Source organism: Cibotium barometz, chromosome 36 (assembly GCF_041138505.1).
Source record: "Cibotium barometz isolate CiBa-2024 chromosome 36, ASM4113850v1, whole genome shotgun sequence".
NCBI lineage: Eukaryota > Viridiplantae > Streptophyta > Polypodiopsida > Cyatheales > Cibotiaceae > Cibotium > Cibotium barometz.
Window position 1 is genome coordinate 15,205,896 of NC_141081.1, and position 144,179 is coordinate 15,350,074.

General features: G+C 43.0%; 1 protein-coding gene across 5 annotated transcripts; it reads right to left on the reverse strand.

The window, feature by feature from the left end:
• Nucleotides 1-43,963: 43,963 nt before the first annotated feature.
• Nucleotides 43,964-117,533, reverse strand: LOC147617527 (protein SAWADEE HOMEODOMAIN HOMOLOG 2-like). Of its 5 annotated transcripts, none has more exons than XM_086775788.1 (9): nt 117,310-117,522; nt 78,967-79,052; nt 51,750-51,795; nt 51,319-51,448; nt 51,153-51,210; nt 48,691-48,742; nt 47,883-47,936; nt 47,458-47,577; nt 43,964-44,333 (listed from the first exon to the last, which is right to left on the reverse strand). In XM_086775788.1, the coding sequence occupies exons 1-9, from the start codon at nt 117,364-117,366 to the stop codon at nt 44,202-44,204; spliced, it is 735 nt and encodes a 244-aa protein (XP_086631914.1). In that variant the 5' UTR covers nt 117,367-117,522; the 3' UTR covers nt 43,964-44,201. The 5 variants fall into 5 exon arrangements, 4 of the variants coding, with proteins under 4 accessions (XP_086631914.1, XP_086631916.1, XP_086631913.1 ...); XM_086775790.1 differs by having other exon boundaries at nt 47,793-47,936; nt 78,967-79,056; nt 117,310-117,521; XM_086775787.1 differs by having other exon boundaries at nt 47,793-47,936; nt 117,310-117,520.
• Between the last annotated feature and the right edge of the window lie 26,646 nt (nt 117,534-144,179).

Below are 144,179 nucleotides of genomic sequence, written 5' to 3' on the forward strand. Positions count from 1 at the left end.
TAAAAGTGTTACTTTCATCAATATTGATTTTTATGCATAAATAGATGCATAAAAGAATTTTTTTATTATAAAAGTGTTACTTTCATCAATATTGATTTTTATGCATAAATAGATGCATAAAAGAAATTTTTTATTATTATAAAAGTGTTACTTTCATCAATATTGATTTTTATGCATAAATAGATGCATAAAATAATTTTTTTATTATAAAAGTGTTACTTTCATCAATATTGATTTTTATGCATAAAATGATGCATAAAAGAATTTTATATTATAAAAGTGTTACTTTCAAAATTGATTTTTTTAATGCATAAATATATGCATAAAAGGATTTTCTTTTTTATAAAAGTGTTATTTCCATAGAAGTTGGATTTTATGCATAAATAGATGCATACAAAATTTTTTATATCAAAATAAGAGTTCTCTTTAATCCTATTTTTAAATCCCATGAATATTGAAAAATGAATAAGTAAATAGTCAGTGAAGAAAAATTATACCGTTTCATATTCTCTAGAATGGTAATGAGAAAAATTCAGAAAAACTATCGAAGTCGAACTTTTAGATAAGTGATTAATTTATTCCTCATAGGAATTCGTGATTAGTTTTGAATTTAGTTAAGCAATATACTCAATGAATGAAATTCAGTAAAGTAGTAATTGAAATACTACCTTCGTTAAAGATAGTTCAGGGAGAACCCTTCCAGACTCAAACCTTGAATCAGACTTTGACCAAGACGTAACTCCTTTGTCAAGAAAAGATGAATTGACCAGTTCAGTAATCTACACTCAAATCACCCACCGAATCTGAAACTAAGTTGAGATCTTTGATTTTGATCTGAGGGGATCAAGGATCCAGAATTCCTTGAATTCTGCTTTGGGAATCCAGACCTCTGATCTAGAAGTCTTGGGATATGGAATTAAGATATACTCATTGTATTCAAAAGAAAATCAAAACGAAAAACTTGCGTAGAAACCCTGTTTTCTTAAAGGATTGTCTTACGCCAGAATGCTGGAGGGAGCATTTGGTATATGTGTTTTCTAAGGGAAGTTTGGTTGCAACAGCTAGCAGGGAGAAAGGACAGCTCACGCGGCAAAAACCTACCCAGGTCTTAACCAACCTGGGTACGGTGTGCTTCCGGTACGATAGGCGAGGGCCGACGAAGCGGTCCGGATCCTGTGGAGAGTTCTGACTAGGCGATGCATGGGCTCGCGGTGCTTAGGACACCCATGCGTATGTCGTGGAAGATATATATATGTTTGATGGCGAGAAAATTATTGTAATCTGTTTTACTAGATCTCGTTTTTGACCTGCTTGGTCTCAACGGAGAGTTCAAAGTGATACTATTTTGTGAGAAACAAGGATTGAATGGAAATTTTGAGTTATGATATCCGTAACCAATAATTGTTTGTCAATGGATTGTTTTATAAGTTAAAGTTTAAAGAGAAGTGTGTGCGTATCTGTATTCTAAAGCAAAAGTTAAGAAAGGCATTCAATTATGGGTGGGTGAGTACTTGTCTGGTTCTACCAATTCCAGTGGTTGGGTGGTGGCTAACCCATGGGCCGGATGGGGTTAGGCTGGAATCAGTAGAGTTTTAATAATAAAATTGATTAATAGGAATACACTTAGAGTTCGAATAGTTAAATAATAGCCTGAAGACTTCTCAAATGAATACATCAACGGCTGTGTCTGATTCAATTAGGAAAAAAGCATTGATTCATTCAAGTTAAGTCTGTAATAGTTTCCCTTCTATCTGGTTTAATCAGATGAAGGTTAGTTCAGTATCTTGACCTCGTTTGAAAAATTCGTTAAGAAAATAAAGAATTGATTCATTCAAGTTAAGTTTGTAATAGTTTCCCTTCTATCTGGTTTAATCAGATGAAGGTTAGTTCAGTATCTTGACCTCGTTTGAAAAATTCGTTAAGAAAATAAAAATGGTGGAATCGTCTCCGTTTTTCGAGCATGGAAAATTTTCTCGCTTTCGGTTTTCGGAATGGCCACCAGCTAAGTCTCGTGCCCGGACATTCGAGGGCGATGCCCCGTGTGGGAAACCCTACCCCGCGCATGAGAGAGCTGCTTCGGCTGCCAACTACTACTGGGAATCCAGTGCGCAAAGGGGGCAGTGGGATCCCACAGTTGGTATCAGAGGGCTGTTGTAAATTTACGTAACAGCATCAGAAATTGCTTAAAATTTTAAAGTAAATCTGGGAAATAATGTGTTCGCTTGTTAAATTTATGTTGAATGAACTTCAAAAATTGAAAACTCATAAACTGAATTGGAAATTTATAGATGGATACCCCGAATCTATCTGGCATTCCTAAACTCTCCCAGAGTCAGGATATGATAGCCTTTGCATTCGAGCACCTCATCAACTCGCACATCATTTTGAGAGTCTTTTCTTTCCTGATCCTCTTGAGCGATGTCGGTATATGTGGTTTTGTGGAGGACGATATATTAATGTCAGTACCAGTCAGCATCAGAGACTCAGGCAAAATATTTCCTTAGCCATGATTCTGATAAGGCTAGGGCTTGTTCAGCATGTATAACTCTTTGATCATTCACCCAGGAACTTCAAAATTTCATGCCGAGTTTTTAGGCTTCTTAGCTGCTTTATCCCTAGAAGTAGAATTACAGCACCTCTTTCTGTAATGAATCGTGTATACCATGGTATGTCTCCTTCGCAGTTTCGCTTCTTTATATGTGAACACGATTGAGGCAGTGATTTTGGGAGCCATGATGCTCTATGTATATATCAAAAACTTTTGATAATAAACGATGTTTTGCAAAAGAATTCCAAATTATTTTCATGATTGTGAATATGGTTAATAAAATTATCAGAGTAAATCTTGTTTCATGATGTATGATAAAATAATTATTTGTTTAAAAAATAAATCGCAAAGATTAAATAATCATAAATCTGTTGTCAAAGTTAAGTTGACGAAAATCTCATTTTGTCAGAGTCATGAGGCGTGCGGCCCGTGCAAGGCAACCAGATCCTAGATTCGGATGTTCGAAAAGCCCTACACAGATCCCAACCTGGTCCCTTCAAGGGTGAAGGGGAGCAATTAGGTGAAGTAGTGGAAAAGTGTATTGAGGCAATGGAGGAATACTTTGATGTAACTGGCTACAATGAGAGAAGTAAGATGACTCTCGCCAGGTTAAAGATTGTGGAAACAGCCAAGGTCGCTTGGAGGAATCACTGCGAGACTAACCGTCTCGACCGGAATACCTAGACCTGGACCGATCTTAAAGCTTACCTCAGAAAGAGGTTTTGTCCTCCGGGCTTCCTTGAAACTAAAATGAATGACTTCTTGGAACTGAAGCAGGATAGCCGGACAATTGAAGAGTACCATCAAGCTTTTGCCCTTCTCCTCAAATATTCCTCGCAATTGGATGAAGAGCGGCTGATGGCCATATTCATTCGAGGAATGAACGAGCCATTGGACACCTTAGTAAAGAATGCCAAACTTGTCTCAATGGCCGAAGCAGTAAGAATGGCAAAGGACTTTGCCAAGGCCTTTGTAGTTTAAGGTCTCGGACCGAAGCCTGCAACCTCTAACTTTAAAGATTCCAAATCCTAGGAAGTACTTCAAACTTTCCTCCCCCAAAGAGGCAGCAAGGCCCAATTCAGAATCAGGATGCGGGAAGATTCAGAAGTGAAGGAAGACCCTTCCCCTCTCAGGAGCCCCACCTATTTCAAGAATTCAAAGGGATGGGCTCAGAAATGAGAACCGGTGTTTTGGATGCCTCACCAGCTAAAAGACTGGCCCAAGACTCCTGCCATGTCAAGGGGACAGGGAAGTCAAGGACCGAGAGTGCAGAGACCAGCCCTTTACTATTAGTCAAATCAGGGTCCATCTCACCCAAATCAAGGAAATCCTAGGAGAACTCCAAAGCAACTGTCTGCCTTTGTCCAGAGAGTAGTCTCAGAACTCCTTCCCAGAACTGGGGCAACCAAAGAGAAAGAGTTCCCCCTCAGACTGCAGCAGCCAGAGCAGTCATAATAGCAGAAGTAGTGGAAGAAGAAAGAGGATAGATTTATGCAGCAATTGAAAACCAAGGGCCAAACTGTCAATTCTCCGTCATCCATACTCCAGCTGAGTACCAAGGTAAGACTTTTAAACTTTTAATTGATTCAGGCACTACTCATTCTTTCATTTCCCCTAGATTCTTGCGTAAGCTAGTCTTAGATCAGAAATCAGGGAAACCTATGCAAGTTGAATTGGCAAGTGGGAAGATTCTTTTCACTCACCTTGAGACAGATCGTATTCAGTTCAATCTAGATGGGAATTTAACTGACTGTCAGTTCAGAGTTATACCTTTGGGAGTTTTTGACGGGATCCTTGGAATGGATTGGCTCCATAAAAATCAAGCCGACATTCACTGTCATAATGGAACCATTTCCTTCCGTGACCTTCACGAAAACAAAGTTTAAGAAACCAGAATTTCAGGATCCCCAAGTCTGCAGTTAGTAAAGGATTCTAAGTTACTAAAAGGACTTAGAAAGAAGCAGCTCATTTATGTTGTCAAAATGAATCCAGTAGACTCAAAGTTAAAAGCTAAAGAACCTGAATGGTTAAGTGATTATGATGATTTATTCCCAGTAGAATTAACAAAGATGCCTCTAATTCGGGAAGTAGATCATGTGATAGAATTGACCCTCGAAGCTCAGCCCCAGTAGCCCTGCGCACGTACAAAATGCCACTTCTTGAAGCCATCGAACTCAAAACTCAAGGAACAGCTTAGACAGCTGTTAGAACAAGGGTTTGTAAGACCCAGTGTTTCACCTTGGGGTGCACTAGTTCTCTTTCAAAAAAAGAAAGATGGAACGCTAAGACTCTTGGTGGATTACAGAGGTCTCAGTCAGCTGACATTTAAGAATAAGTATCCTATTCCCAGAGTTGATGAGCTTCTGGACAGGCTAAGTGGAGCCCAGATCTTCACAAAGATAGATCTCAAATCAGGGTATTATCAGATCAGGATTAATGAGTAAGATATCCCGAAGACAGCCCATCAATACTCGGTATGGGCATTATGAATTCACTGTCATGCCGTTTGGATTGACAAATGCCCCAGCTACATTTAATCGATTAATGCAAGACATTCTCAGAGAATACTTGGATGATTTTGTTCTTGTTTTATTTGATGATGTTTTGATTTACTCAAAAAATGCAGCATGAAGCTCATGGTAGAAGAGTTCTTGAGATCCTAAGGAAGCACCAACTCTTTGCAAAAAAGAGCAAATGCACTTTCTCTGCCGACCATGTTGAATACTTGGGCTTTCTGGTATTGAAAGATGGAATTTCTCCAGATTCCGCTAAAGTCCAAGCAGTCATAGATTGGCCTGAACCAAAGACAGTGAAAGAAGTCAGAGGATTCTTGGGATTGACTGGTTACCAGTATAGAATTTTTATACCAAAGTATGCTCTCATAGCTTCCCCCTGGACTAATCTTCTCAAGAAGAATATCCCGTTTCAATGGTCTGCCAGGTGTTAGAGTGCTTTTGATAAGCTGAAGACCGCCTTGGTAGCCAATCTCATTCTAAAGCTACTAGATTTCTCTCTACCCTTTGAGGTAGTAATAACTGATGCCAGTGGTTTTGCCCTAGAAGGTGCACTCATGTAGGAAGGTCATGCAGTGACCTATGAATCCCAAAAACTCAGAACGCATGAGAGGAATTATGCTGTCCACGACCTGGAACTACTTTTTCAGTAGTATATGCCCTGAAGTTGTGGAGACATTATCTACTGGGTCAAAGATTCACTTTGATGACAGATCATCAGAGCTTAAAGTGGATCTTCACTCAGAAGGATCTCAACATGTGCCAAAGAAGGTGGATGCAGACCCTGCAGCAGGAATTTGATTTTGAAATCAAGTACTGCCTAGGAAAAGAAAATGTGGTAGCAGATGCCCTCAGCAGAAAATGTGGAGCAGATGCCCTCAGCAGAAAAGCCTCCTTGCTTGCAATTATTGTAGTGTCAAATCCTTTGATTATTGAAGCAAGTGAGAAGATTATACAGGATAGATTCTTTGGTCCTATTGCTACCCTACTTATGTAGGAAAGCAAAACTCCATAGAAGTTGAACCGAGTTCAAGGGTACAGCTTGGATGATGGAATTATGTATTATAATCGCAAGCTATGCATTCCCAACTATGATGAGGGAACTAAGGGTCAAATTCTGAATGAAGCCCATGACAGCCTTATTGCAGAGGACATCCAGGTTTCATCAAAACCTACATGTCTGTGAAGAAAAGCTTCTTTTGGCCTGGTCTAAAAAAGGATGTGCTTAATTATGTACGCCAATGTCTGACCTGTCTCATAGAAAGTCAAGGCCGAGAGAGTAAAAATGCCTGGAAAGTTACATCCATTAGACACCCCCCCAGATGAAGTGGAAATGCATCAGTATGGATTTTATTACTGGATTACCCTCAGTGCAATCAGGTTACAACTCCATCTTCGTGGTAGTTGATAGACTAACCAAAGTTGCCCATCTGATTCCAGTAAAAGAAACCTACACTATTGCAGTGGATGTGGCCAGAGTGTTCTTCAAAGAAATCTTCAGATTGCATGGCCTACCCAGAAGAATAGTAAGTGATCGAGATCCCAAATTCACGTCAAGATTCTAGACTGCATTTTTTGAAGTAGTAGGAACTTTCTTGGATCTCAGCGCACAGCTTACCACCTTGAGACAGATGGTCAAACTGAAAGGGTGAACCAAGTAATCGAAGATATACTTCGGTCATGCTGTGGTGGCAGGGAACCCAAGAAGTGGCTAAGCTATCTACACCTAGTCAAGTTTGCCTACAATGCTTCTTATCACCGAAGTATTGGATGAGCCCTTTCAAAGCTTTGTATGGACAAGATTTCTTAACTCCATTAACTTGGTCCGACCCATTGATTAGGGTCGAAATGTCTAGACAGATGCTTGATGACATGGAGCAGCAGATGTAGTCAATTTGCAAAGAAATAAAAGTTGCCCAGGATAGACAGAAACAGTATGCAGATAAGAAGAGTCCAGATAGAAAATTCGAAGAAGCAGATACGGTCTTCATTCGAGTACACCCCAAAAGAAGTTCTCTATCTCTTGGGAAGTACAAGAAGTTATCCCCCAGATATTGTGGACCATATCTGATTACAAAGAAAGTAGGTGACTTAGCCTACGAGCTTCTTCTACCTCCTCATCTCAAAGTACATAATGTATTTCATGTCAGCCTTCTTAAAAAGTATGTACCAAGCCCGAATCATGTGCTTGATGATGAAATCTTAACTTCTTCAACCCAAGGGCAGATGTGGAACTCCAACCTGAAGAAATCCTTGATGTTCGAGAAAAGGTTCTCAGGAGCAGAATTCTGAGAGAATTATTGGTCAAATGGAAGTTCTATCCTTTTGAAGATGCCACCTGGGAGAAGCCGAACTGTTACGAGATTACTCCCAGTTGCGAGATGAGGACATCTTGTATTTTTCAAGTGGGAGAGAATGTAAGATTCCTCCCCAGCCTCTCAAGATGTCCAGTATCTTCCCCTGTAATCAAATCCCTCTTCAGATATATAAAAGATCTTGTTTCTACCTATTTTGGCTTAGAGAGAGAAAATATTTTGGAGAGAGGTTATTCAGATTTTAGATATTTTTGGATGGAAAAATATCTCTTCTTGTTAAAATAAATTTCCCCAAAACAGAAGTTCAAAAAGATTTTCAAAAGGTGCATTAGAAAAAAATCAATTATAATCTATTCAAAAGGCCTTATCCTAGGGGTCCAGATTTTTTGAAAATTTTAAATTAAAGTTTTGAGGGCCAATCATATTCATCCAAATGTGTGGAGGAGATAAATAGAAGAAATAAAGAAACCCCCCCCCCTCCCCAAAATGAGTAAATACTCACATAAGATGAAGAGTGGACTAAGGACCAAAGGAAATACTAAAAAAATGAATTTTTGACACCTCTCAGAGTGGGGATTTCCCCTCATGAAGGAGGTGCCTATTTCACATGTGTGGTGGAGTTTTAAATTCCCAAAAATTGAGATATTTCATCTCTCCTCTCTCCTAATTCACGTCTAGTTCCAAAAAGTAAGCTAAACTGACCCAAAAATGGTCAAAAATTGACCAAACTGATCTGAAAAATTCTAGAATCAGTTTGCTTGGTTAGAAGCTCACTTTTTTCTATAAATAGAAGTCTCCTTCTTTGTTGAAGCTTAATAGTGTTTTATGCACTGTTACTCTACTCTTCCCCCAGAGCCAAAAACTATGAATTTCTTAATAATTCATTAGTTTTTGACCATTCCCTCTTCTAAAGAATTGGTGGCCACTCCTGTTACAAACAAGAGTAGATCCCTCAAATCATCAAGCCAAAGGAAAGCTCTCAGAAATTCATGTAAGTTAGAAATCCTACTTTTTCTTATTCTTTTAATGGTTTTCTAATTTTTTGTTATCTTTAAAATGATAATCTGATGCTATGCCTTGCTGGAAAGGCTTTCCCCCTCTCTCATTCTTAAATTCAGCCCTTCTTTATCCTAGTTAAGTTTAAAATTGTTTGAATTAAATTTTTCATATTGTTTCTCTTTTAAAAGTGGAATTTGATTAGTTTAGAATGCTTAATACAAATCGGGGATAATTTTTAAGTAAATGAAGAATAGGAAAATTTTAAAAATGGTCAGCCATACAAAGGAGGTTATGGTGAAATTTTCTTAAATTTTGTGAAATAAGTGTTATCTTTTATTATTCAAAAAGAGTAATCGCCATCGTTTGTGTATTCTAAAAGTGTTATTTTCATTCTATGCATAGGAAAATGCATAGTAGAAATGTTTTTATTACAAAAGTGTTATTTCTATTAGATTTAAATTCTATACATAGAAAGATGCATATTGATTATTTTTATTATTATAAATGAGTGATTTTTATTATATTTAAATTCTATGCATAGAAAGATGCATATTGATTATTTTTTTAATTATAAAAGAGTGATTTTCATTAGATTTAAATTCTATGCATAGAAAGATGCATATTGATTATTATGATTTTTTTATAAAAGAGTGATTTTCATTAGATTTAAATTCTATGCATAGAAAGATGCATATTGGTTTTTTATTATTATAAAAGAGTGATTTTCATTAGATTTAAATTCTATGCATAGAAAGATGCATATTGATTATTTTTTTATTATAAAAGTGTGATTTTCATTAGATTTAAATTCTATGCATAGAAAGATGCATATTGGATATTTTTTTATCATTATAAAAGTGTTACTTTCACCAATATTGATTTTTATACATAAATAGATGCATAAAAGATTTTTTTATTATAAAAGTGTTACTTTCATCAATATTGATTTTTATGTATAAATAGATGCATAAAAGAATTTTTTAAATTATAAAAGTGTTACTTTCATCAATATTGATTTTTATGCATAAATGGATGCATAAAAGAATTTTATTATTATAAAAGTGTTACTTTCATCAATATTGATTTTTATGTATAAATAGATGCATAAAAGAAATTTTTTATTATTATAAAAGTGTTACTTTCATCAATATTGATTTTTATGCATAAAAGAAAATTTTTATTATTATAAAAGTGTTACTTTTATCAATATTGATTTTTATGCATAAATAGATGCATAAAAGAATTTTTTTATTATAAAAGTGTTACTTTCATCAATATTGATTTTTATGCATAAAATGATGCATAAAAGAATTTTTTATTATAAAAGTGTTACTTTCATCAAAATTGATTTTTTCAATGCATAAATAAATGCATAAAAGGATTTTCTTTTTTATAAAAGCGTTATTTCCATAGAAGTTGGATTTTATGCATAAATAGATGCATACAGAATTTTTTATATCAAAATAAGAGTTCTCTTTAATCCTATGTTTAAATCCCATGAATATTGGAAAATGAATAAGTAAATACTCAGTGAAGGAAAATTATACTGTTTCATTTTCTCTAGGATGGTAATGAGAAAAAATCAAAAAAACTATCGAAGTCGGAATTTGGATAAATGATTAATTTATTCCTCATAGGAATTCGTGATTAGTTTTGAATTCAGTTAAGCAAAATACTCAATGAATGAAATTCAGTAAAGTAGTAATTGAAATACTACCTTCGTTAAAGATAGTTCAGGGAGAACCCTTCCAGACTCAAACCCTGAATAAGACTATGACCAAGACGTAACTCTTTGTCAGTTTCAAGAAAAGACGATGTGACCAGTTCAGTAATCTATACTCAAATCACCCACCGAATCTGAAACTAAGTTGAGATCTTTGATTTTGATCTGAGGGGATCAAGGATTCATAATTCCTCGAATTCTGCTTGGGAATCCAGACCTGTGATCTAGAAGTCTTAGGATACGGAATTAAGATATACTCACTATATTCAAAAGAAAATCAAAACAGAAAACTTGTGTAGAAACCCTGTTTTCTTAAAGGATTGTCTTACGCATGCTGGAGGGAGCATTTGGTATATGTGTTTTCTAAGGGAAGTTTGGTTGCAACAGCTGGCGGGGAGTGTTCAAAGGACAGCTCACGCGGCAAAAACCTGCCCAGGTCTTGATGACCAGCCTGGGTATGGTGGTGTAAAATGGTGTGCTTCTGGTACAATGGGTGAGGGCCGACGAAGCGGTCCCTGAGTGAAGTGCCAAGACACCTAGGGAGGATCCTGGAGGGTTCTGACTAGGTGATGCATGGGCTCGTGGTGCTTAGGACACCCATGCGTATGTCGTGGAAGATATATATATGTTTGATGGCGAGAAAATTATTGTAATCTGTTTTACTGGATCTCGTTTACTGACCTGCTGGTCTCAACGGAGAGTCCAGAGTGATATTGTTTTGTGAGAAACAAGGATTGAATGGAAATTTTGAGTTATGATATCTGTAACTAATAATTGTTTGTTAATGGATTGTTTTATAAGTTAAAGTTTAAAGAGGAGTATGTGCGTATCTGTATTCTAAAGCAAAAGTTAAGAAAGGCATTCAATTATGGGTGGGTGAGTACGTGTCTGGTTTTACCAATTCCAGTGGGTGGTTGGCCGGATGGGGTTAGGCTGGAATCAGTAGAGATTTAATAATAAAATTGATTAATAGGAATACGCTTAGAGTTCGAATAGTTAAATAATAACCTAAAGACTTCCCAAATGAATAGATCAACGACTGTGCCTAATTCAATTAGGAAAAAAGCATTGATTCATTCAAGTTAAGTCTGTAATAGTTTCCCTTCTATCTGGTTTAATCAGATGAAGGTTAGTTCAGTATCTTGACCTCGTTTGAAAAATTCGTTAAGAAAATAAAAATGGTGGAATCGTCCCCATTTTCCGAGCATGGAAAATTTTCTCGATTACGGTTTTTAGAATCATCACTAGCTTAGTCTCATGCCCAGGCATTCGAGGGCGAGGGCCCGAGTGGGAAACCCTGCCCCGCGCATGAGAGAGCTGCTTCCGCTGCCAGCTACCAAGAATCCGGTGCACAGAAGGGGCAGTGGGATCCCACGAATAGAGTGAGAAAGTGCATGAGAGTGGGTGGGTTAGTGTTAAGCTTTGTTTGAGTAATTGCATTATAGAGTGAGAGAGTGGGGCAAGGAGTGTCTACTAGGTAAGTGAATGAGATTGAGGCACTACAAGAAACGAGTCCAAGAGGGGAGGTGTCGTGGCCTCGAGCATTACAGAGTCAAAGCAATTTTGTTGGATTTACGGAAAAACCTTGACCAAGGCATTGTTGTGCCAGGCTTAAACGCATTCAAGTAAGCTTGACATTTTCTAGTTTATTTGTAGATAGTTCAAGGCATGATCGGTGGTTCCGAGTTGCATTTGTGGCTACCTAAAATAATAAAGCTGGTTTGTGATTGTAAATTTTATCAGTAAGGTTTTTTCGGCAATGTATGTACCATTTCTGTTATGGGACATGCGGTCATTAAGCGATTTTGACAAAAAATTGCACACCAAACTATATCTCTTCATGGAAATAGATGTGGGTGGCCTGGTTGAGGTGATGTGGCTGGGACTAGCCTTAAGGTTACACTTGGGGCTTGCCTTGCCACCATTGGCCTAAATAAAGAATTCTCTGCCAATTTATCCATGCTCGTGTCCTTCTTGACTACGAATCTAGCTGGTGCTAGTTAGGCATCATTGGTCAATGAGGCTTTGGATGATGCATCCCCTATCTCTTGGTTTAGGTGGATGACTTCTATATCCTTGCCTTCTTGTAGATTGTCTACTACTAAATTTATTACCAGCACTCATCAAAGATGTAGTGCCTAGACCTATAGAGAGGGTCATCAAGCCTCTTGCTCAAAGATAAAATAATCAATGAGTGATAAACCATCCAGCCTATCATCATGGATACTGCATCTCATATGGAGATACTTAGTTCTGACAATATAAATAAGCTCACATTGTTTCTCCCTCCACCTGCTTGAGGCTATATATATGTGCAATGGGACTCCATCTAGCTCTAGTGGGCAAGAACCCCACAATGAAAGTGTGTATCAAGACCTCATAGCCAGCCTTTTCAAGTGGGTTTAGAGATCAATACCAAAATTGGCCTACTTTACCTATAAATTCCAAATTAATAGATCTTGGTGGATCATTAATCCATCCCATGGCCTCATAAATTTGATCAAGCTTTTCTAGGTGTACTAAATAGGATCTCCATTTTCATCAAATTTGGGCATCATCCTTGAGATGTGGATTGGCTTGGTTTTTCCCAACTTTGAGTCTCTAGGTGCTGCATCTCAAAAGGAGATACTTAGTTCTAGAAATTTAATGTCACATTGTTTCTCCCTTTACATGCTTGAGGTTATATATATGTGCGATGGGGCTCCATCTAGCTCCACTGGGCAAGAATCTTGCACTGAAAGTGTGTCCCAAGACCTCATTAGCTGGCCCTTTCAAGTGGGTTTAGAGATCTATACCACTTGCGTGCTTTGCCTTTCTTCAAGGAAAACTCCAAATGACAAATCTTGGTGGGATCATCAATCCATCCCATGGCCTCACAAATTTGATCAAACTTTTCTAGTAGTTGCTGAATAGGATCTCTAGTTCTGAAAAAAACTGGTCATCATCCTTGAGATGTGGATTAGCTTGGTTTTGCCCAGCTCTGAGCCTCTAGGTACTATGTTGGTTGCAACCCCCTTCCCATTTCAAATGTCATCCTTTGCATATCTGTTGTATATTCATCTGGCGATGGAATGTAAGGAGGTGGTAGCAAGAGACCCTATGCTTCAAGAGATACAAGATCTCTTGTCTTATGGAATTGGCTTGTATGGTTTATAATGGCACTTATCTCTTGTCTTATGGAATTGGCTTGTCTTATGGAATTGGCTTGTATGGTTTATAATGGCACTGTTCGTGTCTATGGGCTCAACAAGTGTCTAGACTATGTCTTTTTACATGAGATTATGGGCTCATGTCCCCTACCTGTGAGCTAGTTTTTGGGACTTGATGGGGTGTCACTAATAGTCTTAATCTTGATAAATGGTTGTTATGTAAGTAATTAAATATTTTTAATTTTTCCTTAATGGATTGACATATTTCTAAGCTACCAATTCAAAGAATGCATGAAAAAAATTAAACAAAGTCTATAATCCCACTCTAATTCCTCCTAATGGAGCTTAATGCTCATGTTTTTAGAGTGGATTCCACTGCTAATCTATTCCTTGGCTCAAAGCATTGAAATCTAAGCCTCTTAGGCTCCAATTTTATGTAAATCATCGGTGAAGGTTTTACTCTTCTAATAGATGAAACAAAAATGCCCTAATGCAAGTGAACTTCAAATCAAAATCAAACAGACAACTAAACATTTCCAATGACTCCAAACCGTATCTTTTATGAGTGTAATCTCCTAATTAACATCGGGAAATATTAAATAGTCCCAATAGATTGGAATGGATGGATAAACAAAGTTAAGCTCTAGGCTAATCCCCGACAAATGATGCCAAATATATTCAAGCCAAGATCTTACCTTAGCCTTTCCAAAGCATGTGTCATTTGGTCTTGCCTTAGAGCCACGAATTCTAACTTCCCTATGCGGGTGTGCTAGCTCATTCACATCGTCACATCCTCACTCCGTTTTCATACACCAAAATGATCCTTTGCCAAAGAGTGAAGAAAGAGATCTCTATGCCTAGATGGAGGTAATAAGAGATGGTCCTTTACGATGGTTCTCTCCCACAAAAGGTAAGTAAGGAAAAGTGAAGTGTGTGGGTGAGTAAGTAAGGAAAATCTCAGTGTGTGAGTGAAAGTTAACAGAGTGAGTCCTAACAACAAAGTGATAGAGTGAGAAAAGGTAAGTAAGGAAAAGCGAAGTGTGTGGGTGAGTAAGTAAGGAAAAGCGAAGTGTGTGAGTGAAAGTTAACAGAGTGAGTCCTAACAAAAAAGTGATAGAGTGAGAAAGTGCATGAGAGTGGGTGGGTTAGTGTTAAGCTTTGTTTGGGTAATTGCATTATAGAGTGAGAGAGTGGGGCAAGGAGTGTCTACTAGGTAAGTGAATGAGATTGAGGCACTATAGGAAATGAGTCCAAGAGGGGAGGTGCCGTGACCTCGAGCATTATAGAGTCAAAGCAATTTTGTTGGATTTACGAGAAGACCCTGACCAAGGCATTGTTGTGCCGGGCTTAAATGCATTCAAGTAAGCTTGACATTTTCTAGTTTATTTGTAGATAGTTCAACGCATGATCGGTGGTTCCGAGTTGCATTTGTGGCTTGCTAAAATGTTAAAGCTGGTTTGTGATTTGTAAATTTGATGAGTAAGGTTTTTTTGGCAATGCATGTACCATTTCTATTATGGGACATGTGGTCATTAGGCGATTTTGACAATAAATTGCACACCAAACTATATCTCTTCATGGAAATAGATGTGGGTGGCCTGGTTGAGGTGATGTGGCTGGGAATAGCCTTAAGGTTACCCTTGGGGCTTGCCTTGCCACCATTGGCCTAAATTAAGAATTCTCTGCCAATTCATCCAAGCTCGTGTCCTTCTTGTCTATGAATCTAGCTGGTTAGGCATCATTGGTCGATGAGGCTTTGGATGAATCTACATGGTGCAGGTTAGGCATCATTGGTCGATGAATCTAGCTGGTGGTTAGGCATCATTGGTCAATGAGGCTTTGGATGATGCATCCCCTATCTCTTGGTTTAGGTGGATGACTTCTATATCCTTGCCTTGCAGATTGTCTACTACTAAATCTATTACCAGCACTCATCAAAGATGTAGTGCCTAGACCTATAGAGCTGGTCATGAAGCCTCTTTCTCAAAGATAAAATAATCAATGAGTGATAAACCATCTAGCGTTTCATCATGGATACTGCATCTCATATGGAGATACTTAGTTCTGGCAATATAAATAAGCTCGCATTGTTTCTCCCTCCACCTGCTGCTTGAGGCTATATATATGTGCAATGGGACTTCATCTAGCTCTAGTGGGCAAGAACCCCACAATGAAAGTGTGTATCAAGACCTCATAGCCAGCCTTTTCAAGTGGGTTTAGAGATCTATACCAAAACTAGCCTACTTTACCTATAAATTCCAAATTAATAGATTTTGGTGGATCATTAATCCATCCCACGACCTCATAAATTTGATCAAGCTTTTCTAGGTGTACTGAATAGGATCTCCATTTTCATCAAATTTGGTTATCATCCTTGAGATGTGGATTGGCTTGGTTTTTCCCAACTCTGAGACTCTAGGTGCTGCATCTCAAAAGGAGATACTTTTTAATGTCACATTGTTTCTCCCTTTACATGCTTGAGGTTATATATATGTGCCATGGGGCTCCATCTAGCTCCATTGGGCAAGAATCCTACAATGAAAGTGTGTCCCAAGACCTCATTAGCTGGCCCTTTCAAGTGGGTTTAGAGATCTATACCACTTGCGTGCTTTGCCTTCAAGAAAAACTCCAAATGACAAATCTTGGTGGGATCATCAATCCATCCCATGGCCTCACAAATTTGATCAAACTTTTCTAGTAGGTGCTAAATAGGATCTCTAGTTCTGAAAAAAACTGGTCATCATCCTTGAGATGTGGATTAGCTTGATTTTGCCTAGCTCTGAGCCTCTAGGTACTATGTTGGTTGCAACCCCCTTCCCATTTCAAACATCATCCTTTGCATATCTGTTGTATATTCATGTGGTGATGGAATGTAAGGAGGTGGTTGCAAGAGACCCTATGCTTCAAGATACAAGATCTCTTGTCTTATGGAATTGGCTTGTATGGTTTATAATGGCACTTATCCTTTGGGTCTTGGCTTTTGAGGCTACAAGCTCGTTGTGCAAGTAAGAACACGTATGTGAATGCCCTTTTGGATCCCTTTGATTTGAGGTAGTTTCGAACATAAGCTCTTTCCCCTTCCCCACGTTCTCTCTTTCTCGTCCAAAAATAGACAAAAACTACTTGGTTCCATGGTAAAGGTGCTTCTATAAAGCTCCTATGGAGAGCGAGACTCCTACTTGCATTGTGTGTTCTTGATGTTGGGTGTACTATATGGAACACTTGTCCTTGGTGGTACAAAAAAAGAGACATGTCCCAATTGCCATAGCTGAGTTGTTGGGCTTCTTGTCCGTTATGGTCCATTTGGGATAAACCCACTCAAGATCGATACACAAAAGTTTGAAACATGGTTTGAATGCATCCTTTGGGAATGAAGCTTGCAGTTCCTAGTCTTGCTGCTTCTTCACTGCAGCTTCGCCTAAAGATAGGGTGGTTGAATGCTTTCTTCATAAAATTTAGGGTGATGTTTATAGAGCAAGTTGGTGAATTCAGAGCTCAACCCAAAGTATCATAATTGGTGACTCATGTTTTCAGGTGTTTCATTGTTCCTCCACTCACGTTTGTGTTTTGTTAGCTCATTTCTTTCTAAAGCTTCTCACTTGAGATGAATCCGAAGTGGTCTATCCTCCTTAACAGGGGAGAATTCTTCTAACTATGTTGGTCACTTGTTGGGATCAAAGGCTTAGTGGGTTTAAGGCAGTGTGATTTGATGCATTACAACTGACTATATTATTATTTTCAACATTTAGTCTAGATTGGAGGTCCTTATTAACCCTTTTGGCGCAAGTATAAAAATGATTTCAGACACGATTGTTTTTTAGCTTTTTCAAAGCTCACGTATGTAGGTTCATGTTTGTAGGATCTTGCCTCTTGGCTCACATCCAAAGGCTCATGTATCCACGTTCATGCCTCTAGACTCGCGTCTCTAGGTTTACATATAAAAATTCACATATCTACGTTCATGTCTAAAGGCTCACATGTCCAAAATCAGGTCTCTAGACATATCTCTAGGGTCACATCTCTAAGTTCACATCTTTTTTATATAATCTCAGCTTGCGTACTTTCCTTTTATGAAAAAAGCCTACGTGGGATAAAAAATTGTAAGAAATGGACCTATGAGACAGGTTTATGTGCACTTATTGGGTAATAATTATACTTTTCCTAATAATTATGAAGGACAAGAATTTTCCTTGGAGTTTGTAATTGGTGCAAATTGTGTGATAGGAAAATCTTCCAAGGACATGAGTAGGTATGTCCATACAAGTCTTTATTTTATAGTAAGAACTGGTTCGTATAATGTTAGTTACACCCACCTCTAAACTCACGTGTCTAGGCTCACATGTCCAAACATCATGGCGCATGTGTCCAGCTCAAACCTCACGTGTCCAGACTATGTATTTTTACATAAGATTATGGGCTCATGTCCCCTACCTCTGTGAGAGCTAGTTTTTGGGACTTGATGGGGTGTGACTAATAGTCCTAATCTTGATAAATGGTTGTTATATAAGTAATTAAATATTTTTAATTTTTTCTCAATGGATTGACATATTTCTAAGCTACCAATTCAAAGAATGCATGAAAAAAATTAAACAAAAAATATAATCCCACTCTAATTCATCCTAATGGAGCTTAATGCTCATGTTTTTAGAGTGGATTCCACTCCTAATCTCTATTGCTAATCTATTCCTTGGCTCAAAGCATTGAAATCTAAGCCTCTTAGGCTCCAATTTTATGTAAATCATCAGTGTACCAAGGTTTTACTCTTATTATAGATGAAACAAAAATGCCCTTATGCAAGTGAACTTCAAATCAAAATCAAATAGACAATTAAACATTTCCAATGATTCCAAACCATATGTTTTTTGAGTGTAATATCCTAATCAAGATCGGGCAATATTGGATAATCCCAATAGCTTGGAATGGATGGATAAACAAAGTTAAGCTCTAGGCTAATCCCCGACAAATGATGCCAAATATATTCAAGCCAAGATCTTACCTTAGCCTTTCCAAAGCATGTGTCATTTGGTCTTGCCTTAGAGACACGAATTCTAACTTCCCTATGCAGGTGTGCTAGCTCATTCACATCGTCACGTCCTCACTCCGTTTTCATACACCAAAATGATCCTTTGCCAAAGAGTGAAGGAAGAGATCTCTATGCCTAGATGGAGGTAATAAGAGATGGTCCTTTACGATGGTTCTCTCCCACAAAAGCTAAGTAAGCAAAAGCGAAGTGTGTGGGTGAGTAAGTACGGAAAAGCTTAGTGTGTGAGTGAAAGTTAAGAGAGTGAGTCCTAATCCCTCCACCTGCTTGAGGCTATATATATGTGCAATGGGACTCCATCTAGCTCTAGTGGGCAAGAACCCCACAATGAAAGTGTGTATCAAGACCTCATAGCCAGCCTTTTCAAGTGGGTTTAGAGATCTATACCAAAACTGGCCTACTTTACCTATAAATTCCAAATTAATAGATCTTGGTAGATCATTAATCCATCCCATGGCCTCATAAATTTGATCAAGCTTTTCTAGGTGTACTGAATAGGATCTCCATTTTCATCGAATTTGGTCATCACCCTTGAGATGTGGATTGGCTTGGTTTTTCCCAACTCTGAGTCTCTAGGTGCTGCATCTTAAAACGAGATACTTAGTTCTAGAAATTTAATGTCACATTGTTTCTCCCTTTAGATGCTTGAGGTTATATATATGTGCAATGGGGCTCCATCTAGCTCCACTGGGCAAGAATCCTACAATGAAAGTGTGTCCCAAGACCTCATTAGCTGGCCCTTTCAAGTGGGTTTAGAGATCTATACCACTTGCGTGCTTTGCCTTCAAGGAAAACTCCAAATGACAAATCTTGGTGGGATCATCAATCCATCCCATGGCCTCACAAATTTGATCAAACTTTTCTAGTAAGTGCTGAATAGGATCTCTAGTTCCAAAAAAAACTGGTCATCATCCTTGAGATGTGGATTGGCTTGGTTTTGCCCTGCTCTGAGCCTCTAGGTACTATGTTGGTTACAACCCCCTTCCCATTTCAAACGTCATCCTTTGCATATCTGTTGTATATTCATGTGACGATGGAATGTAAGGAGGTGGTTGCAAGAGACCCTATGCTTCAAGATACAAGATCTCTTGTCTTATGGAATTGGCTCGTATGGTTTATAATGGCACTTATCCTTTGGGTCCTGGATTTTCAGGCTACAAGCTCGTTGTGCAAGTAAGAACACGTATGTGAATGCCCTTTTGGATCCCTTTGATTTGAGGTAGTTTCGAACATAAGCTCTTTCCCCTTCCCCACGTTCTCTCTTCCTCGTCCAAAAATAGACAAAAACTACTTGGTTCCATATGGTAAAGGTGCTTCTATAAAGCTTCTATGGAGAGCGAGACTCCTACTTGCATTGTGTGTTCTTAATGCTGGGTGTACTATGGAACACTTATCCTTGCTGGTACAGCAAAAGAGACATGTCCCAATTGCCATAGCTGAGTTGTTGGGCTTCTTGTCCGTTATGGTCCACTTGGGATAAACCCACTCAAGATCGATACACAAAAGTTTAAAACAAGGTTTGAATGCATCCTTTGGGAAACGAAGCTTGTTGTTCCTAGTCTTGCCGCTTCTTCACTACAGCTTCGCCTAAAGATAGGGTGGTTAAATGCTTTCTTCATAAAATTTAGGGTGTTTATAGAGCAAGTTGGTGAATTCAAAGTCCAACCCAAAGTATCATTGTTGGTGACTCGTGTTTTCAGGTGTTTCATTGTTCCTCCACTCACGTTTGTGTTTTGTTAGCTCATTTCTTTTTAAAGCTCCTCACTTGAGATGAATCCAAAGTGGTCTATCCTTCTTATTAACAGGGGAGAATTCTTCTGACTATGTTGGTCGCTTGTTGGGATCAAAGGCTTAGTGGGTTTAAGGGAGTGTGATTTGATGCATTACAACTGATTATATTATTATTTCCAACTTTTAGTCTAGATTGGAGGTCCTTATTAACCCTTTTGGTGCAAGTATAAAAATGATTTCAGACACGATTATTTTTTTTGGCTTTTTTAAAGCTCAAGTATGTAGATTCATGTTTGCAGGATCTTGCCTCTTGGCTCACATCCAAAGGCTCATGTATCCAGGTTCATGTATCCAGGTTCATGCCTCTAGACTCGGGTCTTTAGGTTTACATATAAAACTTCACATATCTAGGTTTATGTCTAAAGGCTCACGTCCAAATTCAGGTCTCTAGACATATCTCTAGGGTCACATCTCTAAGTTCATATCTTTTTTATATGAGCTCTGCTTGCGTACTTTCCTTTTATGAAATAAGCCTACGTGGGATACAAAATTGTAGGAAATGGACATATTACAGGTTTATGTGTACTTATTGGGTAATAATTATACTTTTCCTAATAATTATGAAGGACAAGAATTTTCCTTGGAGTTTGTAACTGGTGCAAATTGTGTGATAGGAAAATCTTCCAAGGACATGAGTAGGTATGTCCATACAAGTCTTTATTTTACAGTAATAACTGGTTCGTATAATGTTAGTTACACCCAGCTCTAGACTCACGTGCCTAGGCTCACGTGTCCAAACATCATGGCACATGTGTCCAGCTCAAACCTCACGTGTCTAGGTTCATGTCTATGGGCTCAAGTGTCCAAACAATGTCTTTTTACACGAGATTATGGGCTCATGTCCCCTACCGTGAGAACTAGTTTTTGGGACTTGATGGGGTGTGACTAATAGTCCTAATCTTGATAAATGGTTGTTATTAAAGTAATTAAATATTTTTAATTTTTTTAATGGATTGACATATTTCTAAGCTACCAATTCAAAGAATACATGAAAAAAATCCAGACTATGTCTTTTTACATGAGATTATGGGCTCATGTCCCCTACCGTGATGAGAACTAGTTTTTGGGACTTGATGGGGTGTGACTCATAGTCCTAATCTTGATAAATGGTTGTTATTAAAGCAATTAAATTTTTTTAATTTTTTTAATGGATTGACATATTTCTAAGCTACCAATTCAAAGAATACATGAAAAAAATTAAACAAAGTCTATATTCCCACTCTAATTCATCCTAATGGAGCTTAATGCTCATGTTTTTAGAGTGGATTCCACTCCTAATCTCTATTGCTAATCTATTCCTTGGCTCAAAGCATCGAAATCTAAGCCTCTTAGGCTCCAATTTTATGTAAATCATCAGTGTACCAAGGTTTTACTCTTCTATAATAGATGAAACAAAAATGCCCTAATGCAAGTGAACTTTAAATCAAAATCAAACAGACAACTAAACATTTCCAATGACTCCAAACTGTATGTTTTTCGAGTGTAATCTCCTATTCAACATTGAGCAATATTGGATAATCCCAATAGCTTGGAATGGATTGATAAACAAAGTTAAGCTCTAGGCTAATCCCCAACAAACGATGCCAAATATATTCAAGCCAAGATCTTATATACAAAGTTGTAGGAAATGGACCTATGACAGGTTTATGTGCACTTATTAGGTAATAATTATACTTTTCCTAATAATTATGAAGGACAAGACTTTTCCTTAGAGTTTGTAACTGGTGCAAATTGTGTGATAGGAAAATCTTCCAAGGACATGAGTAGGTATGTACATACAAGTCTTTATTTTACAGTAATAACTGGTTCGTATAATGTTAGTTATACCCAGCTCTAGACTCACGTGCCTAGGCTCACGTGTCCAAACATCATGGCGCATGTGTCTAGCTCAAACCTCATGTGTCTAGGTTCATGTCTATGGGCTCAAGTGTCCAGACAATGTGTTTTTACATGAGATTATGGGCTCATGTCCCCTACCTCTATGAGAACTAGTTTTTGGGACTTGATGGGGTGTGACTAATAGTCCTAATCTTGATAAATGGTTGTTTATGTAAGTAATTAAATATTTTTAATTTTTTTCTTATGGATTGACATATTTCTAAGCTACCAATTCAAAGAATGCATGAAAAAAATTAAACAAAGTCTATAATCCCACTCTAATTCATCCTAATGGAGTTTAATGCTCATGTTTTTATAGTGGATTCCACTCCTAATCTCTATTGCTAATCTATTCCTTGGCTCAAAGCATTGAAATCTAAGCCTCTTAGGCTCCAATTTTATGTAAATCATCAATGTACTAAGGTCTTACTCTTCTAATAGAAGAAACGAAAATGCCCTAATGCAAGTGAACTTCAAATCAAAATCAAACAGACAACTAAACATTTCCAATGACTCCAAGCAGTATGTTTTTCGAGTGTAATCTCCTAATCAACATCAGGCAATATTGGATAATCCTAATAGCTTGGAATGGATGGATAAACAAAGTTAAAGCTCTAGGCTAATCCCCGACAAACGATGCCAAATATATTCAAGCCAAGATCTTACCTTAGCCTTTCCAAAGCATGTGTCATTTGGTCTTACCTTAGAGCCACGAATTCTAACTTCCCTATGCGGGTGTGCTAGCTCGTTCACATCGTCATGTCCTCACTCCGTTTTCATACACCAAAATGATCCTTTGCCACAAAGAGTGAAGGAAGAGATCTCTATGCCTAGATGGAGGTAATAAGAGATGGTCCTTTACGATGGTTATCTCCCACAAAAGGTAAGTAAGGAAAAGCTAAGTGTGTGGGTGAGTAAGGAAGGAAAAGCTCACTGTGAGTGAAAGTTAACAGAGTGAGTCCTAACAACAAAATGATAGAGTGAGAAAGTGCATGAGCGTGGGTGGGTCAATGTTAAGCTTTGTTTAGGTAATTGCATTATAGAGTGAGAGAGTGGGGCAAGGAGTGTCTACTAGGTAAGTGAATGAGATTGAGGCACTACAGGAAACGAGTCCAAGAGGGGAGGTGCCGTGGCCTCAAGCATTACTAAAGAGTCAAAGCAATTTTGTTGGATTTACGGGAAGACCTTGACCAAGGCATTGTTGTGCCGGCAGGCTTAAATGCATTCAAGTAAGCTTGACATTTTCTAGTTTATTTGTAGATAGTTCAAGGCATGATCGGTGGTTCCGAGATGCATTTGTGGCTAGCTAAAATTATAAAGCTGGTTTGTGATTGTAAATTTGATCAGTAAGGTTTTTTTGGCAATGCATGTACCATTTCTATTATGGGACATGTGGTCATCAGGCGATTTTGACAATAAATTGCACACCAAACTATATCTCTTCATGGAAATAGATGTGGGTGGCCTGCTTGAGGTGATGTGGCTGGGACTAGCCTTAAGGTTACCCTTGGGGATTTCCTTGCCACCATTGGCCTAAATAAAGAAATCTCTGCCAATTCATCCATGCTTGTGTCGTTCTTGACTACGAATCTAGCTGTTGTTGTGGTTAGGCATCATTGGTCGCGATGAGGCTTTGGATGATGCATCCCCTATCTCTTGGTTTAGGTGGATGACTTCTATATCCTTGCCTTCTTGTAGATTGTCTACTACTAAATTTATTACCAGCACTCATCAAAGATGGAGTGGAGATGTGGAATGGCTTGGTTTTTCCCAACTCTGAGTCTCTAGGTGCTGCATCTCAAAAGGAGATACTTTGTTCTAGAAATTTAATTTCACGTTGTTTCTCCCATTACATGCTTGAGGTTATATATATGTGCAATGGGGATCCATCTAGCTCCACTGGGCAAGAATCCTACAATGAACGTGGGTCCCAAGACCTCATTAGCTGGCCCTTTCAAGTGGGTTTAGAGATCTATACCACTTGCGTGCTTTGCCTTCAAGGAAAACTCCAAATGACAAATCTTGGTGGGATCATCAATCCATCCCATGGCCTCACAAATTTGATCAAACTTTTCTAGTAGGTGCTGAAGAGGATCTCTAGTTCCAAAAAAACTGGTCATCATCCTTGAGATGTGGATTAGCTTGGTTTTGCTCAGCTCTGAGCCTCTAGGTACTCTGTTGGTTGCAACCCCCTTCCCATTTCAAACGTCATCCTTTGCATATCAGTTGTATATTCATGTGGCAATGGAATAAAAGGAGGAAGTTGCAAGAGACCCTATGCTTCAAGATACAAGATCTCTTGTCTTATGGAATTGGCTTGTATGGTTTATAATGGCACTTATCCTTTGGGTCCTGGCTTTTGAGGCTACAAGCTCGTTGTGCAAGAAAGAACACGTATGTGAATGCCCTTTTGGATCCCTTTGATTTGAGGTAGTTTCGAACATAAGCTCTTTCCCCTTCCCCACGTTCTCTCTTCCTTGTCCAAAAATAGACAAAAACTACTTGGTTCCATGGTAAAGGTGCTTCTATAAAGCTCCTATGGAGAGCGAGACTCCTACTTGCATTTTGTGTTCTTGATGTTGGGTGTACTATGGAACACTTGTCCTTCGTGGTACAACAAAAGAGACATGTCCCAATTACCATAGCTGAGTTGTTGGGCTTCTTGTCCGTTATGGTCCACTTGGGATAAACCCACTCAAGATCGATACACAAAAGTTTGAAACATGGTTTGAATGCATCCTTTGGGAACGAAGCTTGCAGTTCCTAGTCTTGCCGCTTCTTCACTACAGCTTTGCCTAAAGATAGGGTGGTTGAATACTTTCTTCATAAAATGTAGGGTGATGTTTATAGAGCAAGTTGGTGAATTCAGAGCCCAGCCCAAAGTATCGTTGTTTGGTGACTTGTGTTTCCAGGTGTTTCATTGTTCCTCCACTCATGTTTGTGTTTTGTTAGCTCATTTCTTTCTAAAGCTCCTCACTTGTTGAGATGAATCGGAAGTGGTCTATCCTTCTTAACAGGGGAGAATTCTTCTGGACTATGTTGGTCACTTTTTGGGATCAAAGGCTTAGTGGGTTTAAGGCTGTGTGATTTGATGCATTACAACTGACTATATTATTATTTCCAACTTTTAGTCTAGATTGGAGGTCCTTATTAACCCTTTTGGTGCAAGTATAAAAATGATTTCAGACACGATTATTTTTTAGCTTTTTTAAAGCTCACGTATGTAGGTTCATGTTTGCAGGATCTTGCCTCTTGGCTCACATCCAAAGGCTCATGTATCCACGTTCATGCCTCTAGACTCGCGTCTCTAGGTTTACATATAAAAATTCACATATCTAGGTTCATCTCTAAAGGCTCACATGACCAAAATCGGGTCTCTAAACATATCCCTAGTGTCACATCTCTAAGTTCATATCTTTTTTATATGAGCTTGGCTTGCGTACTTTCCTTTTATGAAATAAGCCTACGTGAGATACAAAATTGTAGGAAATGGAACTTTGACAGGTTTATGTGCACTTATTGGGTAATAATTATACTTTTCCTAATAATTATGAAGGACAAGAATTTTCCTTGGAGTTTGTAACTGGTGCAAATTGTGTGATAGGAAAATCTTCCAAGGACATGAGTAGGTATGTTTATACAAGTCTTTATTTTACAGTAATATATGGTTCATATAATGTTAGTTACACCCACCTCTAGACTCACGTGTCTAAACTCACGTGTCTAGGCTCACATGTCCAAACATCATGGCGCATGTGTCCGGCCCAAACCTCACGTGTCTAGGTTCATGTCTATGGGCTCAAGTGTCCACACTTTGTCTTTTTACATGAGATTATGGGCTCATGTCCCCGTCCTCTGTGAGAGCTAGTTTTTGGGACTTGATGGTGTGTGACTAATAGTCCTAATCTTGATAAATGGTTGTTATGTAAGTAATTAAATGTTTTTTATTTTTTTAATGGATTGACATATTTCTAAGCTTTCAATTCAAAGAATGCATGAAAAAAATTAAACAAAGTCTATAATCCCACTCTAATTCATCCTAATGGAGCTTAATGCTCATGTATTAGAGTGGATTCCACTCCTAATCTCTATTGCTAATCTATTCCTTGGCTCAAAGCATTGAAATCTAAGCCTCTTAGGCTCTAATTTTATGTAAATCATCAGTGTACGAAGGTTTTACTCTTCTAATATATGAAACGAAAATGCCCTAATGCAAGTGAACTTCAAATCAAAATCAAACAGACAACTAAACATTTCCAATGACTCCAAGCCGTATGTTTTTTGAGTGTAATCTCCTAATCAACATCGAGCAATATTGGATAATCCCAATAGCTTGGAATGGATGGATAAACAAAGTTAAGCTCCAGGCTAATCCCCAACAAATGATGCCAAATATATTCAAGCCAAGATCTTACCTCAGCCTTTCCAAAGCATGTGTCGTTTTGTCTTGCCTTAGAGCCACAAATTCTAACTTCCCTATGCAAGTGTGCTAGCTCGTTCACATCGTCACATCCTCACTTCGTTTTCATACACCAAAATGATCCTTTGCCAAAGAGTGAAGGAAGGGATCTCTAGCCTAGATGGAGGTAATAAGAGATGGTCCTTTACGATGGTTCTCCTCTCAGTGTGTGAGTGAAAGTTAACAAAGTGAGTCCTAACAACAAAGTGATAGAGTGAGAAAGTGCATGAGAGTGGGTGGGTTAGTGTTAAGCTTTGTTTGGGTAATTGCATTATAGAGTGAGAGTGGGGCAAGGAGTGTCTACTAGGTAAGTGAATGAGATTGAGGCACTACAGGAAATGAGTCCAAGAGGGGAGGTGCCGTGGCCTTGAGCATTACTAAAGAGTCAAAGCAATTTTGTTGGATTTACAAGAAGACCCTGACGAAGGCATTGTTGTGCCTGGCTTAAACACATTAAGGTAAGCTTGACATTTTCTAGTTTATTGTAGATAGTTCAAGGCATAAAGCGAGTTGCATTTGTGGTTAGCTAAAATGTTAAAGCTGGTTTGTGATTGTAAATTTGATCAGTAAGGTTTTTTGGCAATGCATGTACCATTTTTGTTATGGGACATGTGGTCATTAGGCGATTTTGACAATAAATTGCACACCAAACTATATCTCTTCATGGAAATAGATGTGGGTGGCCTACTTGAAGTGATGTGGCTGGGACTAGCCTTAAGGTTACCCTTGGGGATTGCCTTGCCACCATTGGCCTAAATAAAAAATTCCTTGCCAACTCATCCATGCTCGTGTCCTTCTTGACTACGAATCTAGCTGGTGCTAGTTAGGCATCATTGGTCGATGAGGCTTTGGATGATGCATCCCCTATCTCTTGGTTTAGGTGGATGACTTCTATATCCTTGTCTTGTAGATTCTCTACTACTAAATCTATTACCAGCACTCATCAAATATGTAGTGCCTAGACCTACAGAGATGGTCATGAAGCCTCTTGCTCAAAGATAAAATAATCAATGAGTGATAAACCATCCAACCTTTCATCATGGATACTGCATCTCATATGGACATACTTAGTTCTGGCAATATAAATAAGCTCGCATTGTTACTCCCTCCACCTGCTTGAGGCTATATATATGTGCAATGGGACTCCATCTAGCTCTAATGGGGGCAAGAATCCGAAAGTGTGTATCAAGACCTCATAACCAGCCTATTCAAGTGGGTTTAGAGATCTATACCACTGGCCTACTTTACCTATAAATTCCAAATTAATAGATCTTGGTGGATCATTAATCCATCCCATGGCCTCATAAATTTGATCAAGCTTTTCTAGGTGTACTAAATAGGATCTCCATTTTCATCAAATTTGGTCACCATCCTTGAGATCTGGATTGCCTTGGTTTTTCCCAACTCTGAGTCTCTAGGTGCTGCATCTCAAAAGGAGATACTTTGTTCTAGAAATTTAATTTCACGTTGTTTCTCCCATTACATGCTTGAGGTTATATATATGTGCAATGGGGATCCATCTAGCTCCACTGGGCAAGAATCCTACAATGAAAGTGTGTCCCAAGACCTCATTAGCTGGCCCTTTCAAGTGGGTTTAGAGATCTATACCAGTTGCGTGCTTTGCCTTCAAGGAAAACTCCAAATGACAAATCTTGGTGGGATCATCAATCCATCCCATGGCCTCACAAATTTGATCAAACTTTTCTAGTAGGTGCTGAATAGGATCTCTAGTTCCAAAAAAACTGGTCATCATCCTTGAGATGTGGATTAGCTTGGTTTTGCCCAGCTGTGAGCCTGTAGGTACTATGTTGGTTGCAACCCCGGTACTATGTTGGTTGCAACCCCCTTCCCATTTCAAACGTCATCCTTTGCATATCTGTTGTATATTCATGTGGCGATGGAATGTAAGGAGGTGGATGCAAGAGACCCTATGCTTCAAGATACAAGATCTCTTGTCTTATGGAATTGGCTTGTATGGTTTATAATGGCACTTATCCTTTGGGTCCTGGATTTTCAGGCTACAAGCTCGTTGTGTAAGTAAGAACACGTATGTGAATGCCCTTTTGGATCCCTTTGATTTGAGGTAGTTTCGATTATAAGCTCTTTCCCCTTCCCCACATTCTCTCTTCCTCGTCCAAAAATAGACAAAAACTACTTGGTTCCATGGTAAAGGTGCTCTATAAAGCTCCTATGGAGAGCGAGATATGGAGAGCGAGACTCCTACTTGCATTGTGTGTTCTTGATGTTGGGTGTACTATGGAACACTTGTCCTTGGTGGTACAACAAAAAAGACATGTCCCAATTGCCATAGCTGAGTTATTGGGCTTCTTGTCCGTTATGGTCCACTTGGGATAAATCCACTCAAGATCGATACACAAAATTTTGAAACATGGTTTGAATGCATCCTTTGGGAAACGAAGCTTGCAGTTCCTAGTCTTGCCGCTTCTTCACTACACCTTCGCCTAAAGATAGGGTGGTTGAATGCTTTCTTCATAAAATTTAGGGTGATGTTTATAGAGCAAGTTGGTGAATTCAGAGAGCCCAGCCCAAAGTATCGTTGTTTTGGTGACTCGTGTTTCCAAGTGTTTCATTGTTCCTCCACTCACGTTTGTGTTTTGTTAGCTCATTTCTTTCTAAAGCTCCTCACTGGAGATAGTGGTCTATCCTTCTTAACAGGGGAGAATTCTTCTGACTATGTTGGTCGCTTGTTGGGATCAAAGGCTTAGTGGGTTTAAGGGAGTGTGATTTGATGCATTACAATTGACTATATTATTATTTCCAACTTTTAGTCTACATTGGAGGTCCTTATTAACCCTTTTGGTGCAAGTATAAAAATGATTTCAGACACGATTATTTTTTAACTTTTTCAAAGCTCACGTATGTAGGTTCATGTTTGTAGGATCTTGCCTCTTGGCTCACATCCAAAGGCTCATGTATCCAGGTTCATGCCTCTAGACTCGCGTCTCTAGGTTTACATATAAAAATTCACATATCTAGGTTCATGTCTAAAGGCTCCAAAATCAGGTCTCTAGACATATCTATAGGGTCACATCTCTAAGTTCATATCTTTTTTATATGAGCTCGGCTTGCGTACTTTCCTTTTATGAAATAAGCCTACGTGGGATACAAAATTGTAGGAAATGGTCCTATGACAGGTTTATGTGCACTTATTGGGTAAAAATTACACTTTTCCTAATAATTATAAAGGACAAGAATTTTCCTTGGAGTTTGTAACTGGTGCAAATTGTGTGATAGGAAAATCTTCCAAGGACATGCGTAGGTATTTCCATACAAGTTTTTATTTTACAGTAATAACTGGTTCGTATAATGTTAGTTACACCCACCTCTAGACTCACGTGTCTAGACTCACATGTCTAGGCTCACGTGTCCAAACATCATGGCGTATGTGTCCAACCCAAACCTCACGTGTCTAAGTTCATGTCTATGGGCTCAAGTGTCCACACTTTGTCTTTTTACATGAGATTATGAGCTCATGTCCCCGTCCTCTGTGAGAGCTAGTTTTTGGGACTTGATGGTGTGTGACTAATAGTCCTAATCTTGATAAATGGTTGTTATGTAAGTAATTAAATGTTTTTTATTTTTTTTTATGGATTGACATATTTCTAAGCTACCAATTCAAAGAATGCGTGAAAAAAATTAAACAAAGTCTATAATCCCACTCTAATTCATCCTAATGGAGTTTAATGCTCATGTTTTTAGAGTGGATTCCACTCCTAATCTCTATTGCTAATCTATTCCTTGGCTCAAAGCATTGAAATCTAAGCCTCTTAGGCTCCAATTTTATGTAAATCATCAATGTACCAAGGTCTTACTCTTCTAATAGATGAAACGAAAATGCCCTAATGCAAGTGAACTTCAAATCAAAATCAAACAGACAACTAAACATTTCCAATGACTCCAAACCGTATGTTTTTCGAGTGTAATCTCCTAATCAACATCGGGCAATATTGGATAATCCCAATAGCTTAGAATGGATGGATAAACAAAGTTAAGCTCTAGGCTAATCCCCAACAAACGATGCCAAATATATTCAAGCCAAGATCTTACCTTAGCCTTTCCAAAGCATGTGTCATTTGGTCTCTTGCCTTAGAGCCATGAATTCTAACTTCCCTATGCGGGTGTGCTTGCTCGTTAACATCGTCACATCCGCACTCCATTTTCATACACCAAAAATGATCCTTTGCCAAAGAGTGAAGGAAGAGATCTCTATGCCTAGATGGAGGTAATAAGAGATGGTCCTTTACGATGGTTCTCTCCCACAAAAGGTAAGTAAGGAAAAACTAAGTGTGTGGGTGAGTAAATAAGGAAAAGCTCAGTGTGTGAGTGAAAGTTAACAGAGTGAGTCCTAAAACAACAAAGTGATAGAGTGAGAAAGTGCATGAGAGTGGGTGGGTCAGGTTAAGCTTTGTTTGGGTAATTGCATTATAGAGTGAGAGAGTGGGGCAAGGAGTATCTACTAGGTAAGTGAATGAGATTAAGGCACTCCAGGAAACGAGTCCAAGAGGGGAGGTGCCGTGGCCTCAAGCATTACAGAGTCAAAGCATTTTTGTTGGATTTACGGGAAGACCCTGACCAAGGCATTGTTGTGCCGGGCTTAAACGCATTCAAGTAAGCTTGACATTTTCTAGTTTATTTGTAGATAGTTCAAGGCATGATTGGTGGTTCCGAGTTGCATTTGTGGCTACCTAAAATGTTAAAGCTGGTTTATCATTGTAAATTTGATCAGTAAGGTTTTTTTGGGTATGCTATCATAAAGAAAGTGGGCGATCTAGCCTACAAACTTCTTCTGCCTCCCCATCTCAAGGTACATGATGTATTCCATGTCAGTTTGCTTAAGAAGTATGTACCTAGCCCGAATCACGTGCTTGATGAGCAATTGATCTCTCTGACTCAAGGCCAGATGGTACTCCAACCTGAGGAAATCCTTGACGTTCGGAAAAAGATTCTTAAGAGTAGAGTCCTCAGAGAATTCTTAGTAAAGTGGAAGTTCTTCCCTCTAGAAGACGCCACCTGGGAGAAAGAAGAAGAGTTGGCGAAGGATTACCTTAATGTGCCTCTACCAGCATAGCTTGATGTTCATGTTTAGGAACACACATTCTTAGAATTTGATCTATGCCCATTTTGTATAACTATCCTGCCACCACCATGAATGACCTTCTCCAGGGGGTCAGCTTTTTCCTTTGATCTCTTGACATATACTCCAAAAAAGACAAGTCAGAGAGAAATTGCAACATTTCATCATACTAACTTGGTTGATGAAGAGGTGTGCATTCGAAAAATCATCCTCCATCCCATCATCTGGAGCTTCTCCTGACTCCAACTTGGACAAGAAATTTGCCACTGCATGTTTATTTCTTGGGGTGTGTTTAATGATGGTGGTGAACTCAAACTCTTGCAGCAATATCATCTGTTTTTCAGATTCTGGAATGCTTCCTGACATGCTCCTAACCAGACATAGTCCACATCCTTCACAGTTAGACTGTACAAAGGTATTGCTAAATTTGCCAGAAATCTCATGAACGTGTTGTGCCACTTGATTAATCCCAAGAATCTGGCTAACTCCTTGTTATTCCTAGGTGGATTTCGACTTTTGTTGGTCAGGTCCACTGCTAGTCCTTCTGTAGAAACTATGTGTCCCAACAAGGGTCCACTTGTGACTATAAAGGCACACTTAGCTGGGTTAAGACTTAGTTTGGCTACTTTGCATTTTTCTAGACACATCATTAAGTGCTTTATGTGGTCTTCTTTTTTCCTAAACACACTAACACACTAAAGGTGGTCAAATATTCATAGAATATTTCCTGCACCATTCTCTAGAATGTAGCTAGAACATTCTTTAGTCTAAAGGTCATCTTATTAAAGGTCAAAGCTCCCCATTTGGCCACAAAATGTTGTTTTCTCTTTATCTTCTGGATTCATACACACTTGATTGTAACCGTTCAATCCATCTAGAAATGAATTTATCTCATGTCTTGCTACATCATCCAAGAGTGAGTCTATGAATGGTCGAGAGAATGGATCGGATATTGTAGAGGCATTCAACGTCTTGTAGTCTATATAGACTCTGAGCTTCCTATTCTTCTTGGGGACAATGACTATAGGTGACATTGAGTCTGCTATGTCTATCGAGGAGTAGATGAATCCCACTCTTAATAGCTTGTCTATCTCTTCCTTGACTTGCTTGGAGTAGTTAGGATTTATCATGTACCTACTCTCCCTTATTGGAATTGCATCCTTCTTCAAATTAATTTTGTGTTGATAGAAGCTGGGATCAATTCCCTTTATATCATCGTAGTTCCAAGAAGCAAATACATCTTTGTAGGATGTCAATAGCTCCATAAGTTTTTCCCTAAATTCTAGACTTAGTTTTGCAACGACTTTGACTGTCATCTCCTAGGTTTATCTCTTCAAGTTTATCTTCTTGCACTTTGATGTTATGTCTCTTCATTTTCTCTTCTTCCTTGCTGCTTGTTGAGAACAAACATGGCCTTTTCTTGCTATGCGTGTACCTCTGTTATCTCGTTCTGATTGTCTTGACTTTCTTTATCTTCTCCCCCATTCTTTTCTTTTTGATTTCCTTCATTCATTAGCACCTCAAGTTGAGTGACAAAGACTTCTAGAGCATACCTTTGAACAATCTGTTCTATGTCCACTTCGAAGAGTGACAGCAAGTCAGGACTCTGTCTCAGGATCTGCTCTTCTTCATCATCTTCCACTCCTTTCAAGTCCTTGTGCATGCAATGGTTGGTTGGCCAAACTTATCTTGTCCTTTCCTGCAACCGAGATGTATACCTTCTTCTTTCCTTTCTGGATTGTAATCCTATTAGTTTCCCAATTATGTTTTATTTTTCCACTCCTGAGCCACGGTCTTCCCAACAACACATGCTATGCTCCTGAGATCTCAGTCATCTTCAGAACTATGAATACAACATCGAACATACATTCTGCCACTTCAATCTACTCTCCTCTGATAGTTCTGATTGGCCGAACGCTCCTTTGATCAATCATTCTAATCTGGAATGGAGCACGCTACATTTCTATGATTTGTAGCTTCTTCGCTACTATCTGATATTATGTAGACTCCAGATCCCCCATTTAGGAGATGACTCATGACACTGTCTGCCCTCTTATTTTTTATCAGGAATTACTGTGTCATAGTCCTGAATAGTTTCTATATTCCTACACTCTGCAGCCAAACTCTCCATTTCTTGAACGGGCACTTGCACACTAACTTTTCGTTTGGCACTATGGTTTGGAGCAACTTTTGGGTGTAGTTGGGTACCAAATTCAAAATTTGATCTAGTATTATAGTCAGCTTCATTTTGTTAAGATCTTCTCATAGGTCATATTCTTCTTCAGTGTTGACTCATCATAGTTTGGCTTCTATTTATCTTTTCTTCTTCCTTATTGGCTTCTTCTTCTCTTCCCTGACCTTCCCCTATCAATTCTTCTATCCAGACTTGCTCCAGATTCTTTTTTGATTTCTTTTGTAGGGTGATTTTTCTACTCCTGGCTATTGTAGGATCTAGTTGTTGGTACTCCTGCACCCCTTCGTGTGAGTCATCTTTACACTGCCTAGTGGCTTTTTGCCTGCTCTCTGCAATGTCTTATCTCTTCCTGACCAGGCTTGTCCTGCCCAGATTAGTGTCATCATGCTCATTCAGGAGTAGGCTTTTCTGCATTTTCCGTACCATCCCTTGTACGTTCTGCACACAAGCTTTGTGATTTGTTCTCAGACCCTCTACTGCCCTACCCACTGTTCTAGCTTCTACTTTTCTTTCGGATCAGCATTCTTGTCTGTCATTTTGTGTTGATAGATCCTTGCGACCTTGTCACTGTCATTATTATTGGTGGCTTCTCTTGGTGCTTCATTGTTCATTCATCCACCTTCACCATGTTTACTGTTGCTACTGCATCAGCTCCAGCAGGATATGCTTCCCTTTGTGGTCTTACTTCTTACAGCTCCTACTACTGAGATGACATCGTATGGGACAGTCATTTTGCCTATGCCCAGGCATGCTGCAATAATAGCATATCAGCCTAGCTCCTCTTTGTCCAAATCTTCCACCTCCTCCTCTTCCATATAAGGTCTATTGTTTTGCGGCCCCCATGGTGACTTGATTTTGAAACAGATGGAATCTGCTATTGTCTTTTTACTACCCTCAGGTTCCTATTCCGAGTGTTGTAAAAGCATGGTGTGTTTTGTAGATGATAACTCTCTCTCTCTCTCTCTCTCTCTCTCTCTCTCTCTCTCTCTCTCTCTCTCTCTCTCTCTCTCTCTCTCTCTCTCTCTTCAAAGATACATGAGTGCCCCTCCACAAGCAATGGATGTGGAGAGCCTCTATACACTTATAGATGTCGAGGATCCACTTGGAACCCCTCACATTATACCATTATATAGTGGCACTTACAAGGCTGTTGTTTCTTCTCTTAACTCTAGTGGTTAATCATGTTTTTTTCCATGATTTTGTCACTTCATGGACACATTTTAATACTTTTGGTCTCATAGATCTTTTGGTCTTTTGTAGATGTTAATAGATCTCTCTCTCTCTCTCTCTCTCTCTCTCTCTCTCTCTCTCTCTCTCTCTCTCTCTCTCAAACCAGTCTCTAGGTTAACATGGTTTCAACTGTCGACTTATCTAAGGTGCTTTGCCATCTTACTAGTGTAAATGGGTACTTATTCTTTGTAAGACGACATCGGTACATATAAAGTGGCCTTACCACTTGGTTAATGTCAAATAGGGGAAGTCTAAGGACTTAGTGTTGTTACACAATTTCTTAAGACTAGTAATAGAGGTCGGATCATTTTTAAGTCTGAGGACTCAGTGTACACTAGTCCTGAAACTAAGTTTAAGGACTAAGTGTACACAATTTCTTAAGACTAGTTATAGAGGTCAGATCATTTTTAAGTTTGGTTCACCTGGTGTGAAAGCTAGTCTTTTTTTTTTTGTATATGTGCCATTTTTTACAATAAGCAAGAGATAATCATTCCCTTGCAATATAGTTTACTTGTGAGCTCTTCTCTTCTTGCTTGCTTGTATGCTATTGAATCTTGCTTACTTGATGGATGCATGCTAGATAGGTTTGATTATAGGTGTCCTTCTTACATTAGCTTCCCCTTCGTTCTCTGCCTTTTGTGGGAGAGAACCATCGTAAAGGACCATCTCTTATTACCTCCATCTAGGCATAGAGATCTCTTCCTTCACTCTTTGGAAAAGGATCATTTTGGTGTATGAAAACGGAGTGAGGATGGTGACGTTGTGAACGAGCTAGCACACCCGCATAGGGAAGTTAGAATTTGTGGCTCTAAGGCAAGACCAAACAAAACATGCTTTGGAAAGGCTAAGGTAAGATCTTGGCTTGAATATATTTGGCATCGTTTGTCGGGGATTAGCCTAGAGCTTAATTTTGTTTATCCATCCATTCCAAGCTATTGGGATTATCCAATATTGCCCGATGTTGATTAGGAGATTACACTCGAAAAACATACGGTTTGAAGTCATTGGAAATGTTTAGTTGTCTGTTTGATTTTGATTTGAAGTTCACTTGCATTAGGGCATTTTCGTTTCATCTATTAGAAGAGTAAGACCTTGGTACATTGATGATTTACATAAAATTGGAGCCAAACAGGCTTAGATTTCAATGCTTTGAGCCAAGGAATAGATTAGTAATAGAGATTAGGAGTGGAATCCACTCTAAAAATATGAGCATTAAGCTCCATTAGGATGAATTAGAGTGGGATTATAGACTTTGTTTAACTTTTTTCATGCATTCTTTGAATTGGTTGCTTAGAAATATGTCAATCCATTAAAAAAAATTAAAAACATTTAATTACTTACATAACAACCATTTATCAAGATTAGGACTATTAGTCACACCCCAAATCAAGTCCCAAAAACTAGCTCTTACACAGGTAGGGGACATGAGCCCATAATCTCATGTAAAAAGACATAGTGTGGACACTTGAGCCCATAGACATGAACCTAGATACGTGAGGTTTGAGCTGGACACATGCGCCATCATGATGTTTGGACACGTGAGCCTAGACACGTGAGTCTAGAGGTCGGTGTAACTAACATTATATGAACCAGTTATTACTATAAAATAAAGACTTATATGGACATACCTACTCATGCCCTTTATCATACAATTTTCACCAGTTACAAACTCCAAGGAAAATTCTTGTCCTTCATAATTATTAGGAAAAGTATAATTATTACCCAATAAGTGCACATAAACTTGTCATAGTTCCATTTCCTACAATTTTGTATCCCACGTAGGCTTATTTCATAAAAGGAAAGTATGCAAGCCGAGCTCATATAAAAAAGATATGAGCTTAGAGATGTGACCCTAGAGATATGTCTAGAGACCTGATTTTGGACATGTGAGCCTTTAGACATGAACCTACATATGTGAATTTTTATATGTAAACCTAGGGATGCGAGTTTAGAGGCATGAACCTGGATACATGAGCCTTTGGATGTGAGCCAAGAGGCAAGATCCTGCAAACATGAACCTACATACGTGAGCTTTGAAAAAGCTAAAAAAACAATCGTGTCTGAAATCATTTTTATACTTGCACCAAAGGGTTAATAAGGACCTCCAATCTAGACTAAAAGTTGGAATAATAATATAGTCAGTTGTAATGCATCAAATCACACTCCCTTAAATCCACTAAGCCTTTGATCCCAACAAGTAACCAACATAGTCAGAACAATTCTCCCCTGTTAAAGGATAGACCACTTTGGATTCATCTCAAGTGAGGAGCTTTAGACAGAAAAGAGCTAACAAAACACAAACGTGAGTGGAGGAACAATAAAACACCTAGAAACATGAGTCACCAACAAAGATACTTTGGGCTGGGCTCTGAATTCACCAACTTGCTCTATAGACACCACCCTAAATTTTATGAAGAAAGCATTCAACCACCCTATCTTTAGGCGAAACTGCAGTGAAGAAGCCGCAAGACTAGGAACTGCAAGCTTCGTTTCCCAAAGGATGCATTCAAACCATGTTTCAAACTTTTGTGTATCAATCTTGAGTGGGTTTATCCCAAGTGGACCATAACGGACAAGAAGCCCAACAACTCAGCTATGGCAATTGGGACATGTCTCTTTTGTTGTACCACCAAGGGCAAGTGTTCCATAGTACACCCAACATCAAGAACACACAATGCAAGTAGGAGTCTCGCTCTCCATAGGAGCTTTATAGAAGCACCTTTACCATGGAACCAAGTAGTTTTTGTCTATTTTTGGATGAGGAAGAGAGAACGTGGGGAAGGGGAAAGAGCTTATGTTCGAAACTACCTCAAATCAAAGGGATCCAAAAGGGCATTCACATAAGTGTTCTTACTACTAAAAAGCCAGGACCCAAAGGATAAGTGCCACTATAAACCATACAAGCCAATTCCATAAGACAAGAGATCTTGTATCTTGAAGCATAGGGTCTTTGCAACCACCTCCTTACATTCCATCGCCACATGAATATACAACAGATATGCAAAGGATGACATTTGAAATGGGAAGGGGATTGCAACCAACATAGTACCTAGAGGCTAAGAGCTGGGCAAAACCAAGCTAATCCACATCTCAAGGATGATGACCTGTTTTTTTGGAACTAGAGATCCTATTCAGCACCTACTAGAAAAGTTTGATCAAATTTGTGAGGCCATGGGATGGATTGATGATCCCACCAAGATTTGTCATCTGGAGTTTTCCTTGAAGGCAAAGCACGCAATTGGTATAGATCTCTAAACCCACTTGAAAGGGCTAGCTAATGAGGTCTTGGGACACACTTTCATTGTAGGATTCTTTCCCACTGGAGCTAGATGGAGCCCCATTGCACATATATATAACCTCAAGCATGTAAAGGGAGGAACAATGTGAAATTAAATTTCTAAAACTAAGTATCTCCTTTTGAGATGCAGCACCTAGAGACTCAAAGTTGGGAAAAACCAAGCCAATCCAGATCTCAAGGATGATGACCAAATTTGATGAAATGGAGATCCTAAAGCTTGATCAAATTTATGAGGCCATGGGATGGATTAATGATCCACCGAGATCTATTAATTTGGAATTTATAGGTAAAGTAGGCCAGTTTTGGTATAGATCTCTAAACCCACTTGAAAAGGCTGGCTATGAGGTCTTGATACACTTTTTCATTGTGGGGTTCTTGCCCACTAGAGGTAGATGGAGTCCCATTGCACATGTATATAACCTCAAGCAGGTGGAGAAAGAAACAATGCAAGCTTATTTATATTGCCAGAACTAAGTATCTCCATATGAGATGCAGTATCCATGATGAAAGGCTAGATGGTTTATCACTCATTGTGATTATTTTATCTTTGAGCAAGAGGCTTCATGACCATCTCTATAGGTCTAGGCACTACATCTTTGATGAGTGCTGGTAATAGATTTAGTAATAGACAATTTGCAAGGCAAGGATGTAGAAGTCATCCACCTAAACCAAGAGATAGGGGATGCATCATCCAAAGCCTCATCGACCAATGATGCCTGCTAGATTCGTAGTCAAGAAGGACATGAGCATGGATGAATTGGCAGAGAATTCTTTATTTAGGCTGAATTCTTTATTTAGGCTGAATTCTTTATTTAGGCCAATGGTGGCAAGGCAAGCCCCAAGGGTAACCTTAAGGCTAGTCCTAGCCACATCACCTCAAGCAGGACACCCACATCTGTTTCCATGAAGAGATATAGTTTGGTGTGCAATTTATTGTCAAAATCGCCTAATGACCACATGAAGACATAAAACCATCCAAATAGAGAGCCTATCACATGAATCCCAAGTACATATAAAGAAGAGCTAACAAGCTCATTGATGCAAGATTTAATACGAAATCCAGCACATGAAGTGGGTGTCAATGATAGCGATCGTTACCAAAAAGAACGCAAAGCTTAAAGTGTATGTTAACCTCAAAAAAGTTAATGACACCATAGTTTACAATCATTATCCTTTCCTTGCAGAGCGACCACATGTTAGAACAAGTCACCAGAGGGCACAAGATTATAGCTTCTTAGGCTACAACCAACCTAGATCAATACAAGTCAACATTTGCTACAAAATGGGAAACCTATGCCTATCACAACATGCCATTTCGCTTGACCAATGATCCTGCCACCTTCCAACGCTTGATGTGTATAGTTTTCAAGGATCTCCTTTGGAAGATCCTGGAGATAGTCATTGATGACCTATGCATGCAATCAAAGTCGAAGGAGCATCTTGCTCATCTTCAACTAGTCTTTGAGAGATGTAGACTTTGCCACATCTCATTGAATCCACTTAAATGTCAATTCTAGGTCAAACACAATGATATTATCTCTAAGAATCGCATCTCGATTGATGAGAATAAGTTCCATGTGATCTTAGAGTTACCACCATCCATCAACTACAAGGGGGTGTAGAGATTCATGGGACACGTATGATATTATAGAAGATTTATCTTCTTGTATGCTATATATGCCAAACCATTGTATAAGCTACTGCCTTCGAATGGACAAACAAATGCCAATGGATGCATGTTGGCACAGCCAAGGGAGCACAACGTGGGCTTCCCTCATGTGACCTTGATAGTAGACACTAAATGCAGTTACATAATCACTAAGAGGGGAGTAGTGCGAGTGATCGCAATACACATTTTATAAACGAAGTGATGGAGTGCTTGCTCCAAGACTTCCTTGCTACTCACAACCAAATGGCCAAGCCGAAAGTACCAAAAGATGGTAGAGGCATTGAGAAGCAATTGAAGCACAAGATGTACTCTGCTCTATGGGCCTACCACACCAATACAAGGTGTTTGTCAACAGCACACCTTTCAACCTGCACACCTTTCACCTTTCTTGCCAATAGAACACTTGATTCCAAGCCTTTGAATTGTAGTACGGCATAACCTCAAGGGAAACCCTCTCAAGGAGAGATTAGTTACCTTTGAGTAACTAAGCTAACAAACACTGTGATCCGCTTATGGATTGATGGTTAAAAAACTACAATGCAAGCAATGGTTTGATGATGAGTGCATCAAGTAGAAGACATAGTACTTATGTAAAGTATCAAAAACACCAAACAAAAACTCAAGTACGGAGGCCAAGCTCCCTACCGAGTCACAAAAATTGCTCCTCAAGGTGCAGTAACGATAGAGACCTTACATGGAGTTGAGATGGAAGGATATTTAGTAAGTTGAAGTGCTACTATGGAGCGCTACTATGACCTCTCACCCAGGACATGCTCTATCAAATCCACAAGAAAAAGGAGAAGAAATGAGAGGCTACCAATGAAAAATGAATGGCGTGCCTTGAAGCAAACACTCAACAAATAAAGAACCAAAGAGGTCATACAACCCTAAGCATACACATCTTTATGCATGCAATCGGCCTCCACGATTCAACCGAAAAATAGAGACAATGATGGAACTTGCTCGCCTTGATCTAAAGTTCACCAGAAACACCACCTAACTACGTGGCTAGCCCTAGTTGACTCCAAGGCTAACCACAATGTTGTCTTAATGAGACGTGGCTCTTGTTAGGCTGCCCACCCCCCTCACATCATCCACAACAACCATCTCACCACGGTAAAAATTTATAATCCATGACCATCAATTATTTTGAAGTGGATTTTTTTGTTGGAACTGAACCTGCATCTTACAAGTTTTATATTTTCCACAGATACAATGAGAGAAAGCATCATCCTCGGAAGGGAATGGATCATGACCATTGATTGCATAGTCAACTAGCGAAGAACAACGGCGAAATGCTCGAGCTCCCCTACAAAATGGTTATTGTACCTTTGGTGAAAGAGAATATCTCGAGCCTTTCACCATCCTAAGCCTCATAATCCAACCACGATCCATCGCCTAGAAACCCTTGACTTTGCAAGTGCCTCCAAAAGCTTCAATGCATGCAACCTCTACTTTGACACACAATCTTACCTTGGTTGACATATCCACCATGAAGAAGCCCAATCTCTAGGCATCACACTATGAGATTATAACATAATATCATGTTGCGCCAAGAAAAACCGGATCGCCATCTACCCAAGCACATCATTCCATGGTAGTCATGGCACTCATTTTGCTAATCATAGGGTGTGGACCACTTCAACTACCTAATTTTGAAGGATCCAAGTCATTTCCACAATAGAAGGAAGCCTCGCATGGAAGTATACCTTTCATGCTACCTCGACAAGCTACCTATCAGTAGGACTACCCAAAGCTTATCACCAATATGCCCTACATTCGACCACAGATCGGGTCCACACCAAGCCACTTAACCTCGCACGCCAACATCATGAAACATCAGACCTTTCTACTTGGAGGACAACTTTAGTACCAACTTGAGTGACGCGAGGATGCGATCACCATTAGGAAAGAGGGTATGTAAACCACTTCATAGATTAACATGGTTTCCCCAACCTGACCTATTGTAAGGAGCTTTGTCATCTTACCCACTCAAGCAAGCACTTATCTTTTGTAACATGATGCTGGAACATATAAAGCAGTCTTACTTTGAGCTTCACATCAAATAGGATAAGTCTTAAGGCCTTCGTGTACTTGACATCAAATAGAATAAGTCTTAAGGACTTCATATACATACTTGCCTAAGACTAATAATAGAGGCCTGTTAACATGGTTTCGCCAACCCGATCTATTGTCAGGAGCTTTGTCATCTTACCCACTCAACCGAGCACTTATCTTTTCTAAGACGACGTTGGAACATATAAAGCGACCCCACCTTGAGCTTAGCATCAACTTGAGGACTTCATGTACATACTTGACTAAGCCTAATAATAAAGGCTATACCATTTTCTTAGTTTGGTCGAACCTAATAATAAAGGCCGCACCATTTTCTTAGTTTGGCCGACCTAGTGAAAAAACTAGTCATTTATATATGTCATTTTCAACACTAAGCAATACACAGTCATTTCCTTGTGAGCTCCCCTTCTTTTCTATAATTTCTTTCATGAATACTATTGAAACTTGCTTGCTTGATGGTAGATACGTTTGTGTGTAGATTTCTCTTTTGCATTAGCTTCTTCTTCTTCCCCCGCATTTAGCGTAAAAGAACTACCATGAAGGCGAATCTCTATTTGCCTCCACCTACACAAATAGAGCTCTTCCTTCATCCCATTGGCAAAGAGCATTTCAATTCGACAAATGGAGTGAGGGTGAAACAAACGAGCTAGTACACGCACATCAAGAAGTTGGCCCAAAGACACTGATTCAACAAGACTAAGGTAAGCTTTGTCTTTAACACCCATAAAAGTGGCTTCAAATTTATAAACTGACTCAAGTTGATTTACAAATTTGCAAGGCTTGTAAAAACAAACAAACAACTAAAAGAATCCAATGTCTGTATCTAATAATTTATTGAAAGAGTTGAGTTAAGAGTTGGTCTACTTGGTGATTGACAAGGTTCCTTTATAGACAAATGAGTAAGATAGTGAGTATAGATCTAATAGTTTAATCATTGACCCCAAAGTACTCGGACACAACCACCTTTTGTGAGGGAGAACCACCATGAAGACAAATCTCTATTTGCTTTATCTAGGCAAATAGAGCTCTTCCTTCACCCCATTGACGAGGAGCATTTCGGTGTGACAGATGGAGTGAGAACGCGACGCACGAGCTAGCGCACCCACATCAAGAGGTTGCAATTGCAACTCTAACGCAAGGCCCAAAAAGTGGCTTCAAATTCAAAAAAATGGCTCAAGTTGATATACAAATTTGGAAGGCTTGTAAAAACAAACACACACCTAAAAGAATCCAATGTTTGTATCTAATTTGTTGAAAGGGTTGAGTTGAGGGTTGGTCAACGTAGTGGTTGACAAGGTTCCTTTATAGACAAATGGGTAAGGTAGAGTGGATCTAGATCTACTAGTCTAATCATTGACCCCAAACTACTTGGACACAACGAGTGGTGATATCCGATTGGCATTCAACTTGTGGTCCAATGGCCTCATATTCATCTGTACCATGAGGCATCCATGTGTCAAAAGCAAACTTTAAATTTGATGCTTCTTACTCTAAATTGAAGGGTTTAGAGTGTAACAGTCCATACTAAACTAAATGGGTAGTAAAGATTTTCGTGTTACATCCTCGGCATGCGCATGCATACACATGGATAAATCTTAGTTCACAGTCGTCGATGACTCGTCAACCCTCCCATACCCTGTATTTGAACAAACAACTTTTGTTTTAGAGGTCCACACTTTTCACATCGCGGGGACTGGCATTTGCAGGCAAACGAAATGGATAGTCAAAATTTTGGTGTTACATCCTTGGAATGTGCATGCATACACATGGATAAATCTTAGTTCACAGTCGATGACTTGTCAACCTTCCCACACCCTGTATATGAACAAACAACTTTTGTTTTAGAGGTCCACACTTTTCACATCGCGGAGACTGGCATTTGGAGGCAAAGGTAAGAAAGCCTTTTGCTGACACTCTGGAAGAATGCATCCGTTACTTACCTTTAACCTTAAAATAAAAATGAACAGCTTAAAAAATAGTCAATCAACAAATAACACATGCAGGGCATGGTAACTAAGAATAATCTTGATATGACCACCAAGCTTTTACATGAATAATGACATTATCTGAAGCCAACCCTTTGGCTCATGATGATGAGCTTAAAGCATGCTCACTACTACTGGGGTTGGCTGTTCTCTTCTACTGTTGCACAAACCCTTGTAAGGATGATATATCCAACCAAATCTGCCGGCCTCCACACAGATGTACGAAGACCACTTGAACCTACTTGTTGGAAACTTGGGTTTTTTGTTTGCTTGAATCTGTAGCAGCTATAATTGATACGTCGTCTACAGGTTGGGCGGCTCGGTATTCTGTTTCTGGTCTCCGGCACAACTTTTTTAAAGGTAATATACCCTGTGTAACAACACATGGATTATAGCAAGACAGATATATTGTCAAAAATCTTTAATCATATTGTCATATTGTAGAAATGTGCGGAAACATATTTGTACAAATTTGCAGAAATCTGTGTGCATGTGTGCTTGCATGTGCGCGTGTGCGTGCGCGTGCGCGTGTGAAACCACACTCAGATTGGAAAACGGGTGATACCCCTACAGTCCTGCAATTGGAGGCTTCCTGAAAGATCCAAGATATGAAGTTCATATTCAGGTGGATCATGTGGACGACATTCACCATTGCCATTTAACTTAAGTACTGAATTTTTCCACAGATACTTCCCACTAGCAATATCATACACTGGACTTGGTATATGCATTTTCCAACGGATATCATACTTAGTTGTGATCCAGGAATTTCCAGTGTGCCTGCAGTGTCAGCCATTGACCTTCCAGTGGTCCAGAAAGGATTGTTCTGGACCCAGCAAAAAGCAAGCCCAGAGTGTAGTTGCATGTTCCCACAGGAGCCCTGGATCAGATATATCCACGCCATGTGGATAAGTTTTCTTGACAGGTGTTGAAGTCCAGACAGCAGAAAAATCAGGTCACTGGGAAAGCCTTTGAAGCTTGGCGGCTTTTTTCATAAATTGAAGCATGCCACTGCTTCAGCACCAGTTTTGACCATGGTGCAGTGGAATCGCCTTTTTGAGGTAATACATCATGCCAGCAATCAAACCCAGTAAAAAGCAAGCCCATTGTGTAGTTGCATGTTCCCACAGGAGCTCCGGCAGTTCATTGAATTAGATCAGATATATACATGCCATGTGGATAAATCTCTAGCCTAATGGTAAGAGCTCATGATTCCCAAAAGGGAGGTGGTTACTAAAACCTCTTGGCGGACACGTGCTTCACAAAAAAAGGGACTCATGTGGTCTACAGATGTCCCATGCAAGAAGATCTGGTAGTTTCCACACCCACAAATCAGACATTATCAGCAACTCGCTCAACCCATTCTCCACCTTATTTGTGGAGTAACAACAATTATACAATAGCGTGCAATTGCACTCCTCAAAGTTTTGTCCTCTTTGTCTACAGGGCAATGGCTGCCAAGGACATCAAAGATCAAGGACTTTTCTACAATGCAAGGTTCTCCCGAATTAAGCTGAGTGTTCTATCCAACCAGCCACGCGGCTCACTCGGGCTCATCTCGCACATTGTCTGCTGCCTTGACTGGTAAAGGTTTGAAAGGGTGGTACACCCTTCTCATACTCGTGTGTGAGTATGACTCTCCTCCCAAAAGAAAGTCGGAAACATTTCATGTATGGTGCATAGTTTGTAGTAAAGACATCACACCACAATTGAAGTGGCTTCTTAACATTGGGCAAAATACCAGATTTGGTCAAGTTCCAGCAGGCCCGATAAATCAGGAACTGCTACATTTTTTAAATAAATGTTTGCAGCAGATGCACTTGGCAAGAATGTTATGTCACCCTTCATTTTCATAGTGCAAAAGGGTACCTTTATAGTATGCAGGACAGGTATCAAGCCATAGTTTCATGTACTTGCAAGTTAGAATGGGAATTATGCCATACATGACGCTTTATAGCTTTACTGCTTTTGGAGGAAAGGGGACCTTGTAAACGCTTGAACCAGAAAATTATGGCCTCAATAATTAATTATCCCAATCATGTCACATTTGCCAGAAGGTCAGATGCCCATGCCTGCAAAGAACCCAGAGATGCCTTTTGAGTAGAGGACCATGCATTCCAACTTACGTCCAAGTGCCAAAAAAAACAGAGTGCCTACCCATTACATGAACTACCTTGGCAAGTTTGCGATATGGAGTCCTTGGAAAAAAAATGCCACAAGATTGTGTCACGTTTTGGTATTCTATAGCAAGTCGCACAGACCACTTCTTAAGGTCTTCACAATCTGCTGTTTCTTTTTGCAAAATTAACTTGATGTTCTTAATCACAAAATAAGTCAAGGGGAGCTAAAAGAGAGCATATGATGGCACCATTGGGTCTGATGTGGCAAGTACAGCAGTGGATTTTCCACATCCACCATATTTTAGAAAGACCACTTGATAAGCAGGATGTAGAGTACTTGTACCTATGTGCTAGGGTTTACAAAGATAGGAAGAGAACAGTGCAGCAGAACTCAAACATAATTATGCACACACAAATAGCCCTAAATCTACCGTTTGTACTATGTACAATGAAAATGTTTACAAATGAATTTCAAGTACAAAAAACATTGAATTTGATCCCGTCATCTCAGCCCAACACTGTTGCTGTAGATCGTCTTCAAACACAAGCAGGCTCCAGAGATCGCTCTTTACTGTTGTGCGCTTGAGGAAAATAAGATGGACTGAATATTCATCCACAGGGAGGATCGGTGCTAGTCGGCCTGTTGCTGCTGTCTGCCTGCTCCACGACTCGCTACAAAAGGTGTTCGACATGTTTATGCCACCCGCCGACTTGCCCTCACCTGTCCAGGCTGCCTGTATGGTTTCCCACCTGGCCCATATGGCTGGGCATGCCCAAACCGGCCATCCGCAGGGCTGTTCGGCCAATCCAAGCGGACCCTGAGCAGGATGTCCGGACCAGTGGAGGTGCGTCAAACAGGAGTTCATATCACAATCATACCAATTCATGCCTATCGGGGGAATGAGCCTGACATGTATTGGCCTTTCTGAGACCTATGTATATAGAGGGACAAAGGCTCAGAGTGCCTGTGATCTTGTGACTTTTAGGGATGTACATTCACACACTATGAAGCATTTCCAAGTCCTGAAGGCATTGGAATATGAGAATGACAAGCTGGGGACAGAAGGAGCAGTGTGAGAACAGAAAAGACGGGCCAGATTTCGGCATGGACGAATTGTGCAATCATTAAGCAGGATTTTGGGTAGTATTTGTAGCCCCTTGGCAGCCCTAAATCAGCTCCAGCCTGGCCCTCGACGGCTGAACAAGGGCTGCATTTAGGGGTAAAAGGTGGATTTTCTCCAATTTTAGGGTCCCTAAAGATGCTTTACTCTTTTTCAGTGATATAGAGAACACACTTAGAAAAAGAGCACGCTTTTACAACTTCAATCATTGACAAATCCAGAAAAGGACAAACAAGCTAAAAACAACGCATACCATGGAGCCATCATGCTCATATTGAACCAAAAATCTGCATCGGCAGCCTCTAATATCATGTCTCCGCCTCTCTACATCCATCACATACGCATCGTAGTAAAGTGCCTGCTTGTTTCCTTCCTGCGCTGGATTAAGACAAACCTCGATCAGTTTCGCCTTTTTCCAAGGGCCCTCAGTTGACATAGGCAGGGTAATAAAGCACAAACCCCCTGATATCCCTGTTTTAAGTTTCAAGAAGCTAAACAAGGGCAGATAGAAAGACAATCTCACTCCAAACGTTAAATACACACACACACACACACACACACACACACACACACACAGAGACAGAGAACCTGGAAGCAAAGAACAAGATCTCCTGGAAGTATGGAGATACATTCAGATGCTTCACATGGCAAGGAACGCTGGCGAACAGCAGCTCTTACATTCACCCATTCATCCTCTTCGGCGCCAAAACCCGCAAATCGTACCCTGACTTCCTGCAGCACACCATAGACAAATGGTTATGGTCAAGAATCCGTTGGTTTAAACATTTAATTTCCTACTGCACAATTTCAGAGACCTTCGGACCTCCAAAAATGGTGAGCAAACAAGCCGAGTGGACAAACAAAAACTTGTGTAAACATCCTTGAACTACAATCTCTGCAACGAGCTGAACAAGCCTAGGGATGCTCCAACATAACTGTGGAAGGATACCTAGGATAATGTGCCACCTTTAGCACACAGGAGAAAAAGCTCTGGAATCAAGATACAACCAAATAATATGACTTTTACTTGTGCCCCCCCCCCCCAAGCTTGAAATGAGTTCTAAGTTTCGAGCAGCCATGCACACACATACACCCACCAACCCACAAATCAATCAGGCACTGCCTGTAAAAGCACCAAGAACCGATAATAGAGAGAGAGACTTTAAAAGTCCCTTGATGGAGTGTGGCTTTGAGAATCGACGCTGATGTTGGTGGGACAGCTGATTTGAGACAGTGCTGATACTTGTCACACGAAATCAAACACTAGACTGTGTCAGATTTAAGAAAATAACCCCTCATGTACTTGCACAAAAATGAAGAACTCGTGTATATTACTTAGTTCCAAGTAAACTAGTGGCTGTAACAAAACCATATCCCAGAAGTTCTGTTCACGTGGAACATCAAATAAGGCCATCCAAGAACAGGCTATGATGGTGTTCCAGCAACCCGACTTACACATGCAACCATTGACTCTAAAATAACTTACCGGGTCCCCAGATTCAAGCATCCTGTGTGCCAAGAATGCATGCACATCATACCTGCAGCAGGAAAAAGCACAAAGATCACTTTAGAATAAGTCAAAGGTTGAAAGCACATAAAGTTGGAAATTTGCATGAGAGTGTCAGTATGTAGCCCCGGAATGATAAGAATGGCAAAGCTGAGAGTGCTCTACGACTATGGATCTCCATGTGACCCTCTCTACGCTGGGAGAGACTCCCTCTTGGAGAGCTGTGAGCTTGCTCTTTGTCAAGGCAATGGGGCTACAAAGATGCATTAAAATCTCGTCTTTCTAAGGGCTACTCTGTGGGTCAGGAATGATTCCCATTGGATCCCTTCCCATCTCCCTGAAGGGATATAGTCCAAGAGATCCTCAGTTTGTGGGATTAGGCCCAGGGGTGCTTAGAAGAAACTGGCTGTCTCGAGGTTGTGACAAGGACACTATATGGTATCGAGTCACAATTTTATCCCAAATTCGTTCTTTGCACACTAACTCGGAACAAGCCAACTTTCCACAAGAACAATGTAAAAGGTATCATGACTCTGATGATTCTTTAGCAGCTCATGAATGTACCTCTATGCCTTTGTAACTCATCCAAGAATAATGCCTCACATCTTTGGTCCTCATACTATATTTGTTACGTCCTGATGACAAGCCTAGGATTAGGGCTAGGGGTGTGTGCTAACCCAAGATTAGGGTTAGGGTTAACCTAGGAATAGGGTTAAGGCTTAGCTGGGACGTGCAAACTTGGAGGGTTCACATATGGGCTAAGGGTGCTAGCAAGAAGAGGTTTTTTTTTTTTTTTTTTCAGAAAGGGACTTCTATTAAGTATGAGAAAAACATACAACAATCACAGCTATAAGCCAAAAAAGAATAGAATCACCCCAATATGTAAGGTGATTTTAACCACTGAGGAGCATCATGATGCCATGTAAGACCTCTGGTACTAGAGGAAAAGAAGATGCCATAGCAAGAAGAGGTTTAGATTAAGGTTAAGGCTTAGCAGGGGCATGGGGACCACATGGGCTAAGGGTGCTAGCAAGAAGAGGTCTAAGAGCTTATAATTAATAGCCTAGGTCTAATAATGACTAAAATCTTATAAATAAAGCAAGAAAGCTAATAAATAAAGCTAGGGTGAATAATAGCCGGGTTATTACTATATAAGTGACCTTGGGCTCGCTTAATAGACACAAGAGGTCAAGTAGTCACGTGTTGGCTTGGGGCTACCAAGGAATTGTGTAGGATCTCGTGGCCATGGACCTGCAAGGTGGGTGGTTCGGCCTAGTGATATGGGACGCTAGGTTGGCGCTATCGGTACAAAACAAGCGTGTGGTAATTAGACCTCAGGCTCGGGGGTGGTTCAAGACGGTTGGGTGGTCAATCAGTAGACACAATCTATCGCAGTCATGCGATGCATACGATGATGTCGGGTCTATGAAACCTCATTAGGGTTTCGGTTGTGGAGACCTTACAATATTATCCATCAAGAGGGCCAAACCCTTCTCCTAAAAAGCATTGGAATAGGCCTCTAATTTTGTATGATGCTCAACATCAAACGATAGCGTGCTCCTCAGACTCGACGTCATGCATATCACAAATCTGGCATACTTGCTTCTGTCGTGTGAGCACTTTCTTTCTCCTAGCTTGATGTGGTGTCTGTGTGATAACACACTGCTTTCACCCATAAAGGTCCAGAGTGCATGTAACACGTACCAAGCTAATTAAGATGAACTATTTGAAATCTAAATATGGGTGTACATTTTCAATCACCGAGACAAGTAACCTCTTTTCTTTTTCGTATATATCCCCGGTTTCCTTTCTCACTGCTACTTCAGCATCATCGCACTCATGGTATTTGCAGTAGGGTTTATCTTCCGCTACCTAAGATGAATGCGTAGAATCATCCCTTATGGATGTATATCTTCCGCTACCTAAGATGAATGCGTATGAATGTGTACAGTCTCATAAAATTTAAGGGATTTTTTTAACATAAAAACTCAATAATGATGAGATTCATATGCAATTGTTAGGGCTACTTCAAAAAGAGCGCCTGCCCAATCGATGGCCTGCTGCCTCCTGGTGCCCACCCTGACAGCTGGCGAGTAGCGGCCCAGGCACAGTGCTACAGGTTCAAACAGTGACTTGCCCGAACAGGCCATGGCAAGGCCAGCACAGGTGATAAAAAGGCTGGGATAGTTGCTGTGCAGGGCTGTCAAGTACAGGTTCACACAGTGTCCTGCCTGAACGGGCATGGGAGCCGAGGGAAGGGAACTGGTTGAGCATTCCTGTAGAAGGCCGAGGGTGCCCAATCATGTGCTGCCCCATCAGCGCAGACTCCCTTTGTAAAGTAGCCCGCCCTTGTGACGAAAATCTGGAGATTGAGATGCAATACAGCTAAAACAACAAGGATCAGATGTACATGATAATTTCACCAAAAGGAATCCTTGTACCAGGCGCTGTCCTTAGATGACTTGGCTTCAAATTCCATCTTGCTGATGTCTATCTCATCTGCATATGTGCAAAGCAGCTCTGTTTACTTACCAAGGAAGTTATATCGACTTAATCTTCCTAGATGTGAAGACAAAGTGTAAACGTTAGATACAAGATAGATATAACCTGAGGGAGTGGCTGTAGAAGTAGTTTGTGCCCTCTGTGACAGAGTTCCCTCAAAAGGTAATCTTCCAATCTGCTTTGCTGCCTGTTTCTTCCGTGTATACCATCGTCTGTTTTGAAACCAATGCAGCACCTAAAAGCATAGAAATCGATTACTATTTACTCGACTGTATCAGAGGATAATTGACTTAATGCAGCATCATGACTCCTCTTACGCACCTCTGAAGGGGCAGAAACATTTAAATGTTTCACTTGGTAACAAGACAAAAGACCTCAATAAAGCTTGTGATGCCTACCACTAATGTATACTGTCAGCCTAGACCCAACATCATACAGGTTTCAAAGCTCTTTCTTGCATCTTCCAATTTAGCATATGTAAGTTCTACAGGGCCCATTTTACATGGACACTAACTCATGTACAAAATATAACAAACCTGCTTGCGTTGCACAGATATCTTTCCATCTCGCTCTCGAGCTTTGCTGTAATCATAGCAGCAATGTTAGCTCAATATTTGAACATGGCCTGGTCAAGAGATAAAAAAGATCATACAGTTAACTACAGACAGACATATGTTTATTGCTACATACTTAAGCACTAACTACCCCACCTCCCAGGGTGTATGGTATCGATCCATTCATTGACCAGTGTTGTGACAGACACTTAATGAAGTTATTAAGCATTACACGTAGTGTCATGTAGGTGAGTGCCACATGGACATGGATCTCAGTATTAGCAAGCTTAAGGTTAGCTTTAGGGGCAGAATAGGCACCACACATATAGCCATGGCCGCACAGAAGAGTCAAGCCCAAGCACCCAAGTATGCAGCCAGTTGAACAGTTCGCCACTTGGCCAGTTGGAGGTGCCAACTACAAGGAAGTGAACTTCCCAACAACCCTAGACTGGCCAACCAGCAGATTTTGACCGATTGAGGGATGGACCAGGATCGGTTTCATGCAATCAATGCCAGATTGCAGAGCCGAACTCCAGGCAGCAAGGCAAGTTCCTTTCCTGAATCAGGAAGGAGCAGACCCAATGTGCAGTTTTTAGCCCGCAAAAGTCTTAGAGCACATCAACTTTTAAGTTCAGCAATACAACCTTTTGGTCATGCATTGTAGCTTAATGCTAGCATGATAGGAGTCCACGTCTAAGTTGAGTTTACAGCATTGAATACATTCAAGCTTTGCAATATGCAGTAGATTAGGTGAAATTTTTGTGTATTTACAGCTTATATAATTATTTATATAATCAACATTAATCATCCTCTCCAATCAGTGTTTAATTAGGGCATAATCAAGCACACTTCCACACACATGTAACATTGATATTGCAGCACTAGGTTGCCTATGCTAGGTCGACCTACAGCAAGTCCTGCGTTAGGTAGGTACTAAGGCATCTTGCATAAACGTTTGAGTTGGGTTTTTCCTGCAGCCATGTGTGTTAGTTTTGCATATTTTACATGTAGTCTTTGCGTAGTCTTACATAGGTTTTCACGCTAGAAGGTCTAGGTAGGCAAATCAGCAAGCATATTTCCCAACAAGGCAAATCTGTACTTTTCTTCATGGACAGCTGGAGGTTTTTAGACTTCATGACAGGATCGTCACCATAGTAAGTCGGTAAGCCGGCCAACAGCACCATGAAGTCACCATGAAGTCACCATGAAGTCTCTCGAATCTTCTGTTGGGTGGATCTAGGCAAGGTTTGTGTCACCCATTGACGCACCATGAAGTCACCATAGTAAGTCGGTAAGCGGGCCAACAGCACTGTGGTCCATGCCATGAGTTCCGACACCCTCTCCCCTGGTAGCAGTTGTAGCTTCCCTAGCTCTTGGAGAATGCGGTCCTCAATAGTTACCAGGATGGAAGGTGCGGAGGAAGGTGTTCTTCGGAGTGGTCCAGTCTGCAAAGTGCTCGATTGGAAATTTACTGAACCAGTTGTCTACAGAACCTTGGAGAGTGGACGGAAAGAGCACCAAGAAGGCATCCTCCCGCTCAAGGCCCCGGCTCTTACAAATGGAGACGAACCATCCGATGTGGTCATCCACATCCTCAGTGCATGATCCTTTGAATTGGAAGCTTGCCGTTGACTCGGCCCAGCACGATGGAAAGGGGTTCTATGCCAGGGGGATTGGCTGGACCAGGAGGGTTGGCTTGGCCTCCTGCATTGTTACCGAGGGTGGGATTACCAAGGTTAGCTACCATAGGAAGAGGTGGAAGAGGGTCCCTAGGTGGTATGTAATTGAACCTCTTCTAATTGTAGCAGCATATTGAGAGGGGACTTTTGGATAGGCTAACCGAACTACCACCGGAGCGTGTATTGGACATGCAGAGAGGACACAATGCAAAGAGAAAAGTGAGCGGTGAGCTGACAAGACTCCCGGTTTCAAGAGTCCCACCGGGCGTGCCAAATTTTAGTGTACCTACAGCAGGGTTGGTTGCCGGCATACTAAGTGGTGGCTCTTCTCTAGACAATATGTCCAGAGTCCTCGATGCTCACAGCACAACACAAAAGACACTATGGAGCGGAACACAACACAAGAAGAGACAAGACTGCAAGAGGAACAAGAACACTTGCACTACTCCAAGAACACTGATACATGTCCTTCATTGTACGGTGTACCGTGTACACTCAGAACAGGTCACAGTGAAGAGGACGACACAGCTCAAGTTGATGACAAGTGACTATAGAACACAAGATACAAAGTGGTATCAAGGATGAGCATGAAGGATGTCCTTTAGGATGATGGTGAGGGATGAGAAATGTCCTTCAAGGTGAGTCGAGGAACCATATATGCCTAAGGTCGAGTCAGTGGCATCTCCTATCTTTGGTGGATGCCTTGAGGTGGCAGCCTTTGGTAGAATCTCCTATCTCTAGGAGATGCCATTGGAGTGTCAGTAGGTGCCGGTGCCTTCAATGCCGTTGCATGCACACCTCTGTGTCAGTTGTGCATCTCTGCTTCCGATGGTCCCGAACGCTTGGCGCCTCCGTTGACTCACTATGACACTGTGGCAATGTTAGGCTGTTAAGGTGTGGCGGTGTGACACTGTCACACTGTTGCGGTACGGCAGTGTGACACTGTCATACTGTTGCAGTATGGCAGTGTGACACTGTCACCCTGTTGCGGTGGTCCGTCAATGTGGGCACCCTCGGTGGCTACACCCGTTAGGTGCCCATAAGAGAAACCCATGCAATGTTAGGCTGTTAAGGTGTGGCAGTGTGACACTGTCACACTGTTGCGGTATGGCAGTGTGACACTGTCACCCTCTTGCGGTGGTCCGTCAATGTGGGCACCCTTGGTGGCTACATCCGTTAGGTGCCCACAATATTAAACCCATGCATGGGACACCTTTAGAGCACAATATTAAACCACTGGGAATGTTTTATGACATTATTTTTCAGGCTGAAAAGAGCTGGCTGACCTGAATTTGGCCTAGCATGTTTTTCATATTAAAAGGGGGTTTTGATCCTCATTTGTTCATATCATGCTCTGGAGCTCACAAGTAAAAACACACGGTTGCACTATTGGGCTGAGTACTTAATCCTATCAGCAGTGATTGGGGCTGAGTACGTGTTCCTACCAGCACTGCTTGGAACTGAGATCAGGAAGATCAGTTTTGAGTATCATCTTGTACTTGAGAAACATTCAACTGTACCCTTTTCTTGTTCGTAAATATACAACAGGTTTATGTGTACTTGGTGTGTGTGTTTGTGTTTGTTCCGCTGCACACCTCTCTCTCTCTATGCGCACCCACCTGCACGCCTCTGCCCGCCTCCGTGCGCACCTCTGTAGGCTGCATAGCTGCCCTGTGCACAGGTCGCCGGCCCTTTACCCACCCACCCTGTACGCAGGCTTGCTCGCTGCTCTGCTGAGAGGAGGCCCACTTGATGGTGTGCGGCCTATGAGACCTTGCAATTCACAGTGTGGAATTGCAACGGAGCCCTTAGAACAGATGCAGGATACTTTGAGGATACTTTCAAACACAGTGATATTGCTATGTATACGGAGACCCATCAGTGCACAAACAAGAGGCTTCTTGACGTACGGGGTTATAGATGGGAATCAGTTTTCTGCCCTCAGCCATGCACAGTGGGAGGTACCAGAGGATCTGGAGGAGTGGCAATACTTTACAGGGAGGAGCTTCATGACAAAATACATGTGGTACATAGAGATGCAAATGCGAGGTACATGTGGGTCCGAATATGCAGAGAGGGACTCCGCGAGCTATATGTGGCGGTATGCTACTTTCCCCCAACCCACTCCAGGTTTGCACCATCAGGAGACTCACCCTATATACCACTATATGATGATATCATGAGGTTTGCTAGCGTGGGAGACATATTACTATTGGGAGACTTCAATGCACGTACAGGCACAGAGCAGACAGAGCTATATGATACTCAAGAGGCTATGTAGCGGGAGATCACGGCAGAGGATGTAGGGTAGCAAAGATCATGTGAAGCTTTTATAGCTTTATTAACATGATTAAGACTTAATTAATAAACATAAGACAAATGCTGCAAGAAAGATTGAGTTGTTTGCATTGAGACAAGGGCCTTTCTTAAATAGAGGCCGAAAGGGTACAAGTGAAGAGACACATCCCTGGGAAGGGGTGTGGCTCTTGAGTCAACGGTTATGTCCTCTGGACTTAGGGATATGTCTTTTAATGAATAGACATGTCCTTTGATAGTGACCCATGTGTAAGGGTGTGACCCTTCACAAGTGTCCTTTTAGTTAATAAGGGATTAAGGAGTAATTAAGGAGAGATTAAGAGAGTTAGTCACAATCATGACATTCCCTCCCACTTAAAATAAGACTCCGGCTAAGAAGAGATGGTTGTCTTTGAAAGAACTCCCAAAGAAGTTCTGGATATTCTTGTAAGGCTTCATCACTTTGCCAAGTAGAGTCTGAATCATCAAGATCTCTCCATTTAACCAAAAATTCTGTAGTGAGTTTATGTCGTGTTTCTTTCTGTCTGACATCAAGAATTATCTCTGGAATTAAGATTATGTGTTCATCTTCGATTTCTGGAACATAATCCAAATGATCTAAAACTGAAAAATCACCGTCCACAAACTTCTTGAGCCAAGAAATGTGGAAAGTTGGATGAATTCTACCCCAAGAAGGTGGTAACTCCAACTTAGAACTGAGAGATGAGTTCTTCTTAATAATACGAAAGGGTCCATAATATCTTGGGCGAAGCTTTGGGAAAACTGATTTCACTATCTTGTATCGATGAGGGGCAATATGTAATAATACCAAGTCTCCTTCTTGAAATTCAATGTGATGACGACGCTTATTAGCTGTGCATTGATATTGCTCTTGGACGCTGATCATCTTATCCTTAATCTGTAATAGAATATCTTGCATTTCCTGAATGAGGTGGTCTGCTAAAGCTACTTTATGTTGAAGAACAAAGTTGTCAGGAATAAGGGGAGTATGGCCATAAGCTGCTTGAAAAGGTGTCATTCCAATAGCTGAATGATAAGAATTATTATAAGCAAATTCCACCAAAGGTAAATATTCTTCCCATGAAGCTAATCGAGACTGAACATAATGTCGCAACATTTCTTCCAGAATCTGATTAACTCGTTCCGTTTGTCCATCTGTCTAAGGATGATAAGCACAGCTAAAGAGTAAATTTGTACCAAGAGACTTGAAGATCGAAGTCCAAAAATGTCCTGTAAACTTTGGATCTTGATCCGAAACTATAGATTTTGGCAATCCATGAAGTTTTAAGATATACTGTATAAACAATACTGCAATATCTGAAGCCTGGGCTGCTTTCTTGCACGGGATGAAATGTGCCATTTTAGAAAATCTATCAACCACCACAAGAATCTGTGTATTGCCTTTAGAAGAACGTGGCAATGAAGTGATAAAATCCAAACTAATACTTTCCCAGCGTTCAGGTTGAAGAAGACCAGTTGAAACTTGTCTACTAGCTTTCATACGTTGGCATGAGAGACACGCTGTAACAAACTTAATAACATCTTGCTTCATTTAAGACCAATAGTATATAGCTGTCAAAAGACGATAAGTCTTGTTGATGCTTGGGTGTGCAGCATAAGTGACCTCGTGATGTTCTTTCACCAATACTCTTCGAACATGAGTATCATGAGGTACACAAATACGGTCCTGATAATATAATAAACCATCCACTATTGTATATGCTCCATTATCCATAAATCTTTAAGTCGGAAGGAGTTGCATTCTGAGAATTGAGAATTCGAAATGCATTTCCAAAATCACGATCTTTTGAATAACGGTCCTTGAAACTTTGAGGTATATCCATTTCAATTGTAGAAATAGCCAAGACCGAAGCTGACGGCATACGACTGAGGGCATCCGCAACCACATTGGTAAGACCAAGAACATACTCAATTATCATATGAAAATTGGCTAAGAATTCGACCCAATGTGCTTGCCTAGCATTCATAACTGGCTGCGTAAAGATATATTTCAAAGAATGATGATCTGTTTTTACCACTGAATCCGCACCAAGGAGATAATGTTTCCATGCACGATAGACATGCACAATAGCAAAAAATTCCTTGTCATATACCGGGTATCTTCCTTGAATTGCAGAGTGCTTATGACTGTCAAACGCAATAGCACGTCCTTGTTGCATTAAGACGGCACCAGTGGCAATATCGGAAGCATCCGTGTAAACATCAAAGGGGAGAGTAGGGTCTGGAATAGCCATGACAGGAGTTGTTGTCAAAGCTGTCTTTAAATTTGCAAAAGCTTGTGTTGCGGCTTCAGACCATTGGAATGCAGGAGCGGACTTTAGAAGTTCAATGAGAGGAGCAGCTATTTCGGAAAATCGATGAACCTGTGTGTGATAGAAGTTGGCATGTCCCAGAAAAGAACCACTGTGAAGCTTTTATAGCTTTATTAACATGATTAAGACTTAATTAATAAACATAAGACAAATGCTACAAGAAAGATTGAGTTGTTTGCATTGAGACAAGGGCCTTTCTTAAATAGAGGCCGAAAGGGTACAAGTGAAGAGACACATCCCTGGGAAGGGGTGTGGCTCTTGAGTCAACGGTTATGTCCTTTGGACTTAGGGGTGTGTCTTTTAATGAATAGACATGTCCTTTGATAGTGACCCATGTGTAAGGGTGTGACCCTTCACAGGTGTCCTTTCAGTTAATAAGGGATTAAGGAGTAATTAAGGAGAGATTAAGAGAGTTAGTCACAATTGTGACAGATCAGCACAGAATGAGGGGGAGATTACAGATTATGGCAGGCATTTTCTCACACTCGGGAGTGCACATGGGTTGGTCATATACAATGGCTTATCGAGATGGAAAGGATCAGATGCTCTCACACACTGGAACTCTAAAGGGGGAGCGAGCACAGTGGACTACTTGATGGGATCTCCTTCATTGATACTTGATGTGCGGGGTTTCACGATTTCCAGTAGGCCCATTGGCATAGCAGCCGATCATGCATACCTGAGTTTCACACTAGTAGGTAGATCCCCGAGAGATGGGCCAACCACTCATCTACCTAGGTACCCGAGATATCAGTTTACACGTGAGACAGTTGGGGTTTACCGAGATGCAGTATCTGATGGCTTGTTCGCTTTAGACCCGCATAGCCCTCTGGACGAGATCACGAGAGGATTGACAGGTGTCCTACATGCATCCGCCTCATATGCGTTTCCCTCCACTATGATCCCTTCCACCCACCCCCGCAGCACTACCCCACAGAACACTTGGTATGATGATGAGTGTTGTGAGACACGAGCACAGCTACAACGTGAGATTGCCATTGGGTCTCACACGCATAGACAGGCCAGGATGATCTTTCGGCGCCTTGTGCGGAGGAAGAAGCAAGCCTATCTGGCTAAGCTAGAGGAGGAGATCTACCAACTCTTCCTGGGGAAGGACAGCAAGAGAGCATGGAAGATGTTTCAGGAGAGACAGCCTGGTACTCCGATTATTGCACCTGAGGCATGGCATACTTATGCTAGAGAGCTATATGATGCACCAGGACAGCCCCCCAACCCCCGCTCCACTAGCAGCTAGACCGGCTAGCAGCACCTTTTTTATATGTGGATGGTGCTAGATGCGATAGACAAGTTACAGAATGGAAAGGCACAGGATCATGATGGGCTACAGAATGGAAAGGCACAGGATCATGATGACTTCTCATATGCACGAGACACTTTGGCTCCGCTCATCGTACATGTGTTTAATCGTGCCATTTGTGAGGGTTTCCCGACAAGCTGGACAAAGCATATCATTGTACCACTCTTTAAGAGTGGGGACCCCATGGTACCAGGCAACTACACGATGATCATGATTGGTCATTACTTGGCCAAACTATATGGCTCTATATTGGAGTCGGAGCTGACGATGGGCAAAGAGGCATGGTCATCGAGCACATGGACAGGCTGGCTTCAGGAGAGGATTTACTACCTTGGATCACATACTGACACTTCGGGCACTTATTGAAGCGGGCAGGGCACAGAAGAGAAGGATATACTGGTGCTTTGTGGACTTCCGCAAAGCCTTCGATACCGTACCACGTGCCAGGCTTATGCACAGAATGTATGACATTGAGGTACCCGAGGATATGCAGTGGGGGATATATGGTTTGTGTGAGTCTGTGACAGGCAGAGTCTGAGCTCCAGGCCGACTATCTGATAGGGTGACCAGCACGATAGGGGTGAGGCAGGGATGCCCGCTATCGCCCACCCTCTTTGGACTGTACATTGATGCGGTCTACGATTATGTAGACAGATTGGGAGGCACAAGGGCATGCCAGGCAGGGGTGTTGATACCCATCTTGTTATATGCTCATGATATTGTTCTAATCTCAGACTCTCCGGAGGGATTACAGAGACACCTGGATGCATTACAGGCCTTCTGTGCGGATAGAGATCTGACAGTGAACCTTGGGAAAACCAAGGTTACGGTGTTTAACACCCCACAGGGAGGGGTGACGAGATCAGACCCTCAGTTCACTTTCCGAGGGGAGTCGGTAGAGTACGTCAGGTCATATGTCTACTTGGGAGTTACTTTCACACGACCGCGTTTCTCCCTGAAGGAGGCAGCAACAGCTAGATTAGCTCGAGGGCATGCAACCTTGAGGGCACTTGAGAGGCAGTGTGCACACATACAGTTTCAAGAGCCACGCACCAAATTGTGGCTATTTGATACGCTTGTCACACCGACCCTCCTGTACGGAGCTCCAATTTGGGGGCCAGTATACATCACAAATCTCAGAGAGGGACAGATGAGGGATGGAGGCAAATGGAGAGACCACTCATTATGACCATTGCCCGCATGATTCAGAGCAAATCATCAGTACCACATGAGATTGTTCGGGCTGAGCTGGGTGCCCCACCAATAGTAGCCGAGGCCCTATTCCAGGTAGTTACCTTTTTACAGCGGCTATGGAAGCTCCCTCAACAGAGGTACTCCCAATTGGCATTGACCTCATCCATATAGTTGGCAGAGGATGGAGATACTCATTGCTGGTACACTCAAATGAGATAATGGTTTGACCTACATGGTTTGCGGATAGAGGCACTACCACCCTTTCAGTACAGTTTGGATTGTCCATTTTTGGATCTCACCCGCTCAGAGCAAAACCGCGTGATCAGGATGGATATCATTAGAGTGGACACAGAGAAGACATGGACTAGCCCCCTTGAGCCCTTAGGCACGAAAATGGCTCATTACAAGAGCCATTTTCTACACCTCTCACCAGATGATTTTATCACCTGCCGAACGTACATGGATGTACACCTATCACATGGGATACGTTGTGCCATTGGACAAATCTGGACCTCATCACACCAACTGCGGATTGAGACAGGGCGATATGTGCATCACATCTTGGATGACTGCATTTGTCAGCTATGCTACCAGGAGGCAGAGAGGAGCACTACATTTGCCGATTTACATTCTATTATGAGATCCGAGGGAGATATCACTGCCTCTTCTTCCGAGAGGGTTTTGGGCCGTTACGCAGGGTCATGGAGTTTGAGGATCAAAGATGCCTGGGATTGTTCCTACTTGAGCTCATGAGACATAGAGAGACCCTCTTGGCAGACAGGAGACCGAGCCATGATGTACCTAGACAGAGGACCCTGACAGATTTCTTCAACACCAACACCACCAACCCAGCCCACACACCTCCTGATACCTTCTCCGTTGGGCCATCAGGGCACCGACCACGCTCCCAGGGAGTCACCAATGATCAAGCAGTCATCATATGTCGTGCTCGTCGGCCACGCCCACCAGGATCCCGACTACGGCATCCTCACCATCACCAGATCAGAGCCATTATTGCTCGGCATCGGAGGCGCCTACCTCGCTTCTACGACCTCTCCATTCTAGACAGCCCCATGGCGGAGATACTTGATCTAAGGAGAGGGCAACACTTCAACTAATCACCATACATGGATCTACGTGATATACAGTATTTTCCAGTATTTTCTACTCAGTATCATCTCGGAGTCTTACAGTTTTGTTCTTATAACTGTAGGACAATCAGTTTACTATACTTTTTAGTCTCATTTAGTTGTTCTCTTTGATGAGACACCAACTTCAAATGTACTCTCAGTTTTGGTCTCATGGGCCATTATGGCCTCTTAGAGACGTTAATATATCATTTCATGATTTGTCAGTTGTGCCAGATGGAGCCAGAGACAGAGTTACATTACATATGTCACTGTCCAGTATATTATGAGATACGAGGCCGTTTTCACTGCCTGTTCAGAGAGGGTTTCGAACCACTTTCCAGAGTCATGAGATACCAGGATCAGAGATGCCTCGGATTATACTTGCTGGAGCTGCGTAGACATAGAGAGGGTCTCTTGAGAGGGAGGGGATCAGAGAGGGAGAGACACCTACAGAGGCAGTTAGGAGCTCCTAGTACCTTACTTTTCCTCATAGTTGTTGTTTCAGTTTCAGTTAGTTGTTTAGTTGTTTAAGTTTTTCTTACACAGACATTGTATCAGATCCACCAATTGTTGTAACCTTTTTGGTCTCATAGGTCATTTTGGCCTTTTGAAGACGTTAATATATCATTTCATTTCTCTCTCTCATACTTATGCTAGATAGCTATATGATGCACCAGGATAGCCCCCCACCCCACCCCACTGGGAGCTAGACCGGCTAGCAGCACCCATTTGAACTATGCGGATGGTGCTAGATAAGATAGACAAGTTGCAGAATGGAAAGGCACAGGATCATGATGGGCTAGTTGGAGAGCACTTCTCATATGCACGTGACACTTTGGCTCCCATGTGTTTAATCGTGCCATTTGTGAGGGTTTCCCGGCAAGTGGACAGAGCAAATCATTGTACCACTCTTTAAGAGTGGGGACCCCATGGTACAAGGCCTACAGGATGATCATGATTGGTCATTACTTGGCCAAACTATATGGCTTTATATTGGAGTCGGAGCTGAGCCGCTGGGCAGAGAGGCATGGTCATCGAGCACATGGACAGGCCGGCTTCACGAGAGGATTTACTACCTTAGATCACATACTGACACTTCAGGCACTTATTGAAGAGGGCAGGGCATAGAAGAGAAGGATATACTGCTGCTTTGTGGACTTCCGCAAAGCCTTCGAGCGATACCGTACCACGTGCTAGGCTTATGCACAGATTGCATGACATTGAGGTACCCGAGGATATGCAGTGGGGGATATATGCTTTGTATGAGTCTGTGACAAGCAGAGCCCGAGCTCCAGGCAGACTATCCGATATGGTGACCAGCACGATAGGGGTGAAGTAGGGATGCCCGCTATCGCCCACCCTCTTTGGACTGTACATTGATGTGGTCTCTGATCATGCAGACAGATTGGAAGGCCCAGGGGCATGCCTGGCAGGGGTGTTGATACCCATCTTGTTATATGCTCATGATATGCTTACATATCAGTCTGGTACCGTTATAAATTCCCCACCAAAAGGATTCAAATTACGGAGCAACATGATAGGATAATTCACCTTTAGCGGTGAGGAGGGTAACCACCACCCAACTTCAAACTATTCAAGTACTCAGCTGCATACAATATTCAGAAGAAACAACATAATTTGTACTAAGGTATTCTCTTTCAAGTCCAGGTAATGTAATCAAGGCTAGATCATTACTCTCGTCCACCTTTTGATTTTGTGGTGCAAGTTTCCAGTGGACACTGGAGTGCTTGTGTTATTAATCTTCTAAGAAGGAGTGTTATTTTCATGAATAGCCTAACTGGCATGTTTTTAATAACTTTAATATTGATCTTCCTTCTAAGCTTCATACTTTATTTTTCCTTATTCTCAGACTCTCCGGAGCGATTACAGAGACACCTCGATGCATTACAGGCTTTCTGTGCGGATAGAGATCTGACAATGAACCTTGGGAAAACCAAGGTTATGGTGTTTAACACCACACACGCATGGGTGACGAGATCAGAGCCTCAGTTCACTTTCCGAGGGGAGCCCGTGAAGTACGTCAGGTCATATGTCTACTTGGGAGTTGCTTTCACAGGACCGCGTTTCTCCCTAAAGGAGGCAGCAGCAACTAGATTAGCTCGAGGGCATGCAGCCTTGGGGGCACTTGAGAGGCAGTGTGCACACATACAGTTTCAGGAGCCACGCACCAAATTGTGGCTATTTGATACGCTTGTCACATCGACCCTCCTGTACGGAGCTCCAATTTGGGGGCCCAGCATACATCACAGATCTCAGAGAGGGACGGATGAGGGATGGAGGCAAATGGAGAGACCACTGATTATGATGATTGCTCGCATGATTCGGAGCAAATCATCAGTACCTCATCAGTACCACATGAGATTGTTCGGCCTGAGCTAGGTGCCGCACCAGTAGTGACCGACGCCCTATTCCAAGCAGTTACCTTTTTACAACGGCTATGGGAGCTCCCTCAACAGAGGTACTCCCGATTGGCATTGACCTCATCCATACAGTTGGTAAAGAATAGAGATACTCATTGCTGGTACGCTCAGATGAGATCATGGTTTGACCTACATGATTTGCGGATAGAGGCACTACCACCCTTTCAGTACAGTCTGGATTGTCCATTTTTGGATCTCACCCGCTCAGAGCAAAACCACGTGATCAGGATGCATATCATCAGAGTCGATAGAAAGAGGACATGGACTAGCCCCCTTGAGCCCTTAGGCACGAAAATGGCTCTTACAAGAGCAATTTTCTACACCTCTCACCAGATGATTTTATCACCCGCCCGGCGTACATGGATGTACACCTATCACATGGGATACGTTGTGCCATTGGACAGATCCGGACCTCATCACACCAGCTACGGATTGAGACAGGGCGAAATGTGCATCAGATCTTGGATGACCGCATTTGTCAGCTATGCTACTACCAAGAGGCAGAGACAGAGGAGCACTACATTTGCCGATGCACAATCTATTATGAGATCCGAGGGAGATATCACTGCCTCTTACGAGAGGGTTTTGGGCCGTTACACAGGGTCATGGAGTTTGAGGATCAGAGATGCTTGGGATTGTTCCTACTTGAGCTGAGGAGACACAAAGAGACCCTCTTGGCAGATAGGAGACCGAGCCATGATGTACCTAGACAGAGGACCCTGACAGATTTCTTTAGCACCAGCAACCCAGCCCACACACCTCCTAATACCTTCTCCATTGGGCCATCAGGGCACCAACGACGCTCCCACGGAGTCACCAATGATAGAGCAGTCATCTTATGTCGTGCTCGTCGGCTACGCCCACCAAGATCCCAACCACGGCATCCTCACCATCGCCAAATCAGAGAAATTATTGCTCGGCATCGGAGGCGCCTACCTCGCTTCTACGACCTCTCCATTCTATACAGCCCCATGGCGGAGATACTTGATCTAAGGAGAGGGCAACACTTCAACTGATCAGCATACATGGATCTACCTAATATACATTTTCTAGTATTTTTTACTCAGTATCATCTCGGAGTCTTACAATTCTGTTTTTATAACTGTAAGACAATCAGTTTATTGTACTTTTTAGTCTCATTTAGTTGTTCTCTTTGATGAGACACCAACTTCAGATGTACTCTCAGTTTTGGTCTCATAGGCCATTATGACCTCTTAGAGACGTTAATATATCATTTCATCTCTCTCTCTCTCTCTCTCTCTCTCTCTCTCTCTCTCTCTCTCTCTCAAAACCCTAGGACATAGGGCACAAGTGTACCACAGTTGGTGACTGGGCAGGCGGAGCAACCGGTCAGGGGACAGAACAAGTGGTGGCACTTCTTCCCTGGTCAATGCAGGCGTGCAGTGAAAAAACAGCACAATATAGCGACGCTGCTGCTGTACAGAGGTGGCGATGGTGTGTAGTGGAGCAGAGCAACAGTTGTTGGCGCTGCAAAAGTGGTTGCCACCGTCAAAGGTGGAGGAGATGGGCGGTTTGATGAAGTAGAGAGGAAAGATGTTGATGCCTCTCAACAAGGTCCTCTTGTTCTCCTCAAGTAATAGCTCCAAGGATTTTCTCTCTGTCCTTCCATAGCGGTCCAAGCCTCTGATATAGTAGATGGGAGGTCCCTGGTTTTATTTTGCCTTCCTTTTGTTTTTACCTCTTGGCTTTTGTTTTATTTTCTTGCTTTTGCTTTGCCTTTTTGCTTTTGTTTTAATAATGGTCAGAGTTCTTGATTTATGCTTTTACAATCTTCAGTGCCTTGCTTTTTGGCCCTGGAGCAGCTTTTTGAAAAAGCGGCTTTTAGCTTTTTGATCAAGTTCAATGTCCTCTTTCCAACGGTGCCCTCAGCTTTTTTGTCAACAAGGTTTGACTTTTGATTTTTCCTGCTTTTTGACCAAGACGGGTGCTTTTTCCAATCCCAACTTTAGGAACCCTGTTTCCATGTGTCCATCATCCTGTCCATGTGTCCAAGCATGAGTTCTCTCATGTGAAAAGAGCATGGAGGACCAAATAGTTACATTCCCTCCCTCTTACATCATAGTTGCCCTCAACTATGGCATACATATGATCATGGTACTAGCCCCATCTGGTGCTCTTGTGCATCTGGTCTTTCCTCATGTATGTGGTGCCTTCTGCTCCTCTGGCAACTTCTTTATGCCTTTCTTTGACCAATGTCCTTGTTCTTGATGGTACATGTTCTTCATAGCCTGTAACAAGGGTTAGATATAATAAATGCATACTCACCTTTTGCAAAAACTAGACACAAGCTAGTCAACAAACAAGTATGCATCATTTGCGTCTACTAGGTATTCCAGGTACTAGCCAGGTAGTCTAGAGCCCAGTGGAGTATCACATGCCATAAATCCAAGCATTGTCTATATATGCCTTTGATTTGCCCACCATCCAAGGCATATATAGAGGTTCGGCTTGCAAGGCTTTGTCTTGGGCTTCTTCCAAGGTTTTAAGTCCCATCATATAGACTACTTGATAAAGCTTTGGCTGCAATCCATTGACAAACTTTCGCATTTCCATCAATAATGGGATAGGAGTATATGAGGTAAACTTCAATGAGACAGCTGAAAAGTTATTAAGATATGTTGCCACACTTTCTCCCGCCTTTTTGCTTTACCTCATGTAGAAAATATGAAAGCAAGAGCAAAACTAGAAATGAAACAAAAACAAATGAAAGACAAAGAGTTACCTTGAGATGAGTGTAGACAAGACACAAGATTGATACTTTCATTGATGTGACACCTACAATATATAGGTGAGAAGTACAAGATTGAGTAGACTGACTTATGGGATAAATGTAGAGATGCCACATGGCACTAGACTCAAGACAAAAAGACTTAAGTGAAACTAGACTAGAAATAGTACACCTAGTGTGCACTTATTTCCAACACCCTCCTTAAGTGGACACTAGGAGGAAGACAAAAAAGACAAGACTAGAAGATAGAAATAAAGACTAATAGACTGAGAGACTAGACATGAGAGACAAAAAAAATCCTGAGACACCCCTCCTCAAGTGATATCCTCATATGGGTCCACAAGGGTAGGGACAAGATGGATCTAAAACAAGACACAGTCAGATTGATAGACAGATAGACAGACAACAGATAGACAGACAGACAAGACTAGATAGACAGAAGACTGACTGTAGACAAACAGATGGACCTTGAAGACATCCCCTCCTCAAGGGCAATCTCTGCCTCTGGAGTAGGGACAAGAGAGAGGTCCTAAAGTAGAATGAGTAGGACATAGAACCCCTTGACCTACATCATCGGTGGTCAAAGTGGTAGACAAAAAAAATGAAGTAATCAGAAAGCCCACTCCTCATCATAGGAATGAACAGCAAGATCTGCTGATGTAGATGCTGCAGCAACATGGGCTGAGGTAGATGCAGGGGCTAATGTAGAGGTTTTAGAGTAGCAGTCCTTCTCCCGATGATTATCACGGCCACAAATGGTGCATGGATGAGCCTTGAAGCAGTCCTTCTCCAGATGATTAGTTTTCCCACAATGGAAACTCCGCATGGTCCGTATGCACTTAAAAGATGTCGCCTTGAATTGGTGGCTAAAAGTGATCTAGGAAGGGACCAAGCCTACCACATGGGCTGATTTCAAAACCATGTTCAACAAGAAGTTCCTTTCCGCAACCGTCGAGGCAGATGTATAGAAGGAATGGGATGAGGTGTTGGAAATAAGTGCACACTAGGTGTACTATTTCTAGTCTAGTTTCACTTAAGTCTTTGTGTCTTGAGTCTAGTGCCATGTGGCATCTCTACATTTATCCCATAAGTCAGTCTACTCAATCTTGTACTTCTCACCTATATATTGTAGGTGTCACATCAATGAAAGTATCAATCTTGTGTCTTGTCTACACTCATCTCAAGGTAACTCTTTGTCTTTCATTTGTTTTTGTTTCATTTCTAGTTTTGCTCTTGCTTTCATATTTTCTACATGGTATCAGAGCCAGCCTTTCCTAGTTCATTTCCAGCTTGATGCTGCCCTGATTCTCTTCTACCTTGCCTCATTGCTCGTTATCCTCTCCATCGTGCTCAAGTTCTGGCCGCCTATTTCCTGCCCCAGATCTGCGCCATTCCACTCAGGAATCTGCCCGCCATTTTTTGCGCCAGTTTTTGCTGCCTGCGTTGGCCTGTTTACAGTTGCTGCTGCCTGCGCTTCACCCTCTACAGGCTGCGCATCACTCCATACCTGCAGCTACTGTCGGCCTCCCTCTCTGGATGAGCAGCACTTGTACTACTTATTCACAGGAGCTGTATTACACCTCTGCAGCAGCCTACGTCTATCTGCTGGAGGCGGTGTTTCTTCAATCTACAGGCTACGCATCATCTAAAGGCAGTTCAGTTCTGCCATCTTGAAGAATCCACAAGGTACTGTGCACTGTCTCCTTCAGTTTGCTGGTCAGTCCTTTTCTTATCCTCATATCTGCAAACTGCTAGTTCCTCATGCTTCGATGGGCTGTCACATGCTATGGCCCTGACAAGTGGTGAGAGAGCCGGCTTCTAAAAACAGTTTGGATCTCTTCTTTCATTCATTTTTGCAATCTTGTAAGGGAATAGACACTGCCCTTGCATTTTAGCAAGAGGTAAGACCTTCCCACATGGCCTCTTCGACTCATTCTCTCATGTCTATCGACAAATTCAATGGCTCCAACTTTCATACTTGGCAAATCAAAATCAAGTGCCATCTTATGAAAGAAGGTCTTTGGGACGTTGTTCACCATGCTGCTCCCGAAGATTCCGACATTGAGCAAGTTATCACTTATGCTCCCACTGCCAAGAATGACAAAGCCTATGCTATCATCCTACTCAGTCTTGGAGATGATTACATTCATCACATCTCCGACATACAGTCTGCTTCTCGAGCATGGATTACTTTGGATACCCTTTTCAGACCCCGCTCTAAAAACTCTAAGATTGCACTTATGATCTCATTCTTTGATCTATATATGCAGGAGGGAGCTACTATAGCCTCTCATGTCAATTATTTTCGCAGTCTTATGGTTCAGCTTGCATCAGTAAAGTCCCCCATCTCCGAAGATATTGCTATTGCTGTGCTTCTCAAAAGCTTACCTGACATCTATGCTACTCTTGTCACTACCTTCAAGTATCACAATAATCCTACTCTTGAAGGTATCATCAATGCTCTCCAAGAAGAGGAAAGAACAAAACAACAAAAGGTAACTGACACTTTCGGAGAAGTCCTCTCCTCCAAAGGCGGCATCAAACTGTTTGATGAAGGATAGATCTTTCTGGGTGTCCCGCTTTCCATAAAAGGTATCAAACTGTACGATTTTCTCTCCTGGCTTGAAGTCCACTTTGCCAGTTGAAGGCTCCTTTGCCTTCTTCTCTTCTACTAGGCCAGAAGAGGTTGCATCTTATAGAGCAAGTCTAGGGGTAGCTTCTCTCCGTCCTCCATGAGTGATGGATCATGTGACTTTGGGTTCTTCTCCAATGATAACTGCTTTACCTCGTAAGTATGCTTTGGCAGCTTCCACACCTTCGGCTTTGGTGGTCTGGTCTTTGATAAAGTCTTCGAACATCTGAGCTCTTCTGTAGCTTGTTCCTTCTTGGCTCTCCAAGCTAGGAACTCTTCTTCTTGAAGATACTTTTTGAACTTTTGAAAGTCTCGATATTCAGCTGATGTCATGATTGCGGTCTCATAAGAGACAGATTGACGGCCTTGGATCCCTCCTTGATGCTCTGGGTTGGCTTCGTAGTTGTTCCCTTCTTGAGGCCCTTGGTCTCCCTCAACTCTTGACATGGTTATGTCACTCCACAAAAGATTTTTTCAAGAGAATTCCTTGCTCTAATACCACTGTAAGCCCAACAGAGCGTGCAGTGACAAATGCAACCACGTGTACGAGAGATAAAGATAGAGAGAGATGGGAATAGGGGGTTTCACACAGTACACCATGCTGAGCAGGGAACAGGTCATGCCCCCTCTTCAGGAATTTATTTCAGGAACAATCCATGGGCTTTTATAAGCCAGGACCAATACAACGAATGAATACAATATCAAACAAAAGTGTTGATGTGTCGAGATCGGGCCAAGGTCAATGTGAAGGCACAAGATAGCTGATACCGAGCTCACCACGACGATGACCCACAAGAGTCTTACACCGGGCTAGTACCAAAATACAATGTTTGATGTTCCCAAATATCCGCAAGGCTCTTTGTTTTCAATCTGGACAAAAGTAATCGCAAGAGGTTCACACAAGGTGGTAAATATAAGATTCCACACGGCAACCCCTCCTTAGGAGTTAAGAAACTGGCAGTGTGACACTTTAGAGAGATGCTAACCTTGATTGGCTAGTGCTGACATCGTCTGGAGGCAATAGCAACAGAAGCGGCTGTGGGTGGCAACTTAGTGATGGCTCAAAGCAACGGCGCAAGCACACAGGGCAGTGTAAAGTAGGACAGTGCAAGCAGGTACTGCAAACAGAGGCGGCTGCAAGTGGAGGCGGTGCACAAGGTGGCGGCGATTTTGGTGGGCAGAAGCGGTGCACAAGGTGAGGCAGGTAGACGACGGCACTGGCGTTTGTTGGCGCTGTTGACGGCTACAAGAGGTGGCTTAGCTGACTGGGCAAGCAGAGCAACCGGTCAGAGGGCAAAATAGGTGGCGGCGCTTCTTCCCTAGTCGGCACAGACGCACAGTGAAAAAACAGCACAATATAGCGACGCTGCTGCTATACAGACGTGGCGATGGTGTGCAAAGGGGCAGAGCAGCGGTTGTTGGCGTTGCAAAAGTGGTTGCCGCCGTCAAAGGTGAAGGAGACGGGCGGTTTGATGAAGTAGAGAGGAAAGATGTTGATGCCTCTCAACAAGGTCCTCTTGTTCTCCTTATGTAATAGCTCCAAGGATTTTCTCTATGCCCTTCCATAGTGGTCCAAGCCTCTTATATAGTAGATGGGAGGTCCTTGCTTTTATTTTGCCTTGCTTTTGTTTTTACCTCTTGGCTTTTGTTTTATTTTCTTGCTTTTGCTTTGCCTTTTTGCTTTTGTTTTAATAATGGTCAAAGTTCTTGTTTTATGCTTTTACAATCTTCAGTGCCTTGCTTTTTGGCCCTCGAGCAGCTTTTTGAAAAAGTGGCTTTTAGCTTTTTGATTCAGTTCAATGTCCTCTTTCCAACGGTGCCCTCAGCTTTTTGGTCAACAAAGTTTGACTTTTGCTTTTTCTTGCTTTTTGACCAAGACAGGTGCTTTTTCCAATTCCCAACCTTAGGAACCCTGCTTCCATGTGTCCATCATCCTTCCATGTGTCCGGGCATGAGTTCTATCATGTGAAAAGAGCATGGAGGACCAAATAGTTACATTGTTGGAGTTTTGATCGATAGTTTTCTCTAGAGGAAGTCATCTTGCTAAATTGTGTCCAAGAGGATGCTCTACTAGAGTCAACGCAAAGTGATTTCCCAGAACTCGGGACAGTCCAAGAGATTGGACTGGTGTTTCCGCACTCATCTGCTGGATACAGGTTACCTCAGGGAAGCTGTAATTTTAGTGGGGGATATACCTCCCCACCTTGCTGGCCCGTATTACAAGGGATTTGGCTGTGTTTTGGGTTGTGTTTGGACCGCCAATTTCGGGGCAAATTTGGGACCGATTACGCAGCTCGTTAGGTGCCTAGAAGTGTCCAAGCAAGGCACCCATGGATGGGATACCTTTAGAGCACAGTATTAAACCATTTGGAATGCTTTATGAATAAATTTCAGGATGAGAAGGGCTAGCCAACCTGAATCTGACCTAGCATGTTTATTTTATAGAACGGGGGTTTGGATCCTCATTTGTTTTTCTCATGTTCTAAAGCTCACAACACAAAAAAAAAACACGATTGCAAGTTGTCTCCTCTCTATTAACTCTTGCACATGCAAGTTAACCGCGCAGTCAGACCACATGAAGAGATGTGATTAGTCATATTCCTCACTTTTGTCACTTAGGATAGGCAATTTTTGGGAGTTGTATCCCAAAGCAACAGTGACTAGTTTTTCACAAGCAATGTGATGGTAGGCATGTTGCGTTTTGTGTCATCACTCTGGATTTCAATAGAAAAATGGAACAAGGTCATAATCGGGAAATGAATGACCTAGGTGAAAGTGGAGCAAAGATGAATCATATTCCCTTATTCTCCAAGTTTAAGCATGAGGGGATGTTCATGTGCATCACACACGTGAGTGTCACATGGACACAAATCTCAACGTTAGCAAGCTTTAAGGGAAGATATAGGGGCAGAACAGGCACAGTACAGAAATCCCATGGCCAGCAAAAAGAGCCACAACATGACATCGAAGAGTGGAGCCACTTGGACAATTCAACACTTGGCCAATTGAAGGTGCCAACTATGCCCACCAACCCTAGATTGGCTGACCAGCAGATATGCACCTATTTAAGGATGGTTTCGAGCATTTAGTACCAGATTGCACAGTCACAGTTCAAACAGCAAGGCATGTTCCTAAAATAAGGAAGGAGCAGCCCCAATGTGCAGTTTACAGCCTGCACATGTCTTCGGCCAGCAGATCAACCTTCAGTTCAGTAGTACAACCTTTTGGTCATGAATTGTAGCTTAAAGCTAGCATATTAGGAGTCCAAATCTGAGTTTAAATCTAAGTTTATAGCATTTTATATATCTTCTTTTGCAATATAATGTAGATTAGGCCGGATCTACTCTGATCCTGTGTATTTGCAGCCTGATGTAATTTTTTTTTCCCGAGAAAAGATCCTTTCATTAGTTATAAAAAAACGCCCATTGGGCTACAAAACCCTCTCCTGCTCATAAGAAGGCAGAGCAGAGAGCCAATCAAGGCAACTAGGGAGCCTCTCCCTAGGTGCAAAAAAGTACAAATAACTGAGAGGTTATATCATACAATAGGAGGGGGGAAAATCCAAATAGGTGGCCTGTAGTGCCAGCGGGGGGTACCCGCGTGTAGAGTATAGAAGGGGCTGCTGCGCCAAGTGGTGTGGAAGGCCTCACGCCACAAGATCGCTCGATCCGAGTCGCCCCGGATGCGGTCATACTGTCCTCGCAGGGTGTGAATCAACTCCTGCCAGATCCCCCGAACACTCTCTGCTGGTGGCTCTAGTCTCCCCTCAAAGGCCCTGAAACAACGGGCTCTCCAGGTGAACCATATGGTGAGGCTGCTGAGGAGCTCCCATCGTAGATCCCTCTTCTGTGTCGAGCCGGCGGACGAGAAATCCGGTGAAGGAACAAGGCGAGGCTGGCCCCTAATGAATCTAATGGCCTGGCTGTCCTGCTCCGTCTCGTATCCCAGAGCAAGCCCTGACGAAGTCGACCAAGCAGCGGCTCCCCACGTATACATGCCCTCTGGAGAGAGGGGAGCCAAAACGCGCAGCACCCTCAGCCAAATCTGCTGCGCCTGTGGACAGTCCCATAGGCAATGTCTCTGTGTCTCCAATGGGTGGCCGCATCGGACGCAGGCCGCCGGAAGGCCACTGCAGACAAGCCAGGTGCCAACTGTTGAGCCCTTGTGGGCAACCAGCCACTGGAAAGTCGAGATCCTGCGTGCCTGTCGGCTAGCCCAGAGCCTGGTCCAAAAATCCTCCAGGAACTTCTGTGAGAGTCCCTATAGCCGCCAATGCTCCGATGCAGCTGGAGAGACCATCCTCCTCGCAGTCAAAATATGCCTCCCCAATCGAACGGTGTACTCGAAAAAGGTGATCTCTGTGGCCAGCTCTGACAGCAATCAGGATCTCCAACTGTGTAAAGGCTCCCATCCACCGTGGGGCCGCTGGCTCGAGAGGCGTGAACCACTCCTCAGTGAGTGCCTCCTGAATGTCATCCCTCATAATCAGCCCCCCTCTGAAATGACTCAGCCTCTCCGTCTGGATCTCCTCCGGGAGACTGCAAAAGGCCTGCCAATCTCCAAAACTGCGTGCTGGGCCTACCGCCAATGGTCCCCAGGCTACACGAGGCCAAGAACCCAACATATGACCCTGCTCTGTGCGTACCGCGGGGCTCCATATGAGCGGCTGTCTGGCCCGCTCCTCATCACAAGTGGGAGGTCTCTAAGAAAGCCCCGGTCTCAGCAGCTCCCAAGCTCGCAGGATGCTCAAGGCAAATCTGTCCTCCCATCCTCTACTGAGGCCTGTCCTCCTCATCTCTATGAAGATCCACCGTATCTCAGGTGCCCAAGTGCCCCCTACTGGGGGAGCTCTAGCCTGTAGTCGCTGAAAAAGAAGCTCCTTCCAAGGCTCAGCGCCTGGAAGCAGCCCCCGAACAATAAGCTTCCCCAACAAGGCTCTACTCTGATCAGGTGGATGTATAATGCCCAAGCCCCCCTGGGCCAGCGGAAGAGTAATAACTGCCCAAGCAACCTTAGCCCGGGCCGGCTGACCATCCCGCCCAGACCAAAGAAAGTTCCTGATCAGCCTCTATACCTGGCTGATGCAAGAGCTCGAGAAGATCCAGCAAGACGTGATGTACCACATAGTCGCTAAAAGCACCTGATTTGTCACCACCACCCTCCCAGCCAAGGATAGCCGAGCTGTACTCCAATATAAAAGCTTCTTCCGAATGCTCAGAAGAAGCAGGGCAATGTGCTGCTCAGGTGACAAATCAAGTCCAATCTGGCATCCCAGATACCGCACTGCTGTGCCAGGAGGAATCCATCTAAAACCCGGGTTTGGGCTCCATGCCGGAGCGGGAGCGCTACTGATCCAAAAAGCCACTGTCTTGCGCCAATTGATCAATGCTCTCGAAGCCACACCAAAAACCTATAGCGACTGCTCTACCCTCTGCAGATTGGCCTCCTGCCATGCAGAAACAATCCCGTGTCATCAGCAAACTCAGAATCGAGCAGGCCTCACCCCGGACTGGGAGCTGGAGTCCTCTCAAATCAACCTCCTCTGCTGTCAGATACGTGCTCATAGCCTCAGCAAAGAAGAGAAAAAGGAACGGGGCGAGAGGGCATCCCTGACGGACTGATCTGGTCAACTCAAAACTCGGCCCCCGTCCTCCTGCCATCAACACCTGGCTGTGAGCTGTGGAATATAGAGCCGCCACTCCTCGAATCCAGTCTGGCTCAAAACCTAGGCGAAGCATAGTGCCCTCTAGGAAACCCCAATCGACTCTATCATATGCCTTCTCAAAATCGAGAAGCATCACGACCAAGTCCTCACCGAGAAATCTAGCTCGGGCCGTCGCCTCCCAGAAGGAGATAATGTTGTCAAGGATACTGCGCTCCTTGACGAATCCTGTCTGGTTAGCATGAATCAACTCCCCATGGAAGGGCTGGATCCTCAAACTCAAGGCCTTTGCTAGGACCTTGTAGACAGTATTGAGGATCGTAATAGGCCTCCAATGCCGAATATCATCTGACACTCCCTCCCCCTTGGGGATAAGAAAGATCAAGCCCTCTGAAAAGCTCTGTGGCATCACCCCAGTGTCCAAAACAGGCTGAAAGCCCCTACGGAGGCCTGGCCCCAAAAGGTCCCAATAGCGCATAAAAAAGGCAAGCGTCAATCCGTCCTCCCCAGGGCAACTATGACGCGGAAGGACCCTCAGAGCCTCAACAAGCTCATCCTCTGAAAGGCGCGTACGATCTGTGACCCTCCTCTGCACATGGGCCCACACAGTCTGTCTGCAAGCATCACGTGCCTCCGTGGCTAGCTCCGCTGAAAGAAGGTCTCTATAGAACTCAGTGGCAATGGCTCTAATCTCCCCGGGCTCAGTGGCAAATGATCCGTCCTGCCTCCTGAGCTGGCGTACTCCTGCTCGAGCATGGCGGGGTCCGGTGATCTCAAAAAACTCCCCAGTCACTCTATCACCAAGCTACGTCCACTGAGAGGCCTGGCGGTGATAGTAGAACTCATGTCTCTGCTCCTCTGCCTCTCTAACCTCCTCGCGTGCCTGGCTCAGCTGGGACGCCACCCACTCACATGTAGGCACCTGCTCCTGAAGACGCTGGAGCGAAGCAAGGCTACGTCTCAAGCGACGTTCCCGCTCTCGTGTCTCTCCCAGCCGTGTCAAGGCTGTAGCGTGCAGAAAAGAGCTGAGCTCGATGAGTCCCCGGGCACACTAGCCTGCTGCATCTAGGTCAGAGCTCTGGCTATCATGCCATATCCTCTCAATGTCCTCAGAAAGACTGGGATCTGTAAGTATCCTCTCTGGGATCCTCAACTGCAAGCTGGTCCCCCGTGTCCTCTCCTCAAGTGTCAAAATAACTGGCGCATGGTCTGAAAAAGAGGTGCCAGCGAGAATGCCAACGGAGCCACCACGCTCCCCGAACCTGTCGCCCACATAGAAGCGATCAATCTGTGATAGATTAGTCCCTCCCTGCCGGCAATCCGACCGAGAGAAACTAAGACTGTCCTGAGAGCGGGAGAAAGCCTCATGCTGCCATGCATCAGTGATCCGCAGTGTCATACAAAATCGCTCCCAAGCTGCAAGCTCCGTGCCATGCACTGTGACATGACTGCCTCCCACCCTATCGGCCAGGTCCTCAAGCATGTTGAAGTCTCCCCCGACACACCAATGTGCGGCCTATATCACGTCTGTCATCTCCAGATCGCTCACATGGTGAGAAAACTCAACTGCCTGAGTCTTCAAAATACTAAGAGCGAGATCCAGAGTCCACTCCCGGTCGCTAGTGCCGCAGAGAGGGAAGGAGAAGGCCACCGCTGAATCAAGTGCCTCCTCCCCTCGGGCCGGAGATATCACCACATGAACTCTGATGGGTGCTGGCTCATGGGAGCCCTCCGCTCCAAAAAGGCGTGTGAAGGAGTACTCGAAAGCCTCCGCGCGCTGTCTAGTGTCGAGACTATCAACTGACTGCGGATAGAGGATATCCGTGAAGCACGAATCGGCATGATAGGTCTCCTCTGCGGTGCTCAAGCAAGGTCGGTGCTCAGTGCCCGCCGGACTACTGCAGGTGAGCGCCAGGGTACTGCCAGTGCCTCCCGGGGAACTGAGGCGAGCGGAGGGGGAGGAGGGGGGGGAGAAGGGGGTGGGGAAGGAGCCGCTGAAAAAGCGGGAACGGGAACGGGAGGAGGCGAAGGTGGAAGCGAGGCGGGACGGGGGGACGGGGGACGGGGGACGGGGGGTGGGGGCGAAGGGGGGGTGCTGGCATCTCCTGATCCTCAGTCTGCGCTGGGGTCTCCTCCTGGAGGGGAGCAAAGCTGTTCCTCACTGGAACCCAGTGATGGTGAGGCTGTGACTGCTGCTGCGTCAGTCTCTGGGCATGCTGTTGTGGCTGTCTCCCTCTACAGCGCCCCTGTCCAGGATGCCAATCCCGGGTCTCTATGGGCTGAGAAAGTGTCCCGGAGGTTGCCTGCCGATGGCCCGCATCTATGGGCGGGCCATCGGGGGTCTGCTGCTGCGGTGAAGGTCGGGTTCTCCTGCGAGGACAGGCCGCCACGTGGCCAACCTGCCTGCATATAAAACACTGGTTCGGGAGCCCCGAAAACTCCACTCTCCGATCGATCCATCCCCCCCTATCCTAGGTAACTGAATGACCTTCGGAAGGGAGGAGATGTCAGGAACCAAAACTCTGACCGAAGGCAGACCGAAGGCAGGCCAACTGCTCTAGCCACCACTAAAGCTGCTGGGGGGCCAGTCTCAAGCACCGAGCCCACCAATGATCCTATCCTAGAGAGGAGCGGAAGGTACTCGCGGCGGAGTCCAGGAAAGCAAACTGTGACATGGAATAGACGCTCTCCCTGCTCGGCCGCTGCTGGGTCGAAATCATGCTGCCAAGGTCTGAAGAAGGCTCGAGCGTCCCTGATGTCAAGGGGACTCATGGCTAGGACCTCGGTCACGCTCTGGGCTGTCTCGAACTCAATCTGGTAGTGTCCGCGGCCCAGTAACTGAACGTCCAGGATCTTGCCCACATTTGCAAGAAGGCGGGCCTGGAGAAGATCCCAGATCTCCCCTCTGCTGGGACGAGTGCCAACTATACGGCAGATGGTGGAATGTGCCTGGAGGCGTTCCACCTCTGCAGCGAGGCTCACTTCGTCTTCTGGCGAAAGATAAAGCCTGATGGGGGTATCCTCAGGGGCGGGCAAGGGGGCTGCGGAAGAGTCCCTCTGAGGTGGGGCGGGAGGAAACTCCATCAGAGTCTGAAGCTGAGTCGAGGGCGAAGCGAAAAACGGAGGGTCCTGCAAGAACTGAGCTGCACAAAAAAGGCGGAGCGGGGAGGGGAAGAGGGGGAAGGGCGGAAGACAGAGGGGGAGGGGTGAAAGACAGAGGGGTAGGGGCGGAAGACAAAGGGGGGCGGAAATAACAGAGGGGGAGGGGTGGAAGGTAGAGGTGGAGAAAAAAAAAGGGGGGGGGGCAGCGGGGAACGAAAGGGGGGGGCGGGGAAAGCGCGAAAAGGGGGGGGGAGGCGGGGGCAGGCAGGGGCAGGCAGGGGGGGCGGGGCGCGGAGGAAGGGGGGGGTGAAGGAGACGGGGCAGGCGGGCAAGGGGCGACGGGCGCGAAAGGGAGGGCGGGGGTGCGAGAAGCACAAGGGCGCGGAGGGGGGGGGTGCGAGCAGGCGGGGAGAGGCAGTCACGAGGGCGGGGAGTGGGGGTGCGAGCAGGCGGAGCTCGAGCAAGGGGGGGGGGGCGCAAAAGCTTCAGCGAGCCGAGACGTAGTCGTAATGCAGCCTGATGTAATTATGTTCTAATTAGTGTGACTTGGTATCCCTGTTCAATGTTAATTAGGGTATGATGATCAAGCACACTTCAGCACGTATATAACAAGAGCCCAGCTCAAAACAATGCAGTAAAATACCTGAACTTTTCAATCAAGGCTTGCAAAATCTTCAGTGATGGAGTAGCACCCTTGCTCTCCTCCCATAACTTCTCCAATTTTGCTACCTGACTTGATAAAGAAAAACTGAAATTCAACTTGATTTCCAACACCACTATTGATACAGCACAAACTAGTATACTTATTGAAGTCCAAAAACTCTAAACAACAATTAAAAAATAGCAAGCATATAATTGAAACCTAGATGCTGATCCACTTCCGGTTAATGCAAGCATACGGACCGAAAATTTATCTTTGATTACCGGATGATAATGAGAGGAACAAGAAGCTGCATGCAAAATGTAGGCGAAGTTCTAACCAAAATTATGGAACACGGCCTAAAAATTATTGATTAAACAACGAATTGAAGTGGACTCTGTTATCAGCACCCACACAATTTGAAATTCAGCTTTCCATGTTCAAAGGCATATAAATTGTCTTCCAACACCTGCTTCGTGTGGTAATCTGCATTAGCACACACAACTATGCCATACATCATTGCTTGTATCAATGGAAGATACTCCTTCCACTTGGTAAATTGGTCATAACCTTTCAATACATCAAAAGCTGACTCATTGTGGATCTCTATATGTTCATCTAATGGAGTCATGCACCAAAAACTGTTGGCAAAGCAAGGGAGAAGGACGCAATTGACAGAAAGAAAGAAAGAAAGAAAGATTTTATTAACGTCTTCCAAAAGACCGAACTCGGCCTATGAGACAAATCGGAGTACCTGTATGGGGTATCCTCTGTCATCCCAACAAAATGAAAAAGTACTGCATAAAAAAGCTGAATCTGGGTGTGCAGGGGATGGAGCTCTATTACTAGGAGAATGCAAAGCTATATGCATGGAGTATACAATCATGATATGCAACCTAGCTAGCTCCATCCTGTACCATACTGGGGGTATAAAATGGTATACATCAGTGAAGGGGGTGTCCACAGCTCCCTGAAGAACATGCCTGGGTGTGCTCTGAAGCGAGCCAGTCGCTCCGCACCCTCTCTGTGAAACTGAGCTCTGATCTCTGTCATCTCTCTCTCTGGTATAGGCGTGGTGTCCGAAAGCCAGGTGTCCTCTGTCTCCTGCGGGCTCTAAGTGTCTCTGCTCTCTGGAGAGTAATTCCCTGCCGTGTAGGGGCTGGGAGGGGTATGGATCTCTGAAAAAATGTAGTAATCTGTGTCTGTCGCCCCCCCTCTGGAGCTGTCTGAGCCTGTAATAATGTCTCTCTGTGGCGCTGTATGTCTAGAATGTATCTCCCCAGTATGCGCTGGTCTGCTGTCTCAAAGATCTGGCGTAGGGAATGTGGCTCTCTGAATAAAATGGGATATCTCTCTCTGATGGCTGTATATGCTCTGCATCTGCATACATAATGCTCCTCACTCTCCACCTCCTCTCTGCACAATCTGCATACCCTCTCCTCTCGGGGGATCCGTGCTGCTCTGCCAGTCTCAATCTCCAATCGGTGTGATGAAACTCTGAGCTGACCAATAGCCACTCGGGAGCCGTGTGGTAAAAAGCCCTCCATGTATCTAGGCCTCTCTATAAATCCATCAACAGTGATACTCATGAAGTGATCTCTGTAGTATAGCATCTTCGGTGGAAGAGGCTGTGTAGGCGATATCCATGTCTCTCGTGTATAGAGCTGCCATAGATCCTGTCTCAATACTCTGTTCCTCTCACTATGAGAGAGACGGATATGTGGTGCATCCCTGTCATACTGGAATGGTGGTAGATGATCCATGTCTAGGCCATGCTGTGAGAACCAATGTGTGACCTGTGCATACCATGACCCTCTATCTCCTGCCTCAGCCAACTGTCTAGATGCCTGAAAAGCTCTGTATGATAATCTGTCCTGTGGCATCTCTCTGAATCTGTCCAGCAGGCATATAGTCTGAAATATGGCCTCTACCATCATAGGAGGCGCAGCAAACTCTGCTCGGATAATGTCATGAGGTACTGACGGTTTGCTGCGTATCATGCGTGCCATCATGAGGGCCTGTGGTCTCTCTATCTGTGTCCACCAATGGGTAGCAAGGCCTGGCGCCCATACTGTTGCTCCATACATCAATGCCGGTGTGACTAATGTGTCAAATAGCCACCCCTTCGTCCGGGGTTCCTGAAAATGCGCCTGGTGGCACTGTCTCTCTAGCATAGCCAATGCTGCATATCCCCGTGTCAATCTAGCTCTGGCTGCTGAACCCATGGTAAAGCGTGTGGCTGCTGCAGAGAAGGTAACCCCTAGGTACACATATGATGTCACCACCTCCACCTGGCATCCTGCGAGAGTGAATGTCAGCTAACTCCTGCCCTGTCTCGATGTATGAAAGACCATAACCTTGGTTTTCCCAAGGTTCACAGTAAGACCCCTCTGTGTGCAGAAATCATCGAGTGCATGTAGATGCTGCTGTAGACCACCTGGGGACTCAGACACTAATACAATATCATCAGCATAGAGCATAATATGTACTGAGGTACCTGCTAAATCAACTCCATCTCCGCCTCCCCGTGTAATGAAGTCAGCCACCTCATCAATGTATAACCCAAATAGCGTGGGGGAAAGTGGGCATCCTTGCTTCACACCAATGGTGCTAGCAATAGTCTCGGACATACCTCCTGGACATCTGACTCGCCCAAAAACCTGCTCATATAATGCATAGATGCCCCATGTCATATCTGCTGGTATGCCAAGAGACTGCACGCGCTAAAAGAGCCTCTCTCGTGGTACTGTGTCAAATGCCTTGCGGAAATCCACAAAGCAGCAATAGAGCTTTCTCTTCCTCACTCTGGCCTGATCAATCATACATCTCAAAGTGAATACATGGTCAGTGGTAGAGAAAGCTCTCCTGAAGCCTGCCTGCCCTGATGAGCGTAAACCTGCTCGCTCAACATATAAGCTAAGCTCTTGCTCCAGCATTGCACCATAGAGTTTGGCCAGCACGTGGCCAACCATAACCGTCCTGTAGTTGCTCGGATCGAGCATATCCCCTGTTTTGTGAATCGGCACAATGGTGTGCATCGTCCACTCCGCAGGCAAACCCTCTGCTAGTGCCCTGTTAAACAGGTGTGCAAGAAAAGGAGCTAAAGAATCTACTGCATATATGAGATGCTCACCCTGCAGGCCCATATGGTCGGCGGCCCGTCCATGCTGTAGGCGGCGGATAGCTTCCTGTACCATCGAGTGGGTAAAGAAGCTAGCTGTGGTAGGTCGAGGCTCCTGTGGCTGAGGTATAGGTGGCTGCTGTGGGGCATGGTATAGACCCTCTGCATATGTGTGCCATGTCTGTGGGTCTACAATAGGTGTCGGGGTCCGGGGCTCTCTGAAGTGCCGCCATGAGACAGGGCTATCTCTACTCATGAAGAAATGAAAGATCTCTAGCTCCTACATCTCTGCGAAGGCCCGCCCTTTGCGGCGAGTAAGTCTCCTCATCTCTCTCCTCGACTCCTGCTCTGTGATGGCTCCCAAGGCTCTCTGTATGCGGAGTCGTGAGTACAGGGCTCTGCACTCGTCATCATACCATCTGTTCTGGGGCATAGTCCCAGGTCTCGCAGGCTCTCCTGAGTGTACACGATGTGGGAAGCTCTGTAATGCAGCCGTGTGTAGGAGTGATGCGAGCTGGGCTGTAATGGTATCCATAGATGCCAGGGGATCCATGAGTAGGAGCCCATCCTCTACTCTGCCAGTGTATATGTCTGCCATGTCATGTGTGAAGTAGATGGTAGTGTGTGGCGTCGGTATGTGGGGGGCTGGTGATACTGGTGATCCGGCTAGTGAAAATGCCAAGTATGTATGATCTGCCCCAATAGGACGAGGTGGAATGGAGAATGAGGTGACAAGCTGTGATGCCTCCAAAGACCCCATAATGTAGTCTACCACCGTGCCTCCGGTCCGTGTATGACCCCCATGTGGGAAGCATGTCAGCCCTCCTGATCCCGGCCACTGTAGCATCCCGTTATAAATAACGAGACGATGCCTGGCTCCCAACTCTAGTAAGTGGTCCCCATAATGTCCTCTGTCTGGTCCAGTGTCCTCTGATGCCCGACTAGCCCCTATCTCCTCTGGATCCACAGAGTGGAGGATCTCCATGTCATCATAGTCATACACCTCACACTGTCTGCTCTGTGTGTGGGCATTGAAGTCGCCCGTAAGAAATACTTCCCCTAGTGTAGAATAATGCATAATCTCCTCTGACAGACAAGTGTATGGCGAGGCTCCTATCTCCTCCTCCTGTGGCATGTCCTCTGTAATGACATAGGAGGATCCTGATGGAGAAAAGTAACATAGAGCTATGTATATAACCCTGTCCTATGAGAGCTGTAAGCTGATCCACATGTATCTGGCCTCTGGATCCTGTGCTACCACTCTCAGTCTCCCCTGTAGCTCCCGTCTGAATAGGACTGCTACTCCCCCCGACCCTCTCGAGGTACCCTGGCGTGTGGTCCTCCTGTATGCTGACTCCCACTGGAATCCCTCTACTCGAGGTAGTCCTCTCTCTGGGCTCTGATGTGTCTCTGTCAGAAGTATGATGTCTCTCCCCACCATAACATGCTCCAGTCGTCCAGGCTGCACCCATAGTGAACCATTACAGTTCCATACTGCTATGTGTATCTCTGTCAGTGGCCTGGTCTGTGTCCCATAGGCCCCAAACCGCTAATCCATGGGCCGGCCATCAATGATGACCCGACCATCTCGATAGAAGGCCTTCTTGCCTTCTCTCCTCGCGTGTAAGACTCGTGGCATGCAAGTTCTCCTATGCTCAAGCTGCATCCTCGTGAGATCATCATCCAAGAAAATAGGAGCTCCCTCTAAACCCCGTAGTATGACCCTCTTCCTCATGAAGGTGACCCTCTCCGTCTCTAAATTATGCTTGCATTCTCCTCCTAAAGGATGGGCAGCACGTATCCTTGTTGTGGGGCACGATTTTTTTGAGCAACGTTTTTGGGGTCATTTGGAGCTGCCATTCGTGGAATAGAAGGTCATTTTTGTGGCAGGACTGTTCAGCCAACTACTGTTGTTGCTGACTTCCATTGCAAAAACAACAAGTTTTCACTTCAAATTTGAGTCATGACTTCGCTATCTTCTAGTACAGTGTTCATGGATAAGTTCAAGGGAGAAGGCTTTCCCACATGGCAAACCAAGATGCAGCTGCTACTTATGCGTGAAGGAGTCTGGGATGTTGAGAACGACACAATTGATGCACTTGATGCATAAAATGGTTGAAATAAACAGTGTGATGTGTGATGGTCAATAAGGGTCCTCTGCCCTGGGTTGTCCCCCAAAAATGTGTATTGGTTTTACTTTGATATAATGTATTGACACCCAGTTCAAAGTAAGGAGGGGTGACGAGTGATGGTTCTCACTGCCGGTCGCAAGCTGACTCAAAAGTCACTATCACACGGGAGGTGTTGGATAGTTGGACTTGCTCTTTGCAGTATTGCGGTGGAGGGGGGATCGGTCTACTCCTTGCGTGTTGGGTCTCACACTCTTTGTTTTAAGGGGGGATGTTGAGGAAATCAGTCAAAGAGTGTGTATTTGTGAGTCTTTGTGTGAGAGAGTGCCACGTGGGAGTTATCCCATAAGCATATGGTACTTGAGTGTGTGTTCACTCTATAAGAGTGATGTACTTTCTTGTGTGTCACATCAATCAAGTCAACCTCTCTTGGTCTACACGTGAGTACTTTTACATTGCTTTCATTTCCATTTCAGTATGTTTGCCATCTTTCCTTTCTGCACCTAGAGTTAGCTTGCTCCATTGTTCCTTCACATATATGCTGAAACACTAACTGTACCAGCTGTACTAGCTGAAATTAGAACTGTACTCATTGTTGTACCTGCTGAAACCCTAACCATACCAGCTGTACTTGCTGAAATCAGAACTGTACTCCTTTAAGTGTCCACACATGGCCTCATAATTGTGTGGGCACTTAATGGAGGTGCCCACCATTAACTCTGGTCGGCTCTGCCACATGGTACAAGGGGCTTGGACGAAGTTGGACCCCTCCACCTCCTCTCCCCCATTCTTCTCCACCTTTTTCCACTCTTCCTTCTCCTACAAGCTGGCGCCCATCTCTCCCTCCCTCTCTTCCCTTTTCTGCAGGTCGACTACTCCCTATACCTGCAGTACTTGTTGTACCTGCTGTACCTTCTGTACTTGTTGTGTACCTACTGTGGGCCCCTGTTGTACTGTGTACCAGCCACCATACATGCTGAAACCCTAACTGTACCCGCTGTACTAGCTGAAATTAGAACTGTACTCATTGTTGTACCTGCTGAAACCCTAACCGTACCAGTTGTACTTGCTGAAATCAGAACTGTATTCACTGTTGTATCTGCCAAAACCCTACCTGTACCTGCTAGCTTTACCGGCTGTACCTGCTGATGGCACTTGTTGTACCGGTTGTACTAGCAATACCTTCTTTTTTTTTTCTTTGTTTTTCAGAAAGAGACTTCTATTAAGTATGAGAAAAACATACAACAATCACAGCTATAAGCCAGAAAAGAATAGAATCACCCCAATATGTAAGGTGATTTCAAACACTCAGGAGCATCATGATGCCATGTAAGACCTGTGGTACTAAAGGAAAAGAAGATGCCATGGTCCCATTCCTGCATAAATATCACACGCTTCGCCTGCGCTGAACGAGAGGGCCCCTGAATGTGAGCCCAAGTAGCCATAAGAGTATGGATGATATCACCCCATATAGTACTAATGCACTGAGACCCAAAAATCTGGACACCCTCAATAGCCTCCGGGCATCTAGCTCTCCAGATCTGCCATGCTGTAATACTGGCAATAATCTCCCAACTGGTGTCAATCCTCTGTCTAGGGCATGTATAATCAGAGTGAGGAACATCCTGCAATAAACCATGCTGGGCAATACCTCTACGAATGAAAATAGCAGAATCTGTACCACTACCCTCATAAAAAAGCTGCGGACCGGACTGGGAGAGCCAAGCAACTGCCCCCCAAGTCACATGCATGGCTCAACCACTCAATTTGCCCATAAGTTGGGCTACAGGACCCCAAATCTGATGTGCAGTGCTGCATCCCCATAAACAATGTTGTACGGTCTCAGAATCTGCCGCACACCTAGGACAAGAAGGTGCTACACCGAAAACTGATCTCCACTGATTGGTGGGGAGACCACCATGTAAGAATAACCAAAAGAAATGGGAGATCTGGCTCCTTCTATATGAGTGCCAAAGTCTATGCCAATATCTGCGCTGTATCACTGGAGAAATATCATAGCTCTCCCAATGAGGCCTGAGTAGGGATCATATGCATCTGTCGAGTGAGGTGAAGCCTGGCATTCCGGACAGTGAAACTGAAAAAAGGAAGGCTTTTCAAAGCATCGAAGGCATCAATCCACTCCCACTCTCCTGAATCCCATTGAAGATATCTGATAGGACTGCACCACTGTATAACCACAAACACCAAGAGCCATGAGTCACTATCTGAGGAGAAGGGTCAATGAACCAGTGCTTCCCCGAGCGACCAACAATCCTCACTGGACTAAGCCCAGTATATCTGGGATGATCTCCTCCATACATCTCCTCAATCTCCCACCAGGCATGATAGAATAAATGAGGCAATCTGTATCCTCCTGGCCAGGGAGAGCAATGACCTGAAGAGGTATGCCTATCGTCGGTCAGCCTCGTCCAAAGACCTAGGAAGCCTTAAAATATCTCATGCTTCTCCATGCTCTAACAATGGCTGCAATAAGAGGGGATGATGGTGCCCTAATATCAGCCTCTGTGAACAAAAAACGTATGCTCGGCATCTAGTCTCTCCCGACCCTGGGTGTACATCAGGAAATCTGAGACAAGAAAAAATCCTTCCAAGGCTCGGTGCCTGGTAGGAAACCTCTGACCACAAGTTTGCAAAGCAACGCCCTGCACTGAACATCCAGATCGATAATATTCAAGCCCCCCTCTCTTTTGGGTTGAATAACTGTGAGCCAAGCCACCCTGGCAGGAGTGTCTGAGGTGCCATCCAAACCCAACCAGAGAAAATTGCGGATCAATCTCCGCAATTGGCCAATGCACGCACGAGAGAAGCACCAACAAGAGGCAATAAACCAAGCTCAGGCAAGCAAAACCTGATTAACCACCAAAGCTCTGGAGGCTAAATCTAATCTCCTGGAGCTCCAATGGAGGAGCTTCTTCCGGATACTCATAAGTACCGGAGCAAACTGCTGTGCAGGAGAAATATCAATCCCAACTTGGCATCCCAAATATCTAGCAGTGCATCCTCTGCTGATCCAAGTAAAACCAAGCTCTGCACCCCAATCAACTCTCGGTGAATCACTATCCCAAAAACCAACAGATTTGTGCCAATTAATGAGTGCCCCTGCTGCCAAACAGAAATCCTCTAGTGCTACCCGGAAGGAACACAAGCATATATGTGAAGCCTCCAAAAATAGGGCTGTGTCATCAGCTAACTCAGAGTCAACCAATTCCTCTTGACTACGAAGAGGAGTGGAGCGGAGAAAGATGCTCATGGCCTCTGCAACTATGATATATAATAATGGGGCTAAAGGCCAGCCCTGTCGTACTGAGCGAGAAATCTGAAACCTCACCACAAGCAAGAACTCTACTGTGGGCATCACGATACATGCATGACACTCCCTTGATCCATCTCTGAGGGAAGCCCATATGGCTAAGAGTACCCTCAAGGAAGTCCCAATCCACTCTATCATAGGCCTTCTCAAAATCCAAGAGAAGAATGGCTAAGGGCTGATTGCTCGCTTTAGCCCATTCGACGGCCTCCCAAAACGAGAAAATGTTATCAAAGATGCTCCTACCGTGTAAGAATCCATTCTGAGTATCATGATTAACATCCTGCAAAATTGGCTGCAGTAGTCTAATGCTCACTACCTTAGCAAGAATCTTATAGGCAGTCCCAACTAAGGTGATAGGTCTCCACTGGCCAATCAATGTCTTATCCCCGCTCTTAGGAATAAGATAAATAAGCCCCTCAGCGAGAGAAGAAGGCATAGAACCTGTGTCCCACATCTCCTGCAAAGCCGATGTGATCTCAGCTCCGATCTCATCCCAAAAAGTATTGAAAAAAACAGGGAAGAGGCCATCCTCCCCTGGACACTTACCATGAGGTAAGGCATGAAGAGCATGACTGAACTCCTACATAGAAAAAGGGGCATCCAGAGCGGCACACATCTCCTCAGTGATCAAATGTGGCAATGCATTCCAAACCTTCCTCTGTGCCCTGTGTCTCAAATCAGAATGTGGCTCAGCACTAAGAAGCTAGCGATAGAAATCAATGGCAATCTATCTAACCATAAGAGGATCTAAGTGAAGAGTGCCATGTGAATCCTGCAACAGCCTGACACGATGTCACCAATTGGCCGACCATTTGGTCCATTCCTACTTTTTGCGTCTCGTTCACTTGAGGCCAGGCCGGTGTCTCATGTGAAGAGGCCAGTATTTTGCTGACATGGACGGGAGCCAGACTGGTGCCACCCGTGTGTTAGCAGGATGGTGTCATATGGACGGGAGCCAGATCAGTGCCACCCGTGTATGACCTGGACTGTGTTCGATCCATGGGACTGTCACGCCATGGAAGGGCCAGTATTCGTGCCGTGTTTTACCTATGGGACTGTCACACCTAGGGAAACTCGTGCCTGGAACTGCGTCTTACCTATGGGACTGTCACTCCATAGGAAGACCAGGTTTTTATGTAATAAATGTCGTGCCAGTTTTGTGCCGACAGATATTTTGTACATGTTCCATGAACGGGAGATATGTCCATGTTACTTTTGCACATGCACACATATTTTGCATGCTTGAAACTGTTTTCGCATGACCTGTATTTGTGTGTTTGCCTGTCTGACGTGTTACTTACTGAGCGGGGACGCCTGCCAGTGAGTCGTGAAGACTGCTCTGTATTCTGACGAGTTTCAGTGCATGTGAACAGGTGGTAAGTATATGGTACATGTTGTTTTAATGTGTTATATTCTAACCCTTTGATTTATAAGGTTAGGGGTTCACATTCATTTAAAAGTGGGCACCCCCTTTGGGCACCCACTTTGGGGCCAAGGTGGGGAGCCTCACTTTTAAGTGAGTGTGGGGGTGGGCATGGCCACCTACCCCCACTAGTCCCCCTTCATGCATGCGTGGGAAAACTCTTGTGGAACCTTCTCTTTAATTTTATTAAAGAAATCCCTCTCTCTCAAGTGGATCATCCATCGTGTTTCTATCTGGCGCATGATCATCAACCTGGAGGGACCTTCGTTGGCGATTCTGGCTGCAACCACCCCTACAGGCGACTGTCTCTCTCTCTCCCCAGGGCGGTTGGCTGCAGATTACCCTCTACACGGCTGTACCCTCTGCTGCCTTTGCTGCACCTGCACCTCTACAGGCAGGCTGCAATCTGCACTGCAGGTGGCCGCCATCTGACTCCATACTGCTGTGCGCACTCTCATCCAGGTGGCTGCGCAGGCTGCTGTTTACCCACAGGCTGCAACCTCCACAGGCGGCTGCTTTATCTTCCCTCAAGTACTGCTGCGCATACTGTTTTCCAGGCGGCTGACTGCTATCCTCTCCATTGGCCGCTGCAAACCACCCTCTACAGGCGGCTGATTCTGATGCTGGCTGCGCCTGACTCTCTACAGCCGGCTGCCACCACCTGAAGGACCTGCCTCTGTGCTCCAACAGGCTGCGCTGCCCTTTACTGTGCGCTGGTGTTTTACCCTCTGCTGTGGCTGGCTGCAACCCTCTCCTACAGGCGCTTACACCATCTCCTCCTTGAAGCTTGGTGGCAGTATTGCTCCATCTACAGCAAACTTGAAGGCCACGCTCCAGTTACTCAGGTTATACTTCTTTTCCATTGGCGGCTATAAGAAGTCTTCCTATCTCTTGGATGGTTTCAAAGACTACACAAACACTACAAGTTTTGGTCTTCTATCTACCATCTACAAGTAAGTGAATTTCAAGATTTGAATAAAGTTTTATATGTTTAAAATCTGATTAAAAATTCGCCCCGCTCGGCCAACACCCGTTCGGTGCCGGGTTGTCCAAGCTTTATTGGCGAACCTCGGTCCAGAGGTGCTGAGATCGGGAGAGCCAGGCGTTAGTACGAGAGCGCCTGTCTGTGCGTGGTCTCGGAACACCAGTGTGGCGCTCTCCGCGGAGTCCAGTGAAAGCACAGGACCGTAGCGATTGGACCACACTAGTGGTCGATCTGCTTCGAGTATTCTTCATCGAAATCCGAGCCTATTTGTATGGTACTGTTTTCATATGAACATGGACACTATCTGGTTCTCAGAACCCATGGAGCATTGTATTCATTAAATACTCCCAAGAAATATATCATATATTGAGGGGGGGGTCGGCCCGTTCCGGCCCCAGTGCTGGTGTCCATCTTTCCATTTCCTTTCATTTAAAGTTCAAGTTATTTTTAAGTTGTCCTTTTCATATTTGTGGTTTTAAAGTTGTGCTATTAAACGTGTAGGTGTCCAACTGAGTCTTTCCCACTTGACGGGATCGGTTTCATTGGTATCAGAGCACGGTTGTTTCCCTCTTCCTAGTGGGGAAACGAACCTGTGTATTGGACATCCCGCTTTTAGCAAACTTTGAACACAATGGACAGCCAAGGCAACCCTTTGGAAGTACCAAATTCGAGGGGTCTCTCTAGTGCTTCTCGTGGGTCTGATGCCCTGCGAGGTAGACACAAGCCTCTTGAAAGGGTTCTGGATAGTGAATCCAAAGGTCAACTGTCTCCAGGAAAGACAGTTATGCTTGAACAAGACCCTGATGCTATGAGGGCTGAAATGGAACATATGAGAAAACTTTTGCAGGCTCAAGAGCAAGAATTGAAGTTTTTGCATGAAGATCCTCATCTGCAAAGTGCTATTGAAGCCAGGAAGGCTGATGCTATGGTTGATGTAACCTTTGAATCTATGGCTCGTGAAGTGGGCAAGAAACCAAGGGAGTTGGCACTTGCCTATCTCCTTCGCAAAGGTGATATCAAAGAGGGGGATGACGGAGAGCTAAAATTCAGAAATCCACCTCGTTTAAAGCATGGAGATCCTGCATCCCAGAGGCTGAAATCTTATATGCAAAAGGAAGAGGTGACTATCACTTCTCGTCATGCATCCTCTCCCCAAGGCACTAAGCCTGACAGAAATATGTATGCCAGTGCTCATGGAGGGCACGAAAGTCACATGCATGCAAGATATGTATCTCATGGTGACAGGTCTGCTTCCAGGAAAATTTTGCCTTCTGAGTTGTCTCATGGAGAGACCATGCCATATGCAGGTAAGTCACATGCATCTGAGCTTCGAGTTCGTGGAGCACATGCCACCGTGCCCCATGAAGCTTCTATGACGGCCCATGGAGCCCATGCAGACAGGGCTACCCCGTTGGATAAGGGGAAAAGAAAAAGAGAGGACCATGAGCCTCATGCCAGGAAGCTCAAGGAGTTCAAAGCAGGTGATAAATCTGTCAAATTTGATGTCTTTCATGGTGAACATGATGCTTCTAAGGTGTTAGCGTTTGTGGCACAGTTCGACATTGCCTTTAGTGATGAGGATTTCACAGAAAAGTCGAAGGTGCGCCATGCTAGCATGTTTCTGAAAGGCACTGCTGCTCATTGGTGGATCACCGAAAAGATCACCAAGGATCCCATCTCTACTTGGAAGGAATTCAAAGACAGATTTTATGCTCAGTTCCTGCCACCCAATGCAGAGCAAACTCTCACTCAAAAGTGGGACAGGCTGGAACAAAAAGATAATGAGAGTGTGCAACAGTATGTGAACAAATTTTGGAAAGTGTTGCTGGAAGTGACTCCCTTCATGCTAATCTCAGAGGAGGAAAGAAAGAGGAAGTTTCGTTCTGGATTGCAACCTGCTTATAGATCGGGTATTGAATTGCACCCAAAACATACGTTGCAACAACTCACAGCTTCTGCCCTTGCTACAGAGCAATTGGTGCTCAAGATCAAGCAAGATCAAGGAGGTTCCAAGGCGAAGGACAAGGCTGTCCCAAATCAGCAAAAGGGCGGACAGCCACCTAAAAAGAACTTCCGGGAGCCTTACAAGGGTGGTAAAGCTGAAAATAAAGAACAGGGCCCAAGAAAGAACAAATTTGGCTTAACCCCGGAGCAAAGAGAGCAATATGCTAAGGATGGAAAATGCTTTTCTTGTGGTAGCAAAGACCACATGTTTCGGCAATGCCCAGATCGCAAACCAAAGCACGAGGACAAGCACACCAAAGCAAATGTTCATGCAGTTCCTGATGTGCAAGGTAATACAGGTCATGATGCTAAGGAGAGAATGGTTTGCAAGGCATGGGGGCAAGTTAAGGATCAGCCCGCACTTTTCATGTTTGATGACTGTGCAACTGACAATTTCATCTCTATGCAAATGGCAGCTGCATTGGGAATTGAGGTTGAAAGCATGGGACCTCAGATTGAAGCCGAAGCTGCATTCATTGGTAAAGAGGTGCAGGTTACCCCTTTGATTGGGAAGTTGCGTATTCATATACAGGGCTACCTTGACAATGAGCATTTCTTAGTTGCTCCTTTGAATGGATGTGATATATTGTTGGGCAAGCCGTGGCATCATAGGCTTGAGCCCCGCAAAGACTACAAGTCCAATATGATTTCTTTTATGCATAAAGGCCGCATGCACTTTATTGATGCTGGCAAAGAAGGGGATTCCATCCCAGTTGTATCACACATCCAAATCAATAAAGCAATGAAAAAGAGTCTTTCAGCGTACTTGATTTTTGTGCGTGATAGTCTTGTGCCAAATCATCAAAGTGTGGATGCTATGTCTAATGATAGGCTGAATTTTCTTAATGCATTCAAAGACTGTTTTGCTGACTCATTGCCAGGTGAACTACTGTAACGCGCGGAAGCTCTGGGTAGTCTTCTTTCAGCCCTAAACACTCTTGAAGACCTCCTGATGCAAAAACGCACCAAGATGCAAAAACGCAGGTAGAGAGAGAGTAGAGAGAGAGAGTGAGAAGTGCTGGAATTTCAGTATATACTATGTACAAAAAAGGTACAAATCTGTACAGCACTTGGCTGCCCTCTTGAAAAGGTGTTAAACCCTAATTCTGGCCCCCTATGGGACCCTCCTACTGACTCACACCCCTAGTGGGTGGAATGAATAATACCTAGAGCAAGTGTGCCTTTTTATAGGCCCCTGGAGCATGTAGGAAACTGGCCGACTGCTGGTCGGCCAGTTCTTGATTCATAAATTCATATAAATGCCACCGACTAGTGCTGATGGTTGTCCTTGATGCGCCGGCTGCTGCCACTCCTTCTGGTACAGTCCACCATTCAGCCGACAGCCATCTGGTCTGCTGATGTCAGCCTTCCTGCAGCCGACAGCCTTCTTGATCCCATCTTGGCTCCAAGTTCTGCTCCATGTCTACTTCAGATGAGACACCTGAAGCTTTGATCCTTCTGGTTCATCTACTGTTTATACTTTTTATCTGGCTGCCTTTTCTGGATCTAGCCCTGAGAAAGTCCATGGCATTGCTGATGCACATGACATCCCCCTCTGCTAAACTTGATGACGGGAATCCAACCTGCTCTTGGATGACGGTCATCATCCCAATCCTATTCCGAAGTCCCTCTGTCATCATCCATCCCTGGCAAACCTTTTTCTCTGAAAATCCGATCTGTTCTCCAAACCACTCTGACTCTGATGAAGATCTATGCATCTGGTCTTCCTCTAGTCCACAATCCATTCCTGCCCTGACTCTGAACACTGTCTTGGTCTTCGTTCCTGGAACTGAGTCTGGCACTCTCACATCACCCTTGGAGGATCAACCTCCCTTGGGACCGTTCCCTTAGAACCCATCTGGCTCACGGAACTGACATCCCCATCTGGCACTGTGGAACACCACCAACAAACCTCCTGGGAGTTCTTCCCGCTTCTGTGCTCCTCGCCGTGGGCTTCGAATCCGTGTACTTTCCTGTACCTTGGACCTGTACACCATCATCTGGGACTTAATCAGTGTTTAGCTTTGCTGAGCCTGATGCTCTGATACCAATGTAACGCGCGGAAGCTCTGGGTAGTCTTCTTTCAGCCCTAAACACTCTTGAAGACCTCCTGATGCAAAAACGCACCAAGATGCAAAAACGCAGGTAGAGAGAGAGTAGAGAGAGAGAGTGAGAAGTGCTGGAATTTCAGTATATACTATGTACAAAAAAGGTACAAATCTGTACAGCACTTGGCTGCCCTCTTGAAAAGGTGTTAAACCCTAATTCTGGCCCCCTATGGGACCCTCCTACTGACTCACACCCCTAGTGGGTGGAATGAATAATACCTAGAGCAAGTGTGCCTTTTTATAGGCCCCTGGAGCATGTAGGAAACTGGCCGACTGCTGGTCGGCCAGTTCTTGATTCATAAATTCATATAAATGCCACCGACTAGTGCTGATGGTTGTCCTTGATGCGCCGGCTGCTGCCACTCCTTCTGGTACAGTCCACCATTCAGCCGACAGCCATCTGGTCTGCTGATGTCAGCCTTCCTGCAGCCGACAGCCTTCTTGATCCCATCTTGGCTCCAAGTTCTGCTCCATGTCTACTTCAGATGAGACACCTGAAGCTTTGATCCTTCTGGTTCATCTACTGTTTATACTTTTTATCTGGCTGCCTTTTCTGGATCTAGCCCTGAGAAAGTCCATGGCATTGCTGATGCACATGACAACTACCTCCCCAAAGGCCCGAAGATCATTGTATAGATCTTGTGCCAGGTAGTTCTCCACCTAACAAACCCGCATACCGAGTGAGTGCTGCACAACAAGAAGAAATTATGAAGCAGGTTAACGAGCTTTTAGAGAAAGGTTTGGTTCAGCCCAGTTCCTCACCTTACTGCTCTCCTGTGCTTCTAGTTCAAAAGAAGGACGGATCATTCCGTATGTGTGTAGACTATAGAGCTTTGAACAAGCTTACCATCAAGAACAGATTTCCTATTCCACGTATTGATGATATCTTGGATAAGCTTGATGGCTCAGCTTGCTTTAGCAGACTTGATTTGAAGAGTGGTTATCACCAGATACGTGTGGTGCCGCAAGATGTCCATAAGACTGCATTCAGGACAGCCTTCGGATTATATGAATTCTTGGTCATGCCTTTTGGTCTCACCAATGCTCCTGCTACTTTTAATCGTATGATGGATAGGATATTCCGATCCCATCGCAAGTTTACAGGAGTCTTCTTTGATGATATCTTAGTTTTCTCCAAGAATGAGCAGGAACACAGAACTCATTTGGTCACAGTGTTCGAAGAGTTGCGAAAGCACAAACTTTTCGTCAATGCCAAGAAAAGTGAGTTTTTCCTTTCAGAGATTCATTATCTAGGACATATTGTATCCAAGGATGGAGTTACAATGGATCCTGCAAAGATAGAGACTATTCGGAATTGGCCCGAACTGCAAAACGTACATCAAGTACGTAGTTTTCTGGGATTATGTTCATACTACAGGCGTTTCATAAGGCACTTTGCTATGATTGCAACTCCTCTACATGATCTCACGAAGAAGAAAACTGTTTTCAAATGGACTTCAAAGGAACAGGATGCTTTCTTGCAGCTCAAGCATGCGATCATATGTGGTCCAGTATTGATAGTTCCTGACTTGCACAAGTCATTCGTGGTTGAATGTGATGCTTGTGGTGATTGCATAGGAGCTGTCCTAAATCAAGAAGGGCATGCAGTTGCATACGAGAGCCGTCGTTTGCATGATGCTGAGCTTCATATGGATATCTATGAGAAAGAGCTCTTGGCTGTAATTCACGCCTTAAAGATTTGGAAACACTACCTTCTTGGGGCTGAATTTGTGGTCAAGACAGATCATCAAAGCTTGAGATACTTTTTATCTCAAACCAAGCTTTCAGAGAAGCAAATGAGAATGGCGAATTTTCTTTCCATGTTTCATTTTCAGATTGTGCATACTCCAGGAAAGAAAAATGCGGTGGCCGATGCACTATCTAGGAGGCCTTATATTGCTGCAGTCTCAGTGGCCTCTCATGGAGATCTATCTGCTATGAGAGATTTATATCATTTGGATCCTGATTTTTGCCATGTATGGACTGATTTAATGGCTGGTCATTCACATGCCTCTTATGTTATCAACGAGGGTTATCTCATGAAGGATAATTGCCTATGTGTGGTGAAGGATTTGCGTCCAAAGGTTATGGACGAATGTCACGCTCCACCTTATGCTGGTCATAGAGGTATTATGCCTACTACTCGCATGATTGAGAGGTATTTCTTTTGGCCAAGCATGCGTAAAGACATTGAGGCTTATGTGCGTGCATGTATCACTTGCCAAAAGGTGAAATTTGATAGGCAAAAGCCTCCAGGTTTGCTTCAGCCATTGCCTATTCCCTCGCAACCTTGGGAAAGTATTACGATGGATTTTATTATGGATTTGCCTAGATCCCAGCATGGGAATGATGCTATTTGGACTATTGTGGACAGGTTTAGCAAGCAAGCTCACTTCTTGCCCGTCAAGAAAACCATTAAAGCTGATCATATGGTAAAGCTTTTTCTTGCTAATATTTTCAAGCATCATGGTATGCCTAAATCCATTGTTGGGGATAGAGATCCCAGGACTACAAGCCTATTTTGGAGGGCTTTGTTTGATAATATGGGTACTAAGCTTGAGTTTTCATCAGCTTATCATCCCCAAACGGATGGCCAAAGTGAAGCTGCGAATTCAGCTGTGTTGGATTTATTGAAGTGTTATGTGGCAGATCAAAAGAGTGCATGGGAGAAGTATCTTCCACTTGTTGAGTTTGCCTACAACAATACAATCCATGCTTCCACAGGAAAGGCTCCATTTGAGGTTGTTTATGGCAGAGTGGTCTTGCCACCCATCCTTCGTACCAAGGATGAGATTTTTGCAGCTGATGAATATGTTCGTGACTTGGATGTTGCCTTTGGTCAGGTGCGGACAGCCATTGCAAGATCTCAGGATAAGCATAAAAAGGCTGCTGACAAGCATAGAAGGGACATGGAAGTCAAAGAAGGTGATTGGGTATTGCTGAAATTTGAGAAGGCTAGGCTTCGAAAGAGGCCAGGACGAGAAGGATCATATCCTAAGCTTTCTCCTCGCTATTATGGACCCTTCAAGGTGATTCACAAAATCAATGAAGTGTCCTACAGGCTTGCTTTACCTAGTCATTGGAAGATTCACAATGCTTTTCATGTGAGTCTATTTCGGAAATATGTGGGGCCAGATCCTGATGAGCCTGTCACAGAAGATCCGCCAGAAATTGAAGAGCTTGAGGAGATCCTCCAGCCAGAACAGATTGTTTTTCACAAGGAGAGAAAGCTACCTGCAGGAAAGCTTTCCAGGAGATACCTTGTGAAATTTAAGAATTATTTGCCTATTGATGCCAAATGGGTAAATGAAGATTATTTTGCAGATTATCCGCAGTTGCTGCAGGCATATCTTGAGGCTTTTAAGTTGAGGTCAACTCTTTAGAAGCCCGGGGGGATGTCACCAATTGGCCGACCATTTGGTCCATTCCTACTTTTTGCGTCTCGTTCACTTGAGGCCAGGCCGGTGTCTCATGTGAAGAGGCCAGTATTTTGCTGACATGGACGGGAGCCAGACTGGTGCCACCCGTGTGTTAGCAGGATGGTGTCATATGGACGGGAGCCAGATCAGTGCCACCCGTGTATGACCTGGACTGTGTTTGATCCATGGGACTGTCACGCCATGGAAGGGCCAGTATTCGTGCCGTGTTTTACCTATGGGACTGTCACACCTAGGGAAACTCGTGCCTGGAACTGCGTCTTACCTATGGGACTGTCACTCCATAGGAAGACCAGGTTTTTATGTAATAAATGTCGTGCCAGTTTTGTGCCGACAGATATTTTGTACATGTTCCATGAACGGGAGATATGTCCATGTTACTTTTGCACATGCACACATATTTTGCATGCTTGAAACTGTTTTCGCATGACCTGTATTTGTGTGTTTGCCTGTCTGACGTGTTACTTACTGAGCGGGGACGCCTGCCAGTGAGTCGTGAAGACTGCTCTGTATTCTGACGAGTTTCAGTGCATGTGAACAGGTGGTAAGTATATGGTACATGTTGTTTTAATGTGTTATATTCTAACCCTTTGATTTATAAGGTTAGGGGTTCACATTCATTTAAAAGTGGGCACCCCCTTTGGGCACCCACTTTGGGGCCAAGGTGGGGAGCCTCACTTTTAAGTGAGTGTGGGGGTGGGCATGGCCACCTACCCCCACTAGTCCCCCTTCATGCATGCGTGGGAAAACTCTTGTGGAACCTTCTCTTTAATTTTATTAAAGAAATCCCTCTCTCTCAAGTGGATCATCCATCGTGTTTCTATCTGGCGCATGATCATCAACCTGGAGGGACCTTCGTTGGCGATTCTGGCTGCAACCACCCCTACAGGCGACTGTCTCTCTCTCTCCCCAGGGCGGTTGGCTGCAGATTACCCTCTACACGGCTGTACCCTCTGCTGCCTTTGCTGCACCTGCACCTCTACAGGCAGGCTGCAATCTGCACTGCAGGTGGCCGCCATCTGACTCCATACTGCTGTGCGCACTCTCATCCAGGTGGCTGCGCAGGCTGCTGTTTACCCACAGGCTGCAACCTCCACAGGCGGCTGCTTTATCTTCCCTCAAGTACTGCTGCGCATACTGTTTTCCAGGCGGCTGACTGCTATCCTCTCCATTGGCCGCTGCAAACCACCCTCTACAGGCGGCTGATTCTGATGCTGGCTGCGCCTGACTCTCTACAGCCGGCTGCCACCACCTGAAGGACCTGCCTCTGTGCTCCAACAGGCTGCGCTGCCCTTTACTGTGCGCTGGTGTTTTACCCTCTGCTGTGGCTGGCTGCAACCCTCTCCTACAGGCGCTTACACCATCTCCTCCTTGAAGCTTGGTGGCAGTATTGCTCCATCTACAGCAAACTTGAAGGCCACGCTCCAGTTACTCAGGTTATACTTCTTTTCCATTGGCGGCTATAAGAAGTCTTCCTATCTCTTGGATGGTTTCAAAGACTACACAAACACTACAAGTTTTGGTCTTCTATCTACCATCTACAAGTAAGTGAATTTCAAGATTTGAATAAAGTTTTATATGTTTAAAATCTGATTAAAAATTCGCCCCGCTCGGCCAACACCCGTTCGGTGCCGGGTTGTCCAAGCTTTATTGGCGAACCTCGGTCCAGAGGTGCTGAGATCGGGAGAGCCAGGCGTTAGTACGAGAGCGCCTGTCTGTGCGTGGTCTCGGAACACCAGTGTGGCGCTCTCCGCGGAGTCCAGTGAAAGCACAGGACCGTAGCGATTGGACCACACTAGTGGTCGATCTGCTTCGAGTATTCTTCATCGAAATCCGAGCCTATTTGTATGGTACTGTTTTCATATGAACATGGACACTATCTGGTTCTCAGAACCCATGGAGCATTGTATTCATTAAATACTCCCAAGAAATATATCATATATTGAGGGGGGGGTCGGCCCGTTCCGGCCCCAGTGCTGGTGTCCATCTTTCCATTTCCTTTCATTTAAAGTTCAAGTTATTTTTAAGTTGTCCTTTTCATATTTGTGGTTTTAAAGTTGTGCTATTAAACGTGTAGGTGTCCAACTGAGTCTTTCCCACTTGACGGGATCGGTTTCACACTATCTCTGGCATGAGATGGGCCGTGAGAAGCAAAGAAATGTTTGTTACATCTGCCACCTATCTGTGTCCAAAAGGATTCCTCGGCATGGAAACGGTACTCCGCGCGCTGCTCAAGAGAGTGATGAAGTTCTACCCTAACAATACATAAAGAATCTGCAACCCATTGAGCATGAGGATGTTTCTCGTGATCTTTCTACAAGGCAGCCAATCTACGTCTACTAGCCCTTTCTATGTCCAAGGCCTCTTGCCTCTTAGATAGGGCACATGTGTGATAAAAGTCACTAATATCACAGAGAGCAGAGGCCAGGCTTTGAGAGGCCTGTAAGAAGTCATGAGATCTCCAAATATCAAGCATATGACGCGATAGCTCTGCATCTGAAAACAAATGATCAGGGATGCATACATGAGGTGCTGATCCATGGCAATTCGGATCTCTAATACATAAAACCACTGGGCAATGATCCGATTTGGAGGTGCCTATAGCAATAAAAGTATGTCCACCTCTGTCAAGCACCCAATCATCCACATAAAATCTGTCTAACCGTACATAGATACATCCTGCATCTCTTCTCCTGTTAGACCATGAATAAAGAAGAGTGGATGGACTCCTCAAAATGTCATCCTCATGCCGACAATCTCTACCATGAATGGAGAGTATAAACCTCTCCCAAGACGCTCTCTCAAGAGGATGCACCAAGCCCTCATGTCCACCTCTTTTATCCGTTGGCATCTCAACCATGTTAAAATCCCCACCATTAATCCAATGGTCAGCAAGAGGCATCAATGTAGTGAGAGATTTCCAAAAGGCAATCCTCTCACCTCTATGGTTAGGAGCATAGAGGTTGAGAATACCAATGCGTGTAGTACCCTGCATAAGAAGGATCCACTGCGCTCTCGGAGGCAAAATGACACCATGTCCAATGATGCAAGGCAAGATCAAAGCTAAAACAGAGATACAAACACCACCCTTGGTACCAAGGGCAGGTGACCAAAAGGTGTGTCCCGAGAGAAGCTTGCATGATCTCCTACACTGACTAGCATCCAGTTTATGCTCTTGCAAGAGCAATATATCTATATCCATAGGTCCACTTGTGACCGCAGAATGAAGCTCGGTTTTTACAATTTGTTTCCGCCGACGCGGAAAAAAAACCCCACGACCCTGAATGTTCCAAGAGACAATCCTCGTAAGGACTCAGAGTAGGAACGACCAGATCTCGTGGTCGACGAAGGACCCCCTTTAGAGGCGGAAGTACGTCTTGCATAGGTAAGGGAGGGAAAATCTGACGATGTAAACCTTACCTCTCTCTCGCACTCTGGGGAAAAGCCAAGGCTAGTCCTCAGAACTGGAGAGGTACCATGACAATGCGAATGCGCAACATCATCCTCAAGGGTACAATCATCCTGTAACTGTAATGCAGCATCCTCCTGTGAGGGATCCAGATCATGTGCCTGCAAGGCCTCATCCTCCAAAGAAGAATCAACATCCTGTGAGGCAAGAGCTGCATAGGGGTTGGGGTGCTCCACAAGGGGTGTGGGTGAAGGGACAGGTACGGGGGTCCAAGGGCGCCTGCCATCCCTAACCACAACCCAACGCTGTGTGGTCTGTTGTGGCAAAGGAGCAGCTGGCATACAAAGGTTAAGTGTCCAAAAACACTTACAATAAATGGCAAAAAAGCAACAACTTTGCAAAACTCAAAGTATACTCAGCATACGCATAAGATATCTCCTCAGCATACACATAAGATATCTTGAGATACAGCTCCATCTAGCTTGCTTGTAAACTTGATTTATAATCCACAATAATCCATATGGAAAGAGTGCTAAACACGAGCACATAAAACCAACTCCATATTCCGAGGATAAAATCTGTGAATCCATAAATCCTTAGACCAAGCTGTCGACTACTCATGCTCATCACTGCTTCCATAAGCTCAGTAGCAAAACTGTTGGTCAGTGTAGTCCCCACTTCTGATCTTATCTCTTTCTCGTTGTTGGAAGGAAGCCTCTTGTTTCCGAAAAAGCCTATGCTCTGATACCACACTCACCGAAATCGGGGGACCCGGAGCAATAGTAGACCAACACTTCAAATACCACACACAGAGCATGGAAAACACAGTGCGGAAGAACCATAAACAATATAAAAACACTACACTGAGCCGAAACGGACGGCCCCCCGTAGGAACTTCTTTATTCACATAGAAGCTTTTACAATAAACCAAGGTGCGGGTGCATACAGCACCGGGTTTTCCACCAAAGCATCATCAAATCTCTTGCCCAGATATCCATCCAGTGCCAAGATAAAAACACAACACCAAAAGCTATCCAAAAAAAAGCTGTCTCAAAACAGTCCCATGAATTCAGCTCACAATCCATAAATCAGCCCGGAACGGAGCCAAAACAGCCCCGAACTCTACATCAAAACAGCCTCAAATCAGCCCTAGTAGAGCTTGCAAAACTGTCCCTAAATTTATCCAAAACAGCCCCAGAAGAGAATCGACCAGCCCGCATCAAGCAAAGAAAAGCATAAAGTTGATATTTTTGGGCAAGTTAACCTATTTTGGGCAAAAAGAAAAAAGTGTTGCAAACATAGCTACTCGACTCTATTAAAGCAAGGCAAAGGGCTGATTTCAACAGGTCGACTTCCTCCATAGCTCCCACATGGCAAGTCAATTTCCTCCATAGCTCCCACATGGCTGGTCGACTTCCTCCACGGCTCCTACGTGGCTCGCCGACTTGCTCGTCCATACCTCCTAGGTCGACTTCTTCTATACCTTCTACAGGGCTGGTCGACTTCTTCCAGAGCAGTCACATGGCTGGTCACTTTTTTCTCTGGAAAATCCCCATTCATACCTTGGTTCCGCTCAGTGTGTGAAACACTGGTGAAGATTGGTGAAGGGACCAGATGGTGACAGTTCGGCCTCATTGAGTGTGAGCACCTGTTTGTGTGCCTATACTTGGGAGGACCAAGCCCATTTCTTTAAGAGTTGTGCGAGCCACGCTTTAGTACGAGAGCACCTATTCGTGGGCGGTCTCGAAACGATAGTTTTGTGTTCACACAACTCCAAGTGTATGAGAAGTCGAGCTGGTTGCGTTGACTCATTCCACGAGTCTTGCTTCGACATTCTACACCGGCAAATACTTGTTTGGGTAATATGCCTTCATATTATGCATTGCATGGATTGTTTGGCTGGCAAGCCCTTGGAACTTTGTACACAAATAAAATACTCCAATAATATACTTCAGTATTGAGGGGAGGGGGAGGGAGGGAGGGGGGTCGGCCCATTCACGGCCCCAATGGTGGTGTACTGTGCAGTGCTTCTCTTTTGCAAATTGTCTTGAACAATGATGTATCTTTCAGTGATTATGTGTATTGTGGCTAGTTCATTTTAGTGTTGACAAGCGTATTGTTCACGAGACAACGCCCAAGGACATTCACACCTAGCCGGTGTAGTTTGAAGTTTCAATTGCACTAGAGAGTGAAACCCTAATTGCCACAAGCACAAAGCTTAATCCTAACCTCAAGGATTAATGCTATTCCAATCAACATAATCAAAGGAAGATTAATGCTAATATAAGCAACATAATCAAAGAAGATTAAGATAAACATAACTAGCACAAAGCTAGAAGTGAAGCAAGAGATTGACACATAGTGACAAGCAATGAAATAAGCTTGGTACAAGTGTTTCCATAAAGGAAGCTCACAAAGACCTATCAAACTTGCTAATTATTCACAAAGAAACGTGTAACTTATATAGGCCCCAAGATCCCTCCCAATGACCTACGCAATGATGTCAAGGGCTTGCCACCTAGCCCTTATCTAGATCCATCTAGGCTTTATTTATCCCTTTAGTAATTGGCCACTTACACAAGAGAATAACCTTAGACTTCATGTCTATTATTCCATCCCTAGGCTCAAATAAGTTGTCCCTAATGTTAATGTGCACACATGCACACTATAGATGCTAGATCACCTAGATTCTAACAACAATGTGTGCCATGTGTCCCTAAAAATGTGACTAAGAGTGCTATAAGGTTTAAAAACCATCAAACTAAGACCTAGTGTGCCTAGCACTAATAAAGCCTAACTCCTACATACATGTCCACTACATGTGTATATCTCCTACAAAACCCCTTGTAGTGGAAATGTAAAAGTAGAGAGTAGATCATTCCCCAAATGGAGTCAAGTCCAAATCTTTGCAGAAAGCTTCGAGCTTCTCTCGAGGAAGCGCCTTGGTGAAGAGATCTACCACGTCCTATAATGCACAATAGATGAGCCTAATGTCACCTCCATGAAGCCTCTCCCACACATAATGATAATGCACCTCTATGTGCTTGGTCCGTGTGTGGAAAACTGGACTACTCACAATAGCCATAGCACTCTAACTATCTGTAAAAAGCAGAGTAGCACCATGCTGATGGCATGCATACATGTCATCAAGTAGCCTCCTCGACCATATGCACTCAACCGTGGCTATGAAGGCTACTTTGTACTCAGCTTCACGTGAAGAAGTCGCCACTGTAGATTGATTTCTTCTAAGCCATGAGATGGAAGAATTCCCCGATAAAAAGCAAAAGCCACTGGTCAATTGTCATGTATCGTAGTCGCCAGCCCAGTTCGAGTCATTATAAACGAATAGTACCCCCCACCATAGAACAATCCATAAGTCTGTGTGCCCTAGAGGTATCTAAAAATACGCTTGACAGCTTGCCAATGTTTTGTCCCTGGGCTATGCAAAAATTTGCTCAACACAAAAACACCATAAACCGGTGTGTTTATAGGTTTGCAATCCTCCATCCAAAACCTTTTCAAAAGCCCCGAGCATCCTTTGATTGAAACATAACAATGCCACCATCCTTCTGCATATTCTGTATGCCCAAATAGAAATGTAAACAACCAAGATCTGACATTTAAAATGCCTTTTATAATTCAGCTTTGAAAGCTGTAATTTTCAGCTCATTGTTCCCTGTCAAGATCACATCATCCACATACAAGATGACTATCACAATATCTGAACCATCTCTGTGCACATATAGAGTACTTTTAGTAGGACTATTCTTGAATCCTAGGCTAGGCAAATGTGCATGAATCTTCTCATACCAAGCTCGAGGAGCTTGTTTGAGACATAGAGTGCCTTCATTAAGAGAGACACCTTGCTTTCATGTCCTACAACCACAAATCCCAGAGGTTGTTGTACATATACCTCTTCCAGAAGATCCCCATTCAAAAATGATGTCTTTATATCCAATTGATGCATACGCCAACCACGGTGAGCTACCAATGCAATGACTGTGCAAATGGTTGTCATTTTTGAAGGAAGGGCAAAGGTTTCATCATAGTCTATCCCCTTCTCTTGGGAATATCCTTTAGCAACCAGCCTTGCCTTGTACCTGTCAACGGATCCATCTTGTTTCCGTTTGATTTTGTAAACCCACTTCATACCAATCACATTCTTGCCAAAAGGCAAGTCGACTAGTTCCCAAGAATTGTTTTTCTATTCGGAACTATACTCATCCTACATGGCTGGTTCCCAATGCTCATTTCCATGAGCCTCCTCATAGGAGAATGATTCCTCATAAACATACATACTACCCAAGCAAGCATGATCCGCTTCATGCCTGCTAGATTCACCTCGTCTTGCTGCCCTTGTCTTGCTCTCAAAGGACCAAGCTTGCTTTCTTCAAGGGTATGAAACAGCCATCTAGGGACTATTCTAGCCTCTTGTATGGCTGTCCATTCATCCCTTACAACTTCAACACCTATATGACCATAGGACTCATTAGCGGGCTGATTTCCAAGCTCACCGGGAGGTGTTTGCTCTCCTAAACCCTGTTCAGAAATTTCAGATGTGGGAATGTCACTTGATGACGAAACAAGACATCCAAGTCACCAATAACTTGCTTATGTGTAGAAGCATGTGGCTGAACCAAATTTTCAGCAAATACGACATCCCTGCTTGTAATAGTTTTGTGAGTAGAGAGGTCATAAAGACTGTAACCTTTACTCTCATGACTGTAACCCACAAAAATACATTTCACAACTTTATCATCCAACTTGGCCCTTTTCTCCTAGGGTACATGTGCATATGCCAAGCTACCAAACACACACGAAAGTAATCAACTTTGGGCTTACACTCATGCCAAACCTCAAATGGTGTGCTGGTCTTCAAGGCCTTTGTGGGGCATCTGTTAAGTACATGAGTTGTGCATAGGATGGCATCCGTAACCGCTCCCTACAGGAGGCCTACAAATCGGAAGATAAAATACACATTTTTAGATCACTTAACTAATACAGACAATGGACATTTATCAGCAACATTAAAACTGAAAATGATAAAGAACACTTGACACCCTCGCTAGGGCCGGAAAGCCCCCCCCCCCCCTCCCTCAATACAATTGTATTTCTTGGAGTATTTATTCACGGGTCCAAGGCCAAATTTCTCCATAACAAGGAGTGAGTACAACTGAAAAACAATAAGATTTTGTCAATGAAGAATCAATTGTCGAGTAGACCAAATCGCACGCAGTCTCCCACCTTCACTGGGTGAACACCTTCCCTCCTTAGTCTTCCGGGACCGTGCACCAACAGGTACGCCCATACTAACACCTACCTAGTCATACACAGGTGGCAGCAAACAAGCTCCCATCCATATGGTACAATATTGGTCACACACGGGTGGCACAAAACTGGTTCCCATCCATGTGACACCACATGACTAACCCTTTCACATGGGGCACTAGCCTGGCCACATGTGAACATGGTACAAATCTGGCCGCTCTATGGAGTGACAATCCCATAGAAGTGGCTGCAGAAATGAAGACAGACCAAATGGTGACAACATCAACCAAAAACTTAAGTGGGAACTCTTTACCTTTTATCATGCATCTCGTCATTTCCATTAAAGATCTATTATTTCTCTCTGCTACACCATTTTGTTGTGGTGTATATGGCTCTCTGCATTGATGCTTAATACCTTTCCCCCGCAAGTATGCCTTGAAGAAAGCATAAATGCTCTAATACCAATGTTGCATGCACGGAAGCCTTGCTGTACTGATCCACAGCCCTAAGACTGATTAAGAACAACACACTGATTTAAACATGATTAAGACAAAGGAGAGAAGAAGAGAAAGATTAGTGTCACGGTTTTTCTTGTATTTATTATGGTACAAAAAGGTTGTTGAAAAGCTTGTACAGGTCAGGCCCTTGGTCAATGTCACCATTTGGCCACCTAATTGGTCCACCCCTATTTTCTCATTATGTATGTACATTGAACTGACATCCATGGGTGGCAGTTGCATATACCGGGGATTGATGCCACTCATGTGATTCTGTGGACTTGGCTTTCCGTTGGGACTTGTGCTTGTGTGTACATGCCCGGAAATGCCTAGAGGATTGATGTTCCATTGGGTCTAGTATCTTGTGTACTTGCCTGGAGTACGTCTATTTTGGTATAGTTTCATGAACAGGGATTATCCATACCAATGATGCATTGCATAGCATCTTTATGTGCTTGCTTGCAATTGAAATTGCATGTTGTTTTCAATGTATAGTTTCAGGTAAGGGAACGCCCGCCCGTGAACCATGCGTGTAATTGTATGCTGACATGGTTATGTGGCATGTGAGAGGTGGTAAGTATTGGTCATAAACCTAGCTTTAAGAATTAGCACTAATTTATAAGTGAGTGTGTACACAATTCATTAAGTTTTGGGTGACCAAAACTCACTTATAAGTTATGACCAGTCCTATGTTCACACACACTAATGTCCCAAGGTGGACAAAACCCAATGCCCACCGCCCAAACCTTTTCCCCTTTGTACAAAGGGAGTAACCAGCCATGTATCCGTTCTAGCCTGCAACACAATGCACTTGTCCTCTCTACCTAAAACCTAGAGTGGACAACTCACCATCTCTCTCTTCTCTCTCTCTAGAAGTAGGCACCCCCTTCATGAGGCCTCTTTGGCTGTATTTTCTACACTTTCTCCTTCCCAACTCCATATCCAAGCTTGGTAGTGTGTTTTCCAAGCTTCCAAGAGTGTTTCCAGGTGGTGTTCACTCTCCCACACACTCCCGATGACTAAAATTCAGTAAAACAACTCTTATTTTTGCTGTAATTTTTGGCCTTTTTGCTGAAAACCCTAATTTCAGCCCTCCTTTCTCAAGTTGAACCACAAGGGAAGCTTTCCCAGGGTTCCCTTCATCCTCTTGAAGACTTTTGTCACGAAGGATCGCGATAAATCAAAGATTTCAACACTCCAAACGCTTCCATCGCGAAGACTTCCGTTGTCATCGACTCTACTTACAATTGGTAAGCTTTGATGCTTAAATATGGAAGCAAGTAGCAGGAGGGAGAGGAGAAACCGGACTTCATGATTACATACCCTGTGTACTGTTCTCTTGTTCTACGTGCTCTCTTGCAAATTGTTGCTACCATGTGCTGGTGGAACAATAGAGAGCAGATGGTAGAAAACATGGACACTTGAGAGAGTAGTGTGAGCTGCAAGTCTACACCGACAACACATTGTTTGCAATACTGCATTCATATGCATTGGTATGAAAATCTGGTCAAAATGCCCATGACACTATGTACTTGATTCTCCCAAGATCAATATACTTTATTTGAGAAAGAGGCCAGCCATTCCGGCTCATTGTGCGTCTTTTGTCAATTCAGCAAATTACTCCTTGTATTGAGCATGTTGTCCATTAAATCTTGGTGTATTTAAGTGTATTGATTAGCATTGTGTTCAACCAAGTCACATTGGTATTAGAGCATACGGTTCTCTTTCACTTCTATCCTGAAAGACGATCACACGAACACTAGCTATCAAGCTATGGTTGAAACTGCACCATGTGTTGAGCATGCTTACAGGGCACATGTATCTATGTCTAATGCATCACTTTTTATTTTTAAAAATGATGCCAATCACAGGGACTGTCCCAATGGACAAAAATGCGGAAAAACATGCTGAGATGCAAACTAATGCATCAAAGTCTCGTGACTTCAAAGCCGGAGACAAAACTGTGAAGTTTGACATGTATCATGGGGAATATGATACATCAAAGGCACTTGCTTTTATTGCCCGGTTTGATATTGCTTTTAGTGATGAGGATTTCACTCAGAAATCCATGATCCGGCATGTAAGCATGTTCATGAAAGGCACTACTGCCCATTGGTGGCTCACGGAGAAGCTCAAAACGCAACCATCACAGTTCCTTCTCTGGCTGCCCCAGACCTGCAAAACGCTGCCTTTGGTGGCTGCCCTTCACCTGCTCACAAGGACAGAAAATGCAGCCTTAAGGGTACCTCCTCTGGCCGCCCCCGACAAGGCCACAACGCTCCCTCCTCTGCATCCAGCAGTATCAAAAACGCAGAAATCCTTCTCTCAGAAAAAATGCCAGAACACCTTCTGGAGAAGAGCCTCAACCCGGTGCTCTGATACCATGTCAAAAGTGTGCAGTAGAAAGCGTGAGACATAGGCACAAAGAGAAAGAAAACGAATCTGCATAATGAAGAAGAAGCAATGATAAAATCAGCCCTGTGCAAGGGGTGGTCCCCATAAGTGAGGGCATGATGAGCAACTCCCCAGAGGGAGGACCCAGGCCTGGAAGCCCCTGTCAAGATGTCTACAAGTGAGAAAGAGCGTGGCCTTATATAGCTCCTACTGGAGCTGGCCGACTGGCTCTAGAAAAAGACCCACGACTAGACAAAATAAATATGTGAGAAATGGGTGGCCAACCCTACAACCAAGGGCCTGAACCATAGTTGCCGCGGAACGGCGTTCCGCCTTCTTGTAACGCCGGAACGCCGGTCTGGAGCTCAATGCGTGCCCGGAACGCAGAAACGGCAGGCGGAACGTGACTTACACCAGAACGTGTCGGAACGGCGAGCGGAACGCCGGAACGTAGGGCGGAACGGGCGTTCCGGCATGTGTGCATATGCACAACGGCGGCGGCGGCCGGTTTTATTTGCTGTTCGGGTTTATTTTGCTGCGTCTGTTTTTTTGGCTGAGCCCAGTGCTCTCCCTACCACTCCACCCTTCCTCTTGGCTGCCCCCTTGGCTGCCCCACACTCTCCGTTCCACCTACTACTCCACACTTCCTCTTGGCTGCCCCACACTCTCCCTACCTCGTTGAGGCTTGAGCCTTGGCTGCCCCACACTCTCCCTACCTCCTCTTGGCCCCTCCTCTTGGGCCTTGGCCCCTTCTCTTGCTCGGTTGGCACTCGAGTCTTGTGCAGGTAAAATTTAAAATTTGACGCAATGAACATTGGAATTTGGAGATTCTAGTTTGCTGCGTTTTTTTCCACTTTCTGGACACTTTTACTTATGTCTCATGCAAGGGCATTTTGCATGTTTTTTTAATTTTCAACCATTTATCAATTTCAATGGCACCTCCTCGTGGCATAGATGCAGAAAACAGATCGCCTTGGTGGAATGAGGTGGATCTCGTGTCCAGATATGATAGTGCAAGAGGAGGAGGGTCACGCAAGTGGAAGTGCCACTTTTGTGGATTAAGACTGGAGCACGGATCGTGTGCGAGCCCATTTGTTGGGGGTTAGAGGCAAAGGCATTTCTGTTTGCCCTACAGTGTCAGGAGCAGATATCATACGATTGCAGGCACTTGTAGATAGACTTGATGCAGCAAGGAGTCGGCCCTCTGTTCTTGATCCTCGAGGTACATCATCATCAGCTACACCTGCAAGCGCCGCATCTTCAGTGAGTGCATCTACCCCATTATTTGGGGCTGCTCCACAGCCATCCGCACATGGAACAAATGCTTCCCAGACCCAGGCTTCACGAGGTCCAGTGCAGGCTAGTCTTGTGGCATCATGGCACCCTGGCAGTGGCACGGTTTTTTTATGCTGCAGATGTTCCTTTGGTAAAGGCCCGCAACCCATACTTTGCAGATATGGTGAAGGAGATTGCTTCTTTCGGACCTGGCTATGCTCCACCCTCATCCAAAGCATTGCGCACTACAGTTCTAGCCACAGAAAGGACGGCCATAGAGGATGCCTTGGGACCCATTCAGGATGTATGGTGTAGATGTGGCGTCACTATCATGGGTGATGGTTGGAGTGACACTAGGAGCCGCTCCATTCAGGGTATCCTTGCGTACTCCAGAGGATGTAGCTTTTTTATTAAAGCTATTGACAATTCACAGGCGGGCAAAACTGCAGAGAGATTGGCAAATATTTGGAGTGAAGCCATTGATTACGTGGGTCCCAATAATGTCATCCAGTTTGTTTCTGATGGAGAGAACACAAAAAGGGCAGCAGGGAGGATCATTGAGGATAGGTACCCACATATTTGCTTCACTCCTTGCATGTCACATGGGCTCAACAATCTCCTCAAAGATATTGGTAAGCTGCAGTGGGTGGAGCCTTTTATTGAAATGGGCAATCACATTGTTTCATTTATCACTCGCCACCACTACATTTTGGTTGTATTTCGACAGAGATCCCCAAAGGATCTCTTAAAGTATTCAGATACACGCTTTGCATATAATTTCCTTATGCTAAAGCGTCTTTTTGAAGTGAAGAATCATTTGAGGCAGCTTGTAGTTTGTGAGGACTGGGATGCATGGCGAGAGCGTACCTCAGTGGCAGGTATTCGATGCAGGTCCATAGTTCTTGATGACACTTTTTGGGACACTGTTGAGGTATTGTTGCAGGTTGTGCGGCCAATCATTCTTATGTTGAGGCTTCTTGATGGAGATGAACCTTGCATTGGCAAGGTGTACGAGGGGATGGACAGGATGATTGAGAGAATCCTATCTCTACAGACTTTGGATGGGGTTAGGAGACAAGAGCTATCTCGTCTTGCGACAGACAGGTGGGCAGAGTATCACTCTGCATTAGAGGCTGCTGCATTTGTGGTGGATCCAGAATTTCAAGGCAAAGGACAAGAGACAGATGCAGAGGTTGTGCAGGGTTGGGAGGATATCTTAAGGAAGCTTGTACCCAGTGCAGATGATAGCAGGAGGGTTCGTGAAGACCTTTCCTTCTATCGACAAAAGAGAGGCCTCTTCGCTTTGCAGGATGCACAAAATGATAGGTTCAAGATATCCAATGCACGGTGGTGGGAGGATTATGGGGCAGATACACCATTGCTGCAAAGATTGGCCATTCGAGTGCTTAGCCAGGGTGCTAGCTCCTCGCCATGTGAGCGCTTATGGAGCAGTTTTGGGAACATTACAAGCAAGAAGAGGAACAAGCTTGGTGTCCAGAAGGCAAATGACCTTGTATTTGTTAATGCGAACTTGCGTTTGCTTAACAAGTTCAGGGCTGAGTGTACTCCAGAGCCATTTATTGGATTTTGCCTTGATCTTGATGACAATGATGGTGAGGATCAGCCAGAGGGAGAGGATGATGTGGAGCAGCATGAGGATGAGCAGATTGAGGGACAACCTGGACAGGAGGATGAGATCCCACTTGCTGATGACTAGTCTTTGACTCACCAGTTACCTTGGCCCTTGAGGCTAGTTTTGTACTTGTCATACTTGATACTTTTGTCATGACTCATATGTCCATTGTACTCAGCTTTTTCAGCTATTATATATCCTCATGCGATGTACTTTCTTTTCAGTTTCTATTTGGAGTCTGGACTCTTTAAATTTTTAATGTTTAAGACTTTAAAGTTTAATCTTGGATATTTTAAATGTTTTGTCATTTTATGTCATATGCTGACATGTCATATGACGTGGCGTTCCCCGACGTTCCCGATCCGCTCCCGTTCCCGTTCCCGCTCCTGTTCCAGCATCCGACGTTCCCAGAACGTTCCTGTTCCGCGGTAACTATGGCCTGAACATGAGGGAAAAATATGGTGCTACCCGAGATAAATCTAGGCACCCCTGATACACAACTTGGGCACACTACCAGGAGATGAATAATGCTAACATGTGGATCATGAGGACTTTCTTGTAGCACCTTTGAATGGCTATGATGTATTGCTTGGAAAGCCTTGGCAATCGGCATACACGCATTAATCCGTGCAAGGCTTACAAGACCAATAGGATCACCTTCATGTATAAAGGCCAAGAGCATGTGACTCATGCTGGTGAAGAGAGTGATACCATTCCCCTTGTATCTCCTGTACAAATTAAGAAAGTAATGAAAAAGAGTATTTTTGCGTACTTGATTTTTGTATGGGATCATGTTGAAGAAAATAATGTGCATGTAAACACTCTTAGTAATGATAGGCTAAAATCCTTGCAAGAGTACAATGATTGTTTTGCTGATGAGTTGTCAAAATCCCGAGATCTCTCCGAGAAGGAAACCTACAAAACAGCCATGAAAAGCAAGACAAAGCAACAAACCCTAACCCTAGAAGGCAAAGCGGAAGAAACATATCTGGGCGTAGGCATACTCGCCACCCAACCATGACAGCCGTGAGCAAGGCTCACAATCTTGGCCGTCCCCACCGAGCCACGAGCTAGAGTGACAAGCTCTCATGAGTGCTCTGCCATCGTCCTCATCCGGTGTACTCTACCACCCGGGGTTGTCCCCCAAGGACGTCGGCCTCCTACGCAATGGTGCTCCTGCTCCACGCGCTCTGCACTCCTATGCTCCATCTGTCGGTGTGTGCCCAACTGGTACCCCTCCCCCCCAATAAATAGGGAAGGAAGGCCCAAAAAGCACACGCTATCAATAGCAGACCAAAAAGCACATGTCCGCCCACAATATATCACACTCTAGCTCGCCAATCTACCTGCCCCTAGCGTGCACATGACATACTTCCCTTCCTCAAAAGAGCTCACTCTTGAGCTCAAGAAAAAGAACTCAGAGAAGTTGTCACACTCACAACACTAGAGAAACACCCTCTATTGGTCGAAACCAATAGTCTCAAGGACAATCCGACTAAGAGATCGACCTGCTCAAGTAACATGATATGAGCATCAATTCCTAGTCACAAAAGCCAAATCCGGAGCAAATGGTCATCTGGGTAACTCGAAGCTAACAATGCTACCAGTACCAGAGGTAAGCAACCACTATCCTAAAGAATTATCCCGAAACCAAAAGTATCTTCCATTTGACTACCATGCTTTCATCTTGATGTCCTCTATAAATCTGGTCTAGAAAAAAAACACAAAACTGGGAAAACCCAGAACCTACTACTGAAGCCTGAGTCAAGTGGCACTATCTGACTTGAAGCTCGCTGAAGCTCACGCTCCCCCCTCCTGCTCGCGCTGCTGCCTGCACACCCTCCCCCCCTTCCCACCCACGCGTCTGCTCCCCCCCCCCCCCCCCCCCCGCCCTCATGTATGTTCCCCCTCCCCCGCCTGGTTTGCTTGCGCGCCCCAGCGCTGCCGCCGCCCCCCCCCCTCTTCAGTGCCCCGCCCCCCCTTCGCCAGCCGTCGCCCTCTTTTCCCCCCCACCCCCCCCCTTTGCACGCTGCTTCCGCCGCCCCCCCCCCCTCCCCCCCCCCCCCCCCCCCCCGGGTCTTTTTTGTCTTCACCGCCTTACCTCCCTCCCCTTCTTTCTGTTTTTTCCGTCCCCTGGTTTTTTTTTTTTTTTGCCTTCCGCCTTCCCCCTCCACCCTTTGTGTGCAGCTTGGTTCTTGCAGGACTCTCCGCCTTCGACATAGCTTCAGACTCTAATGGAGGCTCCTCCCGCCCCACCTCAGAGGGACTCTCCCGCAGCCCCCTCGCCCGCCCTTGAGGATATCCCCATCAGGCTTTCTCTTTCGCCAGAAGAAGAAGCAAGCCTCGTCGCAGAGGTGGAACGCCTCCAAGCACATTCCACCATCTGCCATATAGTCGGCACTCGCCCCAGCAGAGGGGAGATCCGGGATCTTCTCCAGGCCCGCCTTCTTGCAGATGTGGGCAAGATCCTAGACGTTCAGCTACTGGGCCGTGGACACTACCAGATCGAGTTCGAGACAGCCCAGAGCGTGGCCAAGGTCCTAGCCATGAGTCCCCTTGACATCAGGTGCACTCAGGCATTCTTCAGACCTTGGCAGCATGGCTTTGACCCAGCAGCGGCCGAGCAGGGAGAGCGCCTTTTCCATGTTACAGTTTGCTTCCCTGGACTCCGCCGTGAGTACCTTCCGCTCCTTTCTAGGCTAGGAGCATTGGTAGGTTCGGTGCTTGAGACTGGCCCCACAACAACTTCAGTGGTGGCCAGAGCAGCTGGGCTACCTTCGGTCAGAGTTTTGGTTCCGGACATCTCCTCCCTTCCGAAGGCCATTCAGCTACCTAGGATAGGGGGGGATGGATTGATCAAAGAGTGGAGTTTTTGGGGCTCCCGAACCAGTGCTTTATTTGCAGGCAGGTCGGCCACCTGGCCAAGGCCTGCCCTCGCAGGAGACCCCGACCTTCACCGCAGCAGCAGGCCCCTGATGGCCCGCCCACGTATGCGGCTTTGCAGGCAGCCTCCGGGACACCCGCTCAGCCCACAGAGACCTCGGAGTGGCAGCCTGGATAAGGGCGCCGTCGAGGGAGACAGCCCCAGCAGCACACCCAGAGACCGATGCAGCAGCAGCCACAGTCTCAGCATCACTCGGTTCCCGTGAGGAACAGCTTTGCTCCCCTGCAGGAGGAGACCCCAGCGCCGATTTAGGACCAGGAGATGTCAGCAACCCTCCTTCGCCCCCACCCCCCCCTCCCTCCTCGCTTCCACCTTCGCCTTCTCTCGTCCCCGCTCCGGTTTTGGCAGCGGCTCCTTCTCCACCCCCTTCTCCCCCCCCCTCGCCTCAGCTCCCCGCCGGGAGGCCCTGGCAGTTCCCTGGCGCTCACCTGCAGTCCGGCGGACACTGAGCACCGACCTTGCTCGAGCACCGCAGAGGAGACTTACCATGCCGATTCGGGTTTCACGGATATCCTCTATCCGCAGTCGGCTGAGTCGTCTCGACACTAGACAGCGCTCGGAGGCTTTTGATTATTCCTTCACACGGCTTTTTGGAGTGGAGGGCCCCCATGAGCTAGCACCCATCAGAGTTCATGTAGTGATACCTCCGGCCCGAGGGGAGGAGGCACTTGATTCAGCGGTGGCCTTCTCATTCCCTCTCTGTGGCCCTAGCGACCGGGAGTGGACTATGGATCTCGCTCTTAGCACTTTGAAGTCTCAGGCAGTTGAGTAGGGAGTGAGAACCTCTGTTGTGGTGTGCCCTCCTGTATAGGAGTTCTCTCCATTTTTCCTCATTATCCATGTCTTTCCCATGTTTTCTCCGGTCATGCGGGACTGTTTCTATTTATTTCTGTGCTAGCTGACATGTTTTTCTTGCTGGCCAACTTCACTTGTAGTTGGCCGACTGCTATTATACTGGCTGACTAGACTTAATCCAGTCCTGACCCCATCTGGGGCTGTCGGCCCAGTTGCTACTGGCCGACTGCCTTCCCCAGGTTGCATATATAGCGTGCCTTGCCCTCACACCATTTTGTATCATTGTGTATCGGATCTCATGTGTATATAGCAAAGTTTATTCAGCTTCTCTCTCTCTACACCTCTGTGTTTTCTCTCTCACAGCAGTTTCTCATTTCCGCTGTGCATTCCGACACCGAATGGCAACTACAATGGAATGGCAGCTCCCATGCCAGCTTTCGTGATAATCAAGAGCGTCACCAAAATTGGGAGTCCGCTCTTCACCAAGACGCTCAGAGTGCACCATCTTCTCCACCTCTTGCTTAGGCTCGTCCTACACAAGCCAAGAGTGGCCAACAGCCATTATGGCAGAATCTAAAGTTTCCTTGAGGTCAGCACCCATGCTACACCAACAGCTAACTTAGTGGTAGCTTCCGTCCTTACTTCTTGCTGGACAGTTGCCATTTGGACCACCATCTGCTGCAAGGGAAAAAGCAACCACCATCTCATCTATGGCCATAATGAAAGCTTAAAAGTAACTTAACTATGCTATCCTGTTTCTACTAGCCAATCCAGCGAACACGGAATGCTAGAAAATAAAATTTTGCAAGAATCCTAGGCTCCAAACCAAAGAACAAAGTACAGCAGAAAACTTACAAATGCACAATCGATCATCCACAAGTACTCCAACAGCCCAAGCGCAAATATACAAAAGATAGAAGTACAAATGGCTGTCTGGAAGTTACAAAAGATCAACCCTTAAATAGGCTCCCGTTTTCTGCTTGATTGCTTGATTGATGAGGGAAGGGGTCATGCCCATTTACAGGCACAGTGTCGTGCACTCTGCCCCTTTTGAGGTCAGCCTGCTCGAACAGGTCCACAACCTACTGCCCAAGCTCCTCCTAGGCTACCTGACTAGCCCTGTACAGCCTGTCTGCCCCTGCCCATCCAGCCTGAACAAGCCAACCTGTCCAGCATGTCTGCATGGTGTAGATGCATCACATATCTTAACCAGACAGTTGGTCACATCGGCACCATTGTGGCAAGCAACGCATATAGTACATGCTCTTGGTATGAGGTTTCTTAAGGAATATTTGCAAAATCAGAGCATGAACAGGGCATCCTGGAGGACATTCTCTCAACCAGTTCAAGTGTGAAGCCTTTCTGCAACATCCTGCCAGTGATGCAGAAGGTACACCACCCTGCACGAGAACTCTCTAGAAGTTCCTTGCCGGTCTTCCCATCAAGCACTGTAGCCAACATGTAAAAGAACTCTCTCTCTCTCATACACACGCGCACACACACAGCACAGCACATCATATAAATTCATACTACTTACAAAAAAGAGCTCTCTCTCTCTCTCTCTCTCTCTCTCTCTCTGAATTCAAAAATAACCTCATTGGGCAGAAAGCGGAACACTTGCGATCCTCCTCCTGATGGGGGTCGCCCCATCTTTTTAGTATTTCCCCCTCGCGAAATCTGGGTGCGCTGTGTGTGTGTGTGTTTGGCGGAGAGGGGGGGAGTACGGAGGGAGGAGGTCAAGTACGAGCGTTGAGAAGCTTGTGACGAGTTGCGCTTTTCCGTCCCATTTTGAGAAATAACCAAAAAAAAATTAAAACATAAATTTGTCAATGATTGTTTAGTGCAGTGCAGCAAGGGACTTTCAAACTCATTCCTTACGAGTGCCATATGAGAAAAAGCAATCACCTAGGGACTTTCAAACTCATTCCTTACCTGTGCCATATGAGAAAAAGGTTTCCATATTAATATACATAGATTGTGTAAGGTTCCTTTTCCTAAATAAGGGAAAACTTTTAAGATAGTCTACTAAGTCTAACTTGGGATAAATTCCTATTCTTCGATACCTTGACCATGTAAGATATAAGGATACGATTGGTAGGGATAACCTAGTTCTATCTTGCAGGGGAGAGCGTGGTCTTTTTAAAAGATTTTTAAAAAATCAAACCACTTATAGAGTGATTGACTTTAACTCGGGCAACCTCTATTCTTGACTTCTAGAAACAACACTTTTTTCCTCATCTATGCAAGGCACAGCCGCTGACCTAGACCTCTAGAGTAGGGTTGCCCAGGGATTTATTTATCTAACGTAGCGCTTTAATTTATTTATTGAAAAGTTACCCGACTAATCGAGTCCACCTATCCATAGGATGTTGCCCTCAGGGTATTCCATCCTCCCACTTTTCACACAACTCACACGTCAATTTATTTTCTAATTAATCCTACCACACTGTTTGACATAAATAAACAAGTTCCTTAATTAAAGACCTTACACATGGTTCGTTTTAACAGTCTTTATCAATGATACATAGTGTTTACAAACAAAGAATTTTTAAAAAAATAGATATAAGGTTCAAAATTATTCATAGCCAAATCTAGGCTCTTTATTTTATTGTGCCAATGATATAGAATTCAGCCTTCTAGCCTCTACAGACTGGGCAATCCCTACGGGACCATACACCTCATCGCGTCGGCAGAGCTGGCGAGGACTTGAGCTTGGCCTGTCGCCCTCTCAAGCTCCATTGCTTGATCCTCCCACCTCTCAGAGGGATGTCTACGCACTAGGGAGGGCTTATTCGCCGCACTAGCCTGGGCCCACAGAATTAGGCAGCATCACAATGTTCGCCTCCGACCGTGGATTCATCGGTGCCCTGACATACCCACATCTGCATATGAAATAATCGACGTCCCGACTTACCCATATCAACATAGAGAGTCATCAACGTCTCGATGAGTCACATATGTCCATCCGTAACAATCAGGTTGACTATATAAATCACCTAAAGTACGAAACTAGAGAAAGAAATGCCAACAAAGGAAGAATCCAAATTTTCTTATCCAAACATGAACCAAGGATATAACAAGTCAAAACATCACCAAATCAAAGTATTGAAGATACAAGGAAAGCCCATTAAGAAGTTACATACTGTCTTCAAAATCCAAAAAATCTCAAGCTGAACGAACTTCACCATGTCTCGGCGGAAGTGGTTGCTCATTTCTTGACTTTGCTCTGGCGAAACCTTATTCTCCTAATGGTATGAGGGATACCTTGGGTCGACTCCGGGCCTCGCTAACGTCGCCGCGCCCAGTTACACAAGCACGGAAACGGCATTAGCATCGAGATAGGGAGAAGATACACATGTACTTCTTAACTTAATCAAGATAACAATTTACAAACTGAACTCTAGAATATGACAGATTTTATCACTTTTCTTGAGAAAACAACAATTTAACAAATTTTGGTATAAAGAAAAGTGGCATCTCTTTCTTAATTTTTTTAAAGTTAACATTAAAGATTAATTAAAAAACCTCCTTTTAAACGATAACCAAGCTAACCGTCATTAATTCTTTATGGGGCTCCCAAGGGGAGAGATGGGGTGGCATCTAGAGCAACCTCTCTAGCCTCATTGTTGTACGCGTCTCCCCAGGTGATATTTTGGTCCTTTTATGAAGGAGCCATTCTGCCCACCTTCTTGTAACCCACGATGTTACAAATCCAACGCTTTAGTCAGATCACAATTTGGAGCTCGTTTGCTCAAGTTATGAGCAAAAAACTCCTAAGTGTAAACCACTTCTAAGAACCAAAAAGCCCTTACTAAAGTCATCGTCGCTAATGGGGGGGAGGGGGAAAGGTGTCCTTAAACTGGATTTGCAAGGAGAAGGTTGCAACTATAGGGGGAGAGGAGGAGGAGTCCTCCCTTAAGTCTATTCACACCGGAGGGGGGAAGGGGGGAGAGCATCTAAGAATACTCTACCCTCAAGGGTGAGAGGAGGCAAGAAATATTATGTAGAAGGCTTACTTGGAGATGGGCAAAAATGGCTTGTTGTTGGAAGAGGGTGCAGAGGGTTGTTGGGTACAGTACCGCACAGAGTGCGGAGTGCAGACTGGGTCGGGTACGGGCGCTGTGCAGAGTATCAGAGCTAACGAACAGAGTAGGGTGCTAGGGTGTCCCAACCCCGAGGCACTAGGGGGTTTATATAGGTGCAGACGAGTACGGGTGCAGGAAAAGTAAGAGCAAAGCGTCGACCTATGGCTTGCATGGGCCTGGGGAAAGGAATGGTACATGTGCACGGGCAAAAGGTATTGTATGCATATACCTTTCGGTCAAAGGCAGCACATGGGTGTCCGCGTGGTGGTCTGTGTGGACCTTACACTAGGGCTGTCGGCCTTTGGTCCTTGCGCGGGCATTGTACGAGCGCCCGAATGTGTGTACAACATCTTTTTGGGACAGGGATCCCTAATTTGGACCGTCGGTTTCGATATGTCTACCAGAGCGCTTGGCGAAGCGAAAAAAACTTTTTCGATAAAAATGTCTGGGGTGTCTTCTTGGTCGTAGGCGTGTTGACCGTTTGTCAATCAAACACCCGGTCATGCATTTATTAAGGTTTAAGTTTACCCTATTTTAACTAAAAATAATTAAAAAATAACATATAAGCTCGATCCGATGTCCATTTATTAAGGTTTAAGTTTACCCTATTTTAACTAAAAATAATTAAAAAATAACATATAAGCTCGATCCGATGTCCATTTTGGATGCTGTAAAATTCTATACTAGGGTAAAATCGCACGCAGATTCCAAATTTAGACTCAGAATTCTAAGATTCTAAGTGAAAATAGATTATTTATTAAAAAAAATTATTTTTATACCATAAAAGATCATAAATTTAAGGGTATATTATTATTGAAGATAGGCATGTTACATCCTTCCTCATCTTGCCATGAATTCGAGGTAATCCTTTAAGAGTGCCACTTCATCTTCCCAAGTCGCATCTTCTTTAGGGTAATCTTTCTACTCTACTGGATGTTTTACAGGAGTTCTATTATGGAGTCGCATCTTCTTCAGGGTAATCTTTTCATTGTACTAGATGTTATACAAGGGTTCTATTACGGAGTTGCTTTTTTCAAGAATCTATGATCCTACTAGGCTGCAACTCAAGGACTCCCTGAGTTGGGATTACAACTTGTTCATGATCAAGAATATGATCGAGACTAGGTACATAAGGCTTTAACAAACTTACATGAAATATATTGTGGACCTATATGGGTTGGGAGTTAGAGCTTATAGGCACTTTTACCCGAACACTTGATAATTGTATAGGGCTTACAATATCTTGGGCTGAGTTTCTTATATTTTCCAAGTGACAGAGAACTACGCTTAGGTCGCACTCATAAAAGAAGAACTCTATCTCCTTCCTTGAAGATCCTTTCAGACCTCCTTGTGTCCACATAATGCTTTTGCTGATCTTGAGCAGCTTTAGTATCTTTTTGGATCTCCTTGGTCTGTTCCTCCATCTCTTTGAACATTTTCCTGGATGCCTCAACTCTTATGGTTGGATCAGAGAAATTTAGAGGAGATAAACATTCTTTCCCATAGAGTGCTTTGAACGGTGACATTCCTATGCTCTGATGATAAGATGTATTATAAGCGAATTCTACAAAAGGAGGAAGGTATTGAATCTATCTTCTTAGTTCCCATCCATAATATGCCCTGAGAATGTCTTCAATTACTTGGTTTACTCTCTCAGTCTGGCCATCGGTCTCATGATGATAAGCTGTACTAAAGTAAAGTTGAGTTCTCAAGGCCTGAAATAAGGACTGTCAGAACCTTAAAGTGAAATCAGAATCCTGATATCCTCTTTGGGAGACCATGAAGCTTGAAGATCTCCTTGACGAATAACCGAGAAGCATCAAAAGCTTTGAAGGTTTTCTTTGCTCGTATAAGATAAGCTACTTTGGTAAGCAAGTCCACCACCACTAAAATAGAATCGTATCCTCCTTGTACATTGGGGAGACTTCTGACAAAATCCATGCTAATGCATTCCCACTTCATCTGGGGGATATCCAAGGGTTGAAGCTTCCCAGGCATCTTAACTCTTTTAGCTTTGATCCTTTGACATGAGAGACAGTGCTTCAAGTATCGAAGGACATCATTTTTCAAGCCTGCCCAAGGATAGCTCCTCCTTACAGCATTCAATGTTTTTGCATAGCCTGGATGCCCTGCAACAACAGGGCTATTATGAGCTTCATGGAGGATTAGCTTCTTTAGAGCTAGATCCTTAGGAATACATAGCTTGTGATTGAAGTAAAGACTCCCATCATGGATGAAGTACCCTTTGATTAGATTTTTCTCTTTCTCTAAAGTTTCTCCTTCTTCTACTAACTTCACCATCCTCTTGTAATCAAGATCATGAGGTGAGACTTCTTTAACCTTGTCCAGTATGGGATCATTTGGCATTGAAATTGCACTCAAGAAAGATTTGCGGGGCTGAGTGCATCCGCTACCACATTATCTTTCCCAGGGTGGAATTCGATGTCGAATTCATATTCTTGTAGGATTTCAATCCATCTTCTTTGCCTCATGATGAGGTTAGGCTGGGTGAAGATCCACTTCAGACTCTTGTGGTCAGTTATGAGCTAGAATTTGCCCTCCCCCCCCCCGCCGGAGAGATAATGTCTCCACAATTTGAGGTAATGAGAGCTGTCGCATGGACTAATTTAGGGGGTGGCCATTCCAATATATCCTTGACCTTGGCGGGATCTACCAAGATACCATCTTGGGAGACAATGAATCGAAGATACTCAATCTGATGAGTAAAGAAGGTACATTTTCTCTTCTTGGCATAGAGTTTATGGTTATGCAACAATTACAGAACTCTACGCATATGCTCCTCCACCGACTTGGAGTATACAAAGATGTCATCAAAGAAGACAAATACAATTTCATCCAAGTAAGGATGGAATATATCTTGCATTAGGCGGTTGAAGGCTGTAGGAGCATTGGTCAACCCAAATGACATTATAGTAAACTCATAGTGGCCATAACAAGTATTGAAAGCTATTTTGGGTGTATTTGCTTCCTCGACTCTTATTTGGTAATAGCCAAACCTTAAGTCTATTTTTTAGAAAACTTTGGCCCCATGAAGCTTATCAAGAAGCTTGTCGATATGCGAGGGATAGGATACTTATTCTTGACGGTGACTTGATTGAACCCCCATAATCTATACAGAGACAGAGTACCGTCCTTCTTTTTCTAGAAAAGAACGGGTGCTCTCCAAGGAAAGTTACTGGGACGTACAAATCCTTGCTCAATGAGTTGAGAAAGTTGCTCCTTAAGCTCAATGGCTTCAGGAAGAGACATTTAATAGGGTGTTTTTGAGACAGGTTGAGCACCAGGGATCACCTCGATTTCATGATCGACTTCTCGGGGAGGTGGTAACCCTATGAGCTCATCAGGAAAGATGTCAGAGAATTCTTGGAGCCAAGAGGGATCTGTTTCTTTACTAGGTTAGGCAACTATGTTAAGCTTAACTAGGAAAACTTGTTATCCCCTACGTGCTCCTTTGAGAAGATGCTTTGCTTTGACTACCCTAGACTTAGGTTTACCTGTCTTTCCCTGAAGTGATACTACTTGGCCATGCTCATTTTTAAAAGTGATACGCCCCTTGCTACAATGAATACTAGCATTGTTTGCAATTAACCAGTCCATTCCAAGGATTCCATCATAAATTCCTAATGGCAGGACTCTAAAATGACCATGAGTTTGCTCACTACCTAATTCAAAATCAAGGTTTCCTATAGAATGTTGAGACACTACTTCCTTCCCACTAGCTAGTTCTACAACCATTCTTCTAGCTGATTTTTTACCCAAGTTTAATTTTTGTAAACACCTTGGAGAAAGAAATGAATGGATATTGCCACAATCAATCAAAAGCTGGAATGGCTTACAGTGTGGCTAGGGTTTGAATAACACCAAATTGTTGATTTGGACCTTGATGTTCTACTGCTGCATGGACGGTGGCACGTTCTTCTTCAGCTATCTCCAGAGTTGGTTCTTTGCTTATACCACAGGCGGTGTGAGCAACTGCTCCACGGCCTTTGCCACGTCCACCACCTCTTGCACCTTGGTGGATGGGGGTTCCACGGCCTTGATTTGAGACTAAAAAATTGAGCTGCTTGAGGTTAAATTGAGCTGCTTGAGACTAAAAAATTCATTCATCTTGATGGATTCATGAGATGGTGGGAGATATCTTTTCTTCATAGCCTGCTTGATATCCTCCCATTTTTGGGAGTGTTCAGTGACTCCTTTGTCTCTCACGGCACCATTGCTTCCACTAGAGCTTAGTATCCCCAGTGAGTTGAAATCGTGCAAGCATGGACTGGTTTGATGTTCCAATACCGGCAGCTAAGAAATAATCATCCATTGCTTTGATCCAAACCTTGGCATCCTTTTCAATCTTTGAACCTTCCCCCTTTAGAAGGGAGGTTGAATTTTCTTGAGTAGAAGCTTCTTCTCCTGGACATCTGTATATAGTGTAGTGGGGAGTGGAGGCTTATCATCCTGGTCATCATTGTAAGATTAAATTTTAGAATCACAAGACTCATACTTTACATTATGCTCATGCTTTTAAAAGTAAAACTTTGAAATTAGTTTATTTCTCAAATATTTACAAGGATAAGTTTTATTACAAAGGTTTGAGACTAATATAATTAGTCTCAAATATTTACAAACAAGGACAAGTTTTATTACAAAGGTTTGAGACTAATATAATTAGTCTTATTTATCGTAAAAGAAAAATCCTAGGCTCAACTAGACATGAGACTAGAGCGGTCCACATAGGTGAAATATGGGGGTTCCGCCATAGTTTCTAAGACATGAAAGACTAATGGTAAGGGTGGTAAACTCTGGATTGTGGGCTGTGTCCCAAAATGGCTACCCTGTTGTTGGCGGGTAAGACCTACATTACTTGGTCTCACATACCCAATGGTCCTGTGGTATGCCATTCCCATCTATGATCACAGAACTGTCGGGCCTAGGAGTACTCAAACGAACCAAAATAAACGGACCATCTTCAACTTTTTGATCCAACAAATCCACTTTAAATCGGCGGTGATGTTCTAAGTTCAATTTGCCCTGATGAAAAACTCGGCCCGCGATTCCAAAGCTGATCTCTACCCCACCCTCTTTGGATATGAGGGACAATCTCTCAAGTATCTGCACCATAGTATCATAGAACTCAAAAGTTGAAGAGAGACATGCCGTCTGGAAGATACACTAGAAGACTAAGAATCTTGAGTAGGCATCACCCACTTCCTACAATCATTCAATCACCAATTCAAATTATTCTAGTACGTTATTTTATAAATTAACGTTAGGTAAAATATATATTCCAAAACAATCTATTAACAAGTCCTAGGAACTAAGATCGACTCTGATACCAATGGTAAGGTCCCCCCTTCCTAAATAGGGGAAACCTTTAAGATAGTCTACTAAGTCTAACTTGGGATATTTTCCTACTCGTCAACACCTTGACCATGTAAGATACAAGGATACAATTAGTAGGTATGACCTAGATCTATCTCGTAGGGGGGCAACCTCTATTCTTGACTTCTAGAAACAATGCTTTTTTCCTCATCTATGCAATCCATAGCCGCTGACCTAGCCCTCTAGAGTAGGGTTGCCCGGGGATTTATTTATCTAAAATAGCACTTTAATTAATTTATTGGAAAGTTACTCGACTAATCAGGTCCACTCGTCCATAGGATGTTGCCGTCAAGGCATTCCGTCATAGTCTACTAAGTCTAACTTGGGATAATTTCCTACTCGTCGTCGCGACACCTTGACCATGTAAGATACAAGGATACGATTAGTAGGTATGACCTTGTTTTATCTCATAGGGGGAGCATGGTCTTTTTAAAGGATTTCTAAAATCAAACCACTATCGACTTTAACTTGAGCAACCTCTATTCTTGACATCTACAAACAACGCTTTTTTCCTCATCTATACAAGGCACAGCTACTACTGACCTAGACCTCTAGAGTAAGGTTGCCCAGGGATTTATTTATCTAATGTAGCGTTTTAATTAATTTATTGGAAAGTTACCCGACTAATCGGGTCCTCTCGTCCATAGGATGTTGCTGTCAGGGCATTCCATCCTCCCACTTTCCACCCAACTCACACGTCAATTTATTTTCTAATTAATCCTACCACACTGTTTGACATAAATAAACAAGTTCCTTAATTAAAGGCCTTACACATGGTTCGTTTAAAGAGTCTTTATCAATGATACACAATGTTTACAAATAAAGGATTTAAAAAAAATAGATACATTGTTCAAAATTATTCATAGCCAAATCTAGTCTCTTTATTTTATTATGCCAATGATCTAGAATTTGGCCTTCTAGTCTATATAGACTGGGTAATCCCTTCTACGGGACCATACACCTCATCGTTGTTGGCAGTTGGCGAGAACTCGAGCTGGCATGTCACCCTGTCAGGCTACATTACTTGATCCTCCCGCCCCTCAAAGAGATGTCTACGCGCTAGGGAGGGCTTATTCACCGCACTAGCTTGGGCCCATAGAACTAGGCAGCATCACAATATTCGCCTGTGTTGGCAAAATCTTATTCTCCCAATGGTATGAGGGATACATTGGGTCGACTCAGGGCCTCTCTAACATCGCCGCTCGACTACACAAGAACATAAACGGGATTAGCGTTGAGGCGGGGATAAGATATACCTGTACTTAACTAATAATTTACAAACTGAACTCTAGAATATGACAGATTTCATCACTTTTCTTTGAGAAAACAATAATTTCACCAAAAAATTTGGAATAAAGAAAAGTGGCATCTCTTTCTTAATCTCTTTAAAGTTAACATTAAAGATTAATTAAAAAAACCTCCTTTTAAATGATGACCAAGCTAATCTAGTCATTAATTCTTTGTGGGGCTCCCAAGGGGAGAGATGGGGCGGCATCTAAGCCTCATTATTATTGTGCGCATCTCTTGAAGCGATATTTTGGCGCTCTTGTGAAGGAGGCATTTTGCCCGCTTTCTTGTAGCCCACGATGTCATGAATCCAACGATTCAGTCGGATCTCAATTCGGAGCTCATTTGCTCAAATTATTAGCAAACTCCTAGGTGTGAACCACCTCTAAGAGCCTAAAAGCCCTTACTAAAGTCACCGCTAATGGGAGGGGGCAGGGAAAAGGTGTCCTTAAATTGGATTCGCAGGGAGAAGGCTGTAGTTATAGGGAGAGGAGGAGGAGTCATCCCTTAAGTTTATTCACATCGGGGGGTGGGGGGGAGAGAGAGTAGCTAAGGACACTCTACCCTCAAGGGTGAGAGGAGGCAAGAAATATTCTGCAGAGGGCTTACTTGGAGATGGGCAAAAATGGCTTGCTGGAAGAGGGGTGCAGAGGGTTGTCGGGTACAGTACCGCATAGAGTATCAGGTGCAGACTGGGTCAGGTACGCAGGAGGTGTGGGTGCGGGGAAAGTGAGAGTAAAGCGTGGGTGCAAAGGACGGTGTATGGTGAAAGTACACCGACTTGTGGCTTGTATGGGCCTAGGGAAAGGAATGGTACCTATGCACGGGCAAAGCTATGGTACGCATGTACCTTCCGGTCAGAGGTAGCATGGAACTGAAAATAACTAAAAAAATTACGTATAGGCTCCATCTGATGTCCATTTTGGAAGTAGTAAAATCGTATATTAGGGTTAAATCACGCGCAAATTCTGAATTTGGGCTTAGAATTCTAAGATTGTAAGTGGAAACAGATCGTTTATTGAAATTGTTGATTTTTACACCACAAAAGACCATAAATTCATGGGCATATATCATTATTGAAGATAGGCATGTTACAGATTGTCATTGTAAAAAATATTGTTTCACTTATTATAGTCAATATGGATGCAAAACCTATTTTTTGGTATTAATTTGTTAGGGTGTAAGTGGTGATGGTTTGAATCCTTAGGGTGTAAATGGTGCAAGGTATAAAGGTCTTCTAGGGTCTTCTATCAGGAATGTTCGTGGGTCATCCTATCTCATGGTGCTCTTCCTCTCGCGCTTCTTGCTCCTCCTTACAGTTCTGAAGTCGCCCTACTCGAGTGGCTGAGAGTAGCCACCTCAAGGACGGTGACAAGTAAATCTCATATTGATTCGGATTTCAGCTTTGATGCATGCTCGCTTGATTAAGATTTTGGTAATGTTATGATGCCTTGTTGGTTTGATTCAAGGTCTTCTCATTCATTTACTAATAGTTAGTTAATCTGGACTTCTTGGACTGGTTATGGTTAATGTATGTGCACACGGTTTCGTTTGTTTTTCTGCATGTTCATTTACTTGTATTTTTTCATGAATCTCATCCTGTGTGTCGAGCCATTTGATTGATCTCTCAAATCTTCTCAGTCGGTCATCTAGGTCGGTTGTGTGCAGATGTGGTTGGGCTATGTATGTGCATGTTGGGTGTTTTGGGTCTCTATTGTAGGAGATAGAGCACTGTAATGTACGAGATCTATATAGGAAGACCCTAGACAAAGGCATCTACTCACAATATTGTCCCTCTTGGTTTTGCTCTATTAGAACCCATGAATGATTCTGTGCATGTCCCTGATAAAAATCCACCATTCGTAGGGAAAGAATATATAGATCCGCGACTTGGTATTGATTCTTCTCTTTGGACAATGAAAAGGAAAGCAAGAAATATAGGTTCGTGCAAATACATTGTTACCATTGTTTTTGCTTCTGCATGTCTTGTATTTTTTCATTTAATGTTGTCTGCATGTTTGTTTATAGGTGTATCCAAGTCTATGGATACACCTTACAACTCAAAAGTTTTAAAACCAGACAAGGTTAAGGATTTGGATACACCTTACACCTCAAAAGTTTTAAAACCAGACAAGGTTAAGGATTTGGAAGTTTCTATTACAATCGGTGTTGGAAGTGGTGATCCTTACCTTTCAATGTGGGCACCAATATGTAGTTTTATAAAAAAAACAAGTGTCATAAGGGATTACCTGCATTAGAGAAGGGTGGGATGATGAATCACTTGCATTGTCAAATGGTGATTAAGACATGAGTGTCTTCTCTGCTCGCTGCTATGTAGTTAAAACATTGAAATCCTATATGCACTGGGGCACATGCAAGCCTGATGGCATCATCATTATGTGTTGTGTTCTACATCAAGTTAAGATGCATATTTTCAAGGGGATGCTTAGCTATTGCATGAAGGACATGTAAAAAGTACATTTCAGAGTATTTGTGCACAACGTTTCTACCAATGAGATACATTGAGGCAGAATTGTGTATGCACAGTATGGTCATGGTTGGCAATCTCAACAATCAACTTTGCTTGACCTCTCTGAATATCTTTGAGAGGGCATTCCTACTCATAGAGGACTTCATCCCGAATAGAAGGTCAACAACACTTGGGATGACTCTTCTGAAGATGATACAATTCGGGAAGTTCTTCCCTTGTACATCTTGGGTTGTTCCACAGACGGGAAATGGCATGATACAATTCGGGAAGTTCTTCCCTTGTACATCTTGGGTTGTTCCATAGACGGGAAATGGCATGAGCTTAGTGAAGGCAAGAGCTATTTGGAAGTGTATGAAGGACCTTGCCAGTGCTGATTTGTCCAACATACGAAAGGTTTTTTTATCAAGATAACTAGATCAAAGGAGAACATGCATGTTACTTTGTAGATAAATCTTATGCTTAGGATAATAATGTAGAAGCTAAAGATACATGTTTTTTGGATCTAGCAAATGTGGAGGATAAAGAAGAAAAGATTCAAGACTTTCTTCATGCCATAACTGAATAGGATGAGTATATTCCTATAGCACCCCCACAGCTATGATGTAGTAATGTAACTATGTAAATGACTTTGTCCATGATCATTTAGAAACTCTTCTTGTACATATCAATGGATGTAGTTTTGATGTAATACCAATTATGACTTTTGTTGATGTACATAGTGATGTCTTTAGTTTCACTAATTTTTAGATATTTAAAAAATTAAAAATATTTTAATAATTATTTATTACATTTTGTGTAATTTTTTTAGGCTTTAAAAAATGCAAGAAGTTTTTAATAATTCTTCGTTAAATTTTGTGCAAAAACTATCTGTGTGTATATGTAAACTTATTAATTTTACTTCTTTTTATTATGTATATTTAACGTATCTGTGAACTTATGAAAAAAAAATCCTAATGTCTTAACCTTAGACTATTCATTAATTAGTGCCCACAAAGCAGACACTAATTAATGAATATGTCCATGTACAATCACGAATGGTCTTTACAAAGTACCCCTTTTCACAAAAAGCAAAGGAGCATCATCTTTTCCATGTACAATCACGAATGGTCTTTACAAAAAAACCCTTTTCACATAAAGCAAAGGAGCATCTTCTTTTCCATGTACAATCACGAATGGTCTTTACAAAGTACCCCTTTTCACATAAAGCAAAGGAGCATCATCTTTTCCATCTAAAAGGATGTTCACAATGCTAGCAAGTTTTCAATGTTGTATTCATTTTACATGTGAAATCTAGCAAAATATTGACCTATGTATCCACTTTGTGTTTTTTTAGGACTCTCTCTCTCTCTCTCTCTCTCTCTCTAATTTGTAAGCTAGAAATAGAGGAAGATATCCATTTGGAATAATCATGAGCATAAATTATAACCCTCAAGTGTCTAGAGTATATATTAAAATGAGAGTTACATAATTATTCAACATAAACTTAAGAAGGTAATATTATAAAACTGAGAGAATGGATAGCAAGGAGGAGGCAACGTTGCAAAAAGGAAGTAATCACTATTTTTTTAATTCTACAATAAAGAATAAGTGGAGTATTATTAAGTTAAATGGTGAAGATTAAAATTGAATGTTTCATTTTGTTAGTATGTATCAGCATTGTTAACATGGTGATGACAAATTATTTATTGTCTTGCCTCTTCATATAACTTCGCAACTCAAAGTATATAACATTTTCATGCTAGAATTTTAAATTTTTGATTGCTTTGTTTGTTATCCACCTATCATGCCCAGGTTTTATTTGACATAAATCTCCAAACATGGTCAAGTCAATATCTCCAAATGGTACATTGTGCTGTACGTGCTTTATAGCGTGTAATTTTTAATATACAGCTTAAAAAAAATTATCTCCATAAATGAGGTTTTATCAATTAGTACTACTATTTTCAAATCGAAGTATGTTTATGTTTAAGTGTTTAATTTATCATTCATAACATCTGATGTTCCCTTTCTATTTTGTGGATATTGATAATTGTCAATCATTACTATTTTCAAATCTAAGTATGTTCTTGTTCAAGTGTTTAATTTATCATTTGGCATATGCATGTTCCCTTTCTATCTTGTGGATATTGATAACAACCAAAGGGACTTGCTTCTATACGTTGGTATTCAAAATTGCAAGTTTTTTTTTGGGTAATCATGCAAATGTCTTTGCAAATGCTCATTCATCTCCATTCTTACAGGTTGGGTTATTTAATCATGTAGCCTAGTGCTCAGCTCCTCCTCAGATGTTAACCCTTTGATTCGTGTTCCCTCTTTCTTATTTGGATCAGGAATAATTCATGTTATGCTCTCTCCATCATATTATCGTTTAAGTTGACTACCATGGGACACATCACTATGCAATTCATGTTCTGTTCTCTCCATCATATTATCGTCGAAGTTGACTACCATTCTTACAGGTTGGGTTATTTAATCATGTAGCCTAGTGCTCAGCTCCTCCTCAGATGTTAACCCTTTGATTCGTGTTCCCTCTTTCTTGTTTGGATCAAATTTGGATATGGTTGGACCTTGGGACACATTTAGTGAATGAGGAATAATTCATGTTATGCTCTCTCCATCATATTATCGTTTAAGTTGACTACCATGGGACACATCACTATGCAATTCATGTTCTGTTCTCTCCATCATATTATCGTCGAAGTTGACTACCATGGGACACATCACTATGCAATTCATATTCTGTTCTCTCCATCATATTATCGTCAAAGTTGACTACCATGGGATAATTCATGGGATGTTCTCTCCATCATATTATCGTCTAAGTTGACTACCATCATATAGTATTGGTCAATATACATGGGGCACATAACTAGTAATAGATTGTGTAATTCTTTATTTGTTAACCCTAGAAGAAGCTATAATTGCATTTGCTTATCATCGATTACTTGTTACATCTAGAGTTAAGAAATTGCGATTGCATTTGCTTCTCACTGAGTTTTTCTTGCTCTTCACATCTATAGTTAAGATATTTCATGACAGTGATGAAACCTTTTAATAATTCCCCTATCCTTTGCTGTCAATGCTATACTTCTAGTACTCCACTTGGGACCAATTCTAATGTTGAAGGCTTCTTTTAAAGTATTAATTTCTAAGCTGTAGGGATCTAACCATTGACACACCTTGGTTTAGTGCTCCAGTTGGGACCACTTTTAATGGTGAAGACTTCTTTTAATTTATTAATTTCAACTTTCTCCTTATGCTTTAGGGATCTAACCATTGACATACCCTTTGCCTTCAAGGGTCAGTGCAAATATCCTAACCTTTGTGTTGGAATGAATTCCTGCCCTCCTACTCCTCACATTGCCATGTGGTAGTGTATTATCCCACATAGTGGGTTAGGGTCAATTGACCTCTCTATATAGGTCTAAATGCCCATTGGTCTCCCCTCATCATGGTGGTTAATAGGATATTCGGGTGGGGGGGACTCGGTTGGTTGCTGGTCTTCATCTCGTCAGCAAGCTACACCTCCACTTTTTGTGTGGTACTTTGTGGTTCCATGTTCTTTCATGGTATCAGAGCCTCGTCAGCTCATGCTCGGCATTGGGCTTTGCATCTAGGGGTGTTAGAATGAATTCTTGCCCTCCTATTGTTATGAGGATGAATTCATGGAATATTTTATATATTCCCATGTGTAATTTATGGATTCTTAAAAGAATTCATGGAATATTTTTATTCACAGGTTTTTATAGTATGAATTCTCCTAGATGGGTTTAGATTGGGATGCCTTTCTAAATCCGAGAAATCGTAGCTTACTTTATGTGTATGGGTAAATCCGTACATGTGTGGGAGTATTGGTTGCATCGTTTTATTGATATGAAGTTTCATATGGGTGTTTATTTTTAATCAATTAATTTATTAATTGATTGGCTTAGTTAATGCAAGTGCAGATCATTCAACTAGATAATGGAGGTGAGTTGGTGTTGGTCAGGAATATATTTTATGAGACTCAACTTTAGGTGTCGAACCCATAATAGCGATTGCAATAAATAAAATATTGAAGATAAATAGAACAAACAAAATACTCAATATACAATGTTGGGTCCAATTTGCCTCCACACAAGAGTGAACGCACGCTTCCTCTTGGTGTACTTAAATATATTTCTATGTAGCTTTTGGGGCTCAAAATAGTATACTTTACAAAAATCTCAACTTCTTAAAGAATGGTATTCTTCAAAAGTAAGTTGCTTCAAAAATAGCTTTCTTGAGCGTGTAAGCTAGGCTTCTTTAAAACTAGGTTGTGTGAGCCTTCAACTTTATAAAAATGCACATGTCTTGAAAAATAAAATATGCATAAGGGAACTCTCACATGTCCTAGTTAACATATACACATTGCTTAATAAATATGAATAGCTTCCACATAAATTAATGGCACTTGTCATTACAAAATCAAATATTATTCGTCGATATTCAAAATTGGTCATCTCAAGGTATTTCCTGACCAACACCAGCTTGCCTCTATTATCCGATCCAATGATCTACACTTGCATCAACTAAGCCAATCAATTAATAAATTAATTGATTAAAAATAAACATCCATATGAAACTTCATATCAATAAGACAATGCAACCAACACTCCCATGCTTGTATGGATTCACCCGCGTACGCGTAAAGTAAGATACGAATGCCCGAATTTAGAAAGGCGTCCTAATCTAAACCCACTTAGGAGAATTTATTACATAAAGGGAATAAAAATATTCCATGAGTTCTTTTAAGAATACATAAATTACACAACATGGGAATATATAAAATATTCCATGAATTCGTCCTCATGCCATGTGAGTGTATTATCTCACATAGTGGGTTGGGGTCAATTGACACCTCTATATAGGGCTAAATGACCATTGGTCTCCCCTCATCCCCCACCTTTATGGTGGTTCACAGGATATTTAGGGCAGGGGACCTGGTCGGTTGTTGTTGACCTCCGTTCGCATGTTGCACCTCCACTCTACACGTGGTACTCTATGGTTTCACATTCTTTCACTTTATAGGGTCATTGATATTTTAAATAAAATTACAAATTTGATCAAACAACTCTAAATGTTGAATTAGGTATATCGTTCCATTAACTTTGCTCATCAACTTGGAAATATGTGCCTACTCTAGTTTGCATTTATGTTCTTGGTTCTTTGGACAACCTATATAATGACCCCCCCTTTATAGGAGGCAAGGTATAAGGTTGGTGATGGGGGATAGAACCCCATTACATTGTAAGAGTTAGAGGCACTATGGATATATGCAATGTGTGGTGTGCCTCAGAGGCTCTTTTTTCAGGAGCTTATGGTCCTATATAGCTTCTAAATCCAAGTTTTCTAGATTTATCATCATTTATTGAGTGTTGGATGTAATACTCAAAGACTCTTGGTCCTCAAAATGAACTTGGGCTAATTTGTAATCCTAGGAATGATCAAGAGTCTAAGCTTAAGAGATGTTAAGAGTGAATATCACTATGCCACTCTTATTAGTTAATAACATGTGGAAAGTTACTAATTTAGTGTTGGCCCTTTGTGTTATTGGTGCTCAAGAGAGTCCTTGTGCCTCCTTTTACCTTCTTTTCTAAATTTAGCCTTGGCTAGAGATCCCCCTTTAGTCTCAATTTGTAGCACCATATGTGCTCTCCTTAGTCTAGGAGTTATGCATGACTTGGAGCTACCTCTAGGTGACAGAGCTCAAACTTAAACTTGTAATGGTATTTTGTAGAAAACACCTTTAAACTTGTAATAGTATTTTGTAGAAAACACCTTGAACAAGTTTCCACCAAACTATTTAGAAGTGTAAAGCTTGTTGAGGCGGCCAGTATGGACTCCTAGGAGAGACCAAAATTAGACTTTTGGGATGCAAAACAAGGTTTCTGGAAGATTTTATACAAGTTTGGAATATTGTGTAAAAGTGTGAAATTTCTACGGGTGGGGAAGTGATGCAAACTTCTAGGGTAAAGAAGTTCTGAAGACTTGTACAAGTAGATAAGTTAAAAAGATTTCTACATGCAAAGAAGTCAGGAGGTGAGTAGAGAAGTGATGTAGACTTCTATGAACAAAGAAGTTAAAAAGATTTCTACATGCAAAGAAGTGAGGAGGTGAGTAGAGAAGTGATGTAGACTTCTATGAACAAAGAAGTGTGTGGACTTTTACAACTTTATTTGACATCTAAGGCACTGGTCAAAAATGGATAAGACTTTGTGTTGCATAGTGGACATAGAAGTGATACTTCTACATGTTGGAGTGGAGACAAAGGTAGCAACACACACAAGTGCAGTAAGCAAGTAGAGATAGAGAGAAGCACAACACTCAAAGTAGGTTGATAAGAATAAATGATACAAGTGAAGTGACATGATAAGGTCACTTATACAATCACTTATAAGTGTGTACCACACGTTTAGAGGAAAAAACTTTATAAGGAGGGAAAAAGTGACCCAACCCGTTACTAGCCTACATCCACACATCACTACTATATAAATGGTTACAAATCCCTTCTATTGTGATGATGTGAACATGTATAAGAGCCATGTGTCTGGTCAATCCCCAAATGGCAATGAGCCTAAAGCTTTGTGAAAAGCCTCAAACTTCTCTCGTGAGAGAGCCTTCATGAACATATCTATCACATTGTCGTTTGTAGAGACATTAGCTAGGCTAATCTCTCCAACAACAAGCCTCTCCCTGACATAATGATAATGCACCTCAATGTGCTTTGTGCGAGCATGAAACATTAGGTTCCTCACAGATGGAAAATTACCTCTGGCTACTATCAGTGAAGATGGAGGTGGAATGTGTCCAACACCAAGGTCTACTAAAAGGTGTTTAATCCATACACACACTCTACAGTTGCTATGAAAGCTACCTTGTACTCAGCTTCATAGCTCAAAGTGGCCATACTACCGTTGCCTACTTCTTGCTAAGCCATATATACATGAATCATTAAGATGAAAGAAAAAGCCACTAGTAGGTGGACACTCGTGTGTCATAACATCTAACAACCTAATCAAAGTCTCTAAAAACATGCAGCTGAATATCACCCCCCTTAGCATAGAATAATAACCCAAGGGACTGAGTTCCTATAAGTATCCAAATACTTGCTTGGTAACCTGTCAATGCATGAAACCTACTCAATGAGGAGACCTCAAACTAAATGTACGAGCTCGTATCACATAGATAAAGTGATATATCAAATGGTTCACCTACATGCTGGAGACTAAGCCTAGCACCTGTGTATTTGTGTAGCAGCAGATATAGTCTTCAAGACCAAACTATGTAAGCAGTCTCTATATATACTTTGACTACAACATCATAATACCATCATCACACTGCATAAGCTGTATGCCCAAACAAGAATGCAATGAGCCCATATCTATTATCTTAGATGACCTTGAACGTCAAAATCTTGACATGTCATCAATGCATAAAACAATGACATGTCATCAATGCATAAAACAATCACATGTCATCAATGCATAAAACAATGACCAAAAAACATATTTATATAGAGGTTACTCTTAACAGTTGGTGGATTGATGTAAAAACCATTTGCAGGGTTGTTGCAAGATTAGGGTGTCCAGTTTTATCCAGTTTATGCTGGACTGGGACAATGCTTGGAGAGCAAATTTTGGGAGGCAAGATACCTAAAATGAGATAAAGCAAATAATAAAAAATAAGTTTGTCCTTAAATTAATAATATATTATTTTAATATAATAAAAATTATTCTAATTAATCAAAATTAATCAAAAATATGATGAAATGATAAACAAATGATCTTTCCATACTTAGAGTGATCCAATTGATTTTTCCATAGATGCACCATTACAAGTACACTAGTCCCTATAGGTTTTAGATGATTCACATCAAAAATGTAATTTTATAAATTAGATTATGAAAAAGAGATCATTAAAAATCCAACCATTGGATTTGTAATTTTTACTAACCACCACATTCTACTAATGTCTTAGTATCTACCCACTCTTTTGATCTATAAGATTGAGGATTTTAAGTGGTAGCTATTGTGGGTACAAAAAGTGGCGTATATTATAACACTTTAAAGACCCTGAAATATTTAAAGAAAATAAACAAATATCTTAAAATTTTCTCAAAAAATCAAGTTAAGCTTCATATTATGTGAAGATCTAAGGTACAAAGTGGGAATCTCATATGAGTTTATATGTAAAAGATATTAGCATTTTATGGAATCAGTTCAAATTTGGGACAGGGTGTATACATTGACTTTGTACCTAAGAAAATGAGGACTTTTGACTATCTAATGCTTAATCAAATTATGCAACTATATTTCCAACTTTGAATATGATGTTCCAACAAAAGAACTTGAAACGAAATTCCTTCATTTACTAGGAGAGATTAGCCACTAAAGGTAAACAAATGTCTGTTTTTTTACTGTTTACAGGGTGCCTGAGTGGACAAAACTAGGTACCCTGATCTTGCAACCACCCTGCAATGAAGTATACATTTATTATCTCATACCATTGTTGGCAGCCAGACAACCCATCTGGCTGATTAGGGTTCCTCCCTTTGGTAATGGACTCATTTTAAGTCGATATTTCTTGTTCTATAACATCTTTTGTAATAACAGTTTCTTGAAATCGGGTAGTACTCGGATGGATGTAAGGAGGAAGGGAGATTTTCCCCGGGGTGTGTGAAAATGTTCGAAGGAGGATGTCTTCTAGGGGTAGTTCCATCTCTCTTGTTGTTACTCTGTGTTGTATGAATGTCTATTTTTGGTGTTAACTACTATCGAGAGATATGAATGAATGGGCATCTAACCCGTGTATAATCTTAATTAACTCCCATGCCTATGGGTAGGCCGGAGCTCAATGCTCTACGTTGGCTTATAGTATTAATCACAGTAGAGATAGTCATAGAAGAGCTGACTAGGTGGTTTGGAACCACTCAATTGTTGGGTCTTGATTAGATGGCGACATTTGGTGATCCTGCTGGGAACTAGCACGCTAGAAGGGGAGTAGGAAGGTAAGTGTTATTTCTACATAGGAAGCTTGAATTTTTTTCATGTGCATGACATGCATGTTCTCTTAATTAAAACTCCTAATGCAGAGGAGTTAGTTGGGGTAGGTCACGCAAGAAAGCATGCACGCCATGGTGTCCGGAATGTTCATGAGTGAGTCATAAGTAGTGTAATGGACCGTTCATGGGAGAATGAAGGAAGTTCCAGTAGAATACTGCACAATCACCGTGGTAGTTAGAGGCCTTAAAAAATGAGGGGCATAGCATTGTGCAGAAAGACTTCTAGAAGGGGCCCTGTGCCAGAGAAAGAATAACAAAATCAAGATCATCTAAGAGACCAAGAAGGAGAAGAACAAGTAGCCTCAGGGAGGATGTCTCTGAAATACACAAAGTTCAAGAGCAAAAGTGAGCAGGATCCATATGCTTATGGCTTTGCCTTTGAGAGCACCTTATTGGCTTCCAAAGCCTTATTACCACAAAAAATAGAGTATTTTGCAACAACTTTGGGTAGCAAAGCCACCAGCTGTATGCACAGTACGATGGACCATTTCCAGACATTAAAGGAACTGAAGAGAGCTTTTTTTAAAGAGATTCCGGAGAGAAACAAGACCACCACTGAGGTACTAGAAAAGTTACAAAGGCTGACTCCAAAGAAGAGACCAATGGAAGATTATGTAGTAAAATACTCAGTATCTACCCACTCTTGTGATCTACAAGATTGAGGATTTTAAGTGGTAGCTATTGTGGGTACAAAAAGTGGCGTATATTATAACTCTTTAAAGACCTTGAAATATTTAAAGAAAATAGACAAATATCTTAAAATTTTCTTAAAAAATCAAGTTAAGCTCCATATTATGTGAAGATCTAAGGTACAAAGTGGGAATCTCATATGAGTTTATATGTAAAAGATATTAGCATTTTATGGAATCAGTTCAAATTTGGGATAGGGTGTATACATTAACTTTGTACCTAAGAAAATGAGGACTTTTGACTATCTAATTCTTAATCAAATTATGCAACTATATTTCCAACTTTGAATATGATGTTCCAACAAAAGAACTTGAAACGAAATTCCTTCATTTACTAGGAGAGATTAGTCACTAAAGGTAAACAAATGCCTGTTTTTTTACTGTTTACAGGGTACGTGAGTGGACAAAACTGGGCACCCTGATCTTGCAACCACCCTGGTATACAACTTAAGCTTGGTTTCTAGTCACTTGAGAGCTATTTCTTTAGTTTTCTCATCATCACTAAATTCAATGGTGAAGCAATTGATAACTTGAATCAAAGACTGGAGAAACTTGCTTGGTTCTTGAATCTTCAAATTGGTCTTAATCTTCTATGAAATGTCTAGTAATCATTTTTACTTGAATTTGGGCAACTAGATCTTGAAGATAACTTTTACTAATCTTGTCTTGATCTTTCTAGTTAGATCACTGTATCTAAAATTCTTTTCAGGAGCTAAAGTTTTCTAACTAGGTCTAGAAGAAAAGAATATTCAGAAAACAGATACAAAAGCAAACAAGAAATTGTATACAATAAATAATTTTTTTATACATACCTCCACCTTTGGTTAATGTGTTGAGTGCGTTAACTTCTTCGGTGTCAAGCATGTCCTTTTGTGCAATTTGGTTCTTCTTTCTAGTTGGGCAAGATTTAGCATAATGTCCCAACATCTTACACCTGAAACACTTGACAACAGACAGCTTGGATACGATGTCATTGGTTGGACTATGCATATCAGATGCTTCCACAGTTTTAACTTTCTTCTTAATATATTTGTTCATTCTAGACAGATGTCGTTCAATCTTTCTTTGAAAGTTGTTTCGATGCTTTCGTTCTTGATTCAAAAGAATATGGAGAGAGTCAAGCTGTTCCTGAATAGTATGACGGTGCTGCAGATATTCACCCATTTCCTAACAATTAAAAGGAATAGGAAAAATTAAAAACAAGAGAAAAGATAGGGTTTCTTATCTCATATGGAACGTCGAGCTAGATGTGAGTCCTGCCAAGTTAGCTCAATACACAAATGCATAATTTTTCAAGAAATAATCCATGTACTTTTAAAATTAAAGCTTTATTAATTAAAGCTCAAAGAGTTTCTTAATTAAGCTTAATAATAAAAGCTTTGCTTAACATGATTTTCTACTAATTTAAATCCAACGCATAATTAAACCCAAACTTAATAAATGCCTAAATGAAATGATTAGGTGAATTCAATCATCTTGGAATTCATGAAGTTTAGCGCAGATTTGTTTAAAAAAAAGCTTTGGAGGAAATTATAATTAGTGCATAATGATTTCAATATTTACAACTTATATATATATATATATAAAGCTTTTATGTTGGTTAATAAACCTTTAATTAAGCTTATTAAAGCTTTTATAAAATTTACATTTTCAACCTCTCCCACAACGCCAGCACGTAGCGCGCAAGATTAAAAAGGGAGACTAATAATAATAATAATAATAAATCAGTGTCTCTATTTCGGGCAAATCTGAATTCCGCCCCTCCCTGAATTCGCAGCTCGCCGCCGGCCGGATGGAGAAAGAAGTCACTAGCCGCTGCCGCCCGGGTACGAAGGAGGGAGAGAGAGAGATTGGAAATTATATATATATATATATATATATATATATATATATATATATATATATATATATTACTCTAAGATTTGCACCCAGCGCATCAACTGAGGAGGAGAGGGAAAAAAAATTAAAAGTAATTTTTGAAAGCAACTCTTGAAGAATTCTCATCCCTCTATTATAGAAATTGAGCAAAGGAAAGGTTTAGCAATTCTGCTTATGGCTCTCCATGCTCCTCTGCTTGCTCTTTCAATCCGTACGGACATATTAAGAAGAGGATTAGTGAAGAGAAAGGTGGTTTTATGATTTTGGAAAACCCACTAATGGTTTTTCACCTAGTTTTATCCTTTGGACAATAGATTGATGGAGATTGATTATCCAATGGTCAAAAACAAGCTTTATTTCATCCATACATAAACAAAAATCCCTAAACGTGTTCTTCTTTCATTTAAATTCAAGAAAATTACCAAAATCACCTCTGTTTTAGTCTCTTTCACCTCTTTTGACCGCCTTCAAGAAAATTAAATTACACCAAAGCTCTGATACCACTGCAACCGGACCCTTTAATTTTCTTGAAGGAAATAATAAAAAACTCATAAAATATTTCAAATATTAAAACAACTACTTGAATTAAATTGAAAATTAAAGCATATAACAAAACATAAGACAAGAGAAAGAAATACATCACCATCAACACAAGGCAACACAAGATTGGGTGCAATCTTCCCCCTCCCAACGTGAGTGGCTTCTTCTCGTGTGGGTATTTGTGATATATTCCAAAAGTAGGCTTTAAGCCAAAAATAAAGTACACATCCATATTTGGACTTTGCCATTTAATTAGCCTTTGTCCTCAATTAACCTTTGTCCTCAAACCTTCTAAGGTTTGCACAATTCTTCTAATACAATAATCTAACTTGTGCACATATGCACATTACAAAATAAATCAACTAGTGCTCATACGCACACTGTACAATAAATTGACGCGTGCACACACACACATCACACTGATATTAAAATAATATCAAATGCCATAGTACAGCTATAAAATATTGTGAACATAATAATGAGATCTGTCCACACGCCACGACTATCTCCAAATGTGGAAAGAGCTACCATAGAGATATTAGGAATGAGATGAAATGCCAATGGGTGTAAGAGAAACCCCAAGAGCGCCAAAAATAAGTATAGTGGGCATGCATACTAATGTTCAACACCTCCATACACCATTAATACCATTAGGGGGACTAGACTTTGAATTGTTATTCCACCACTTGTTATGATAATGCAATTAGAAGACTCTAATAGTTGGAACCTAGCTTAAGCTCCAATGCTAGGAAACAAGAATAGTGGGGGTGTGTACTATTATTCCACCTCTCCATACATCACTAATACCATGTATTATGACAACTATAGTTGGATGGCTAATACTTTGGAATCCCAAGAGCTTAAGCTGCTTCAATGATTCCACCTTATATACCAATGGCCCCATATCATGCAACACTTGAGAATGGATACATACTGCCAACCTTACTTGGAACCCCAAGAGGTTAAGCTACTCTAATGACTCCAACTTATGTACTAATGGCCTCATATTATCGAACCCATAACGATGGATACATACCCCCATCTTACTAACACCTCTAGCTCCAGCCCCAATTGCAACAAACATGTTAAGGATAGCACAAAAAATATAAAGGGGCGTGGCAAGGAAAGTTGAGAGAGGAACCAAAGATCATAGGGGAAAATCAAATCAAGACAATTAGCAAAACTTGATGCACAAATTTCAAGGTGACACTTATCCTAAATAGCATTTAAAGATATTTGCACACATATAAGACACATTTGGTGAATTGGATGACTTAACTTGCATTAGTTTTAGTTTCACATTGGATGGTATAGTAGTTTAGTGGTTTAAATCATAGAAGCATGAGGAAAGAGTGAACCTGATACCTTAAAATTTACATTCATGGTGGTTAGTTTTATTCATAGTTGTCCACAGAATTGAACATCGGCTAAAAGAAAAGGGGAAAGTGTGCTTGCATGAAACATCTAAATTTAAGATGTGAAAATAGAGAAAGAATGAGTACTATTGCATTTCTTTTACGATTGCATATGTCATTGACATGAAGCTACACCATCATTAGTGATTATAAACATTGGAAACTTGTTATTATTTAGCTATGAAGCTGGATGATAACATAAAATAAGTTAGGGAAAGGTTTGGCAATAAATGCAAAATTTCCCCCTTAGTTATCTCATAAGCAAGATGTTAAACCACTTTGGTTAACATGGAGGTCTTCATCAACAATCTACATCCATAGTCTTCGATTTGATTCAACCAAAAATGACTTCATCATGTCACCCATCATGCATGTTGCAGCGCACACACTAGCAGGCAGTGTAGCTTCCTAACCGATATAAAGAGGTTCATCACCTCGGTCTTTCAAGGCTCAGCTCAGTTCGTCAAGGTCATGTGCCTCACAGTTCCTCATGGTCAAGTGCGCCACAGTGTCCCATCATCATGTAACATCGTCTCTCTCTCTCTCTCTCTGTGTCTCTGTGTGTGTGTGTGTGTGTGTGTGTGTGTGTGTGTGTGTGTTGTTTTGCATTCTAGAGATAAAAACGAGGCTGAGACTCGTGAAAGTGCAGCCTTGAATTTACCCTTCATGCTCATCAAACCTATCAATCAGCATTCCCATTTGGTAATCCCATGGCTGAATCACACCAATGTGAAGACTTGCCATTAAGATCTCTGTGAGTGTGGAAACTGAGCCCCTCGCATTTGGAGTCCATTGCATGATCTGTTGTCTACAGCACTAATTCCTATCAAGTCAGCTCTGCAAGCTGGCTGGTCAATGCAAAATCACCGCCAGCTTGCATGCAAAATCACCGCCAGCACATTCATCATTTCAACCATCACTGGGCGAGGCTTAGCGTAGTTTCAAAAGAAAAAAGAGGAAGAAGCAGCAGCAGCAGCAGCACAACGTGTATTAACTTTATCAAAAAAAAAATTCAAAGGCTTAGTGCTTGCATGTTCACACAGGCGAGAAGAAAAAGAGAAAGAGAGAGAGAGAGAAAAAAGAGAAGTGCACCAATAAAAAAAAGGAGAGAAGAGGCTTCATTGAGCTTGGCTCTCAGCCCTCAGCCATTAGAGAGAAGCATCACCAAGCTCATGTTGAGCTTTCAGCCGCCGCCAACACTTGAGGAAGAGAAGGGTGATAAAAAATCTTGCCCAACCTCACTGTAAAAGAGAGAAGTAACTCACTTCTTTTTAGGTTTTTTTTTCCTACTTTTCACTCTTTCTTTCACACATCTTTTACCCTAACTTTTGCCAACTTGACCATCTGCCCACTCAAGCCTTTATTTTTTTTTTCTAAACCCTATGGCCATTAAAATCTTTTGTCTATTGAACACTAGTTCTTGATATTACTTTGTCCAATCTAGTTTCCCTCACTCAACCTTAAAGGTGAAGCATCTACTCTCCAAGGTGAATCCATGACTCCTCCCAAACACATATTCTCCCTTTGTACAACCTTTTAAAAATGGTCCTTCCTAATTGTCCCTTGAAGACTAGGTGTTTGTAGGTGCCAAGCTGGTGGAAG

Bases quoted from the DNA above. Each gene is read 5' to 3' on its own strand.
- LOC147617527 (XM_086775787.1), bottom strand. From the start codon at position 117,366: ATGGGGCGACCCCCATCAGGAGGAGGATCGCAAGTGTTCCGCTTTCTG. The intron at 48,743-51,152 runs GTACAAGGATTC...TTCCTGCTGCAG, and splicing joins TCATCTAAGGACAGCGCCTG to GTATGATGTGCATGCATTCT. The intron at 47,937-48,690 runs GTAAGTTATTTT...GGTGTGCTGCAG, and splicing joins TGCTTGAATCTGGGGACCCG to GAAGTCAGGGTACGATTTGC.